The sequence below is a fragment of the Capricornis sumatraensis genome, chromosome 18 (genome assembly GCF_032405125.1).
Source record: "Capricornis sumatraensis isolate serow.1 chromosome 18, serow.2, whole genome shotgun sequence".
NCBI lineage: Eukaryota > Metazoa > Chordata > Mammalia > Artiodactyla > Bovidae > Capricornis > Capricornis sumatraensis.
Window position 1 is genome coordinate 62,275,974 of NC_091086.1, and position 144,179 is coordinate 62,420,152.

Consider the following 144,179-nt stretch of genomic DNA (forward strand, 5'->3'; position numbering starts at 1 on the left):
CAGGTTTTCTAAAAAGTAAATTATATATAAGCTTTCTTTCCCCTGATGTGTAATTTATAACTAAAGGATATAAAATTCTTTGGGAAATACATTGCTGTCCAAGGTTATAGTACTACAACACACTATTATTATTATTATTATTATTATATATTACAGCATATCATTACACAAGATTACTGTTATAATCTAGCTTGAAGTCATATATTAATACACATCTTTGTCCTTTACACATATTTGATTAGACACAGGTCAGGTGTGGGGAAGACTCAGAAATGAAGTGAATTTCAGAGATGGTTGAAGCTGAAGGCTTGAGCCTATGGACTAGACTCATCCTAAAAACTTATTTTTATCCCATATATTTTAAAATGTTGCATTAATTTTTAAAAATTGCTAAAATCTCACATAAAAACTATAACTGGGGGCTTCTGGTGAGAAAGAGGCCTGACCTCTCTTTGCCTGCCTTCGCTTATAACAACCATCTGTGGGAACTGAGCACTTGGCCCTACATGGCTCCCATAGGCCCCTGGGTTCACAGCTCCTGAATTTGCAGCCTCTGCGCTGAGGATGAAGCAATGTGAGGGAGCAAGGAGGGGTGAGACAGGGTAAGAGCTGTGATGGGAGGAAGGCGAGGATGATGGTCCCCATTCTGTTGACTATACACATACAGTGTAAGGCACTGTAAGGCAGTAAGGCACATGACTCTACAATTTGTTATGACACCAGAATGCTCTGCTTAATGCTGAAGGCTCTTTGCGACTCTGTCCTTGTACTTAGAGACGTGAAGAAGAGACAAAGGAAGAGAAGGCAGCCAGTGTTAGCCGCTCAGTCGTGGGCATTAGTCACTCGGTTTGGTCTGACGCTTTGCGACCCAGTGAACTGTAGCCCGCCAGGCTCCTCTGTCCATGGGGTTCTCCAGGCAAGAATACTGGAGTGGGTGGCCATGTTCTCCTCCAGGGGATCTTCCCGACCCAGGGATAGAACCCGGGTCTCCTGCATTGCAAGCAAACTCTTTACCATCTGAGCCACCAGAGAAGCCTCTGAAGAAGAGGCCAAGGAGGAGGAAGCAGCCATTCCTCCTCACAGCATAACCAAGGAGAATGAACATTGGGGGAGGAAATGAAAGAAACTGAGTCAGGAAGGACCCTGAGCATAATTTAAGCTTTTCTTTGTGATTCGGTCATCCCTGCTGCTGCTATTTAGTCATTAAGTTGTGTCCGACTCTTTTGTAACCCTATGGACTACAGCCCACCAGACTCCTCTGTCCATGGGATTTCCCAGGCAAAAACACTGGAGTGGGTTGCTATTTCCTACTCCGGGGGATCTTCCTGATCCAGGGATCAAACCCACATCTCTTGCGTTAGCAGGTGGGTTCCTTATGGCTGAGCCACCAGGGAAGCCCTTGGTCATCTCCATACACATCAAATTTTTGTGTGTGTACTTCAAGGGCTCTTGAGAAATGTTGGCAGATATTCCTTAAATTAATTTTCAATTCTTCTGCCCTTGTCACTTCAGTATAATATAATACTAGCTTTTATTTTTTTATTGAGGTATAATAGATACAACATTATATACATTTCAGGTGTACAACATAATTATTTGATATTTTATATATTGTGAAATAATTACCACCATGTCTAGTTAACATCTGTGACCATAAACAGTTACAGAAATTTTGTGGGTGTGATGAGAACTAAACATATTTTAAACAAGCAAAAAAAAAAAGGAGTTTTTCAAATTCAAAAAAAATACAGGCACCTCTCTATTCATAGCAGCACCATTTACAATAACCAAGACATGAAAGCAACCTAAATGTCCACTGATTGATGAATGGATAAAGAAGTTATGGTATCTATATACAATCAAATATTACTCGCCTATTGTAAAGAATGAAATAATGCCACTTTCAGCAACACTGATGGACCTAGAGATTATCGATTATCATGCTACTAAGTGAAGTAAGTCAGACAAAGATAAATATCATACATCACTTGTATGTGGAATCTAAAAAAGAATATGAATGAACTTATTTTACAAAACAGAAGTAGACTCACAGACACAGTAAAATTACAGTTACCTAAGGGAAAAGGAGATCCAACCAGTCCATCCTAAAGGAGATCAGTCCTGGGTGTTCATTGGAAGGAATGATGCTAAAGCTGGAACTCCAGTACTTTGGCCACCTCATGTGAAGAGTTGACTCATTGGAAAAGACTCTGATGCTGGGAGGGATTGGGGGCAGGAGGAGAAGGGGACGACAGAGGATGAGATGGCTGGATGGCATCACTGGACATGAGTCTGAGTGAACTCCAGGAGTTGGTGATGGACAGGGAGGCCTGGCGTGCTGCAATTCATGGGTCGCAAAGAGTCGGACACAACTGAGCAACTGAACTGAACTGAACTGAACTGAACTGAAGTGGAAAGGGGGGTATACGTAAGGAATTATGAGATTAACAAATACACAATACTGTATATAAAATAGATTTTTTAAAAAGGACTTACATATATATATATACAGTATAACTGAATCATTTTGTTGTTCACCTGAAACACTGTAAATCAACCATATTTCAATTGTTTAGAGAAGATATGAGAAAATAGAACAGCAAAAATAAAAATAAATGAGTCCCTCTGACCTGTGGCATCACTTGCCCCAGGCTTGATGGACTCAGACTGTGGTACTTTGGCCCAACTTTTACTGATTCTCTGTCTCCTCTCTCTACAGAGAACCATTATTACATAACTTGCCATTTTTCTCATCCACTACCTTATTTGCAGGCTACTATCTAAGCAAGAGACTGAGAACTTCTGGAGAGCAATGACTAATAAGTTCATAACAAGAATTTTCTTTGATTTCTGCTCATGGTTTTCTTTGGCTTATTTTGGGGTTTGCATCTCATGAGCTTCCATAAGGTAAGGTAAGAGGAAGGTCACGGCACTTGTGTGTCCACAGATTGAACTGTTGGGTCTTCATAAAAAACACTTAAAATATTTCATTTGTTAAAAAAGTTATATTTCTTCAAAACAAAAAGTTCATTTTTATTGTTCAAAATGTGTATGGCTGTGCTTACCAAACAGCTTCAGTTCTTAACTGTTTATGATTTTAACTCCAAATACCTACTCATGAAGGATGTTTCCCTAACTTATGAGTGATACAAGGTAACAAATAAACATTTATCAAAGGCTAGAAAATGTGTAATAAAAACAACTTTGGAAGGTCTAATTTTTTTATTTTCCATTCTTAGTTCTGCTCTGGTCTGACAGAAAAAGAAAAAAGTGAACTAGTTCTTCTAGAAATTGCCCTTAATGCAGCAGTAATTCTTAGATCCTGCAATCTCAGGAGAGTTACGGCAGTGATGCCACTCTTCCTATAACGCATGAGTGTCAATAGAGCTTTGAAATGATCACTGGTGTTCCGTGATTATTATCTGTTTCTTCAGTGTGTTCGCTTTCCACCTGCTTAGCTGCACCTACGTGCACACACCAACATACATACACAGACACGTTTTCTACCAATTGTCACTTTGTCCATGTCTAAACTTAAAATAACCAAAAAACTGTGTCTGAATCTGCAATGTTTAGGTTTAACTTCTTTTTCCCTCTTTCACCCTCTAATAAATATGGTCTGCCAGCCACACCTTCATCTGAACCCACTATCTGTAAATAATAGCCTTTCCCAAACCATATTATACTGCTAGTGGTCTATTTAACTAGCCAACAAGGCATGACGCTCCAGCCTCATTTCCAGCATGAAGAATAACTTTTGTTTTAAATCATGATTTTTCTCTGATGAAAATAGTGAATTTCACTTACAGTGACCAAAGCATAACGCCTCAAGGCGACAATTGAACAACATCTCTTTTATTCTAGAAGTCAAGCTTTGGGGAAATCTAGCCATCTTGAACACAAATATGAGTGCAGAAGTAAGTTAGGCATGAGTGTGGAAAAAATCCAGGTCATTAAATCATAAAGTATGCCTAACGTTGCATTTATTTAGCCAGCTGCTTGCTGAGTATGCACCAAGCATGTTTATGCCCTGTGCTCATTGCTTCCCCCTTGCAATAATTCAGATCAGAGAAAAAATTACTGTCAAATAAAACGGCAATTCAATCAAGAACAAGTAAGGCTTTAAGACAGATTTAAACTAAGACACTAGCCATAAATCCACAGAAAGTCAGGATATTAGAAAATAGCAGTGTAAGAACACATGGATGCTGTAAAGCATGCATTTGAGATTGAGATTTCTATATAGTATAAAATTTTCCAAGGGCCTGACATTATTAACCCCATCCACCCCCACAAGAACCCCAAAGCATAGGTACCCATTTTACAGATGTGGCTGAGGGTAAGTCACTCAGCCAGGATTATCCTCGGTTAGAGTCAGAACTAGATGTCGAGTCACGGGAGATGAAACCTCTGAGTCTGTAACAAACTACACTGGGCTTCCCTGGGGTGGTCTAGTGGTTGGGATTCTTCCTGCAAATGCAGAAGACAAGGGTTGGATCCTTGGTTGGGGATGAACCCACCTGCCATGGAGCAGCTAAGCCCGCCATGCGCCACAACTGCTGAGCCCAAGCTCTAGAGCCCACAAGCCGCAACTAAAGAAGCCCTCGAGCTCTGGGGTCTGTGCTCTGCAATGAGAGAGGCCACCGCAATAAGAAGCCCGCTCACTGCAACAGAAAGTGGCCCCCACTTGATGCAGTTAGAGAAAGCCCACTCACAGCAATGAAGACCTAGGGCAGTCAAAAATAAATAAATAACTCCTAAAAAAAAAAAAAAAAGAAACTATACCATCCATTACCATGGTACCAATGAGCAAGAGAAGTAATTTTTTTCTTTTGACCTGATGACGTGGCATTCTGGAAGGACTCTGAAATGCAAAATAAAAGATGAAGCGTGGTTGCTGTTTAGTTGCTACTCATTTGTGATCCATGGACTGTAGCCTGCCTGGTTCCTCTGTCCATGGAATTCTCCAGGCAAGAATGTTGGAGTGGGTTGCCATTTTCTTCTCCAGGGGATCTTCCCAACCCAGGGACTGAACCGGGTCTCCTGCAGTCCAGGCAGACTCTTCACCATGTGAGCCATCAAGAAAGCCCCAAGCCCCTCCCAATTTCCCCTAGTTGTCAAGGCCCCAGTGAGCCTTAATTTTCAGGCTTTACACCGCAGGTGGAGGAGTATGGAGAAAACCAGAAGAAGAGAGATGAGAAAAAAGTGGAGAGTTTAGCACCCGGAAGCTGAATGAAAAAAATTATTTGAAGGGTAGGCTAGAGGCAGCTCCAAGCAAACCCTAGAGGGAAACCCCTCAAGGGCAGAGACGTAGCAAATGATTTCCACTTCTTAACTATTATTTATTAATACATATGAAGTAGCAATAAGCTAATGACAAAGTCAGTTGAAGGAGCTCTTCAATACTATTTAAAAGAGGACTGTATTTGATCGGATTTACCTTTCTCTTGTTAGTTGACAGTGTTAGCAGCTTAGGTGCAATAGGAACTATGTTCAAAACAGCATGAGGACAGATGGTTTCTGTTGAGCACGGGCACAGCTGGATCATTGATTTCCATGCAGTGTGATGTCTATCCTGGGGACTGGTAAGATGATGTTAGGTAGTGCCAGAAACCAACGTAAATAAATAAAAACACACAGTGGTTTCCTTTGCAGCATTCTTCAGTCCTAACGAAAGCCAGGTTAAAGTCTCAGTTTGATCTACTAAGTTCTTTATCTCCACTCTTGCACTGACTAATCTCCTCGCTGGAGTCAGTGTACCCACCATCGAGAGGCTGTGGCAGCCCAGGCCATCTGGCTAGCATTCAAGTCCTCAGGTATCTCCTATTCATGCCAAATGATAGTGGTTTTCCATTTTGGTGGTGAAATAAAGGTTCCTATTTAAATAAATGTGACTCAGTAGAAATAAACCAGTGAACAAACTTGAAGCAAACACTTAAGTAAACAAGTCCAGGTGTTACATAAAGATAGCAAAACTATCAGTTTTGTAGGTGATAGGCTGAAAAAGAAAACACTGAGTTAGAGACATTTTTTATGTATGTGTATGTGTGTGTGCATATGTGTACATTTATTACATATATATACATCCTGATTAGTTTCATATCTCCTTGTCTGACAAAGAATATCCTTAAAAAACCTGAAAAGGAACTAAAAAGAATCTATGTAGTAGTCGCTAATTCATATCCAACTCTTTGCAATCCCATGGACTATAGCCCACCAGGCTCCTCTGTCCATGAAATTCTCCAGGCAAGAATACTGGAATGAGTTGCCATTCCCTTCTCCAGGGGATCTTCCCAATGCAGGGATCAAACCTGTGTCTCCTGCATTGCAGGCAGATTCTTTACCATCTGGACTGCCAGGGAAGCCCTGTGCCTATTAAAAAAAAAAAAAAAGTTGCCAATTTCCAGTGATAGGACCAAGGGTAAACATCTATTTCACTAAAGAATGCTTTTTCCTAACTAAGAGTTTACATAGTAGGTAACCAATGAGTACTCTATAATCATTTCTAGAGATGAAATGGTAACGGAAGGCAGTAAGCTTTATTCTTCTTGGTAATGGAATATATGTGGTTCATAGAGTCTGAATTCCTGTCCAGAGATTAGGCAAAAAGACTCTTCCCCCAAACTTTCTGTAACACTTTTGTCTCAAAATTTCAGCACACGGTTCTTCTATTGGATGACCACCACCAAACACTCAGAACCATCAGGAGCATTCACCCTTCCTGGTGCCCAGGTTCCATCCATCTCAGAACATTGTCAGGCAAAGTCAGAGTCATTGTGGTGTAAAGATTAGGCCAGAGGAGGTGGACCCAGAAATAGGTATGCTCCTTAATGTGGTGAATGCTCCAATTCCTGCCAATTCAGGAAAAACTCAGAATTCAGAGAATTTGGCAAATGTTGACCAGTCTAGGCAAATGGTCAGGGTTAGTATGTATAAGATGGAATAACAGTCACAGGATTATCTGTACTGGTAAGAGGGTCAGGAAAGTGAAAGTATGAGTCGCTCAGTCATGTCTGACTCTTAACGACCCCATGGACTGTAGCCTTCCAGGCTCCCCTGCCCATGAAATTCTCCAGGCAAGAATACTGGAGTCGGTTGCCATTTCCTCCTTCAGGGGATCTTCCCAATCCAGGAATCAAACCTGGATCTCCTGCACTGCAGGCAGATTCTCTACCATATGAGCCACCAGAGAGTCAGGGGATCCAGGCAAAACGCAAAATTCAGAAATCCTGCAGGCAGCATCTAGTCTGTGGCAAGCCTCTATTAGCAGCTGCTGGGATCTTGCCACTAGCAGTGAGCTCAGGACCTGGCCTCCCAGTCACAAGGAGGACTGGCAAGATCTAGGAAGAACCTCAGTTCTGGAGGAGCACAGTTTACGAAGGCATAGATTCCAGGATATGCCGCTGATCCTCTTATCCTAAGTAGGTCCATGGGTAGGCTGGGTCCCAAACCCTAGGTGGTACTGGATCATTAGCCTCAATGTTGGGCTAAGGCTTCCTAAGTCCCCTGATGGGACTGAGGTCAAGAAATGGTCCTCTATCTGGGAGGTAAAGATGAATCTTCATGTGCAAGTGAAGTCTTCCCCAGAGGCAGGAAGAAGAGGAATTCAGAGGATGAGAATCAGGCAAGGGCTGTGCACATAATGGAAGGTGATGGTGTGATCTTTCTGTGATTATTTGGAGAAATCATGACCTGTGAGCATCAGCAGTCCTGCCTTCTAAATTTGGTATTATTATGTGATTATGTGAAGTCGCTCAGTCGTGTCTGACTCTTTGTGACCCCATGGACTGTAGCCTACCAGGCTTCTCCCTCCATGGGATTCTCCAGGCAAGAGTATTGGAGTGGGTTGCCATTTCCTTCTCCAGGGGATCTTCCCAACCCAGGGATCGAACCCTGGTCTCCCGCATTCCAGGCAGACACTTTAACCTCTGAGCCACCAGGGAAAGCAGTGAAAGCAAATTTGGTAGGTATGCTTCAAAGGCAGCTCAGTGGTAAAGAATCTGCCTGCCAATGCAGGAGACTCTGGTTTGATCCCCTGGTCTGGAAGATCCCCTGGAGAAGGGACTGGCTCCCCACTCCAGTATTCTTGCCTGGAAAATCCCATGGACAGAGGAGGCTGGAGGGCTACAGTCCCTGGGGTCACAAAGAGTTGGACACAACTTAGTGAAATGGCAACAATACTCTGAATCAATGGTTCTCGTCCAGAGGCAGGGATGCTGCTGCTGCTGCTAAGTCGCTTCAGTCGTGTCTGACTCTATGCAACCCCATAGATGGCAGCCCACCAGGCTCTCCCATCCCTGGGATTCTCCAGGCAAGAGCACTGGAGTGGGTTGCCATTTCCTTCTCCAATGCATGAAAGTGAAAAGTGAAAGCGAAGTCACTCAGTCATGTCCAACTCTTAGCGACCCCATGGGCTTCAGCCTAGACCTACTGAATCAGAATCCTCTGTCCATGGGATTTTCCAGGCAAGAGTACTGGGGGCAGGGATGACATGGGTCTATTCTCTTTGAGAAGATCACTCAGTGATGAGAATTCTTACATGCCCCAGCATCCTATAAATCTCTGCTATGAACAAATCAGTTATACAGTCTTAATTTAATCTTTCTTGGGGTGGGGCGGGGGGGGGGGGGTCACACAGTGTGGCTTGTGGGATCTCTCAGCAGTGAAAGCATGAAGTCCTAACCACTGGACCCCCACAGAAGTCCCAATTTAAGCTTATTTCTATTTTAGCCCTCTGTGATGTGGGAGTGGAGGGTATGCTGGGAAGCTTCTTCCTTGAGAAAAAGAAAACAAAACCTCTCTAAGTATTTAAAGACACAGAAACTGTCATTTAGCAGTCTCTTGTTGGAGGCAGAGCAATGTCTGTTCAACATTTCATGAGCTAAGTTTAGCAATCATTCAGATATAGACAGCAAAGCAGAGAGCCTAGGAATTATTATTATTATTTTTTTTAGTACCAGACTGGAAAAAAATTAGATACACACCTATGACATACATTTGAGAAATAGACAGTTTCCAACTGCATAGAATAAATATCATTAATTATTTGAAATCCCTTAAGACCTAGCTATTGATGTGTGCAGCAAGGACCAGCAGCTTGGGCATCCCTTGGGGGCTTTTTAGAAATGATGAGCCTTTGCTTCAGCCTAGACCTACTGAATCAGAATCTTCGATTTAATGAGGGTTCCAGGTGATTCATATGCATGCTATGTTTGAGAAATACTCTGAGATATTTACTAGTACCTTCGCCATTTCAGTATGTGCAATAAAGAAAATTTAGAAAATTACGTTCATTTCTTATGCAGAAAACTTTCCATCATAGTTACCATTTTCTGTTTGTGTCATTTGGTCCGTAAGTTGTGTCCGACTTTTTGATAACCCATGGACTGTAGCCTGCTAGGCTCCTCTGTCCATGAGATTTCCCAGGGAAGAATACTGGAGGGAGTTGTCATTTCCTTCTCCAGGTTTCTTCCTGACCCAGGGATCAAACCCACATCTCCTGGATTGGCAGGCGGAATCTTTACCAACTGAACCAATAGGGAAATGAAGTTACCAATTGTTACCTTTAAATATAGCTCTTAATTGGTGAAAATAAATATACTAAGGAACTACTTCCTATCTCCACTCTCCACCTCAACCATTTTCAAATGGTGAAAACTCCCTTATACTCCGCAAACTTATCAGAAACACAAGTGGAATGAGGAATGGTGTGAGTAGCAGAAAGGAAGTCCACACATTCAGGAAAAGCCCTGGGAGGACTGGAGAGAAGACAAAAGGCTGAAGAGATAGACTGGAGAGAAATTGAAAGCATGGATCATCTATGGTAAATGCACACACGGTTGGATGTTTGGTTTCGTAAATCACAAAAATCTCTGATTTCTGATCTTGCCTCTCGACTGGATGCTCAAGTGGAGAGCCAGCTTCTTCTTCATCTGACTTGCTAGTTCCCAGCTGATATGCTTATTCCTGGCCATGTTGGTTTTCAGAGAGGTTTCTGTCTGCAACTATTACTCCCATACCTTTATTTTTCTAAGTGATCTTCTTCAAAAATCACACAAACCTCTCTTCTAACTCTTCCATAAGCCAAGTTATCTCAAGGCAAATTGGAGAACAATAGTCTAGGATTTTTTTTTAAGAGCCAAAATTCAAATGCAAAGTATCTTTTGGCTCAACTTAACAAAGTCTTCTGAATCAGGACCCATACTTTGGCCACCTCTTCCTTTTGGGTGTGGTGCTTGCTTGTAGCTGATATGAAATCTCTGATGAGAATTAGTTTGTATTTGCTTCAGAGAGTTGGAAGATGAGCAAAGTCTGAAGAATTCTGATTAGAACATCAGAAGGACCGTGTGGGAGTGACTTTGAGCTATGGAGTATAGATGATTGGGCAGCCAACAAAACGATGGTGCTCAAAAAAAGTAGCATGATTTAATCTAGCAACTTCTCAGTTGATAGACCCATTGATAGATACAGATGTTTCTTCAAAGACCAAGATTATAAGAAAGTATATCAGCCAAAAAAGGTAGCGTGACTACCCAGAATTTCTCCCTAAAATCAGATACCCAGGATAAACTACCAACGTGAATGCATTTTATAATAAATATAATAATCTATATGTCTATAACCTTATACAGATTTTCATTGTATTATAAATTGGTTAACTGAACAAATTTAAGGAAAATAGTAGGTTTTTTTTTTCTTTTTAAAGGTGCATCATGATTGCAGTATCTTTTTGTATGCTCTCTGTAAGTGAAGAATAATGTTATCTTTTAATTATTGAAATATAATGAGGATATAAGTCTTCCCTTGTCGCTCCTGCCTGCAATGCAGGAGATCCAGGTTCATTTCCTGGGTTGGGAAGATCCCCTGGAGAAGGAAATGGTAATCCACTCTAGCCTTTTTGTCTGGAGAATCCCATGGACAGAGGAGCCTGGCAGGCCACTCTCCATGGGATCGCAAGAGTTGGACATGACTTAATGAGTTAGTGATTATTAAACCACCATCAATGAGAATATAGGTATATGCATAGTAGCCTGATATGATTGGTGGAAATCATGAACACTTAATGTTTCCATAAGAAAAAGAAAGTACCATGGCCATAAAAAGAAAATCTAGAAGAGAATTATGTACATTTCCACTAGAAGTTACCAAACGATCATCCATTACGTAGAGAGAGAAGATAACTTGTATGTTAGTTTACTGTAAGGGCTTTGCCAGAATAAATTCACTCTCTAGTTACTTAATAACTCTGAAGGATTGATTATAGACTTAGTGTGTGAATTCCTAGTTTCTTGTTTTAAAAAGATAAAGCTATTCAATGATTATTAGTGGTCTTTAGAGAGACTTAGAGAATTACGTAAATTAATATCAGCTCTTCTGACTGAACTTCCTATGGAACTTTCAGGAAAAGGCTGAAACTCCAAGACTATGCAACAGACTTCAGACTTCCAGCAACCCATGAAAAACTCAATAATAAATGTTACTTTCTCCAAAGAATATCAAGCAAAACAGATTGTTATTCTAATTGCTTTCTAATTTCTTTTATTTTCTCCAAATTTAAGTTGAAAAATACAGTATTTTTAGCAAGATCACAGTAAGCTCATCTGCTCATTACCACCCAGTTCCATAGGAAAACTATTGGAGAGCCACTGGAATCTATTCTGAGATAGGAAGTATATGCGGTAATTCCATTCAACATCTTTATAAAATAAAAATGACTGGCTTCAATTTGTGATTCACAGATGCATGTTTTTGATTTATATTTAATTTAGGACAAGCACTCACGTCTCTTCTTTTCCAAACACTAGAGACTGCTATATTTTAAATTCCTTAATAAGAAAACAAACTATCTTGCTTTCATATCATGTATTTGTAACAAATACCAGATACAGATTTGCCTTTATTAGTTGAGAAAGTCAAATCCAGCCACCTATGATGCAATTTTATTAGTTCTAGGAAGATCCTCATCAGCAATATTGTTTGCCCACCCAATGTCACCTCAATCTTTCCCAAACAAATACCTCTCCTATGCCTAACCATCTACCTGAAACTGGACAATTGAAAGTCATTTTGACTTAAACCATTTGTCTTATCTAATAAAGCAAATAAGTCTGGGAGAAGACATAAGAAATGATATTACATAAGCCACTTACATCTCAATAAATATTTTAAAAATAGTGTGAGGCAACATTCAAAAGACTAGAGATAAGAAAAGGAGAAGTTATATTTCTGCCCTCAATCACTCCCAGCTCATAAAGGACCTCTATGACAGAAAGGATTTGAAAAAGTCCAATAAGGCTGGATTTTAGGAAATATTTGGAGAAGTCGAGAGAGAGAAACCCTCAGGTTTTCTTTAGTCTGTCACTGGGCTCCAGTGAAAGTGAAAATTGGATTCCGGGTACTGTGCATCAGGTCCATGATAGCACTGATCTTGGTGACAACCCTGCAAGCTGAGTGAGAGTATTGCTCCCATTTTACAGATACGGACGACAGTGCATAAAGAGGTGAAGTAATTTGCCCGAGGTTGCTGAACTCAGAAAGTCTCAGAGACAAGCTTCAAACCAGCGAATCTGCTAACATCTTTCCGGTGTAGGGAGTGAGAGAGGAAAGGTCCACGAGAATGGAGACGTGGGAGGTCTTTGGAGAGATCTGAGGTGATCAGAGCAGTGAGTGCTGAGCCTAAGTGTAAAGCAGGTTCACCCACACAGACATGTGCTTGGTCTGAGGTCCAGCCTGCAGGGTCCACTGAAGCACAGTGGAGAATACAGCTTTGCCCATTAGGGCCAGAATTCACTGTCCTCAAAGGGAGCATTAAAGCTTAATCTCCACACCTCTCATCTCTGATTACTATTGGCCAACACACAAGTGTAAGTTACTGGGGTCACCTATTTGGTGCAAGACCATCATTCCCATAATGCACTGCTTCCCTGCCCGGCCTCTGCTGCAGAAGCACAGCTTCAGAGCAAGGAAATGCCTTTTACCCTCCATCCTCTTTCTGGAACATCCCTTCCCCTCCCTGCCTTAACTGAAGCCATGAGGATAAACTCCTCAGAGACCTCTCACGTGAGGCTGGTGAACTCTTTGCCTCCTACAGCAAACTCCAGAAGTGTATTGGGCAATGCTTCTGTGAAAAGTCTGCAGTGGAGGAGACCCGGATTCGATTCCTGGGTGGGAGAGAGCCCCTGGAGAAGGAAATGGCAACTCACTCCAGAATTCTTGCCCGGAGAATTCCATGGACAGAAGAGCCTGGTGTATTGCATTCCGTGGGGTCACAAAGAGTCAGAGATGACTGTGTGACTAACATGTTCCCTTTCTGTGAAAAACAGCACCATCTTCTTTGAAGTTTATGCCCTTTGGTCAAAGCATTCCCTCCTCCTCACATTTTCATGGGTTCCTGTTTAATGCTCTTTCCCCACGTCTTGGCCACCAGCCTTGTGCATGGTGTCACCTTTCACATGAACAGCTTAGCTCAAGTCCTGGCTCTTGATGGCTTCACTTCCTCTTATTCAATAACATATTCATCTCCTCAGCAACCTTCTTCCTCAGTCACAAGGAAAATTGTCACTATGCAAAACATCTCCACCTCCAAAACTTCCTATTCCAGTGTCCTCCTCCATTTCTCACACATGCTTTTCCAGCCACTCTTATCACGACTGGGGTTCAGCTTTCTCGATGCATTCTCCCACTCCCTGCTTTCCTTTCTCCCCACCCACCAGTCTCCTGTTGTTCACACCCCCTTGGTCTTATTGTCATGTGATGGCCACCATATCAACAAAAATCTTGCCAGTTCTCTAATTGGATTTTGAGGCCTGTGTTTCTGTCACATGCACTGGAAAAGTCCAACCCTGAAGGCCCCAACTGTGCTCTTTTTATATGTCTATACCCAAGTAGTCAAGGAACTCTGAGGAAGAACAAGCAACAGAGAATCATGATTTGTTAGTCAAGATAAGCCATCTCCGATGGGCCCTCGAGTGTGTTTTAAAAGAGTTAGCCACTCAGTCGTGTCTGACTCTTTGACTCCATGTACCATAGCCTGTCAGGCTTCTCTGTCCATGAAATTCTCCAGGCAAGGATACTGGAGTGGGTTGCCAGTTCTCTTCTCAAGTGTATCTTGCTGCTGCTAAGTTGCTTCAGTCGTGTCCGACTCTGTGCGATCCCAGAGACGGCAGCCCGCCAGGCTCCCCCATCCCTGGGATTCTCCAGGCAAGAACACTGGAGTGGGTTGCCATTTCTTTCTCCAATGCATGAAAGTGGAAAGTGAAAATTGAAAGTGAAGTCGCTCAGTCATGTCCAACTCTTTGTGACCCCGTGGACTGCAGCCTACCAGGCTCCTCCATCCATGGGATTTTCCAGGCAAGATTACTGGAGTGGGTTGCCATCGCCACCTTACTAAACTTGGAGGTCATCTTGCAGATATTCCTTCTTCCTCATCTTTAGGTTTCCTACCAAGCTATCTGCCCAGCACTCCAACTGGTCTGCCTCAGTCACAGTAAATACTCTTTCCTCACAGGAATAGTCATGACTTATCTGAGAACAGGGGTGTGACTGTAAGTGGAACCGATGCTACATTCATTTTCAGTAGTTCTATGGGCTTTCCTGGTGGCTCAGGCAGTAAACAATCTGCCTGTATTGCAAGAGACTTGGGTGTGATTCCTGGAAGGGGAAGATCCCCTGGAGAAATGAATGGCTACCAACTCCAGTATTATTGCCTGGGAAATCCCATGGATAGGGGAGTCTGGAGGGTTACAGTACATGGGATCAAACAGAGTTGGACACCATGGAGTCCACCTGCACTCTGGGGGCTTTTCTGGCTGTTATCGTGGCAATCATAGCCCTGGTGGGTGTGTCTTTGGCGTTCTAATGTATTACAATGAGTGTATAAGGAGGTTCAAGGTCTACTGGAAGTCAAGACTTCCACCATCTTGGACCTAGCAGGTTCTATCCAGTGTTGTTTTGTTTTCTCTGTAGCTTCCTCCTGAAACTTAGATAAGAGTAGTTGGTTTCCATCAGGGAGAGACAGGGGTATGATTCTGCAGCAACAGTCTCGGCACAGTTATGCACTGTGCTAAACACATCCTTTGATTCTCGCCACAATCCCCCACCCCCATCCCAAGACAGGCATGTTCTCTAATTTTCAGATTAGCATATTGAAGCTCTAAGAAGTTAATGCTGTCCTCAGTTCACAAAGTTAATTACACAATAGAGGTAGGATTCCAAGGTCTTCACCTGCCATACACAAAGGGCATTCATTCTCCCTCATTGATTCATATCTTAGATACCTCAGTAACCTAATATGAACATTCTCAGGAAGGCCATCTTGGATTTTGACCTTCCCCACCTCCCCACACCAAGTGGTTTTCATGCTTTGCATGTGTGTTTTATTTTTTTCCTACTGTTAAGTAGTTAGAATAGGAAAAAGGAATCCAAAATGGCAGTGGCTAAAAGACAGTGAAAGAAAGGAAAAGGCCCGCAAAAACGGAGCAAAGGAAATATCCTTGGACCTGAGTGAGAACCTCAGGTGAAACAAACATGCTCCCCTGCTGGCTAGTTCTCATTTGCATAGGGCAGGCTCAAGGGGGAGGAGACAAAAGGTATAAAAAGAGGGAGCCAAGACTTGTTGAGGCTCCTCCTTTGGGGTTGGCCTGCCCTCATGCCTCTTGCTGCAGCAAGACAAAACCAAGGAAATTACACACTCTCCCAGCACTACAAACTAGGCTGTTTCGTCTAGGATAACTTGGGTCTCAAGTTCATAGTCATTATCTTTGTATGTCCAAGGAAACATTAAGAAATGTCTTCCCATTACATTTTCCTTTGCAATTTAAAGACAAGCCAGAGCTTACAATCTCAGCCTCTTTTAGAAACTGAAACCTTTGCTGTGATTCATTGAGTATATGTCAAGAGTTGGTTACTTCTGGCTCTTGCTAAAAAATATTCACTGCAGCTTATTATTATTCCCTTTTTTCCTAATGAGGTAAGTAACCTCAGAGATGTTAAGTAATTTACTTAAGATCAAATTATCCTGAAAAACAGATTCTAATCCAAGGCTCTTTGAAAATTGTATGAAAGTCACACTATCTCAGTGAACTCCGAAAGAAGGGCTTTGTGATACTCTTCCCCTCCCTCTGCCTTCGATAGGAACTGCTGGTTCAAAATCATGGCTTGGTGCCTGGATTGTGTTTACTTCAATATCCTACAAGTTTTTATGTAATCAGGTTTTATGGCATTTCAGAACCACTGCCCTGCCTTCTGGAAGAGTTTCTTGATGTGAAACCTTTAGGATGGCCTTTTAATGAGAACTTCACATCAAAGACCATTTCAAATTATGTTAGATTCTGATTTAATCCTCCCTTAATCTCCCTGTTACCAACATCCGCTGGATCATGGAAAAAGCAAGAGAGTTCTAGAAAAACATCTACTTCTGCTTTATTGACTATGCCAAAGCCTTTCACTGTGTGAATCACAATAAACTATGGAAAATTCTGAAAGAGATGGGAATACCAGACCACCTGACCTGCCTCTTGAGAACCCTATATGCAGGTCAGGAAGCAACAGTTAGAACTGGACATGGAACAACAGACTGGTTCCAAATAGGAAAAGGAGTACGTCAAGGCTGTATATTGCCACCCTGCTTATTTAACTTATATGCAGAGTACATCATGAGAAACACTGGGCTGGACGAAACACAAGCTGGAATCAAGATTGCTGGGAGAAATATCAATAACCTCAGATGTGCAGATAACACCACCCTTATGGCAGAAAGTGAAGAGGAACTAAACAGCCTCTTGATGAAAGTGAAAGTGGAGAGTAAAAAAGTTGGCTTAAAGCTCAACATTCAGAATGCAAAGATCATGGCATCTGGTCCCATCACTTCATGGCAGATAGATGGGGCAACAGTGGAAACAGTGTCAGACTTTATTTTGGGGGGCTCCAAAATCACTGCAGATGGTGACTGCAGCCATGAAATTAAAAGACGCTTATGCCTTGGAAGGAAAGTTATGACCAAACTAGACAGCATATTGAAAAGCAGAGATGTTACTTTGCCAACAAAGGTCCGTCTAGTCAAGGCTGTGGTTTTCCCAGTGGTCATGTATGGATGTGAGAGTTGGACTGTGAAAAAAGCTGAGCGTCGAAGAATTGATGCTTTTCAACTGTGGTGTTGGAGAAAATTCTTGAGAGTCCCTTGGACTGCAAAGAGATCCAACCAGTCCATGCTAAAGGAGATCAGTCCTGGGTCTTCTTTGGAAGGACTGATGTTGAGGCTGAAAGTCCAGTACTTTGGCCACCTCATGCGAAGAATCGACTCATTGGAAAATACCCTGATGCTGGGAGGAATTAGGGACAGGAGGAGAAGGGGACGACAGAGGATGAGATGGCTGGATGGCATCACCGACTCAATGGACATGAGTTTGAGTGACCTCTGGGAGTTGGTGATGGACAGAGAGGCCTGGCATGCTGTAATTCATGGAGTCACAATGAGTCGGACACGACTGAGTGACTGAACTGGACTAATCTCCCTGTTATTCTTATAGATAAGTGGGTTGAGGGGGAAAGTAAATAAAGTACAGATGAATTCCAAGAAAAGTACATTGTTCTTCCTGAGCAAAGAACAAATGAATAATGTGTTGTGCAAAGTAGAACACAAAACAGTACATTTGTTGTGTACGTAGAAAGTACACACTTAACGATGTATATACTTTTTAAATTTTTTACCCGGGGTATGTATTTGCCTCAGTGTGAATTCAGTGGGCAGAAGGAAGGAAGGAAGGAAGGAGAGGAGGAAGGAGACAGTGACAATATCTTTTTAGAATTTTATTAGCTGATCAAAAAAAAAAAATAGAAGTAGGAAACTTGATGGGAAAGACAAAATGCAGAGGAAGAGAGGAAATAAAAGATTTTAAAAAGTTATAATGAAATTCTGGCTAGCATCAGAAATGTAAGCAACTCTTTTTTGTCTTCTAATTATGTTATTTTTGGTTTCGTTGTTTTTACTAGTGCATGTGTGTGTCTGTGTGTGCATGTGTTATTTAGAAAACTTAGAATTTGCCATGAATGTCAAGCATTTTTCAGCCCCTGCTAGGGAAAGCAGATGAATAGGTAGCAAGCAAAATATAGGCTCTATTATACTCAGCTTAAAAAAAAAAAAAAACTATATATATTTATATTTAATTTTTTTAAAGAAGAAGAAGGAAAAGCACCCTCTGGGGAATTTGCATACTAGTCAGACTCTGGTGGCTGCAGTGGGTGGTTCCGGCTGAGAGGCAGCTCTATTCTTAGCCGTCTGTGCTGAGGATGGAAATTGTTCACTGCTGCTACAGGACCGTCTTCTAGTCAGTGCTTTTAACGGGGTTCACCTGTCAGATCAAATTTCCCAAACCTGCGTAAAAGGTGATTGTAATCAGACGTGTCATTCCCTTCTGCTCATGGCAAATCTCCAAACAGGGCTCTTTCTGTCAGTAAAGTACTGAAATGTAGTCTTTCCCTTCCATTAAGAGGATTGCTTTCATTTTAGGGGCTCAGGGATTTTTTTTTTTCTTTTTCAGTTTTTTTCACTGTTCTTTTTGTTAACAAAAGTGTATTACAAGTGACTATGGTTTCCTCTAGTTTAAAAAAATAAAAAGTGCCTTTTTCCTTTGAGTAACAACATTGATGGGCCTGAGTTTCTGAATGTGTGGCTCTTAAATACAAACCAATTGATATGAAGGATTAATTTAGTCAACAAGGCAAGAATAGTCTTTGGTGCCTATTTCAACGTTGTTTCTACTTGAATAAATTCATAGCTTAAAAAGCCAAAAGATAGTGAGGTTGCCAGTAGTCTATCTAGTGATTGAAACTGAGTCTTTAAGATATACATTTTTAATGTATCAGAATATTTACGTGTTTAAAATAGCAAATTTTGTTTTAAGCTTGAGCAGACTGTCCGACACCCATGCCTTTGGGGAAGCCTACAGCCTGTCTGGCTTGGTTTTTGTTATCTGAAACTGCCTTAGAATTAGGGAAATAGATGTAAAGCCATATTCAAGATGAGAATTCTTCAATACAACATTTTTGGACTTTTTTCTCTTACTCTTAAATCGTGGACTACATAATCAAAAACATATGTGAAGAAAGCAAATACGAAAGCTTTCTTGATGATTCTAAATTGGTGCTTATCGCGCCATCATTTTGTCATTTGACCAGTAAAGACATGAATCTGGGGGAGTTAAAACAAAAGAAGTAGATACATTATAGAAGGCTTATTAATTTATAAATGAATGATGTTAAATGTGAATTCCCCTGGACTCAGAGGGAAACTTGGGAGAAACATAAAACCACCTTCAAAGGAAATGAAATGAGGAACAAATGTGATATTTGGGCCTTAGGAAAATATGAAGGTCAAGTGTACATGAGATAGAGATATACGATATTGCTATTTGATTTTCTATTTCAATGTGTACAGTTGTACCAAGTATCCTTTTTCAAGAGCATAGTTCTTTTGCAAAATATTTCCCTCCAGGAATTTAAATGTGTAAGTGAATGGAAGTACACAGCTTCAGAAGAAAAATTGCTTTTAATAAAATGACTGAGAGGAGTTTGGAGAAATGTACTTAACCAATGGTTCGTGGATTTTGAGATTTCATACACTAATAAAATTTCTATCCTTAAAAAGGCACAAGGCATATAGGCTCATGAAAAGAAATAGTTTTTTTTATTTTTAATCAAGGACATATATCTTTATTTAAAACTGCACTCTTAATACAAGGGGCACAGGTTCAATCCTTGGTTGTGGAACTAAGATCTTGCATGCTTCATGGCACCGTCAAAAAATAAATAAACTTTTAAAAAGACAAATACTTTTATGAAAAACTCTCTGAATTACTCTCTTCACTTTCCCATGAGCAGGAAGGGTTAAAAACTCCTGGCCAAATAGCAGTCATTGATTAAACATTTAAAACATGAACTACTTGGCTGACCAAAACAATGTCAGATATAAATGAGGAAAATTTGGTCTCCATTTATAACGTTGCATAGAAAAATTCATCTGATTAATCCCACAAATATTAGTGGCACTGCTATTTGGTATATTGTTTTTTCCTTTATCTTAGCATTTTTTTTAATTGGAGGATAATTGCTTTACACTAATTGTGTTGGTTTCTGCCATATGTCAACATGAATCAGCCACAAGTATGCATATATCCCCTCCTTCCTGAATCCCTCTCCCATCTCCCTCTCCAACCCACCCCTTTAAGTTGTCATAGAGCACTGGGATGAGCTCCCTGTGTCACACAGGAAATTTCCACTTGCTACCTATTTTATATATGGTAATATATATGTTTCCATGCTATGCTCTCAATTCATCCCACCCTCTCTTTCCCACTGTGTCCACAAGTCTGTTCCCTAGGTTTGCATCTCCATTGCTGCCCTGCAAATAGGTTCATCAGGCCCATCTTCCTAGATTCCGTACATGTGTTAATATACAACATTTGTCTCTTTCTGACTTACTTCACTCTAATAGGCCCTAGGTTCATCCACCTCATTAGGACTGACTCAAATGCATTCTTTTTAACAGTTGAGTAATATTCCATTGTATATATGTACCACAATTTCTGTATCCATTCATCTGTTGATGGGTATCTGGTTGCATCTGAGAGAGTCAATTCTTAGGCAGGTTGATGAGAAGTCTGGGGTCTCAGAGGAGTTGAAAGGGGTCTGGGGCTCTTGAGAAGGAGAAAAGGATGAACTTGTTTTCTACATTCCTTCATCTTATAAAATGGCTTTTTTCTTTAAGCCTAGAGCTGATGATTACAAAACAAACAACTCAGCTTAAACTCTGTACCAGTGATTATATAACAACAATGTATCCTGCTCCAAGACATGTTTCTACTTCTTATGACCCTTCTGGCTAATTCCGTCATCTTTAAATGTATATTATGGCAGTGGGTCTAGTAAGATCTTTCTATTGTTAGCTCTAATCCCTTATCTTAAAATGTAAATCATGGGAGTGGGTCTGGTAAGACCTTTACAAAATTGAGACATTCTTTTGATTTATTGTAACAACCAATTGAAAAAGTATATAGCTCTCTTGCTAAGACTAGCAAAGGGGGCATGCTCCGTCCCCCTTCTGATGTCTATGTCAGAAGCTTCCTCTGTCCCTTTTTATACTTTAGTAAAATTCTGCTATAGCAAGGAGAGACGAATCTCTTTAAGAAAATTAGAGATACCAGGGAAACATTTCTTGCAAAGATGGGTACTATAAAGACAGAAATGGTATAGACCTAACAGAAGCAGAAGATATGAAGAAGAGGTGGCAAGAATACACAGAACTATACAAAAATGATCTTCACAACCCAGATAATCACAATGGTGTGATCACTCACCTAGAGCAAGACATCCTGGAATCCGAAGTCAAGTCACTATGAACAAAGCTAGTGGAAGTGATAGAATTCCAATTGAGCTATTTCAAATCTTAAAAGATGATGCTGTGAAAGTGCTGTACTCAATTTGCCAGCAAATTTGGAAAACTCAGCAGTGGCCACAGGACTGGAAAAGGTCAGTTTTCATTCCAATCCCCAAGAAAGGCAACGCCAAAGAATGTTCAGACTACCGCATAATTGAACTCATCTCACACACTAGCAAAGAAATGCTCAAAATTCTCCAAATGAGGCTTCAGCTGTACCTGAACCGAGAATATCCAGATGTTCAAGCTGGATTTAGAAAAGACAGATAAACCAGAGATCAAATTGCCAACATGTGTTGGATCATAAAAAAAGCAAGAGAGCTCCAGAAAAACATCTACTTGTGCTATATTGACTATGTCAAAGCCTTTGACTGTGTGGATCACAACAAACTGTGGAAAATTCTTAAAGAGATGGGAATACCAGACCACTTGACCTGCCTCCTGAGAAATGTGTATGCAAGCCAAGAAGCAACAGTTAGAACTGGACATGGAACAACAGACTGGTTCCAAATTGGGAAAGGAGTACGTCAAGGCTATATATTGTCACCCTGCTTATTTAACCTATATGCAGAAGACATCATGCATCATGTGAAATGCCAGGCTGGATGAAGCACAAGTTGGAATCAAGATTTCAGGAAATATCAAGAACCTTAGATATGCAGATGACACCACCCTTATGGCAGAAAGCCAAGAGGAACTAAAGAGCCTCTTGATGAAAGTGAAAGAGGAGAGTGAAAAAGTTGGCTCAAAACTCAACATTCAAAAAACTAAGATCATGGCATCCGGTCCCATCACGTCATGGGAAACAGACAGGGAAACAATGGATACAGTGTCAGACTTTATTTTTTTGGTTTCCAAAATCACTGCAGATGGTGACTGCAGCCATGAAATTAAAAGACACTTGCTCCTTGGAAGAAAACCTATAATCAACCTGGACAGCATATTAAAAAGCAGACATTACTTTACCAACAAAAGTCCATCTAGTCAAAGCTATGGTTTTTCCAATAGTCATGTATGGATGTGAGAGTTGGACCATAAGCAAGCTGAGCGCCAAAGAATTGATGCTTTTGAACTGTGGTGTTGGAGAAGACTCTTGAGAGTCCCTTGGAGTGCAAAGAGATCCAACCAGTCCATCCTAAAGGAAATCAATCCTGAATACTCATTGGAAGGATTGATGGTGAAGCTGAAGCTCCAATACTTTGGCCACATGATGCAAAGAACTGACTCACTGGAAAGACCCAGCTGTTGGGAAAGATTGACAGCACAAGGATAAGGGGACAACAGAGGATGAGATGAATGGATGGCATCACCAACTCAATGGACATGAGTTTGAGCAAGCTCTGGGAGTTGGTGATGGACAGGAATGCCTGGAGTGCTGCAGTCCATGGGGTCACAAAGAGTGGTATATGACTGAGTGCCTGAACTGAACTAAACTGAAAACTCTGCTATACAAAACCTTTTGAGTGATCAAGCCTGGTCCCTGGTCCGGAAGCTAAGTCTTCTTCTGTGGAGATCATGAATCTGACATCATTCACTTTGAGCTATCACTTGCATGCCCTAGCCATTGTTAAAAGTGCTGCAATGAACACTGGGTACATGTATGCATGCTCAGTCACATCAGTTGTGTCCAACTCTTTGTGACCCTTTGGACTCTAGCCTGCCAGGCTCCTCTGTCCATAGGATTCTCCAGGTAAGAATACTGGCATGTGTTGCCATGCCCTCCTCCAGGGAATCTTCCTGACTCGGGGATACAACCCAAGCCTGCCTTGTGGGCAGATTCTTTACCACTGAGGAACCAGGGACACCCAGGGTACACACATATCTTTCACTAGTGCCTTTCTCAGGTTATATGCCCAGTAGTGGGATTGCTGGACCATAATGTAGTTCTATTCCTAGCTTTTTAAGGACTCCACATACTGTTCTCGATAGTGGCTGTATCAATTTACATTCCCACCAACAAGGAAATAGTCACCCAAATCCAGGAAGCCCAGAGTCCGATACAGGATAAATCCAAAGAGAAATATACAAAGACACATGTTAACCAAACTAACAAAAATTAAACACAAAGGAAAACTATTAAAAGCCACAAGGGAAAAGCAAAAAAATAACATACAAAGGAATCCCCATAAGGCTAACAGATGATTTTTCAACAGAAACTCTGCAGGCCAGAAGTGAGTGGAAGGATATATTTAAAGTGATGAAAGAGGAAAACCTAAATTAAGGTTACTCTACCCAGCAAGGATTTCATTCAGATTTGATGGTAAGAAAATTATCTTCCAAGCATCTGATTTCCAATATTGTGTAAATTGGTTAAAAATAAAGACTAAAATAACTGCACTGTTACACTGGAAAATAGAAATCAAAAGAATGAGGACTAATCTCATCAATCTTGAGGAAAGAATTTGGATTACAACAAAATAGTAAATTACCTAATTAGTAATTTTTTCCCATAAATAAAACGAGTGAAATTTACTGTATGTCAAAAAAAAATTACTGTATGTCAAAGCCTTATGTCTGTAAAGAAACAATGAAAATGTCTGTTCCTAAGCCAGTTTTGACAGTGGATGGACATCAATTGGTATGTTGAGTGTTACAATGAAGATAACATGTTTCAATAGAGCATGGTATTTAATTTAATGAAAATTAAGATTTGGGGGTGTTTTAAGAATGCTCAAACTACCACACAATTGCACTCATCTCACATGCTAGTAAAGTCATGCTCAAAATTCTCCAAGCCAGGCTTCAGCAATACGTGAACCGTGAACTTCCAGATGTTCAAGCTGGTTTTAGAAAAGGCAGAGGAACCAGAGATCAAATTGCCAACATCTGCTGGCTCATCGAAAAAGCAAGAGAGTTCCAGAAAAACATCTATTTCTGCTTTATTGACTATGCCAAAGCCTTTGACTGTGTGGATCACAATAAACTGTGGAAAATTCTTCAAGAGGTGGGAATACCAGACCACCTGACCTGCCTCTTAAGAAATCTGTATGCAGGTCAGGAAGCAATAGTTAGAAATGGACATAGAACAACAGACTGGTTCCAAATAGGAAAAGGATTACATTAGGGCTGTATATTGTCACCCTGCTTATTTAACTTCTATGCAGAGTACATCATGAGAAAGGCTGGGCTGGAAGAAACAAAAGCTGGAATCAAGATTGCTGGGAGAAATATCAATAACCTCAGACATGCAGATGACACCACCCTTATGGCAGAAAGTGAAGAGGAACTAAAAAGCCTCTTGATGAAAGTGAAAGAGGAAAGTGAAAAAGTTGGCTTAAAGCTCAACATTCAGAAAGCAAAGATCATGGCATCTGGTCCCATCACTTCATAGGAAACAGATGGGTGGGGAAACAGTGAAAACAGTGGCTGGCTTTATTTTGGGGGGCTCCAAAACCACTGCAGATGGTGACTGCAGCCATGAAATTAAAAGACGCTTACTCCTTGGAAGAAAAGTTATGACCAACCTGGACAGCATAAGGTCTGTCTAGTCAAGGCTATGATTTTTCCAGTGGTCATGTATGGATGTGAGAGTTGGACTGTGAAGAAAGCTGAGTGCCGAAGAATTGATGCTTTTCAACTGTGGTGTTGGAGAAGACTCTTGAGAGCCCCTTAGACTACAAGGAGATCCAATCAGTTCATTCTGAAGGAGATCAGCCCTGGGATTTCTTTGGAAGGAATGATGCTAAAGCTGAAACTCCGGTACTTTGGCCACCTCATGTGAAGAGTTGACTCATTGGAAAAGACTCTGATGCTGGGAGGGATTGGGGGCAGGAGGAGAAGGGGACGACAGAGGATGAGATGTCTGGATGGCATCACTGACTCAATGGACGTGAGTCTGAGTGACCTCTGGGAGTTGGTGATGGACAGGCAGGCCTGGAGTGCTTCGATTCATGGGGTAGCAAAGAGTCGGACACGACCGAGCGACTGAACTGAATTATGAGAACAAAATGTGTAGCTGCTGCACCTAATTATTTTCTCAACTGAGGCAACTAAAGAATGTCTAGATTTTATCAGCACCAGATGGTTGACAACCATGCGCCCAGTGTACACCGAACCTTGGCCTTGACTCCACTAAGAATGGCAAGTGGGGTTCCTGGATGGTGGCCAGGTGAGGCTTCTGCCTCAGTGACCACAGACAGGCTTAAGACGGCCTGCTTTGAGGGTTGGGGCCAGGCAGGATCACCATGACACACAACAGCTCTTGAGGACTTGAGTCCATCCCTACCATGCAGCAGCAGTGTCAGCTACTGGACAGGACATTCAAGGTGAAGGGGACAAAGCTGGTCACTGTGGAAAAGCTCATTTCACTCTCTGTTAGTTTTTGCTGTAGGTACATATGCACCCAGTGAGTGTTAGCCCCGGAAGCCTTTCTTCTCCATAAAGCAGATGTTAAACACGCATGAAGTGGTGAGCCAAACATGTGGTGAGTCCCCAAATAACTTGCCAGTGACGCACAAGTCTATGCAGTACCTTCCTTTTATTTAAAATCATTCATGAGAAGGGAGCAATTGAGCTTCCTCCAGAGTTAAAATGGACGCTCAACATTTCCGGGCTGAGTGCATCACTCCCACACACAAAACACGTTCTGCTGAATACACAACTTCAAACCAAGGTTTTCTTCACTACAGTAAAATTAAATGTCATGAGCACTAATCCAGGAGACTGATTTGATTGTTCTAATCATCCAAAAGCCTAGTGAGTTTTTTATGAGAAAAGAATGAAGAGAGTGAATTTATATGACTTTCATCAACGAGCATGTCTATCTGCAAGAAATGCATGGTAGTTAATATTAGTAATTATTTAAATATCCTCCATGGTTCAAATAATCTGTTCTCTCTCTACCAGCACCACTAATCCACCCCCGAGCTATTTTACATAGGCCAGGACACACTGGTAATAATGTGGACATTTCTCTGCTATTTTTCTTACCTAAAACAGCTGCTTGGTGGTTAATGTGTTTACATATTTCTTGCTGTGCTTTCAAGCATTAAGAGTTCAAATTTATTTCACTACAGAAACAAGAACCCACATTGAACCCTAGTATCCAGTTTCACCATTTCTTCTTCTCCGGTATAACCCACTGGCAACATCTTAAGTGTGGTACAGACTAGGCTACTGAGATGATCATTGGAGGGAACTTCTTTCTGCTTTTTAAATCCTGTGTATTGTAACCCATAAAAACCAAATAAGGTCCCTTCTCATCCACTGTTCACTAGTGGATGAGGATGAACTAATTTGGGGAATTAATTCCAGTATAATGGCCCTTCACAAATCCTAAAGAAAATTTCTTAGGTTAGGGTCTATTTATGAGTCTATTACTAATATTTATTACTCTATTACCACCCAACCCACTCTTCTCAAACCTGGCATTTGATAGACTCAATCATGAGAAATCTTTGTCTAGGATTAACTTTGGGGCTTCCCTGATAGCTCAGTTGGTAAAGAATCTGCCTGCAATGCAGGAGACCCCAGTTGGATTCCTGGGTTGGGATGATCCCCTGGAGAAGGGATAGGCTACCCACTCCAGTACTCTTCGGCTTCCCTAGTGGCTCAGCTGGTAAAGAATCTGCCTGCAATGCGGGAGACCTGGGTTTGATCCCTGGGTCGGTTAGATCCCCTGGAGAAGGGAAAGGCTACCCACTCCAGTATTCTGGCCTGGAGAATTCCATGGACTGTAAGAGTCCTTGGGGTCACAGAGTTTGACACGACTGAGCAACTTTCACTTTTCAGGATTCACTTCACTTTTAAGTGCTTTGTATTTGAGATTTGGCTTTTAATAACCAACTGCAAAAGACCCAAACCACTACCAAGAGATTTGGGAGAATTCCTTCTTTTCTTAGGTTACAGCACTGATGCACCTGCCTGCTGCTCCATAAAAACAACTGCTGATACTAATTTCCCAACCCCTTCCCCATCTATGGAATATAGCAAACTGAGGGTCGCCATTCCAGCCCTGGGAGAGAAATCGAGGGACAGAGGTGACATACCTTCTGTTGGGACATACCTGTCCATCCCATAAAATCATCACCAGGCATATACACAAGCTAGTACTTCAGATGTGAAATGGGGTTTGTTTTAACCCTCTTACATGTAAGAGAGAAGCCTGCAATTAAAAGTGACTTAAAAGCCAATGGCACCCCACTCTAGTACTCTTGCCTGGAATATCCCAGGGACGGAGGTAGCCTACCAGGCTACCATGGTCTGTAGGCTGCAGACCATGGGGTCACTAAGAGTCGGAAACGACTGAGCGACTTCACTTTCACTGTTCACTTTCATGCATTGGAGAAGGAAATGGCAACCCACTCCAGTGTTCTTGCCTGGAGAATCCCAGGGACGGGGGAGCCTTGGTGGACTGCTGTCTATAGGGTTGCACAGAGTCAGACACGACTGAAGCGACTTAGCAGCAGCAGCAGCAAAAGCCCTAAGTCATCAGTGCAAAACCAGAACAGGAATCCAGTCACTCCAAAGGCCGGTTCCATGCTTGGTTTCACTCCACAGCTACCATGAATATGGTATACAAACAGATAAAATAACCTTCAGTGGTTTTACAACTTACCTGCATGGCATCTACCTATAAGACCTTATGATCCTCTTCTACCCAGCCTTTAAGTTCAAATCCATTTATTGTCTTACAATGTATTTCATTCAAAATATGTGACTTTTAATTAACACATCCTCATTTTTTATAGAGTATATCTCCATAGACTGACACTGATCCAGCTCATTTTTTTAAACAAATAATCTTGAAGATCCTGCTTTATTTTTCTATCCAAATATACCCAAGAAAACTCCCAATAATTGTTCTGTTCTCTACTGAGGCAATGACCCAGGAGCAGGGAAGGGTCATGGTGGTAAAAAGAAAACCAGTAGTCTTCGTGACTTCATTTTAATTGTTTAACTTTATTACTGTTGCACCATTTATACAATTACATATAATTTCAATGCATCCATTGTACATTTTTTTTTGTTTTTTGTTTTTTTTTAATTTTTATGTTTTTCCATTTTCCAATGAGTGGCGTGTTGGTGTCTGTGACACAGAATGGAAGAGAAAACTGGAACTGCAATGAACGCAGACTTTTTTTATTTTTTTTTTCATTTCCACTGACCAATAAACAGAACTACAGGTGCACCCAACCACGGACATGCATTAACTCGTCATGAGAAATCTAGGGAGGCTAAGTAGGATGAGAGAATGTTTGTTATTCCCAAAAAGACCAGGGGAGGAAAAATGGAGTATTGGCATCAAGATACATGTGGACAGGCTACGGTGGGCTGTCTGAAAGTTGGCATTCATCCACAACATTAAAAAAATATCAAAATAAGAAAGGCTGTAAATGAAAAAGAAAACACAGAAAATACTGCTTTCATAAACATCTGATTGCCTTGGCACAGCCCTGCGGGCAGAATCAAACGCATCACTCCCCACCCCCTGCCCCTTGCAGAAAGACAAGATGTTCAGATCTTAGTGGCAGGATCGCATGTGACCGCAGTTCAGGTACAAAAGATGTACTGCACTTTCAGACATTGATCTTGAAAATCCAGGGCTGATCGGTAGAGTTGACTGAAGGTATATTAGATATTTCCCCACAAAAATACTATTTGGATTCTCCCCACCCCCTCCCTCCCTTTGATGGGACCACATCCTTATTCTTGGGCAATACATATGATTACTTCCGATTTGAAACAAGTTAGTATAGGAGAGAGAGAGACAAGAGAGAAAGATAGAGAGACAAGAGAGACAGGTCGTCGTTAAGCTGTATTCTTTTTTTTTTTTTTTTTCATAGGCTGTCCTTTGTTACTCTTTCACTGCTACGGTTTGATCGGAATTAGCTGCCGGGGTCTCGGCAGGTTTGACCTCGTCTGCGGGGGCTGCGGGGGCCTGAGCCTTGGGCGTGGAACTCGGCGCTTCCGTGGCTGCCGGCGTCTCCTTGGAGGATGGGGCAGCCTCAGTGCTGCTGGGTTTTGAGTCTGAAGCTGGGGCCCCGTCACTTTTCGTCTCCTGCGCGGCAGGAGCGGCGGGAGCCTCAGTCTTTGTGGGGTCCCCTCCCTCCTTGCTCTTGTCATCCTTGGTGGGGGCTGCGGGCTCCGCTGCCTCGGCCTCCGAAGCTTTGGGGGCATCGCCGCCAGCGGAGGGGCCTGAGGCGGTCGCCGGCTCCTGCTCAGCATCTTTGGGGGGCTCCGGCTTGCCCTCAGCCCCCTCCGTCGGCTCAGGCTCTGCCTTCGGGGCGTCTTCCTTGGCTGCTTCGGCGTCTTTCTCACCTTCCTTGTCTTCGGGCTTGTTGGCGGCGTCCTGGGCCTCCTTCTCCTGCTTCTCCTCTTTGCCCTCCTTCACCTCTGTGGTCTCGGCAGCTGCCTGGGTCTCATTCTCCTTTGGGGTTCCCTCCTCTTCTGTCCCGGCTCCTTCGGCCTTCTTGTCTTTGTCCTTGGCCTTCTCATCATTCACATTGTACCCCTTCTTCTTCTTGCTCAGTTTGCCTCCCATCTTGGAGTTCTGTAACAACACAACATAAAACAAAGCGAGAAAGAGTTACTTGAGGCTCTAGACAGAAGGTCTGCGTCCCCCCAAATTCATGGGTTGACATTCTAAACCCCTGGGTGACAGTAGTAGGAGGCAGGGTGGGATGGGTGGCCTTCTGGAGGTGATTAGGACATGCTGGTGGGGCCCTCATGGATATTAGCACCCTCATAGAAGCAACCCCGGCACAGACCTCTCTGGCCCCCTTCCCCATGTGCCCTCGAAGCCAGGAACCAGCCCCCTATAATCTCAAAGCAGGTCCTCACCAGATACCAAATCTGCCCACATCTTGATCTAGGACTTCCCACCCTAGCAGAACTGTGAGAAATCAATTGTTATTGTTTACAAGCCACTCTGCTGCTGCTGCTAAGCCACTTCAGTCGTGTCCGACTCTGTGCAACCCCATACACGGCAGCCCGCCAGGCTCCCCCGTCCCTGGGATTCTCCAGGCAAAAGCACTGGAGTGGGTTGCCATTTCCTTCTCCAATGCATGAAAGTGAGAAGTGAAAGTGAAGTTGCTCAGTCAATGTGACTCTTAGTGACCCCATGGGCTGCAGCCTACCAGGCTCCTCCGTCCATGGGATTTTCCAGGCAAGAGTACTGGAGTGGGTTGCCACTGCCTTCTCCCACAAGCCACTCAATCTATGGTAATTAGCTACAGCAGCGCTAAGATGCCTGTGAAGTATAAAAACTGAAAGAGGCTTCTATTTACAAAGAGAAGCGTTCAGAACACTACTGAACCGTGCACCTTAGAATGGTAAACGCGGTAAATCATATGCTACAAGCATTTCATCACAGTTAAAAACAATGAATCATTTAAAGTATCTGATCAGTAGTAAGCCAAGGACATACCCAGCTAAAATCAAAGAACAGTGATTAAAAAGACTAAGACTGTTAACTGCAAAGAGAAACGGAGCCACTATTTGTATATCTGCTTCCTCAAGTCCAGCTCAAACACCAAGGATTGAACAAATTGGCAGTGACAGCCGTTTTAGATTTATGGGAGAGCTAGTGAAAGGTGTCATAATTTTAAACCACATTCCAGAGAAATGACACAGCTGGAAAAAACCACACAGATCTCAAATTTCGAGAAAATAATCTCAAGCTTCAAAGTCCACTATTCGTATATGCACTCACATCTTCAAAGACCAAAGGTAAGGAGGATTTGGTCTATCTCATTAAGAAGGACCCATTAAAGGAAAATGATTGCTCAGAAAAGAGTGTCACCAGTTACATTTGGTTTGTTAATTGTGTCAGACTTGTATTCATTGCTTTTCAAGGTATTTTTGGCTTAAAAGAAATAGTTCCATAGTAATATAACAATGTCCTTCATGATCAATTTCCTGATGAGAATTCAAACTAGATACTCAACTTTAATGGTCATTAACGGCCTTTTCACTCAAAGGTAAGCCACCAACTTCCAGGAGGCTGACACTGACTCTGGTATAAGAACCTGAGTGTACTTGATCCTGAATCTTTCTCCTCTGGTACTAAAGCATTCATCCAAATCAATAATCAGGTATAAATTTAGTTCAAATGTATTTTCATGGCATCATATATCAGTGGGAATCCACTGAAATGTTGCTCTTTGGAGGCAAATTGGTTGCTTTTCCTTGATGAAGTGTGGCAAAAATCACATGGCAATATTATCTTTCTTCCCCACAAATAAGTTCAGGAGAAAAAGAGAGAGAGGAGAACGTACCCTGTGCTTTGCGTCCCCACATACAGGTGACGCCTCTGGTTCTGTTTCAGGTCGGAACTGACCTCTGGCAGAATTATATTGTACTCTGTGATGTGGTTTTTTTAAGTATTTTCCATTTAGAATAGAAAATTTTCTGCTTATTCATTCCATTCCTTGGACTCATGATTCAGGACAGTGATAACCTACATTTATCTTATTTAAGAGCCGGGTGTTAGATACAAAAGTGCTATTCTTCAGTCAAAATTTGTCTCACCATGATGTACATGAATTTCCTGTCTGGAACGACTTTAATAGTTGGGGAGGAAAAAAAAAAAGCAATAAACCAAAAGATGACGAAAATACCGTTCCTGTTCTCAAAGAAGACCTTTATTATGTTATCAAAGTAAGAATCTCTTATACACATTTCTTTTTCAAAAGGGAGTGACTTTGGTCATAACCTACTTCAGACATCCGACAGGCTATATTTGATTTAATTTTGGGTTATTTTTCCCTCAGAAGTGAGAGCAAGCATATATGGTAAAAATACTTTAAATGCACCTTTATCCTGTAAGCAATCACAAAACAATAAATGAAAATATGAAGAAATAAACTGGAGCAGCATTTTAAATTATAGTTTAAACTCTTTCACTGAATTCTAAATTACCCAGTGTGTATGAATGGTGCATGTCAAAATGTCAACTCTGGTATTTCAAGATATTTTGGTACATTAGGTTAGAGCTGCCGCTGCTGCTAAGTCATTTCAGTTGTGTCCAACTCTGTGCAACCCCATAGATGGCAGCTCACCAGGCTCCCCCGTCCCTGGGATTCTCCAATTAAGAACACCGGAGTGGGTTGCCATTTCCTTCTCCATTGCATGAAAGTGAAAAGAGAAAGCAAAGACGCTCAGTCGTGTCTGATTCTTAGTGACCCCTTGGACTGCAGCCCACCAGACTCCACTGTCCATGGGATTCTCCAGGCAAGAGTACTGGAGTGGGGTGCCATTGCCTTCTCCAGCTAAGAAACAGAAAACCTGGCAGGTCTGCCTGGTAGGATCTTTTCTCAATTCCATAATAGAAACCCATGAAGTATAAATGTGGCGGGCGTATGACCAAAACCAAGTGTCCTCTATGAAATACTCAGCATGAAATTGTATACAGCTATCCCTAGAGACTTAGTCATGTTAGTTTACAAACCTAAAATCTACTTTACTAAAATTGGTGTTCTGAAACACAATTAGGGCCAGTCTCTATTCTTTGTTTCTGGGCAGGAAATGAACAAATGTACATAATCAAATTCTAAGTAAGAAAGTATGTTTCCATTCCTACTGGTCTTTGAAAGTTAATAAACACTATCACTTTTTGCAAATTTTCCTGCGTTAGTTATAGTGAGGTATCAGAGGAAGTCTTATAGAATTCTCTAGAACACTGGAAAAGCAGAACAGTCTGATTATTTCTCAAGAAAATATGGGTGAAAACCTTGCCAACAACCAGGGATAAATTAGAATTCTAATTTCAAGTCTATTAACTGTTTCCAGGGGTCCAGGAGCAACCCTAATCCCAAATATATTACTGAAGTATTTTATTTAATCTTCTCAACAGCACCATGAGATCATAAGTATACCATTAGTATCTTCCTGTTATCCCTATCCAAATTCTAACTAGCTGAGTTCATGGAGCAGTGTCATAAAAGAAAAAGGCCAAGTCTTACAAAATTAGGTGAGGCAGGGTGGCACTGTCTAGGTTGTCACAGAGAACTCCACTGAGAAATTAGCAAGTGGGCAAAGTTCTCATCTCAGGAAGGGTATCCATCCTGAGTCACAAGGTTGGTGCAGATCTAGGGCAACTCAAGATGTTGACATGATTAGGACATTTTATCATCCCATTTGCTAATGGAGCTTTGTATCAAAATCCTAAAGAAATAAGGGGTGGTGGGCATATATTTTTTCTCTTATCTCTATCCCTTATAATTTTGAAAGAAATCGGTTGGTGTAGAAATTCAGAAGTTTGAACTTCTAAATTAAAACAACAACAACAACAACAACAGTTAAACACACACACAAGCACATCAACTAGTAATCCATCCTGGAAGGTACTTAAACCCAAATCTTTCCCTGATAGCTCAGTTGGGAAAGAATCCGCCTGCAATGCAGGAGACCCTGGTTCGGGAGGATCTGCTGGAGAAGGGATAGGCTAACACAGTATTCCTGGGCTTCCCTTGTGGCTCAGCTGGTACAGAATCCACCTGCAGTGTGGAAGACCTGGGTTTGATCCCTGGGTTGGGAAGATCCCCTGGAAAAGAGAAAGGCTACCCACTCCAGTATTCTGGCCTGGAGAATTCCATGGCCTGTATAGCCCATGGGGTCACAAAGAGTCAGACACAACTGAGCAACTTTCAGTTTCAAGCTACAAAGAAAGGGCTAGGCGACCTTTGCATTTCTCCACATTGGGACATTTCCCAGCCACTGAGTGACACAGCAGGAAAACTCAGACCTGTGCACTGAACTAAGCTCTCCATGTTGATATGACAACCAAACGCTAAAGTTGATGTATGAGTTACAACATCTCAGAGGAAAGCAAACTCAGGAGTTGTCCTTTGAAATGACAAAAAAATTGTATGTTACAAGGGCCAAAATTATAGACCGATGGCTTCAAACTGGCCTAGAAAACAACTGACAACCAACAGCAAGAGACAGAAACGTCACTGTTTTTAACCCTGAAAATGCTGGACAGGACTTACTTCATGGAGACGTTGCACATGCCATTTTATGAGCCTGCAAGAAGGGCTGGTTCTTTCCCCCATCATTTAATTTTGCAATTCTTAGATAATTATGTGCTTGTAAACTGTAAGAGAATAGCAGGCCACAGGTTCCACAAACACACTCTAGAATCAGGAATTAGAAGCACTGTGGTTAAAATATTTTTAAATGGCATCAAGATCTTTGGTATCTGTGTTTCAAGGATGCTCCTGCTGACTGCATATGCGTGGAAAAGAAGTTTGTGTGGTTATCTGTTGTCGCCATGTGCGCATGAATGCTAAGTTGCTTTACTCGTATCCAACTGTGTGACTCTGTGGACTATAGCCTGCCAGGCTCCACTGGCCATGGGATTCTCCAGGCAAGAACACTGCAGTGGATTGACAGACATACCCTCCTCCAGGGGATCATCCTGACCCAGGGGTGGAACCTGTATCTCCAGTGTCCCCTGCACTGGCCCCACCTGGGAAGCCCCTATGGTCACCTATTATCCCCATACTGCTAATATTAATATTAGTCCACTCCTTTGATTTGATTCTTTAATGTACTTAAGATTCTTGAGGTTAGAAATCTTTTAAAAATATAAACAGTCTACTATACCAAGAAAGAATTTCCCAGACAGAAGTAAAAATTATGGATCAGTCATCAAATCTACTTCCTCCCAATCTGAGCGCATACTCAGAGTGATCATAGAAGAAACATCATTTTTTCTCCCCACTAATTCTCTGTCACCTGGTCCATGGAAACAAGAAAAAAAAACTCCCTCTCAGTTCTCAGGATGAACAGAGAATCCAAATTCTTCAATTAAAGCTATTTGTTTTACTCATATTATATACATATGTGAAAGACAAAAACAAAAACAAAAACCTGATCTACACTTTATCTCAGGTAATAAGCTAAACATAGAATGTTTATGAGGGAAGGTAACAGTCAAATGCCACCACCTATCTTTTTTTTCCCACAGATGAAACTTTTCTTTTATAAAGTCTCAAATCATTTCATATTTTTCAGGTACTACAGTATTCAAAATAGCTCACAGCTGCCGTGTGACTTATCTGCTCCTCCATTCTTATAAAAGTGAGCCTCTATCTAGTTAATTAATCCCCCTTGGCTATATACACAAATACTCCAGAAGAATGAAAATTCTGCTCTTTGCTGAAGAGAGAAAGTGACATTCTAGCACTGCTATGTGATCAAAGCAACCTGGAAGGGAAGGTGGGGAAACAGGAGAGAAGCCGTGAGAATCAGAGGGAAGATCAGTGGCGGGTATGAAGCCCCGGAGCCTAGTTCTTTGCCTACACCTCACATCAGGACTCAGATCACATCCATGTGATGGATGCCTTAAGTAAGGTAAGGCATTTTTTGGCCTCAGAAATAAATCCATGAAGTAAATAATAAATGGCCTCAAAATTAGATTTTAATTGTTTCTCCAAAACAAATATTTGGAGGATTTTGTTGAGTCTTTGAGCTAACAAGTATTTATCTTCTTGTAAACGGAATTCCTGTTTACAAGATAATGGTCAACTACCAAGTTGAATACTAATACATATCTATGAAGAGAAAAAAATGTAATTCTACATATCACCACTATTGCAAAGCTTAAAAGAATTTTCTTTGAGGCATTCAGGCGAAGAAATAACTTGAAATATTATATGGTAATAATGATACTCTAACAGACAAAGATAGTCACTTCCACAAAGCTCTTCAAATTCTTTGATCCTTTTGCTCCAGGAAGGCCGTCAGAGAACACGGAAGATGGTCCTTAGCCATTCAAATCATCTAAGTTTGTGTTTATTTTGTACACACAATCCCAGGACATGCTAGGCAAAATTACATCTGTATTAGATGAACCACAATTCTTACAAATTCTAATATGATCTAATATGATAGGACTTTCCCAATATGTTTTTAAAAAACGTGCCTGCAATGCAGGAAACGCAGCTCAGAAAGATCCCTTGGAGTAAGGCATGGCAACCCACTCTAGTATTCTTGCCTGGAGAATCCCATGGACAGAGAAGACTGGTGGGCTGCAGTGCATAGAGTCACAAAGAGTCAGACACGATTAAAACAACTGAGCATGCACATCAGCATAGCCTACCAAATTAAAACCGCTTTCGTTTTGGGAAAATAAAAGTAGAGAAGCAGAGGACAAAGTGTCATTTTGGAAAAATTATAAATATTTTCTTTACAACTCATGTCAAAAACAAGCCACCTAGCACTTACTCACAGTATTATCATTTCCTTTGGAAGCAACCATTTTTGCTTTGTTTTGCTTTGAACTGAATTGAGCCTAGAAAATGGAATATTTCTTCTAAGAAAAAAAAATTTTTTTTTTCATTTGCTTATAAAGGCCTGTATCTTTTCATGGATCCCCTTGCATGTTTAGAATCTGACTAGAAAATAGTTTTACCTAAGAAATCTCTCATGAGTTGCTTGTTTCCAAAATCAAGGGGTAATTCGTTTCTACATCTATTGTAATGGAAAGCTATACCACACAAAACTAGGACACAGCTGCATTGTTACAGAGCTACTTAGAATGCAACATTTGAGAAGATTTTGTTTGGAGTTTATCATAAGTTGGGAAAGAGTTCCAGTCAGTTACAGATTTTTAATACCAACATCTTTGCTTTGGGAATATTAGCATGAGGTCATGGTGACTTTAATACAGTAAGAGCAAAGATTCACTGCGTGCTAAGTTGCTTCAGTCGTGTCTGTCCGACTCTGTTCAACTCCATGGACTGTAGCCTGCCAGGCTCCTCTGTCCACGGGATTCTCCAGGCAAGAATACTGGAGTGGGGTGTCATTCCCTTCCCCAGGGGATCTTCCCAAGCCATGGGGAACCCGAATCTCTTTTGTCTTCTGCACTGGAAAGCGGGTTCTTGGCCTCTTCTCCAGGGGATTGCAAATCCTCCTCTTTACCTCCCTTTACTGCGTATGAATATCTGCTCTTCCTCTGGATCCAGTCGTTCTCTGCACTTTAACTTATAGAAACTGAAGCCAAATGTTCAATCCTACAAGCTTCTTGAGGAGGACAGCTTCAGAGGCAAGATAAAAGATCTAGCAGTGAAGGATTTAAATCTTGACTCCATCCTGCACCAAAGGCAAAGCGATGGTAGTAGCAACTGGAAGCCCACTGGGATAGTTTCCCTGTTCCCAGCTAAGAAAAGGAGCCCACTGGTAGACTATGGGAGTGGAGTCACTGAGCCAACCTGGTGCTGAGTAGTCTCTATAGAAAGCGGTTCCACCCCTTCCACTGACTAAGGTTCTCAAATAACCTGGCTACCACGTGAAAACACATGGCTCAGCCACTCTGCTCATATATTCCTTTGCTTTCCATCATGACAACTGTCTGTGTTTTAAGACACAGGAACTCAAAACCCTACCTACCAGGATAGGACTTAATCAATATTTTAGCCATTGTGAAAGTGTTATGATTTTCCAAAAAAAAATAAAATGTTTTTGGGACTCCTATTTACTCTTTCCTTTCTTTAGTCTGAAATAAAGCACTAAGTAATCTGGTTGTGTTCAGTGAGAGAGAATGGGGTAAATATTAAATTCAAAGGAGTTTTAAGTTGGAGAAATAATAATGTTGTCATCACCAACTTTAAAATTTCAGTTCTTAGAGGCAGGTCTAAGGAATACCATGCCACTGGGCATTCTAGAAGCAAAGAACTCTCAGGAACCATTCTGCATTCTGAAAGGAAAACTATTGGTGATTAAATATAAAATGTTTATCTCGGCCCATGTACTGAATTGTAGATGTTCTGGTATGCAGATGATCACCATCATTTAGGTAGCATTTTGTTGGTTACATTCATTAGTTGGCTTCCCATATCTTCAGATGAAAAATGCAAGTCCCAAGTATAGCACTGACTCTCTTCAGAAAATGCAACCTTGCATAATGTCACAGTTTCTAGGCATTAACCACCTGGAAACCACAGGGATTATGTGTTTCCTAGATTCTTCCTACAATGACTACATACTTCATGACATTTTCCAGTTCCATTTCTCCTTAGCATAATTCTGTATTTTTGTTACTTTGTCAGTGAACAATGATGTCATTCTGTGACAATGAAAATCACTGGCATACATTAACTGGTATATAAAACAAAACAAGAAAATGATTAACAGAGTATTTCTCCATATGGCCTGAAGGTTACAATATTATGACTTCAATGCGATTCCTATTTATATTGCTCTCTGCACTATTATATAGGCATTTTTCTATATAGGACAGCTTGAATCATACAAAGGTCCCATCCACTGCCAAGTTTCTACTTTGAAAATACGAATTTGGATTAATTAATCACTTCATCTAGAACCAGGAGACTATAAAGTTCTTAGGGATAATGTCAAACAGATTACAGTGAAAAAGATGACGCCAAGTCTATGGCAAAACCTAACATGAATATGCAACAGTATGTGTCAGAGACTGAAGTGTCATTTCTGGTTTGATTGCTGCTTCATCGTGTGATCAAGACGAAGAATAGTGTCTCCTTTTGATTCTGTTTCCATCTGTGAGGCAGATATATTTTCTGCTGATTATAAGATGGAAACAGAATCAAAAAAAGACCATTCGTCTTGATCACATCATGAGAACCAATCAAGATTTCTTGACGAAGTTAAACATGTGGTCATAGCAAATTAAACTGTGTCACTCTGCAAATTCAGGGCTATAAAAACTCAGCAAGTTTAAATACAAGACAATCCAATTATTGTTTTTTTAAGGTAACATACAAAGTTAGAACTGACTCATAAAATGCATCTGCAGACAAATATCACCAGACATGCTGGTTTTATAATCATTCTGGCTGAAAAAATCCAACTTTTGATCAAACCTACGTGCATTTGCTTCAGGTAGGTTTGATCAACAACTTTGGTTTTTTTCTTTTTTTACCTTAAGGAAAGAATTTTAAAAGCATGGAGAAACACAACAAATTCAAAATACATTTACAATAAGAGTGGGGGGGGGAATCTAAAACATGATTGTTTATGTCCAGAAATTTCTGTTTTTAATAAATGACCTTTCAAATGCCAAAAGTTTTATTCTAAAGAGGAAAATGAAATAAAGATAATATTGTCCATGTGTATTTTCAGTATTCCTACCAGGGTGCACTATGTCATAATGATTTGCTCTTAGGTGTTATCAATACCTGGTGATAATGTCCATTGTTGGAATTGTTGTCGGTATCTGATTCAATGAAAGCTTCCATTCGGTAACATCACCAACATTTAGGGATGGGAATGTCCTCCAGGGAGAGGGTACTACAGTAAGAATTGTCAACCCATGTCTAAATTTCTAAGGCAAACCTATTAAATACGAGTAAAAGTTTAGAGAAACATTTTCAAAGTTATTTATTTCCCTGTCACAATAAGTGTTCAACATTGTAAAAATGTACTGTAAAATGTGCAAATCTGTGGAAGGCACACAGATACACAAACACTCACCCAATTTTCCTAGAGAGCTGGTTAAGATGAGTTATAACTACAGTCAGAAAGCTCTCTTATAGAAAGGGAAATTAATCACCAATGACATTTCCATTCTCCTTTATGAAGTCCAGGCCCTATAGAGCATCCTCTAGTATCTTTAAAGATCTCTCATCAAAAATTCAACATGCAGGGGCTTCCCTGGTAGTCCAGTGGTTAAGTCTCCGTGCTTCCAATGAAGGGGGTGTGGGTTCAATCCCTGGTCAGAGAACTAAGATCCCACATGCTTGGATAAAAACAAAAATCCAACATGCGGAGTTGACTTAAGAACTTAAAATCTTCAGAAATTATTCCAGATTTAAAAATAGACTTGTTCTTTAGTAGGAAAAGAAAAATTTTTTCAAGTTAAGTAAGACACAGCAGAGAACACATAAGAGCAAAAAGTCTACTCTAGTCTAGCATGAGGGTTCAGTTTAGTTCAGTCGCTCAGTCGTGTCCGACTCTTTGCGACCCCATGAATCACAGCACGCCAGGCCTCTCTGTCCATCACCAACTGCCAGAGTTCACCCAAACTCATGTCCATCGAGTCGGTGATGCCATCCAGCCATGAGGGTTAGACATACAGAAACAATTAAAATGAGACAGCAAAAAATTAGTTTTCCCAGAAGAGATGACCTTTAGTTGAAGTTGGGAGACAGACAGGTGGAGTTGGAAACAGCAGAAATAACCAAAGTATTTATACACTAGAACTTTGTCTGGGACTGTCTTACTATTTAATCTTTACATATATTAACCCATTAGGCCATAATCTCATCAATCCTATAAGAAATTATCACCACTTCAACTTTATCACAAGGAAACTAAGCCAAATAACCAGAGTAGGCGATGGCGCCCCACTCCAGTACTCTTGCCTGGAAAATCCCATGGCTGGAGGAACCGGGTAGGATACAGTCCATGGGGTCTCGAAGAGTCGGATACGACGGAGCGACTTCACTTTCACTTTTCACTTTCATGCATTGGAGAAGGAAATGGCAACCCACTCCAGTGTTCTTGCCTGGAGCATCCCAGGGACGGGGGAGCCTGGTGGGCTGCCGTCTATGGGGTCTCACAGAGTCGGACACAAGTGAAGCAACTTAGCAGCAGCAGCAGCCAAGTAACCTACCCAACATGACACAACTGGCACTCTGGAAACTGGTGTGAAGCCACACACTCTGTCTCTGGAGTGAGGTCTCTTAAACACTATGATAAACTGCCTTGAAAGCTACCTTTCAATGAAAATGGGGAATTGGAAAGCATTTATGTTAGAGCAAACAAACAGGATCCTTTCAAATTGTGGTGTTGGAGAAGACTCTTGAGAGTCCTTTGGACTGCAAGATCAAACCAGTCAATCCTAAAGGAAATCAACCCTGAATATTCACTGGAAGGACTGATGCTGAAGCTGAAGCTCCAATACTTTGGCCATCTGATGCAAAGAGCCAACCCATTGGAAAAGACCCTGATGCTGGGAAAGATTGAGGGCAGGAGGAGAAGGGGATGACAGAGGATGAGATGGTTGGATGGCAACATCAACTCAATGGACATGAATCTGAGTGAACTCTGGGACACAGTGCAGGACAGGGAGCCTGGCGTTCTGCAGTCCATAGGATTGCAAACAGTCAGACACAACTTAGTGACTAAACAACAAACAACAACAACAACAAATTCTTGACTGAAGAATCCAGCCAAGAGTGTATGAAAAACTTATTTACACTTTGGAGCTAGGTGAGGACTCATCTACCTGGAGGGAGGGGTGATGAGACATAATCTATCAAGGTTGCCTAACAGAATGTTTATACCTACGTGGCAGAAAGCAGAAAACCAGATTTTTCCAGAAAAGGGGGGTGGGGGTGGGGAAAGGTGTCAGAAGTCAAGAAAGAATTTTAGGAAGCAGCTTGGAGGAGTTAGATTCTGCTACAAAATGAGTTTTTAAAAAAACAAACCAAGAACAGAAATTGTGCAATTTGATCTTGTGATGAGTTGTTTACTACTGACCCTGGAGTGACTCAGGTAGGAGTGAAGACATTCACCTCTTTGGAAAAAGCTCAAAAAGGACATGAGCCAGAAAAGATATCTACAAAAGCCCACACTGAAGGGTTTTGGTGAAGTGAAAGCAATCTCAGGGCAACAATTTACAATTTTGTCAATATTGGATTTTATTTGCTTATAAGGATTTGGAAGAACTGAAAATACATATGGGAAGATGGGACGAGACAAAGAATAAAGAGAGAAACTAAAGTGGAAAGATAAAGGAGAAATAATGGATAGGGCACAGTTCTTAAAGACTGCCAGTCAAGATTAAGCTTGGTAAGCAGGAACCCTTGCTATACAGATGGAGGAGGGAGGGGGTTAAGTGAATTTCAAATCCAGTGGTTTTCCCAGACTGGCCATCGGCATAGTTCTCTTTTCAGTGCATGTAGTCAAATCCGAATTATTCCAGACCAAAGACTCAATAAGGTCTCTCTAGAGTCAACATGAGACCACGTGTCTTGGAAATAGCCATTGACCTAAGGTACTTTATCTTCTCAGTTCTTTCATGTAACAGTTAAGAGATTTCTCAAGTACTGGGAGGAAAAGGACTGATATTTCATCAACTAAAATGTTTAAAAATGCTAAAGAATGAATACAGTGACCACTAAACCACGAGAGGCCTTATTGTGAAAAATCTGAGGTGCAAAAGGAGAGCAAATAGGTTTAGTGCATTACAAAGGAGTTTAAGAGTTTCTTAGACAACAAATGCATAGTTGATATCTAGACCCATATTTTATGTAAATATAAAAATGAAATTAATTTCTTTTTTGCTAAAGCCAAAATTTATTTATTTATTTCTAATGTTTATGTTGGAGTACAGTCGATCAACAGTGTTGTGTTAGTCTGGTATAAAGCAGAGCGATTCAGTTTTGCATATACACGCATCTATTCTTTGAAGGCAGGAGGAGAAGCGACGAGAGGATGAGATGGTTGAGTGGCATCATCAACTTGATGGACATGAGTCTGAGTAAGCTCCAGGAGTTGGTGATGGACAGGGAAGCCTGGTGTGCTGGGGTCGCAAAGAGTCGAACACGACTGTGCAACTGAACGGATTCTTTTTCAAATTATTTTCCCATTAAGGTTATTACAGGGTATTGAGTAGAGTTCCTTGTGCTGTACAGTAGAACCTTGTTGGTTATCGATTTTAAATATAACAGTGTAGACAAGGAACGTTAATTCTTAAGAACCTAATTACTACCCTATTATTTCCTTATTATGCAATCTAGTCTTAGATAAGCCTCTATTTTTGGTTATTTATCTATACCATCATTTCTTAACCCTTTTACATTGTGTTGTATTGTGTAGGAAGTTTTAGCAGTAAAATAGACTGGACCCCATTTCAACATCAACCTGTAGTCTAACTTCAGATTTATTCAATGTAAATATAATGATATCAGAACAAAGATTCAGTTTTCAAGTTATAGGCTCAGAAGATGAGTTTATACAACCATATAAATTGAGTTATATAAACTGGGCCTTCACTTAGCAGTAGAAATAAGGCTAAATTAAAACTGAAACGTCCATTCCGTTAAATGGGACATGGCCAAGTTCCAGGGATCATCCATGATGAGAAACTCTAAAGCATTAGAAGCCATCACATAATTAAAATGAGAATACACAGAAACTACTGCACTAATATAGACAAGGCATTTTTCTTTTAGATTACTATGTGTATATTGTAAAGATCAATTTTTCAAAGTATATCTCCTAATTTATTCTACAAGCTTTGAGCATAAAACCCTGAATTGACGCTGTTGTTATAAATATGGCAGATGATGGTTAAGCTTGTCTTGGAATAACTAAATTCAGGCCTCATGCAGAGGGTTTCTTATCACCCCACTTTTAAAATATCCTACCACACAGAGCAAACACTACCAGAGAACATGTATTATTCATTCTCATCAATTGTCTAATATGCTTTTAGAGTCTGCTGTATACACACATCGTTATTTATTTGCACTTAACGGGTGAGGTGGTCCTTTCAAAAGCCATGCTTAACTGCATTCTAACATATGAGTTTAAATGAATCACCTGCTCTTTTAGTCAATAAAGCTGGTAAAGGAACAACAATCAGCCCAGGAAATGCAAGCCACTGAGATCACTTCTGAACCATTCCTCTCTTCCAAAGACCCAGGAAACTAGCATGTCTTATCACCACAGCTAATTTTGAACTCTCAAAACAAGAGTTTTTAAAGCACAGGGAAAAAACTTACAGGAGCTAAGATGGATTAGACAGACCATCCTGGGCTCTGGAGCTGTACCAGCCTTGCTCAGTGTGGCTCATCCGACAAAAAGAGGCTGGTGGCCAAGGAGACAGAGAGGCGGCCACCTACACTGAGAAGAACTGCAATTTCATTCCAGTAATTTCTACATCCAATCACAAAGGGAGGCCTACACTCTTTGTGAACACCTAAAGTCACCGTATACTGACATTTTAATGTGTCTTTTTCTTCTCCCATGGCACCAACAGCAAATTCAGTATTTCCAGTCCTGACCATTTTTGATGAAAATCATTCTAAAATTCTCTATATGCATCCTTGATTTTTATTTTATTTTTAATTTATTCATTTTAATTGGAGGCTAATTACTTTACAATATTGTAGTGGTTTTTGCCATACATTGACATGAATCAGCCATGGGTGTACATGTGTCCCCATCCTGAACCCCCCTCCCACCTCCCTCCCCATCCCATCCCTCAGGATTGTCCCAGTGCACCAGCCCTGAGCACCCGGTCTCATGCATCGAACCTGGACTGGCAATATGTTTCACATATGATAATATACATGATTCAATGCTATTCTCTCAAATCATCCCACCCTCGCCTTCTCCCACAGAGTCCAAAAGTCTGTTCTTTACATCTGTGTCTCTTTTGCTGTCTCACATATAGGGTCATCGTTACCATCTTTCTAAATTCCATATATATATATATATATATATATATATATATATATATACGCATCCTTGATTTTTAAACAAAGAGTCTGCCTTTTTTCTTGGTGTTGTGCTTAGCACAAATAAGGATTCAGTAAACATATTCTGAATTAAGATACAATGCATTAAATCCACAGGCAAATAGTATGTGCTATATCTGTCTTCAAAAGGCTACTGCAATAGAATTTAAACAAGAGTGTAACATTTAATATCATCTATCATCTGCCCTCTCCATACAAATCAAGTTTATTTCTCAAAACTTCTCAATCAAACATTCTATCCCAAGCTGTCCATGTTCATATTCCCTGCCATGCTTTTGCCTTCTTCAAAACTGAGCATCTTGGCTACTTAATGAAGCACTGAAGAGACATTGAAGGTTTGAGTCTCAGGGGGCTGTGAGATTTAAAAACACAACTGAGGGGTATTTCTTCCTAACCATGCAACTACTGAAAAAGAGAGTGTTTTTTATTCCCAGACCAGGCATATGGCAAAAGCTCAATAGATACCTTTTCAAGTAATGAATCAATGGGAAAGAATTCTAATTAAAGCAACTAGAATTCAATACCAGTTTGTTGCTTATTCATGATGTCATTTGAAGCAAAGTCACTCAAATTTTCTTTTTGGTTGATATTTCAATATAATGTGTCAAACAGTAGTAGTGAAATCTGTGTACGTAGAAATCACCAGTGAGGAGCCTGTTAAAAATGTAGGACCAGGGTCTCGTTACAGAGGTTAATTAGGGGGTCCAGAGTGGATCCCAAGAATCTGTTTTTCAACACATTGAGCAGATGGAGCCAAAGCTAGTGAGTCAGAGTCATTATTGAGAAATACAGATATATGGAGTTTGAAGAGACTCTGAGACAGTTAAGGGATTTTTCGCCATCTGTAAAAACTGAAATATGAAACCAGTGTGATTACTGGTGGTTACAAAGCTAAAAGCAATCACGGCAGAACATCTAGCTGGGTCGAACCTGGAAATAAGGGAGGAGAGAACAGGGTTGTATCAGCCCCAGTGAATGAGCCATTTTGTCTTTGAGTTCTCTTTGCTACCAGAATTATCTGGGCTTATTCTCCTTCTCCCAAACGTCCCAGTATTCAATCATCCCCAGCCTCCCTGGTGGCTCAGATGGTAAAGCATCTGCCTGCGATGTGGGAGACCCAGGTTCGATCCCTAAGTCGGGAAGATCCCCTAAAGGGCATGGCAACCCACTCCAGTATGCTTGCTTGGAGAACTCCATAGACATAGGAGCCTGGCAGTCATGGGGTTGCAAAGAGTCAGACACAACTGAGCGAGTAACACACACACACACCAGTGCTCTACCACCCCCTCCCCACCACTCTCCTCCCTGGGCCCCTCTCATTTTAGCCATGTGGGACACCGCACGAGCAGCCCACTTAGAAGAGCAAGGCTCCTTCCCTTGTTACCCTAGCAACTCTGCCCATTACTGGAGCGGAAACACAGCTCAGTGGATATTCGGCTCTATAAACTCCCTTCTTACATAACATGAGGTTTACACTGTTGTTCAAGGTTTACAGTCCACCCTGTTGAGACAATAGTGTTTTCAGAAGCATCCATTTTATGTAATTGAGAGTTCACGTTTCAGAAAACAGGTTTTCCTTTTTTAGTTTCAAACAGAACTTTGATGGCTTGCCAATGAGTTTTGAGACCTGATCCAATGCTCTGTGGGGGAAATTGTATGGGCAATGGGGTCAGCAGGCCAAGTTCAGCTATGTGAACTTGGGCGTGAACATTAACCTCAGCAAACGCGCCTCAACCATAAAAGAAAAAAGAGGGAGAGGAGGCTATTAATGGAGAATTTTCAGTAAAGGACATAGTTCAACTGAAGACACACAGTAGGTATTCAGTAATTTTTTTGTTTACTCTTTTACCTAAAACCATTTCTCAGCTGTGTCAATATATAATACAGAGTAATCTTGAATTTCAAGATTAAGGAAAACAGAGGTATATACAAATTACTATATTCAAAACAGGCAAAAAAAATGAAAATGGATCCAACTGTAATCAAACTAGTAATCACTTCCGTTAATGTTTACATTCTATATTGAAGCCCGCAATATCCATTCTATAATCTGTAGATTTTAAAAGCAATAAATGTTACTATATGGGCAAAATCTTAAAATGATGAGAACAGATGTTGGTTCTTGGACATGAGTCCGCCTTCTCCCCAGGTTACCGGCCTCCTGAATAAAGCAATCTTTCCTTCCCAATCAACAGGCTCTAGTATTGGCTTTTGAGCCATGAGCAGCCAAACCTGAGTTAAGTAACACTGGGAAAAGATGAATGCCAAACCGGAACACTGAAGGCCCAAGTGTGCCCAGCATACATGAGAAAATGCTACAGGGAAAATCAGAAGGGACAAACGGTCTTAAAATGTGCTTTAAAGCAACCTTGGGAGAAGGGAGAGTCTTTTCCTGACTATTTTCCTCTCTTACTGCTTTAGACTGAGCAGCTGTGGTGAAGGGCCATACAGGGTACCCCTGTTTTGCCCACTTCACCTGTCTGGAGTTCACACCATAAGAAGGAATGAAGTTTGGGCACATGCTACCCCATAGATGAACCTTGATGACATTACAAAATGAGCCAGACATCAAAGGACAAATCAAACACTGTATGATTACACTTATATGAGGTGCCCAAAGGAGTTAAATTCATAGAGACAAGAAACAGATAAGAGGCTACCAGGGGCTGGGGGATGCTGATGGTAAAGGGGAATTTTTACTTAATGAGTACAGAGTTTCTACTTGAGACGATGAAAAAGTTTCAGAAATAGAAGTGGTGATAGGTGAATAGCACTGTGAATGTAATTAATACCACTGAATTAACTGAACACTTAGCAATGGTTAAGTTGACAAATTTTATGTTATATGTATTTTTCCATAATTTACTGCTGCTGCTACTGCTAAGTCACTTCAGTCGTGTCCGACTCTGTGCGACCCCATAGATGGCAGCCCACCAGGCTTCGCCATCCCTGAAATTCTCCAGGCAAGAACACTGGAGTGGGTTGCCATTTCCTTCTCCAATGCATGAAAGTGAAAAGTGAAAGTGAAGTCGCCCAGTCATGTCCGACTCTTAGCAACCCCATTGTCTGCAGCCTACCAGGCTCCTCCGTCCATGGGATTTTCCAGGCAAGAGTACTGGAGTGAGGTGCCATTGCCTTCTCCGTTCCATAATTTAACGTAGTTTTAAATGTAATACACAAACTATTGAGTATACACTTTAAACAGGTGGATGTATAGTATGTGAATTACATCTCAATAAACTGGTTACAAAATGATAATATCAATAAACCTTTTCCTTAGGAATATCTTATTCTTCACCTACAGCTATAAAATAATACATTTAAATACAAAGTAAAGGAAGGAATTACCAGATATCCTTTCTAGGTCTCAGGAAAAAAATTTAGGCAAGAAGCCAGTCACTTCTCTATTTTTGCCTGTAGACTGAGAAAAGCAAGCTAAGAAAATCCAATTGTCTGAATCCATAAGCATGTTTCTTGGGAGTTGGACAGGTCCTAGGAAATGTGGCAATGAGTTCTGAGCCACACCACCATCATGCTAAGACTCAGTCTGTTGACCAAGTGCTAAATACCATCCCAACATGGGGAACTTATAACAGGCCACCCATTTCATGCCTCAATGGAGTCCCTCTGGGGCCGTTCAAGCCACACAAAAATTCACCTGAATCGCTCTCCCTCAAAAAAGAACTGACACCACTCCTTGTGAACCTAAATCTTTACGAGTATCTGTTAAGCCTGAGCTTGAGTCTCACCATAACCAATGCTGGCTGCTTATGTTAAAAAAGCCACGTTACTCCCCAGGGCTTGGTTGTTACTCCCCAGGGCTTGGTTATTTCATTTGTAATATAAACAACTAGAACTATATCCCTTATGTCTATAATCTTTCATCTTTACCCAAAGAAGCTGTAATAATGCACAAACTTAATGAGATGTTGCTGAGTACTCAAATCTGCTAATGCGTATATTTCAAGAATGCCACTAACGCCCAGGCGCTGTGCTGGATGGCCAATGGGAAACAGAGTCAACTCTGACAGCCCCATCTGTTAAGTCCAGGTCAGAGGAAAATTCTTTCTCTGAAAAAGGTCAAAGGTAATGCTATCTTGTGGGCTGGATGCTAATGGTATAGCTTAAACTATTTCAACAAAAACATTTCAGCTCAATTTATTTTGCAAAAGTTAGAGCAGAAAATACAGAAGTAGGGACCAAAATCTTTGCCAATGAGGCTTTCTTTGGGGTGTCCTTCAAATTTTTTCCACAGTATCTGAGATGCAGACCAAGGTGGGAGCTGAAAGGACCAAGAAAAGCAGTAAAAAGCGGGGTGGGAAGGCATGCTGATACCAGACAAAGGAAAGACGAGGGACACCTCTGACGTCAATGACAGATACATCAGGACTCACTCAGTCGGGCACAAATTCCTTCTGACCAGGAAACCAAGGATCCCATCTGTGCACTCAACCCTTGTCTCCTAGATGCGGGTACCTGGAGTTCAGTCTACAATGTGTTCTAATCTGTAGGACGTTGCTAAATGGAATACATCAGTGACGGTCTGAGTCTTAAGCAACCCAGGCGTTGTGACAGATACATTTGATGAGAGGTGTGCTGTCTTAATAAGAAAGTCAAAGGCAAACATAGTGTCCACTGAAAACAGAAGGTGGCAGTGATAGAGAAGATGCATTAACGTGACAAAGTTTACCTGATTTAGACAAGCAGGAAAAAGTAAGCCTCACTAGAGATCCTGAGGCTTCTACGGCTCATCCCCACCACCAAGCTTGCACTCCCACAACTTCCTGCCTGGTAACACTTTCAAGGGTACTGGGTAACAATTACCACACTTCCTGATTGACACTAGGCATTAGCGTGGGGCAAGAGATTTCAAAAGACACAAGAGCCTTAGTCTGGCACAGGTACCACAGATGCTACACTACTCTTAAGATCCCTACATCCCAACAAGTTCCGTTACAATCAGTTCAGTTCAGTCACTCAGTCGTGTCCGACTTCCTGCGACCCCAAGAATCACAGCACGCCAGGCCTCCCTGTCCATCACCAACTCCCAGAGTCCACCCAAACCCATGTCCATTGAGTCGGCGATGCCATCCCACAATCTCATCCTCTGTCGTCCCCTTCTCCTCCTGCCCTCAATCTTTCCCAGCATCAGGGTCTTTTCCAATGAGTCAGCTCTTCACATGAGGTGGCCAAAGTACTGGAGTTTCAGCTTCAACATCAGTCCTTCCAATGAACACCCAGGACTGATCTCCTTTACGATGGACTGGTTGGATCTCCTTGCAGTCCAAGGGACTCGTCCGTTCCAACAGCACATTTTAAAGTCCAATTTGTTCTTAAGTCCCACAGAGTTAGCCCAGGTACCCAACTAACACAATCGGCTATACAGTACTGTACCACAGTGAGTTTACAGTATTATTGTTGGAGAAAGAAAGGGCACCCACTGCACCATTCATACCTAGAGAAATCCATGGACAGAAGAGCCTGGCAGGTGACAGTCCATGGGCTCACAAAAGAGTTGGACATGACTGAGCAACTAACACTTTGACTTCACACAAATAATACACAAAAAAAACATGTATACCTAAATACATAAAAAAACATATGTGTACCTATGGCTGATTCACGTTGACATGTGGCAAAAACCAACACAACATTGTAAAGCAATTATCCTTCCATTGAAAATAAGTAAATTTATTAAAAGAAATATAAAAAAATAAAGGGACTGTTTTAATCTTACAATACAGAACCTTGAAAAGTACAACAGCTGGCACTGAGTGAACAGACAAGTTACCGACTGGAAGAGGAAGAGGTAGGAGATGGTGGAGCTGAAGAATCACCAGCAATAGGGGGCAGAGAACAAGCTGTGCTTCACTCATGTCTGACACTGATCGCAAAGGTTCCGGTTTCTTGCTGGAACCAGATGCATGTCCACATCTTTGAAAGTTTGCTCGTAGGGCACTTACTGTACAGAATCAAAGTGTGGAAGGTAACACTAGGCTATGACTCATGAATCTACATTAACGGGAAAATCCTAGTGAACCTATTATAGTATGAAGTGGGTATATTATTCTACTCTGGCATTACCAGGAGTCCTAAAATAGATTAAGTTGAACCAAAGGGCAGGAGAATCTCTGTTAGAATGGCGTCCTCTTGCTTTTATCACTGTCCACCTGCTCCCCACCTCTCTAGACCTGTAACGCTTTTCTGTAAAACAAAGGGGCTGAGCTATTTCCTCTCTAAAATAGCATGTGTCTAAATGACGACGACAATAAACTCTAGTACAGAAGAATTCACATGTCCCAAATTATTAACTTGTTTGCCAAAATGGGTCCAAATAAGTGAATAAATAAATGTTGCTGGTTAGAATTATCATGCAACATGAAGCAAAATCAAAGCTACACCTTCAGTCAACTGGGAGGCTAAAAGGAAGCACAAGGTGAGTTAAAATTAGCTAAGACCACCTACGAAAGATGGAGCATCTATTAAAGGGCAAGGTCAGTGTCTGAACCTTGTTACTGCTTATGGTGCCAACTGAAATAGGCCAGCCAAGGTGCCATCCAGTGAAATAAGGACATTCAACATAGACACTGCCTTGGATTTACTCCCTCCATTTCAATATTGGATCACGTACTAACTTAAGCCTAACATGTCTTAGGGGTCATTATGAAGCATGGCGTAGAGGAAAAATTCCTTACGCTAAATCAGGATTCAACTTTGTGATGACTCAAACATGGGCTTTGCGATTGTTCCCAAATTCTTGCCTGAGAAATGAACATAGTTATTCAAAGCTTATTGAATTCTTCATTAAATGCAGAAGCTCTTTTGCAAATTAAACACGTCTAACAACTTACCTCACTTTACTTATTCACACAGGTTTATTCCATTTATAACACAGCTGTGAGGCAGACAACGTTAAAATCCAAACCATCTTTTTTGGCAAAACTCTCTCTTTTTACTTGGAATTCATGAAAAGTGTCACAGGTGATTATAATAGACTCATTATAATAGACACCCAAAGTCCACCAGGACTTCTCAGTTCCCCCAGGCACTCAAATTTCAAAGACCTTCTGTACAAGAATTGTATATTTCCTGTAAGTCATGAGGAGAGCCAAAGGGCAAACAGATAAGCAGGACTCAACAGCCACGAGGGGGCCATTCCCCAAAGGTGCATCCTGTATTAAGGATGCACACAGCCAGCCTGGCCCGGGAGAGGAAGGGCACTCTGAAATGAACACACACGACGGATGAAAATTATTTTAGCAAAGATTTGCCTTTTCAATTACAAATGAATGAGAACTGCTAAAGAGACTCAAGAACCTGCTTATGACTCTTTTACAAATTCATTAGGCTCATCTGTTATAATCAGCACTTATTTGCATACAAAGTCCCGGGAATTTGTTCTTTCATGAGAAAAAGATAATTCCCTTAAAAACCCCGTGTAGCTCATATCTCCCCAAATTCTCTACTATAATACAAAAGAAGATTTGCAATTTGAACCTACTGGAAAACTATCAACAGGCAAATTCCACTTAGAATGCTTTTCTAAGATATATATATATGCATACTACAAACTTTAGAAAAAAACAGATAAAGTAACTGAGGTGCAGATGTTTTCTATTCTATATGCTATGCTATGCTAAGTCACTTCAGTCGTGTCCGACTCTGTGTGACCCCATAGACAGCCCACCAGGCTCCCCCGTCCCTCTGATTCTCCAGGCAAGAACACTGGAGTGGGTTGCCATTTCCTTCTCCAATGCATGAAAGTGAAAAGTGAAAGGGAAGTCGCTCAGTCGTGTCCGACTCTGTGTGAGTCCCCTAAATGTCATAGTAGTCTTTTCGTTGGTGAGTAAAATGCATGAAACTGCTAATAATGCAAGTAGCCACACATTCAGATTCCAGTCTGTAACACCACAGATGTTGGGATACACACATATGGATGATGATCAAAGAACTCAATGTCTCAGTTAGGTAATCAAGGCTTTCCATGATGTAGGGACTGACTTGAAAGATATTGATTAATTTGAGAGATGTGGAGGGACCTTCATAGCTCAGAATTCCATCAAGACTAGGCAGGAGAAAATAAAGTAGAGAAGAAAGGAAATCCAATTTCATATTTTGCAACTACTCTCCCCAAATTGTCATTACACTTATAAAAGACCATTATAGAGATAAGTTAATTTTAAAAACAAAATTGGCTAAATATTTTGAGTTCTAGAAGTGAGAAAGAACAACTGCCTTTTTTTCACAATTTTGTCAGATGATTTTACTCGCAGCATTAAAAGCAGAAATTCTAGAACTTAGCTTTCTTCTACAGTAGGGGTCAGTAAACTGGGCCACCTGCTCGTTTTTGAAAATAAAGCTTAACTGGAACACAGCCATCCCATTCATTTACACATTACAGCTGCCTTCATGTCACGAAAGCAGAGTGGAGTAGCTATGGCAGAAACTGTAGGGTTGGCAAAGTCTCAAATATTTACTGTCTGGTCCTTTAAGAAGATGTTTGCTGACCCCTGTCTAGGCTAGAGTCTTGGATGAACATACTTCACCAGTGACTCAGTTCCTACTATCAGATGAAAGTGTGATTCAAGCCTAAAAGATGCTACAAAGATTAACCAGGCTCTTTTGAGCCTGCAACAATATTATCAGTAAAGAAGAATGTCATATGGGAATGTTTTAAGATTGGGAAACAAGATAATTTTTTTTAAAAAAACCTCTTATCACATACTTTGTATTCTGACTGCCTGAGATCAGAAAGACTTAGGTTTGATATCAACACAGCCCCTCCAGTTTAAAAACTCTGGACAAGCCAGTAACAGAAAATTAGGTTGATTTTTCATACTTCTATAAACTCAATGCAGGTAATCTCACACACATACAATAGACAAGTTCACCAAAGAACACACTTCCTGTTAAGTGCAAAGTTTTTATAAAGAACAAAGTGACTTTTTATAGTCAGGAGGACCATGTATCAACTGAAATAGGAGGTGCAGCTTAGTCAAGACTGATTGAACAGCACAAGCAAGGGCGACTCTTAGCAGTAAGAAAAAAGGAGAAAGGAGCTCTAAAAACACAAGCTTAAGGGTGGACAAGAAAAAAGTTGTGGGTTGAAAAAAAATTAAGTAGGAAGGAGCAAAGCAAGCAAAGATAGAGACGTGCTGGTATGAAACATGATAGAAACTATTGGGTTGGCCCAAAAGTTCATTCAGTTAGTCAATCCGTTATTCAATCAAGTTCTTGATGAAAACTGAAAATATGTCTTTTATTTTTACTTAAAACCAAATGAACTTTTGGACCAGCCCAAGAAAATGGCAACTCACCCATTCCTGCCTGGAGAATCCCATGGACAGAGGAGCCAGGTGGGCTACAGTCCACAGAGTCGCAATAGTCAGACAGGACTTAGCAACTAAACCACCATCAACAAATTGATGATTAAACAAAGAAAAAGAGGCTGTGTTTAGCAAGTGACTTTAAATAGTGTGTGTGTGTGTGTGTGTGTTTAATGTATGATGAGAAATACTGCCTTGGCACTGATTAAACAGGACTCCTAGGGTCTCACTGAACTAGTACCTGAATCTGGCTTGGAGAAGTACCACGAAGAAGGACCTGTACACTGCAACTCAAAGAGATGCAAGCTCAGATTTGTTGCTACAGGCTTAGAGGAGCAGATGTCTTCTCACCTGTGGACAAATTTTTTTCCGGCTGAAAAATAAAAGGCTTCAGGAAGACTGACAAATACTGAGTCCCTTGGATAGCAAGGAGAACAAAGCAGTCAATCCTAAAGGAAATCAACCCTGAATATTCACTGGAAGGACTGATGCTGAAGCTAAAGCTCCAGTACTTTGGCCACCTGTTGTGAAGAGCTGACTCACTGGAAAAGACCCTGATACTGGGAAAGACTGAAGGTAGGAGGAGAAGGGGATGACAGAGGATGAGATGGTTGGATGGCGTCACTGACTCGACGGACGTGAGTTTGATCAAGCTACGGGAGATGGTGAAGCACAGGGAAGGGTCAGACACAACTGAGCAACTGAATAACACAGGTCAGACCCACCCAATCAAGAGCAGAATTCAGCAAGGCAGAGCCAGCAACAGGGATGGTTCCAAGTCAGGCCCTGCAGGTACACGGTGAGGGTGTCTGAGCTCACAGGGGGCCCTGGAATGTAATAAAATGTTGTGATCTCAAAGAAATTAAAGACAGCCTCCAAAATGCAAAAAGACCTCCAGATTTTAATGAATAAGTGTTTAACTGTTGCTACAGATTGAATGTTTGTTTCCTCCCCTCACCCAAAATCCACATGTTGAAATCCAGTCCCCAAAGTGATGGTGTCTGGAGGTGGGGTCTTTTCGAGGGAGCCCTGATGAGTGGGATTAGTGCTCTTATAAAACAGGTCCCAAAGAGCTCCTTGTCCCTTCTAGACACAAGTCTGCTGGCATCTTGATCCTGGACTTCCCAGTCTCCAAATCAAAGTGAAATTAATACTTATTGTTGAAGCCCAATGGACTCAGACAAATGCACCTACAGTAATACTCATGCCAATGAGCACTTCTGCTTCAACACAGCAAGACTTAGTTATGTAAATCATATTAATTTGGGATGCTAGTGTTTTCATATTTAATTTGACATGGAATAAGCCTTCCATAATTAAGAGATGCTAGAACTTGGTGGAATGGTGGTATGTGACTAGAGAAAGGTAATGAAGCAGCCTAAAGGAAGTGCAGTCATAGGTAAAAGTGCTTAAAAGGGATGAAAAAAGCACAATGGCAACGCGGCCTGTGTTTATAAACAATATTTGTTATTGTTCTAACAATGATACTGTATGATATTATGGTGTCAGAGTCAGCCAGTGCCCTCCTGTTTGACAGAGGCCCCCAGACATGCTTGTTTTAAGACATCATGCTCTACCACGGACTGCGAACCACCCAGGACAACACACTGCTCCTTCCTTCTGAGTTCAGAACACTTCCGTGACTGAACTTGGTTTTACTAAGCCTCTGGTTTATGCAACGGGAATGTCCCATGGTAGAATAAACATTGGGAAGTGTAATGGCCAACTCAACCTGAAGCAGATCTTTTTTAACGGTTCTGCTGAAGGGACTTCCCATTTAAATTCACGTAGTCGACTAGAACAGCAACAGTCACTGACATTCAGAAATAAATTTGAGTTACAAAATCCTTATCTGGCGCACACGCAGCAGCAGCACATGATGAAAACACCTTTTATTTTAAAGTATGATGTAACTGTTTTCACACCAAATCAAGAAATTAAGGTCACAACAGAGGCTGCTCTGAAGTGCACACTTGGTCACTTTCTCCAGGTAAGAGACACCAGGTGTGAACGTGGTCCTTTCGCTGCAGTAGTTTATAAACAATAGCTATACTTAGTGTGTGCAGAGAAAGTCACACCTATAGCTTAAATGAGAATTCTGACAATATGACTATAGGCGACCATCTAAAATGTCATGAAACCATTTGCTCACTATCCTAGATCTGGAATAATTAAATGTTTGAACTGAAAAAAAAAAAAAATCATAAGCAACTGAGAACAAGACAGAGGAAGCCTCAAGACTGTGGGGCTATGGATCAGTCCGTGCCTAAGGCAGCTTCATGGTGGCCCAGATGCAAAGAGATTCACAATTTCTCTGATCACTAATGTTGCTTTTCCAGGCAACGGTGGGGTACTGCTAAAGAGACCACAAAAATGCTAACTAGTTCCCAAATCCTCTGCAATACATTTATCCCCTGCTTCTCAGAACACAGACTCCTCTGATTCTTTTATGCTACATCTGGGCCATGTGAAGTGCCAAATGATTTCCTCAGCCACACTCATGTACCTCATTCCTATCACTGTCTTATACACTGAAAGAGATACAGTTTCAGACACATTGCTTAAATCTGACTGAGGGGCGATTCCATCAAAGGCAGGCTTAAGTGCTGGCCCAGGAAGTTCATGAGCCACATCAAAGCTGGTTCCCAACCACAGATACCTTTGAAGGATCAGCATCCATGATACAGCTGCAGCTTCACACCAGTCTCGACAGCCTGACAGCATGGGGAACGCACACCCACTGGACAATCTGGTGCTCAAATAACTGCTTCCGTAGTTGAATGAAGACACGGTAACATTTATGTTTTCCCAGTCTCAGAACTAAATGAAAACATCTCAAAAACCCCTTGCATGTATGAAGTCAGTATCTACATCCTTTAGAGCCCATTGGAGCCCCCTTTTCACATGGAAGACTCCTGGATCAACAGCCTCCAGATCCAGTGGCCAGTACTCTCTATGCTGACAACTTTAATCCAACATTCAGAAATCCAGATGACTTTTATAAGGTGACACAAAATGACAGAGAAGACAGGGCAACTTTCCTCCACAGTCACAGAGCTCAAAAGCCCAGAGACTCAGAGGTAGAAAAATGCATTTTGAAAAAGATCCCTCTCTTCAGATTTTGCCAAGTTACAAGTATCTATATAAGCTTGTATCTAGATGCAGGGATGTGAGCTGACCCAAAGCACAGCACCGTTCCTTTCTCAGTGAGCTGCACTTAACAGAGTTTGAACTGAATCACCCATTACTGAAATAACAACCTGGGTTTCAGTCTAAACCTAGAAGTCCTCTAAGTTTACTAGTTTGCAAGTCCTCTAAGTTTACTAGTTTGCAGGTTAGCCCCTGGCACATGAATTTCTTTCTCTCCCTCCCAAGTAACACCTTTATGCATTGGACAGCTGTGGATTTAGGAAACTTGGTGTATTCAGTTAGTTACCAGTCTAACTCCCCACAGCCATCTTGCAAGCGTCAGTTTTAACCTATTAATATTAATGGGATTCCCTGGTGGCCCAGAAGGTAAAGAATCTGCCTGCAATGCAGGAGACCAGGGTTTGATCCCTGGGTCAGGAAGATACCCTGGAGAAGGGAATGGCAACCCACTCCAGTATTCTTGCCTGGAGAATCCCATGAACAGAGGAGCCTGGCAGGCTACAGTCCATGGGATTGCAAAGAGCTGGACCCAACTCAGTGACTAATTGTTATTATTATTATTATTATTATTAATTACTATTAATAGGTTGTCTTCTGGTTCCTGTGAACTAGGCTCTCTCCCTTCCAAAGGTCTTTATGGGGAATCTTTAGTTCTTGTCAACACGGTCGAGACTGTCCTCTGAAGGGACTGATAAGTCTATACTCAAAGCAGGGACAAATCTTGTTGATAAAGCCTCCTTCAAATACTTTTGGGGGGACTTCCCTGATGGTTCAGTGTAAGACTCCATGCTTCCACTGTAGAGGACAGGGCTTGGATCCCTGATCCAGGAACTAAGATTTCACATGTCATGCCAGAAACAAACGAATGAACCAAAAAACACACAAAACCTTTGAGTATGATGGGGCTTTACCATGAGGCCTTTCCCAGTAGTTCTAGAAAATTCTAGGGAAAAAATTCTAGAAAAAGCTATGCCCTTTCCTTTCGAGAGTGCTCTTCACACGTTTGTCTCTGTACATTTACTGACATCATTCAACACATCAGTACGCTAATGGACCCCAGGTTTGTTCTGACTCCAGGAAGACAAGCGCAAGTTCAAGCTTTGCACACACAGCTCCTGGTACTTCGGGGTTATTCGATGTATTTATGTACTCTGACCTCAGTTTCTTCTCCTCTCTCTTCTTTTCTGGTTTTCCCTCCCTTGGCCTCTTCTCTATTTTTACCTTTTCCCACCCAGCAAGTTTTCTCTCTTTTGTTCTTTTCCAAGTGAGACAAACAGTAAAGACCAAGGAGATTCTCTTCCTAGAGGGGGAAAACTGTAACTTTCGATGTGCACGCGCACATGCTCAGTTGTGTCCAACTCCCTGCAACCCCATGGACTTTAACTCACTAGGCTCCTCTGTCCATGGGGTTCTCCAGGCAAGAATACTGGAGTGGCTCACCATTTCCTATTCCAGGGGATCTTCCCTACCCAGCGGTTGAACCCATGTCTCTTGCATTGGCAGGTGGATTCTTTTACCATTGAAGCACCTGGGGAAGCCCCAACTTTCTATGAGAACCTAGTAATTTTTAAAGGCCTATAAAATTATAAGTTTATCCTTAATCTCAGGATCTCAGATATTAAATTGCTTAGGTGAGAGTGTTTATAAAAGAAATAAAATTAATAAGAGAGGCAAGGTGGCATTTATAGATTTGTATTAGTTTATATACAAATATTATTTAGTTGGCGTTTATATTTAGCATTTATAAAATGTCTGTTAACCATTAGAAGAGTGAAACCAATCAGTGTTACTCAAATAGCTCCACTGAGACAAAACAGCATAAGGATAAAATGAACTCCATCTTCAAAATCAGTTAAAAAATAATTTTTTAAATTTTAATTTAAAAATAATTTTAATGTTAAAATATTAAAATTTTAAATAACATATATAATGTATTTGACATCCACTAAAAGAAAAAAAGTCTTAACTACCTTTTTAAAAACTGTAATGACAGTATTTTGCACATAAATGTACATATATATTCAATGCCTAAACACCTATCAAGGCCCCTACACATTAAAACATGACTTCAGGATCTGTATATATATAACAGCAGTGTGCTTGTGGGTAACTCATAGACCCTTTGGTCATCAGTTCCCTCACCCCTAAAAAGGAGAACTGAAAGACAGGGCCTCCAGGATTCAATGTCACACCTCAACTCAGCAGAAGATACTGGCTAGAATGTATGTCCCCAGACATCCATGGATACCATACTCCTAAGTCATTATGTGTTTCTTGATACTGGACAGCTCTTTGATGTTTTATTCATGTTTGTGACTTGATATAATTTTTACCTGTCCTCACAAAGCAAATCAAACAAAACTGACATTATATAAAATTTGGTCTGAAGTTAAAGCAAGGTCACTCAGAAGTATAAATCCAATTATTCTGGCATGAGTTAAATTACTAGTTTGAAGAAAAAAATAGCATAACATTGGACCAGCCTTTCACCTACTTATTCTGTCCTCCAGACCTTGTGATGTATAATACATACCAAAAGGGCATATATTGAAATATTTAACATAGAGATCCTTACTGAAGAAAACGTTATCATCCAATATTTGAGAGCCTGAACTATCAAAGAGAAACCTTCAGTGTAAGGATATATTTGCAAGGAAATGGACTGCAAGGAGATCCAACCAGTCCATTCTGAAGGAGATCAGTCCTGGGTGTTCTTTGGAAGGAATGATGCTAAAGCTGAAACTCCAGGACTTTGGCCACCTCATGTGAAGAGTTGACTCACTGGAAAAGACTCTGATGCTGGGAGGGATTGGGGGCAGGAGAAGGGGACGACAGAGGATGAGATGGCTGGATGGCATCACCGACTCGATGGACATGAGTTTGGGTGAACTCCGGGAGTTGGTGATGGACAGGGAAGCCTGGTGTGCTGTGATTCATGGGGTCGCAGAGAGTCAGACATGACTGAGAGACTGAACTGAACTGAACTGAATGTTACCTGCAAGGAATTCCCACCAGTCCATTCTAAAGGAAATCAGTCCTAGAAGTTCACTGGAAGGACTGACGCTGAAACTGAAACTCCAATACTTTGGCCACCTCATGCAAAGAGTTGACTCATTGGATAATACCCTGATTCTGGGAGGGATTGGAGGCAGGACGAGAAGGGGACGACAGAGGATGAGATGGCATCACCGATTCGATGGACATGAGTTTGAGTGAACTCCAGGAGTTGGTGATGGACAGGGAGGCCTGGCGTGCTGCAATTCATGGGGTCGCAAAGAGTAGAACACGACTGAGCGACTGAACTGAACTGAATGTTACCTGACTTTACGTAATACGAAGCACGTATGGCACTGGAGAAACCGTGTCTGATAAACGCTTCGGCCACAGGTCCAGTGCTTGGTTTTCTGCCGCCGGCAGAGGCTAACTATGCCCTGAGGACATGTAAGGGGCACAGTGCAGGAGACAGACCTGGGCTAGTGGCAGAGAGCTTCCATCACCGCCTGGTAAGGAGACAGCATCACACACATCCAAGATCATCAACGAGAAGGTCGTATGATAGTATATAGTCCACAAATAGGTGTTATCACAAAGCTCTGGGTAAGAGCCAGGAGGGGAGTCACAGTAACTATCACTCCTTCTTGAGGGCCTACTCCAGGGCAGACCAATCCTCACAGCAACAGGAGGTAGATACAGTTCATGTCAAATTAGGCACACAGTAACTGAAGCGAAGAAGGATGGAGGAACTGACCCAAGTCAATGTCGATATAAATAAGGCAATGTAAATAAATAAGGCAAAGATTTAGGTCCAGGTGGGTCTATCACTACTCCCTCTTACCATCTACTGCCGGACTCTGGTGGAGACAGTAGGGTACAGGTGTTCCAGGATGTTCTTTTTTCCCTTCACATACAAGATCCAGTCTTATACTCAGATTCTAAGGAAAAGGGCAAACTTCTGGGCATGGAAGGGCTTATAAACAAAACACATCATTTCATTGTGCTGGCCAAAAAGTTCATTCAGGTTTTCCCATATGACGTTGCTGCAAAATCTGAACAAAGTCTTTAGCCAACCCAGTATTAGCACCCTTGGTGGCTCAGATGGTAAAGAATCTGCCTGCAATGCAGGAGACCCGAGGTTGATCCCTGGGTCAAGAAAATCCCCTGGAGAAGGAAATGGCAGCCCACTCCAGTATTCTTACCTGGAGAATCCCATGAACAGAGGAGCCTGGTGGGCCTACAGTCCATGGGGTCTCAAATAGTCAGATGTAACTGTGCACGTGTGCGCACGAGCACACACACACACACACACACACACACACAAACTACAAATTCAGTGTGGTGTTGGTGGTTTAGTCACTCAGTCGTGTCCAACTCTTTGCAACCCCATGGACTGTAGCCCTCCAGGCTCCTCCATCCTGGGATTCTCCAGGCAAGAACAATGGAGTGGGTTGCCATTTCCTTCTCCAACAAAATCAGTGTAATTGATAGTAATTGCCAAAACATCAAGAATCTTTCCACTCTAAGGAGCAGTCTGAGACGCCAGTGCCTTACTGTGGTTTCACTCCTCTCTCTGCCACTGAAGAAACCACACAGAACATAAGGGAACGGGGTGTCTTCTCAGAGATAACCACCTTCCCTTAAAATACAGTGCACCTTGTATTTTGTAGGGAGATCACAGTATGGTTCAATATTTCAGTTGAGTCCTCTGATTTAATTCTTTAAGCTTAAATTGGAGTCTCAGGAATTCCAAAGTTTGCATTCTGAATCATTGGACGAGTTTTGCAGCCTGGTGCCCAAGTCCCCATCTCCTCGTCACCGATGGGTCTGGGGTCTTGGTTTTCTTTTGGTAAATTGACCCACAGGATCAATTCCCACCCACTGCAGCCAAAGGGGCTGGAGGAGAGGCAATGAGATACTGGTAGCCCGCAGTCTCACAGGCAGACACAGGGGCCTCTGTGCACACTGGCTCCACTCCAGCCCCCGAACAGACATAGCTTCCAACTCCTGTTCTATTTCCAATACAGCTAATGTATGGCACTTACTTAAAGAGGTCAAGAGAAGTGACCCAAATTGGAAGCAACAAATTAAGTTTTTCCATTGACTGGAATGCTTCTGGCAAGTGAAGAGCATAGACTGTGGCCCAGAAAGGGTTGGTCTCAGAGGCTGTGTGAGCTGGGATTTACGGCTCTGTACATCAGTCTTCTCATCTGTACAATGGGAGGATAACAACACATCCCCCTTCAGGTTGCTGTATCCTAAAACGCCGGGATCTGTGAAGCCTGTGGCACTACCTGCTTGGTCTCTGCTAAGCTTGTGTTCAGCACACTAAAAGGCTTTATTTTATAATAACATAATTTTAAAAGAATATAAAATGCTGTGAAATGTCATTTGAAAACCATATCTTTGTATGGTTTTACCTTCCCTGTAATGATGGTTTCATGTTATCAACTTTTAATCAAAACCATAACATCCTAGGCCTTTTTAGAAGCACCTTTGAAACTGCATCAACTATTAACAGTGTCGAATGCAGGCCTACAGGTTGAAAGACTGAAAGAAAATGCAAACACCACCACACTCCTGGGTGGCTTTCCTGAAGACGCCACTCTGCAGTGGTTACCAGTTAAAAGGATTTCACACATGGGGGTAAAAAGGGAGGGGAAATCCACTCTGGAGCAGTTTTGCTTCCCTAAGGGAAGCTTCTGTTTTCAACCATTAAAGGCCATTAGCAGATGCATATATGTCAGACCCATCTCGATTCCTAACTGGGTCCAAACTGGAATCAGCCTTACATTGCAAAGATCCTGGAAGGAAGGTAACCCAAGCTGTAATTAAGATGATGGTCCTAGCTATCTCAACACATCCTTTAGGACTCTGAGACCTAGGGTCCAGCTGAGTGGGAGGCCAATGGTTATCGCCAAATACACGGCCCTCTGTGCATGCACCAGCATCGACCCGGGGTCTTATCTGGACCCGGGGTCTGGTAACTTGAAAGGAAAAAAAGGGGAAAAAAATGAAGTGAGAAGACTTTTCATCTATGCTACACGTTCTTTCAGAAGGAGCTAGAATACTGTATAATATTCGGTTAAAGTGAAAGGGAAAGTCACTCAGTCATCTCCAGCTCTTTGCGACCCCATGGATTGTAACCCACCAGGGTCTCTGCCCATGGACGTTTCCAGGGAAGAATGCGGGAGTGGGTTGCCATTCCCTTCTCCAGGAGATCTTCCTGACCCAGGGATTGAACTCGGGTCTCCTACATTGCAGGCAGATTCTTTACCATCTGAGCCATCAGGGTAGCCCAACATCCAGTCAAGTGCTGACTGATAAGTCAGGTAGGAGTGAAGGACTTATGTGGCTTTACTGTCACTATTGTAACACATTCCTTTGGCTCAAAGCAGATAAACTGGCTTCTTACCGGCCTGAACTGAGCAAGCGCTCAGTTCCAGCCATTCACTAGAGAGCTGTGTAGTCTTCACCTGAGAAGTTGGGTCCTTAAGACATACTGAAGATAACCAATGTTGGATAGAAAGTAGATGATTAAACAGTTTAAACTCAGAAAGAGGCTTCCACATATTCTTTGGGAAATCATGGTGATATCAATATTTAAATATGAGTCCCAGTGAATCACATTTAAAGAGGCATATCCTTTATGCCACACTTCAGGTAGTTATGAGAAATTAGGAGCCAACGTGGAGCTGGAAAATGGGATGGCAAACTGGAGATGGCATGAGGCCCAAGAAGAAAAGGAGACAGAGAAAAGGCGGGACAAGCTCAGATGGGAAATGGCTGGGGCTGCACGTCAGTGCATTTGGTTATCAGGGAGCCAGCTGAGCATTTTTACTCCAAGCTTTCATGGATTCCACAGAAACCCATGATCAGAGAGTATCAAATGCTCAACAAAAAATATTAAAGCTTTCTGCACACTGTTCTGAAGCTTGATGTTAGTCTCTATTAACACTTGACTACATGTTTCATCAAATAAACCTCAAATTACTCCCAAGATAAACACTGGTAGGTGTTAGTTGAAAGGGAGAGAAGGGATGCTCAAGCTTCTTCGGCGTCTTTGAAGTTTTATTTTGCCTTCAATAAAAACTCAGATAGGCAGCTATGTGAAGTGAGTTGGCTGAAAATGGTGACCACTCTTCCTGGATGAAACTAAGCTGCCAGGAGAACCAAAGAAATCTGGAATGAGTTTAAGAAGAAGAAAGCGCAGCGCTGTTCTGAAAAGAGAAAGCGACTGAAACAGAGGGGGAAAAAACAAACGAAAGGCACCTGGACAATAGAGTAAGTATAATTCGCAAATATATCCCAAGTCACACACCAAGGAAAGTGTTAGGCGAAGTGTCTCAGAGTGCTCAGACCCATCCAAGAGAATGTGACTCAGAAACTCAGAGAAGACAAGACTCCAGATAAGCATCAATAACATGAACGCCTCTTCACACGCATTTGTACTGGTTTGGTGACACACACTACCATCATTGTTCAGTCACTCAGTTGTGTCCGACTCTTTGCAACCCCATGGACTGCAGCATGCCAGGCTTCCCTGTCCATGACCATCTCCCGGAGTTTGCTCAGATTCATATCTACTGAGCTGGTGAGGCTATCTAACCATCTCATCCTATGCCACCCTCTTCTTCTGCCCTGGCCAGGTTACAGAAGCCTCATTTAAACACCTGTCTCTAGAGGTCTACACAGTAATGCCTTCAACCCCAAGCCCAGATTTAGGCAGTTTTCATTCTTCAAAATGAAAAGCGTCCAAATCAGTAATGTTAATAACAGATCTTTAATCTGTGCTTTAATTCAGAAATGCATTCCTGATGCGTTCAAGGAAGGTTCTTTGCTTCCCTCTCAGAAAGCCTTATCAGTCTTGCTTACAACACCTCCAGAAAGAATTTGCAGTTGTTTACTACAAGGTGAGCTGGAAAATTCCATTAACAAACTTTAAACGGTATACAGAAAAATTCCAGCTCTTGAAAATATCAGGATTTACACAGTGGCTTGTTTGATATGAAGACCTGATATATTTACAACAAGACTTTCTGTTAAGAATTTTTTCTTAAGATGCATCTAATTAGAAGTGTGCTTTACCCAGTACATTTGACCTACTCAACATCTAGATATTAGGGTCTACAAAAATGATATAAATAACAATGACATGAAAACTAAACTCTTAGGACTTGGTCTGAGGATATATTCACTAGCCATTTAACTACTTAAGATAATATCAACAGGGCATGAATACTATAATTCCCATCTATCAGCCAGAAAATTAGTTCTCCGAATGACTTGCCCAAGGGACTCACAAATGTATCACTGGTTTAAATTCATGTAATAACAAATGTTTAAAATGTACAAAATAATCATTCTTGCGTTTCTCCCTCAAGGCAGATAGTCTCTAAGACTAATACATTGATTTACGTTGAACAATATTTCTGAGACAACTATTGCCTAAGTTGTAGAAGAACAGCAGTCAGTGGACAGGGTTTCTATGTCCAACAAGTTTCCCTGTGGGGTTGAAAAATAATCAGTCATCTGGTACAGACAACAGGTAGTACAAATCAAACTAGAAGGTGAAGGTTAGAAGAACAATATGAGATTGGTTACCAAACTTGCCATGAAGTCATTGAGATTTCTTTTTAAAGTCATGTTCACGAATCTCTGTAAGCTATTTGCAACACAGAAGTCAAGAGAAACCAGCACTTTAGAGCAAAAAGGATTAGACACATAAGGAAATATAATTCCTATGACAAAACATGGAATACTAACAGAAAAATGATCTGTTACTAACTTTAGCACTGCAAACTTACCCAATCCAAGAAACTCTAGAATTAAGATTTTCCAAAGCACCTTTTATCAAAATGAACTTTGTGCAGGGATACTCCTTAGTCCCAGGTCAGAGTCATTTCCACGCACCTCCCATTGTGTTCCTAGAGATTCCAACTCTCTCTCGAACAAAGGACAAGCATCATTCATTCCTGAATTCAGGAACCAACTTCCCAAGAATACAGATTTGAAGGATCCTACAAAGCATTAAGTGCTTTTCTGAGACTTTCAAAGAAAGAACAAGAGAAATTCTTCCCTTTTATTTCTCAGGCTGAGCAGCCTGTCTTAAACTGGTCAGGGGGCACCAGCTGGGAACCCTTCCCCTGTTAGGTCCCTCAGATACTGAAGAGGCCGCTCTGCTTGAGACCTAAAGCATATTCATATGCGTTCTGAGAACTAACTAGGCTTGAAGGCTTTCCCTTCAGTTTATAATCCCAAAGTACTATGTTCTTAATGAAAATGTAAGATATGTAAATGACTTCCCTACCGAGTGATTAAGACCTTTGAATTAAATGAAACCAATGCTGGATTCTATATTCTCAAAAGTAATAGCTACATAAAACTCTTTAAATAATAGCCTACCAACTCAGAATATCCCACATGGATGGCTTAGTCAAGTAGAAAAGATGGATCTACCAACAGCAGAACAGAGAGGACAGAGGTAATGATTGATCCATGCTGCTAATTCAGTAAGTATCTAATATCTCTGTGTGGATACAGACCAACGCTTTTGTCTCACTGTAATTACTGGTGTACCTGTTTGCCTTCACCAACTGTAAACTCCTTAAAAACAAGGTTAACAGGTCTTTGCGTCTCTCAGCTCAGCCAGTAAACAAATATTAACTCTACAAGATTTTAATGTGGTTTGTATTTTCCTACACTGCACTTAACAGAGTAGCAAACTCCCATGTCGGCTGCTCATTTGAACTGCTTTTAAAAAGCTTAGTCTTAAAAATATGCTTACCAAAACCACTGCCTGTTTTATTTTGTTTTTTTAGAAAACCATTGATATTAAAATAAAGACTGAATTCATTACCAAGTAATGCCTGTACCTTTTAACTATATAAAATAAAATTTTAAGCTTACATCTTCAAATGTGTGCATGTACGTCACGTGCACCCAACCTGATAATGCATTTATAGAACAGAAATAGAATTGTCTTCACAAAAAATTGAAGGGGAGTGACGTAGGTATCCACAACAGCGGGAAGCCCACACAAGAATGCTTCCTGGAGCTGGGGGATGGTGGGACTTGAATATCTAAGCCAACCATGCCTTGCTTGGGCTTCCTTACTGCAGCCACAGCAACTTTTCTGTTTATATTCCTCAACTTTAAAACCAAAATGACATCTTTATCTTAGCAAGCCACATTAAAATGATTTTTTTTAAATAAATCAAGGAAAATATTGCTTAGTAAATTCTTCTTGGAAATATACATCCAAAAGTCTATCAGTCATCCAGTTACTCATTTGTGTCATAAACCGCTGCTCAACCATCAATACCATGTCATTCCGGCTAATCACATATTCCAAGTACATAATCTGCAACCTCAAGGCTTCAAGACAAGAAGTCTGGTATGTGAGAAGCCAGCTGTCAGTATGGTGAGTTAGGGATACTCAACAGCACATAAGATCAAAAATTAACTGCAAAGAGCATCACTGCCCTTTTCATTCTACTACTCAATTTAAATCCAACTCATGGCCCTACAGAGTCGATGATCCCAGGCTGAGCTCTCCTTTCTGATGGCCAGTTCCCTTCAATTCATACGGATGTGCCATCCTATGTGTTAGTAGGGAGGGACATCAGCAAGCAAGGGGGAGATAAAGGAGCCACAGCTGGAGAGAATGCCACTGGCTAATTCACAAACTGAACTCATTGAAAATGAGACCGTACAAGTCTACAGCCATCTTGTAGAATGCACCCCATTTCATCTAAAATGAGACCATTTTAAGACAAAGTATTTATTTACTAGTAAAAGTAGCACGTGTTTATGGTATTAATCATGTAGATGGTATGAGATGCCCAATAGCCAGCCCAACACAGCTCAAAGATAAAGACAATCGGGACCCAGAAATCACTTCACCTATAACTGCACAGTGAATATGTTTCTTAAAAGTAGACAATTAAAATAAAAATGTTGCAAATAAAATATCAATACCTAGAAATGTTTCAGAATAAGTTGTATTGCCAGATTAGACTTGCTTTTAACTGGAACCTTACATTATTACTTCTTAACTACAGGTTATTTTAAAAATCAATTTCCTATGATTGTCAAAAACTACACTTTTTTTATTTAATAAGAATTCTATCATTAAGAATGAGGTTACTGTCCTGTGAGAGATCTCAGGGCTGAGAAGAAAATATTTATCTCTAAGAATTTTAGTTCACACTGAAGCTAAAAACACTCAGGGATGAGACAATGAAAGTTGAATACTGATCATCAAAGAGTATGTGTAAATGGGGGCAAGGGGTGGATGAGGAGTAAATCACAACTGTTTAAATTGTGTTCACCCCAACCAACCCAAAGGAAACACTGTGATATCTGCTAAAAGTTTGTTACAAGCTGGTTCCTGGATGTGAAAGTACAGCAAAGGTCAGTGCTCTGAAATATGCCTTTATCTGCACAGCAAGATGTCACATGGCCGTAAAACATGACCTCTTATGCCTCTAGTCCTTACTGGACCACAGGTTTCGTGCTAGAAACTGACGTCCAAAGATGAACGAAACAAAGCCTTGTGCTGGAGAAACTCATCATTTAGAGTAAGAGGTCACAGCATAAAATCAGGGCTGTGTGCTCAGTCATATCTGATTCTTTGCTACCTCATGGACTGTAGCCTGCCAGGCTCCTCTGCCCACTAAATTCATATTTACTTCATTAGGTTTATAATCTATTAGGATTAAAATCATTATGCTCATCTGGGGGCCTAATACTCCCAACCTCACAAAGTCTGGTATAAAAATTCAATGGTTAAGATGCTCAATATGACTGATTCATGGCGGACCCGTGACATTCAAGCACTTGAAAGAATGCGTGAGAAGTACAGCTACAGTCTGCCCCAATGTTCACTTGCTATGGTTTCTGTCTGGAAAGACCTCACAGGGTAATACTGCTGTTTCCCAAATAACACAATTTCATTATTTGACACCCTACCTTAGGAGGAAGCCTGGATGCATGAGCCATTAGTACTAATTACTCCATAATGTCACAGGCCTGCAGAACAATTACCAGTAAGGTTGGTGCTTGGAAACAGAATAATTACACTAATTGGAGTTCATCAGGTATTCATCTTCATAGTAAGCACAACTGATGAGGTGAAATTACATGTCAATACATGGAAGTTATCTCAGCCGCCAAAGGTGACTTTCAGAGGATGTGTGCCCTCCATGAAATATATGGTCCTGTGGGCAACCTTGACACCGAGCAAATATGAAGCGCTACGTAAGCCCCGGAACTGCTGGACAGCTCTGTCACGGATCATCAAAACTGACGCATCCCTGCCTCCTAGGTCTTTCCATCCAGAGGAATGGAGACATTAAATAATCACGTCATGTTTTGATCAATTAAGAGCCAAAAGTGCCAAGTGCTCTGAGAGGGATGGGGACAGTCAGGAAAGGAACGTCTGAGAAAGTGGCATTTTTAGGTTGAGGAGTACTTGGACAATAGAAAAAAGAATATTCCAGGAAGAAGAACTATGGGAAAGAGCCTGGAGCATTTGGAAGAACTGAAAGGCAGGCCGCACGGGGGAGGATGGGGATTAGAGGAGGCTGAAGAGGAAAACAGAAGGTGAACACGAGGGAACTTACAGATCGGCAAAGGATTTTGATAATTTTATTCTACGTGTAACAGAAAGTCATGATGAAAAAGTGTTCAGCACAGGAATGACATGTGTGCATTTAGCAGAGTATGACCACAGTAATCAAGGAGAGGGGTAAAAACTTCAACTAGGTTCACGACTTAGAGTAGAGAGGAATGGACGGATATGAGGGGCAATGACCAGGGAGATGCCCCAGACCCTTGTTTGCAGGAAGATCCCGTTTTCTGGAATGAATGGAAGAAGGTGCTATTGATCAGAAACTGAACACCGAAAGAAGACTGCAGACATTGGCTCAAAGACAGATGTTGCATAACTTAAAGAGTTAAAAAAATTCTACAGTAACATTGCAGGTTTTATGAAGAAAATTATTTCCATAAAAGATATTAAACAGTACCAACTTTCAATTAGTTTAGGGCCGGTGGCTCATCTAGCTTCGCCAAATTGAATTACTATATTCAATTAGACTGTGGCTTAGTGAGGTAATATTTTTATTGCTATAGTTAAGCACAACATGACGTGACCTGCAGCTCGAAACAGAAAGGCAATGACTGAATCACTTGAAAGGCACTTTCAGAAGTCAAGTGCTTTCTGAAAAAGAGCCGCCAAAGTGTTACGTGAAGATACAGCCACATCCACACTTGTTGAGAATGCCCCCTCAAAGAGTCCCTTCAGTATCACTACTTGTTTTACTTCTTGGAAAGGCCCCAGAATTCATAAGCCTTGATTTTTTCGTTATCAAAAACTTCATATGACTCCTGACACTAACTTCCCTACACTTACTATCCCACTGTAGAGAAACCTGTCAAAATTCCAACCATTCTTTCCACATTTGCTTTCTGTTAAAACCTGTATCTTCCAATGTCTTCAACCATCCATCCAATAAAAACTTGCCCACAGTAAGATTCTTCTGGGCCCTGAATCCCTACCAACAAGCATGGATGCTGGTACAGGATTTTAAACTGGCTTACACATCTGGTCAACCCTTCCATCTACAATAAGAAGGGCTCTTGACCAATGCCACTACTGGTAGGAGTTGTCTTTTTTCTTTTTCTCCCCCCAGAACACCTCTATTTTAATTTACTCAAGAATAGGTGTCCTTTACATGACCTGGACTATGTCAATCCTTCGCTCTTCCTTTATTCCCTTGCTATATTTAGAAATATGGATAACCAATGGAAAAGGCTTCATGCAGAGGAAAAGCATGATCATACAGTGCTGGAATGAAAACAGGCTTCACCACATATTAATGCCTATTGATTGGTGGCAACTGCCTAGAGCAGTGCTGAGAAGGATTCTGAGGCCTCATCCCACATCTATCCTGAGTACAACAGAGAGAATAGTACCTGCACATACCCTTTGCCATCCACAGCCCGAGGGAGCCATAGAAATAGGCTTTGAAGTCCACATAGGTTCTACCTTTCCTAGTGATGTGAATCTCAAGGAAATTAACTTCTCTGCATCTCATGTTGTCAAAAGAGAACACTGCTCAGGCTTGCCTCACATGGATTTGCAAGGAGTAAACCACAGGCACTGGAAGGACTGAAGCTGAAGCTCCAGTACTTTGGCCACCTGATGTGAAGAGCTGACTCTCTGGAAAAGACCCTGATGCTGGGAAAGACTGAAGGCGGGAGGAGAAGGGGATAACAGAGAATGAGATGGTTGGATGGCATCACCGACTCAGTGGACGTGCGTTTGAGCAAACTCCTGGAGATGGTGAAGGACAGGGAAGCCTGGCATGCTGCAGTCCATGAGGTCACAAAGAATTGGGACATAGAGAGAGACACCAGCGGTGCACGCACACATGGAAGACCCAAGGAGGGTGCAGCCAGAAGGCAGCCATCTGCAAGCCAGGGCGAGACATCCAAGAGGAAGCTGAACGGGGCAACACCTTGACTTTGGCATGGTAGCCTCCAGTTTGGGGAGCCTGTCATGGCAGCCCTAGCAGAGGACCCCAGGAACAAAGTGTCCTGCCCCTGCAATTCCTGTTACACACGAGTATCTCCAGCTCTCCTCTCCTGCCCCTGCAATTCCTGTTACACACGAGTATCTCCAGCTCTCCTCTCCTGCCCCTGCAATTCCTGTTACACACGAGTATCTCCAGCTCTCCTCTCCTGCCCCTCCCCTGCCTCCTCTCTCTCCAGGTTCCTTTTCTCCCCTGAAAACACTAGAAAGAGGGGGTTGGGGTTTAGAAACGAGGTCACCGACTGCTGATCTAGAACAATGCAGTTTTGCTTCCTGTATTGTACTTACCAGAAACCCTGCCCACACAAGGGGAATCCAGACACTCTCAGGAACAGAAAGGAATGGTGTTCCCCTCTCTCCATCCAGAAACACAGCTGCAAAAATACCCCGTGGAAACTTCCCTCAAGCATAGCCATTTCCTTCTTTTCAGAAGGATTTTCACAAGTATTTAATAAGAAATGCTATTACTCCCAAAGGCGTCTCCCTCTCTCAAGATGGGATGGTTTAGTTAGGGTGGTAGTTAAATGTGTTATCAGAATCAGAATTCAATGGAAATTCTTCCGCAGCCAACTTACACTAACCACGGTGCACATTAGCGATCTAAAACATTTGTTCTAGCAGTTAGGTATTTTCTCTGCCAGGTAAACTATGCAAACAACTGCTAACATGTCAGGGCTTGCTGCTTCACCATGCTGTGTGCTGCTAACAGTAATTTTATTATATGATGCTATCTAAATACCCTAAAGGTTTAGGAAATTAAGGGGGCTGGTTTTTCGATATTATCTGCCCCAGATGACACCCTCTTCCAACAGAAATAATGCTCAACTCTACTGGGTTGAGCTTTTCTTCATTTCACTTATAACAGCAGTAACATTTTTTGCAGTATTACATCATTCTGGACTCTTTACCCTTTATTTGGGATCCTTGGCTATCTCACTACAGATAGGAGAAAGAACACTCCTTAAGTAGTATATCTAGCAAAGGGGATCACTAACAGGCAATACATATGCAAGCGGTCACTCTTGGTCATAAAGAAGGCAAGTTAAAGGTGGCGGCATGGGTACAAACCCTAATTTAACTCGGGACAAACCCTAAGTTGCCAACTGATTCCTCTAACCACCACATCTCCCCTTAATATGGTAATATTTGTTGCTGGAAATAAGGATACAGTTATAGAATGTATTACTACTGACAACATTAAAGTTTAAAGTACAACCATGTGATATTTTTCAGGCAGGAAAGGACCAATTAACATGGTTGGGTGAGGCAGAGACATGAGAAGCTTGGTGACCTTCAGACTCAGTTTTTTTTAAAATTCTTCTCTTACCTTAGTGGAAGTATGTGTCATAATCCCATCATGTAGTTGCTTTTCTCTGCATTGTAGCCAGCTGAGTTCTCCTAGGAGGACCTCGTACCCACCCACCCAGGAGACTTTAGTATAAATGAAATGAAAGCTAAGCTCTTTGGAAGGTAGAAGCAAAGCCAGTTAGAACAGAAAGGGTGGAGGTTAAGTGGAGTGAGCTATTGGTTCTGTCTCTTATACCAATGAAACTTTAAATGAGACGTTTCCTTAGTCAACCACTGTAGGTAATGGACAAGAGTGATACTCAGATGTGAGTCACATGTAGAAACACATACCTGGGAAACCATCAACCTTGTGTTAACAACCTGTGGGAGACCATTGCTACAAATGCTCTCTGTGGGAGACCATCGCTACAAACACTTGTTACTCTTTGTCTGAAAACCACATAGTAGAAGTTCTGGAACCAGGTTTCTAAAGTCCAGCTGAGTGAGCCCTGGGAATTCAAAGCTTGAAGTCTCAACAAAAGATGACCAGGGCTATTGAGAAACTCTAGTGCCGTAATAACCTCTGGTCAATTGTATTCACTGAGGCTGGGCGATCACAAGACTCTGTTAAGAACCATTGTCACCATTAATTGTTAATTGAAACTCTTTTTTTCCTACCTTAGGAAAATGAGTCATGCAAATTAGATTCCAGAACACCTCATTTAATCAATCAAGTCTTTAGTGAATACCCAAGTGGTCATAGAATCTCACCCTACCTCTTGGATGGAATACAGGATAAAGGAGGAAAGCCATCTCAAATCTCTCTATCTGTAAGTCACTGATTTCTCTAGATTTTCCTTTTTCCCAAGTCTTCAACATGCCTAAAGCAAACTCAGATGCTCTTATCCCATGTTGAAACAGCTGAGAATATTCATAAAGGTCAGAGTCAGCAAATCTTCTACAGCCCCTATAGCCCCAAGACAAGCTCAGAGAGGCTTAAAACAGGACTGTGGGAAGATCCAGTGATTCCAAGGAAATCTGGATGTCCTCACAGGCACTAGATGGTTGTTATTGCTTTCTCTTTTGATATACTATTTCCCCAAGCAGATCCTGTTACTGTTTAACTTGGCTATTGTATTAGTCTATTGGCAATGGTGTTTTGAATGGCCACCGTCAGGTAAATGATGTGGGTCTTTTCAAAATTAGTTAGCCAAGCAATCTAGGATACTCGTAATTTAGAAAGCTTAACCAGGAGAAGCTGTTCTCTGATATCCTTTGCCTCACAAACTTAAAAAAAAAAAAAAGGGTTTAATTTGGCTTTATTTAAGAAATATTTCCATTTCTGAACCTGCAAAACTATGATAATTTAAAAACATTAACAAAATTGCAAAGTCATTTGTTTATTGCAGGGTTCCCTGGGGAAAAAATATAAATTTATCTAAGACTCATTCTCTACTTACTGAAATGTCTAAATAGATTGTTTAAAATATGAATTAGAACTCTTATCTAAAAATAAACATCATAGTTTTCTCCAAATACAAATGCACACAGTTTACATTGCTAAAATTCATTTCAAACATCTGAATATTAAGCTTTATCAAGTGTTTTAACAACTTAAGTACTTCAGTTTCATACTTTAATGACTACTTCAGAAACTTACTGCCCTTTTAAATCCTCTAAATCATCCCAAATACCACAAATAATCATTCTGATCATTCTAAAGAAAAAAGATCAAACACCACATTTCACGTAGCTCTCAAGCCAGTAACCCAGACTGTCTGTGTGTGCTAACTCGCTCTGTCTGACTCTCTGTGACCCTATGGACTGTAGCCTACCAGGCCCCTCTGTCCACGGGATTCTCCAAGTAAGAATACTGGGCTGGGTTGTCATGCCCTCCCCCAGGGGATCTTCCTGACCCAGGGATCAAACCCACTGTCTTCTACGTATGTTGTATTGGCAGGCGAGTTCTTTATCATTAGTGCCACCTGGGAAGTCCAGATAACCCTAGGAATGGACAGAAAAACTCATGGCCATCTCTACAGCACTGTGCACACTGGATCTTCCAAGAGATTCTGGAGCATTTCTAGGGCACAATGCTTCACTGCTCTGCTCACTCCACAGCCCCCAAATTAGTCTAAAACCAACTGGCTTTCTTTTCAAACTCCTACCCTCCATCTGCAGGCGCCAAACCCTGCAACATTTGTTTATTTTAGGAGAGAAACAAAGATATGACACAAAAATTTAGTCTTCTGGGCGAAATTATTTTAACGCATGCCATAAATTCTTTAGCATCTGAAGGAAACCACACGCCTATAATAAGAAGAAAGCGGAGAAGATGGCATGTCGAAAAAGCAGCAGCAGGCAGTAAGCACAAGTGGTGCTATCGAGAAGGCGGAACTGGGTCTCTGCTGGAGAGAACACAGGATCAGGACTGGATTTTCAAAACTGTTATCAGGGACTTCCTGGTGGTCCAGTGTGTAAGGCTTCCCCTTCCAAGGCACAGGGTGTGGGTTCCATCCCTGTTTGGGGAACTAAGATCCCACGTGCCTCGAGGGTCGAAAACCCAAAACATAAAAGAACAGAAGTAATATTGTTAACAAACTCAATAAAGACTTAAAAAAAAAACCCAAAAACTGGTATCAGAGTCAAAGAAAGGAAGGAAGGAATTTTTTTTTTAAGCTGAAGATAGTAAGAGTTTAACTCAATTAGACCGAAAGGAGGGCTGGTAGGAATGGAGTTTTAGCGGGAAATAACCTGGGTTTCCACTTGGCCACTAACCAGCTCATGGGACCTTGACTAAGCCACTAACATTTCTAAGGTCCTCTGAGTTCCAAAAGAAGTGTTTTAGTGATGAGCTTACAATCCTTCTGTTAGGATGATGCAAGAATTTACAAAGAACACTGAGGTTGCTTTGATAATTAGGAGAGTATTTAAACACAGCCACCGACTTCGTGTAAATGAACCCTTCGTGGAGGTAGAGTGAAAATGGGGTCACGAGTTCAGGACTTGGTTTATTTCTGATCAGGCAACTACAGAGCTGGAAGGGGGCTGACTAGTGTCTGTGATTACTATTTCAAAAGTAGAATTACAGATAAGGCATTCGAGTGATTATTTCTACCTGTGAAGTGCAATGAGGCCATTTCTCTACAGTCCTCAAAAGCAGCCTTTATAATCACTGTCATCCCCAGAAAAAGAGATGACTTAAAGACATCAGCCTATATTCACACAACAGGAAGCATTTCTAATCTAGAGGCCACTAAATGCATTTATGGATTAAATATGTATTAGACAGTGTATCTCTTCTAAGATAATTTTTCAGAGAAGAACCTAGCACAACCCTCTCTAAATGAATATTGAAGAGGTTAATATGTTACAATATATTATCCATTTTATCCCAAGTGTCCATATTACATGAGATAAAATGGCCAAGGCTTACGGGAAAAAGCAGCATTGGCCAGCAGAATAGGACTATTAGACATGGATCCAAATTCTATTAATTTCTGTTAGCCCTAGGATCTTATGTACATTATTTAACCCTCTTTTTTTTTTTTTTTTTTTTTTTGTCATTTATTCACAGGCAAAATGCCTCTTACAATTTAAGGGGATAAATTTCAAATACAGCATAAGACACATAATAGTCAATAGATGTCCAATTTCATCCCTTAACTTCTCCATATTTAAAAGGAAAAAGGAAATTTCTTCTATGATACACTTACCATACCCAAAACCACTTTCCCACAGTGGATACCTGACAGATAAATTAATTTCCCTTCTGATTCCATAAGATTCAAAATCCTGTTTAAAGAAACTATTAGAAAAAATAATTTAACCAAAATGAAAATGATTTTACCTTCACTCAACAGCAAAGCCCAGTGTCCAGAAGGCCAAAGATGAATCACTTAGGCAGATCCCTGAATTAAATGCCTGAAAAGTCAAAGTGATTCCAGGATGAACCATCTCAAATATCTCGAAGGCCAAAGAACTTCTTTTTTTTTTTTTTGTCACAGTGACTAAGGTTGCCAGGGGGATAATTATTTCCAGATATTTTGTCAACAGGTAACAATACCTTCACATCCCTGAATAAGACAAGCTTTGGTTTTACTCCTGGTGTAGGTGGTGGGGATGTGGAACAGTGTCCTCAGGATTTTAAATATCTAAATTGGTTTTTACCAATCTTTGTACTGACTCCTTTCAGATGCCAATGAATGCACCTTGATTCAGGACACCACAAAGCCAAGTCTTTTCAGGTATGAATGAATTGTGTCTATACTAAGGTCTTCCAGTGGAGTCCAGATCAAAACAGAGAGGCTGTCTCTGAAGATCTCCACTGGAGTGGATTGCCATTTCCTTCTCCAGGGGATCTTCCTGACCCAGGGTCAAACCTGGGTCTTCTGCATTACAGGCAGACTCTTTACCGTCTGAGTCACCAGGGGCTGTAAGTTCCAAAGACTTTCACAGTATTGTTTTTCATTGTAATCCTAATCAATATGGGGGCTGGGGACCCACTCTGGACTTTTAAAACTAGCACAAGTATCTTGGCAACAACTTCAAGGCATCAGAGCTGCATTTGGAGGCTTTTCTAAACCAGATTTCTATGTTCTACCAACTCCTGTCCAAGGTACCCCAACCAGACTTTCTTGCAATGATAACCTTCGAAGTAAGAATATAAACAGCTATAGATACAGAGGAGGAAGGAAAGAAAGCTGGTCCTCTCACCGCTTTACAGTGAGTGTGCATTATGAAGGCATACAGAATGTGTGAGGTATTCTCCTGTTTGATTACTTAATCTTTACAGAAACTCTACATTGTAATCTTCATTATACAGATGAGAATTGAAGCACAGAGAAGTTAAGCAATTTGACAAATGTCGCACAGCTAGTAAATGGCTGAAACGAAATTCTTAAGTCATCCAAAATGACTAAGAAAATAAATCAATTCAAAAACAAGTTTAGAAAGCATCTTAAGTGATAAGAAGGAAATGTGGAAATACTTGGCCTTCCCAGCTGAACACCATTTTCTTACATAATCTTGAAATGTGTCCTTATGACCTGGGTCCCTGTGGCGCTTGCAGATGGCTTCCATTTCAAAGACTCTAAAGCTTTCAGGAATTTACTCCTAGATTTCGAGGCATGCTCAATTAGCACCTCCCCTCTCTAACTTCCTTGACTAGTCAAAAAACTCTTGCTTTCCCTGTTTTTGTTCAAAAACATCTACTGCCTTTGGAAAGCCTGATTTTTAATGTTCCTTAAACCCTTAGGGTGCAGAAGAAGAAAAATATATTATGAGACTCAGCATCCACGTCATCCCATTTCTGAGTTCCAGAACAAAGAGAATGTCGTTTAATCACTTTGCTTCCTAGGCTTGTGTCTTTTCAAAATTACAATTTAACTATCCACTGGTAAGATCTAGATGATTATCATTTACTTCTGATACGGTTTACTGGACATTTTCTTCTTACATGACACTTACCTAGATGTCTGTCTTGATAGCAGGGGAGGGGACGGCATTTAACAACAATCTTTTGGCAGGCTGGGAACTTCTGTGGTTTTAAGACCACCCCTGTATTTTCTCAAAAGAATTGAAATGCCATCTCTTGAGTTATGTAGGCAGCCGTGGGAAATTCAGTGAGGGTGGCCATTCTGGCGTCATACAGTCCACATGGGAGCAAACTCCCATTCAGTATCTCATAGAATTTCAAATATGTATCTCCATGAGGTTTGAAATATCCTATTTCTGACTGAATATACTGAAACCCTCAAATCTTAATCAGCATGGAACAAAAACACAGCTCAATATACAGAAATTAGTTACTGATGTCAATCACACTGATGACTACGTTGAAAATGCAGACTGAGAGGGCGAGGGGCCCCGAGGAGCCAGCCACTGTACTTATGCCCTTTTCAGACATGTGTGATCCTTTTTATAGCCTAAAATTAGGAATTATTACTCCAGTTTTACAATTGGATAAAATGAAATTCAGAGTGGTTTGAAGCAATTTGGTCAAAGTGGCCCAGCCAGTGCCTAGAGATTTTTCAAACTGACTCTCCTTTCGACTACACCCTAGGAAACCCCCCTATCAAGAATATTTTCTCTCTAAAAAACGTTCTGGCTATTCACAGCCTGGGTTATTTCCTGATACTAATCCACCAGACTTAAGCTGCAAAGTTCCCATTGCATTGTATTACCCGAAGTCTTAAGAGTCAGAATAAATGGACAGGATTCAATGAGTTAAGAAAACGTGATAAAACAACAGATTCCGTTCCCATCCCCCCACCCACCTCCAGAACTTCAACTCATATACAAGCTCAGTTTTACCTCCACAGCACCTGGCTTCCAGTTTACCAACTAAAATAATCATCAAGAAGATGTTAATCTTTTGATAGAGGATATAAATAAAGTAGTAAGTTAAAACTACATATTAGAAAGATAAAGACCTAAGCAATTCAGAACATCTCTTTCAACAGAATCAGACACCAAAGGAAATCAATTGCTTTTGATGAACAATAGTGAGCAGGCCTCTTTTTAAATATTTTTGAAACAAAATTTTATAAACAATAATAAAAATAAGGCAGAGCAACTTTATAAATCTTCTGTTTAGTATAAGCATTTGTTTATTACAACTTTTAAAATGCTTTCATGTGAATGTTTAAGACCCTAAATGAACATGCTAATTTAAGATGCTCAATGCAACCCATTTATTTCAGGGGTACACTGGTAAAAATCGGAAACAAGTATCTTAGTAGACCAGCTAGGCTCTCCCTTCTATATACATACGGATAAAAACAGAAAACTGATTATTTTCCAAAGACCAACATGAAGCACTATAAAATGATATTCTGTACAAACTATTTTGTTTCATATCAGTAATAAAATTTATTTTGTAACATGAGTATATATATATACAAATTGTGTGTGTGTGTGTGTGTGTATACGTATGTATATACCTGGCACCTTACTTTCCTTAAAAATGGTTTTGGTATTTGGTATTTTTTACAAAATTACAGTGGATATTACAGACATCCATTTAACAGTGACCAAATCTCCTAAGTTTTTCATACTCCCCTTATCTTGACTGTGGAATGAAAATGGCTTGAAATTTTCCTTAATATGAAAAAAATTTTAAAGACAAAAATTAACGAGACAGAATACATCCAACCTTAGATTATAATACGGTTTGTTCTAGTAAATCCAGGAAGATTGCAACGGATGCCTCCAAAGATAAGGAGCCAGAGCCCTGTAGGACTCTTCCACTCAAATCAGATGTTCAAATTAGGGTGATCTACGGGGAGAAAAGGCTCTCTTCTGCCTGCATAATAAGAGCAAGTGTATCAGTTAAGGAGAGATACGCCACTGGCGCCGCTGATAATATGGTCATTGTCGGCGCATTTTGTCAAAAGGCTCAGCTCCCTTTCTCCACCTGCTAAAGCTTGCCAAAAAGCTAGCTGGGTAAAAGAATAAGGTAACCGATCATTTATAATTCAATTTAAAAATTATCTTGCTCAAAAACCTGAGACTCCTCGAATTGGGGCATATTGGTATATACTTGTTATTGCATGTGATCTATACTCTGACTCATCTGTTATTCAAAAACATAACCTAAAGAAAAAAAAAAACCCTACCCCTAGCCCTCTAAACCCTAAAAAATCCACCCAATACTATGGAGGACAGTGGGTAGCAGGCGGCTACCCTCCATATCAAATAAAGGTCCTGATACATTCAGCTTGATCAATATCAAGTTTTATTAACAGGAACAAAAAAGATAATTTCCATTTTCCTGTCACGTGTTGTCTTACCAGGGTGTACTGAGAATACTGAAACATAAAATTCTTTCAAGTGTAACGTACCATGGCAAAATGTAATTATTTAGCTCCTTTTTATACACAACAGTTAAGTCTCTTTTTAGCTGGTAGAACAAACTGGCCCAAAAAGAGCCCATAATCTGCATCACTGGGAAGAAAAATCAGTCATCAACCATCAAATGTGTGTGTGTATGTCCACATATGTATATATACATATGGAGACATATATCGATATATACGGAAAAGAAAAATTAAGAACTTAATAGACCATCTTCACCCCAGCAGCCCCACGTGCCTTCTTCCTCCCCTACCAGTGGTCTCCATCTCCATGGGGTTCTTCTCGGATTTTCCTAATGAAACAATGAGGCAGGAATCAAAAGAAAACAGCGTTAGGATCCTGACAAAGTAACGATTTTCTCAACTCTGGGTTTTGTAGGCCCTCTTGTTCGAAGAAATGCCAAATGTCTTAATTTCTCCCGTAGTGACACCAGGGGCAAGACCCACTGTCATTTTTGAGACCAATGTCCCTTCATCAAACGGCCAGCAGCAAAAATCTTTCAGACAAACGGTTAACTGATGCAAATTAATAGGGCCACCATCACTGCAGTGCGATATGTTACAGGAAAAAGAACAATGAACAGCACGAGAAAGGAAAAGAGCCGTGTTCGGTTACAAAAACATTAAACCCCACAGTTTGCCCTCAGCATCAAGGCTAATCTTATTTTTCATCAATTGAAATACCTAAGAAGGCAAAAGATGAGATAGCCTGGGAGAAGAAATATACGCACGGGGTGGGGGAAAACTGTCATCTGTATCCAAGGGTTTCACGCAACATTTAGGGCAAACGCCTTTGTTCCTGGGCTTGGGAAGGGAGTGGGTGGGTGGGTGATGGAGGGATCAGATGGGTCGGCCCGGGCCCTCCACACCCTGCTCTCCGGCGCATGCGCGAGGCCAAGACAAAGGAATAGGTAATTACAGTCCGGATTCATTCATTTTGCCCGCAGTACTGAGGTCTGTGAGCCCCAGTTGTAATCCCTGCGAGGCTGATCCACACCCCTAGTGCAGGAAGACCACCTCTTTGACAGTGTTTGATTTTAACCTGCCGCAGATATGCTAGTGGCCTCGCGGCAGACCGAGGCGTGGTTGTCAATCCTGTTCCAGATACTAAAAAATGCACCCATGTGCGCTGCGTTATTTTAAGCAGGGTGAAAATTACACAGGCAAAGACTGTTCACGGAGTTCTTTTCAAGGCGGAAATGTCTCTTCAGGAAGCAGATAAGGAGCCCAGCCAAGCGTTCGATGAATATTCATGAAAAGAATGCGGTTTGTAGCCACGCATTGTGTGTGCGCTCGGATCCAAGGATTTTCTGCAATTTTTATTCTCTGGGGAAGGAGGGAGGAGGCGATTGGGCGAAGAAGGGGGAACAGGGGCCAGGCGTCGGGTTTCATTATTAGCGCTTTAGGCAAAACCTACTAAACCCTAAACCTTCGCTCCCGGCCGGGCTAGGCGGCGAGGGGCCGCGCGCTGTCAGGTTCAAGCTCACACCCTCCGGGCCAGGGCCGCCAGAGGAGGCGCCCAGTGCATTCTCCGAACTGAGTGCTGGAGACTAGGACACGCTCAGATGGAGCCCACAGGTTAATGGCAAGGCAGCTCGGCCCCCTCCCGGGCTGGGGCTCTGATCGGCTCAGTGGTGCCTCGGGAGGCACGTTGTCGTGTGAACCTCGCATTCCTCGGCCACCCCAAGCCAAGATTCGGGAGTCCCAGCGGACAAGGAAACCCATTTGCTGAACCAAAAAGCCACCTCCTTCCTTCTGATCACACCACGTCCCCCCGTATCCCTTCTCCCCCTTACACTCTCGCCCCACCCCACCCCCACCCTTCGTCTTCTGCCGCTGCGACCCCCGCACCCAGCGCCTTCTTCCCGGCGATGAGCCGGGCGGGTGACAGCCTCTCCCACCAGACTCACAAAACTGTCTCTTCGGGACTCAGTGCACCGCAAGGGCTTCACGTTCCGCAATCTCCTGCTGCACTAGCTGCTTTCCTCCCGCTACCCACCGCCAACTCCGCTTAACAGGCTCACCAGCCCCCCATCCCCCCAGCCTCCCCACCCTGCGAGTGGCTGCAGCCACCCACCTCGGGGGGCCGCTCCCCCCATCTCTCCAGTCCCCCGCGGCGCGACGGAGCCCTCCCCGAGGGATCCCCACCCCCACGACCAGCGCCGTCTAATCGGGGGCCCCGCACCACTCCCCCTCCCCACACCCCCCATCCCGGGCCGCGGCGCCGAGAGAGAACAAAGGGCCTCGGGGAGGGGGGGGAGGCGGGTGCAGATGGGGAAAGAAGGGGGTGCCGGTGGGGGGAAGGGAACGGAGGCTCCCGGGGCGGCCGGCACCCCGGGTCCGGGGCGGCTGCGGGGGCCACCGGGGCGCGCCTCCTTACCGGGTCTGGGTGCCTGTGGCCGCCCCGAGGTGAACGCGGTGCCGCGGAGGGGCCCGGGTCGCTGGGCGTCGTCCGGCCGGGTGCCTGGCCGCTAGGCGGGAGGCTCTCTCCCCGGCTCGACGGCGGGGAGCCCGGAGCGAGGAGCGAGCTGTCGCGCTGCTGCCGCCGCCGCCCTCGCCGCTGCCGCTACTGCCCTCGCCGCCGCCGCCGCAGCCTCTGCATTTCTCGCGCGCGCGCTCCCCCTCCCCTTCCTGCCCTGCGCCCTCCCCCCGCGCGCCCGCCCGCCCCTCGCTCGCCCCGCCCCCCGAACGCCCCTCCCCTCCCACCCACTCGGGGCCCCGCCCGCCTCCCGTCCGCTCCCCGCGGTCCCCCAGCCCCGCCTGCCCGGGTACCCCCGCCTGCCTTCTCCAAAGGGCTGGTTCCCCTCTTCGCCCCCTCCCCTTCCCTCCATCCCCGGGCCCCTCCTGCCTTCCTAGCCCACTCCCAACCCACCTCCCCTCCACTCCTCTCCAGTCCTTAGCCCCCCATCTCCGCCGCCTCCCCTCCCCCTGCAGCGCCGGCGATGTTTGGGGCACACACACGCACACACACACACACACTTGCTCTCCATTGCGCCCCCCTCTCTCTCTCCGTCTATCCTGTTTGGAACGGTTGGGTAAGAGGTCTCGGGCTCTTTCTCAGACCTTGAGGGGCCGCCTCGAGGTGGTGCCTGACGCCCCCTGCCCCTTGCTACCCTTTCTCAGCATCCTATCCGAACGCTCGCTATGTCCGGCTGAAATCCTGATACCCGGGCGGGCAGTGAGGTTCGGGGGAGGGGTTGACCTGGTGGCTCCCTTCGGGCCATTAGGACCGACGCCCGAGGGTGGACAGTGGTCTCCCAGGGCAGGCACGCCTGGGCGGCGCCCGGGTGCACCGAGTGTGCTGCGCCCCGGCAGGCTGCGGCTTTGGACCAGCGCGGCGCGGAGGTCCAGCTGGCCGGGCGCGCGGCGTCGCCCCTGCGAGGATGCTCTCAGGACTTGGGAGAAGAAGGAGGGAAGACCAGAGCCCTAGGCACGGAGCCGTCGGGTTTTTGTTTGTTTTTTGGTTTTGGGTTTTTTTTTTTTTTTTTTTTTTGATGTCTGTGCTTTGACGGAGGCACCAGTTCTCAGGAAGAGAGAGTTAGCCGAGACAAGCCGCACAGTGCAAGCTCAGAAACGCACAGGTCAAAACCGTGGCCATCTGCGGGGTGTGGGGTGTCCCTGGGGGGCTGTCACTTTATTACAGGAATACAAAATAACCACCAGGGTGGGGATGTATGCTCACCTTGCTTATCTGTTGGCAAGAAGCAAATGCGAAAAATAACGTAACACGACATCGCTTAGAACGGTATAGCTCTTTTCATTAGACAAAAGCCAATTTTACCCTTCCTGCAAAACCCTTCTGAGGCTTTGGAACTTTCATTTGCGGCATTTGGGCGCCCTCTGGCGGTATCTGGATTGCTTTCTGGCTCGCCCACATCGCAGCAAAGAAAACCAAAGTATGCTGCGGCTGCTTCTCCAGGACGGTTCTACCCTCTTGACCTGGGCGAGGATTGGAGGATAGGAATGTATCCAAAGCCGGAATGATACAGTGTAACCATATGTTACAAGGAGGCAGACGCCAAAGGCAAGTGCATCCGCATTCAAGTGGGAAAAGGTAAGTCCATTTCCGATTAACAAGGAATAAACTTACCAGAATTTAATTGCTATATTTAAATTAAGCTGGGTGACAATATCAACCCCATACAAGCCTCGAAGTTTTGCAGTGGAACAAAGCTCCCCGACTGTACTGATATTTACGGTTTATGTGGGTCACGCCGAATTAGACAAAGGCGTGAAAGCTGGAAATATACACCTATGAAAGCCAAAGGGGCAAGGGAATTCTGCAGTCGTTGTCATTTTTTTCTTTTGTCTGTTTCCTATTTAAATGAAATAACAAAATGTGTGTGTGTGTGTGCGCTCAGTCGCTAAGTCCTGTCCAACTCTTTTCGACCCTTGGACTGTAGCCTACCAGGCTCCTCTGCCCACGGAATATTCCAGGCAAGAATAGTGGAGTGGGTTGTCATTTCCTCCTCCTAGGGGATCTTCCTCACCCAGGGATCGAACCCACATCTCCTGCAGCTTCCGAATTCGTAGGAGGATTCTTTATCACTGAGCCAAAGAAGTAAATATGGTACAAAAACAGGGAAGCAAATTACAAATAAAAGCATTTTATTTATTTGAACATAAATGTTCAATAATTTTCTATGTTCAGTATATGTCCCTCATTCCAGCACATTATTTTGAAGTTAGGTGTTGGGTTTCTCAGTCTCCTGTTTTGGACAGATAATTTTCTGATGGGGGTGGGGATTGGGTGTATCTGTCCAGTGTACTGTAGGTTGTTCATCATCGTTATTGACCTCTATCCATCCACTAGTTACCAGTAACATACACAGAAACACACACGTATCACCTCCACCACCACCACTTCTGACAACCAAAATGTCTCCAGACATGGCCAAACATCCCCCGGGAGGCAAACATCCCTCCAGGTTGAAAACTACTGACCTATCTTTTTTTTTTTTTTTTTGAACTGTTATGAGCAAGTCTTTAAGTTTTAGCCCTATGCAATTAAATGAGCACTTACAATTTTATGCTCATAATATGTATTGAATATATTTGTTAGGGTATCTGCATAGTTATTTCATTTAGCATTCAGTTTTCATCCCTGTGATCTTCCAGTCATGTAAACTCATCCCCAAATGAGTAAATATGTGTTCCTATTGTGTTTGTGTGGTAAGTCTTTGGATGTTATCTTCTATCTTTTCATTTAAAAAAAAAAAAAAAAAAACCCTAACAATTAATGTTTGGTACTTTCAGTGCTCCTAGCTAAATTTTCACGATGGAGAAAACAAGCCTTTCAAAGGTGTGGTTAGAATATAGATCACAGGTTACCATAGAAACAGGAGGCAAAAGCTTACAAGCTTACATCAGTGAGACTTCAGGTCTCCTCAGTTTTGTCTTCCATCAGATTTGTTTATTTAAAAGATTTTTACAGCAATTCTTCTTTAATGAAATAATGATGTAACTGGCTGATAGTGCTATTAATCTTAAGAATGGAGGCTTTTCCAGAATTTATAGATATGCACCAGGTGGTACCCAACACGTTATATCTGTTATATCTCAATACATTATAAAATCCAATTTGTTGATGTTTTTAGACTCATTTTTAGTTGTTCATCTAACATCTTACATTTTTAAGATGCATGCTCTTGAAAGGTTTTGTTTCTTTTTTTTTAAACCCACACTTAGGGAATTAATGACTAAGCAATTTAAAGCTCTGGAGTTCAGAAAATTGTTAACATAAACTATTATGGATACCACTCGCTGTTTAGATTATAGACAAATTAACTTGGAAGTAGATGTTAAAGGTGCAGTTTGTGACAAATGTAATTAATTTTCAACATTATATACATGAAAATAAACATTGCTTTACTCTCTAAAAGGAGTGAATAATTTTTCATAAAGCTAGACTTCCTGGGATGTAAAATGAATTTCACTGTCATTTTCAATTGCCTACGTATTTTGCTTCAGTGAGGCATAACCTGCATTATGGAAATATTCATCAAAAAGATAAATGATTCTGCGACTACTGATTTTTACTAAAGGATTTGCTGTAGAATTGCTTGCAATGAAATGGACTCATGTCACCTAAATGAGTAGGCTTACAAAAACCTCAATATGTGTTCAGCTTTTAAAATCATATCTATTGTTATTGAGACATATAGGGTAGATTATTATGTAGACCTCGCCTCACATCCAAAGCTCACCCACAACTCCCCTCTCGGTACCTCTCATATCACCCACCGAGGCCAGGCACCTTCCCAGTTCCCCAGTCTTTCCTCCTAAACACTGAAAAGAGAATTACGACCCCAAATAATACCTGTGGACCAACATGAATGAAGCAAAAGCATGGTCACAGTCATGTCAGCCCAGTGTTCCCCTAGCCACCTTTGCCTGACATCTTTTTGACTAGCTCTTGTTCAGGGCCACTGAATTAATGCAAACCCACAGAGACTTCTATAGAGAATTTGATCAATTCAGCAGGACAGCTAAGTATTGGGCGAAGGATTGAATTGCTGCAATTTGTTCACAAGGTCTCTTCTATGAATTGCAAGCTAAAGGTTAGACAGGCAGTATTACATATGAAAGTAGATAGCTTTTCTTTCTTAAATACATTCATAATTTTTAATCAAAGGAAAATGTTGACGTGCATATTTACGTCCTCTTTCTCCCTTTCTCCCTCCCCCTGCTGCACCTTCCACCTCCGTTATTACAGTCTCAGCCTTCACATAGCTAAGAAAGGACTTTGTTTCAGTCAATGGTTCTCAAGCAAGGGCTCTTCTGAGTCCCAGAAGACAAGCGGCAATATCTCCAGGCTTTGGGGAGAACTCATAAGGGGAGAAGTGGTGCTAATAGATAAAGATCAAGCATCTTTAGATTTAACTAATTTAACTAATAGATAAAGATTAGGGTTACTGCTAAACCTCCTACAATGCACACCGAACAGCCCCCATAACAGGCAGTTGCTCATCCTGAAATGTCAGTAACAGCGAGTGGAGAAACCTTGGTTTAACACTTGATTTTTCTGAAGAACACGTGCTGCCTGAGGAACTGTCTCTTGCTGTGGTTCAAGGTGTCAGTGGAGGCAGCAACTCTGGAGGTGCAAAGAATTAACAGATTTCCTTTGAGTAGGGGCTGCATTGCACCCTGAGCCCCTTCATTGCCACCTTTCTTGGATAGATCACAGATCTAGGCGGTGACCTTCAGAGCCACGGCAAGGATTTTTAATTCACTGTATTCCTACATGCTGAGTAAATGGAAGAAAACAACTCACCTGGCCCCCTGTTTCACACTCCTCTTTCTGTCCTGTAAGAGGAGAGCTGGAAACCTGAGCCAACGTGTGTTTACCACGAAACAGTGGACCTGAGATGCAAGGAGCAACCTGGCCTTGGCACCACACTGGAAACATTTTTGGCCCAGATAACAAACGGATAAAAAACAAATCTTATCCTCTACCTGAATAGTTCTCATTCCCAACTCCCTCCTCCCTTTCACAGACAGGAATTTCCCCACCTATCCTGTAAATCCCAAAGCACTTTATCTACTCACTAGCATTTTCTATGAAGCACATACACAAAACTAGACATAGAAAATGTCAACTACAAATTGGCGCTTGCCAAGAGCGCTGACAATGACTGAACAACGAGGGCATTTGCCATTTGCCTCTGCAGAGATGGACTGCCCTGGTTGCTCAGAGGGCAAAGCGTCTGCCTGCAACGTGGGAGACCTGGGTTTGAACCTTGGGTTGGGAAGATGCCCTGGAAAAGGGAATGGCTACCCACTCCAGTATCCCAGCCTAGAGATTATCCCCCCTATAGTTTATGGGGTCGCAAAGAGTCAGATACGACTGAGCAACGTTCACTTTCATGTTATGATCTCAGTCCTTGCATCTCCTTTTATCTAGAAAAGCACTAAATCCCTTCATGGTGACATCAGATCCTCACTACTAACAGAAAACCTTTTGTAAAATGAGTGCTTAATGGTTCTGAACTTGGCCTTCTCCAAAACCTTATATATTGACCTTCTCCCACTGCCTCTTTGGAGCAGTCTCTCAGAGCTATCTGAGGTGCTGCCTCCCAGGCTGCAGTCCTCATTTTGCCCCAGATAAAACTTAACTTGCAACTCCCAAGTTGTGCATCTTTTTTTCATTGACAAAAACAAACCTATGGTTACCAAAGGGGAAAGGTGGTGGAGGTTTAGTCACTCAGTCATGTTCGACTCTTTGCAACCCCATGGACTGTGGCCCACCAGGATCCTCTGTCCATTAAAATCTCCAGGCAAGAATATTGGAGTGAGGGAAGATTCCCTTCCCCAGGGGATCTTCCCCACCCAGGGATTGAACCTGAGTCTCCTGCAAATTGCAGGCAGAGTTTTTACCATGGGAAGCCCCAAAGGGAAAAAGGGGGAGGGATAAATTAGGAGGTTAGGATTAACAGATACCTACTACTGTTTATAAATATGACCTATATAAACAAGGACCTACTATATAGCACAGGGAACTATGCTCAGTATTTTGTAATACCCTATAAGGGAAAAGACTGAAAAAGAATGTGTGTGTGTATAACTGAATCTGCATACTGTATACTTGAAACTAACATGATACTGTAAATTGACTTACTTCAATATAAATAAATAAAAGAAAATACATAAAGCCAGTGATCAAAGGATATTTGCCTCCCTAACCAGGGAGGGCTTTTTTCAAGCACTGCTTACCTGTTTCTACAGACACAGGGCAGAGGATTAGAACAGAGGGACCTTAGTCTTGGGGAAATAGTCCTTAATTCTTCAGCTGCCCTTCCTCCATAATCACCCATTAAGCTCTTCAAATAACAAGTGACTTTACAATGGCATAAAGAAAGAATGTTGTAGAACACTTTTTCATATGGTTTTCCTTTTGAGTAAAAGAGACTATAGAGGTTCCAACATTAAGTATTGTGAAGCCTAAGACCAGCATTTCTTGTTACCACCTGCTTCTCTCTCAGATCAAATACCCTACTGGTATTTTTACTTTTAACTCCAATGCAAGAAATAGTGCCCCAAATAAATTGGTTTTAAGTGCAAAGTAAGTTGCCAAGCAGAAGGCAGAGAATGCATTTTTGTTGTTTTGTTTTTGCTGTAAATTAGTAAAGCGATGCTGCTTTGCCTACTCCTCCAAGTGCAAATATTGTCAAATTCCAACATCTCCCCAACTCTGCTCTTTGGGTAGACTTCCCAAGACTTCCAAACAGAAACCGTAACCCTCTTGCTTCTTAAGCCTAGAAATCTCCTACTCAGCAAAGTTCAACGTAATGTCAGAAAGAATGATTCCTCCCAAAACAGAAAAGCAAAATAGTAAGAAATAAGAAAGCCAAATTGCAAATGTATTCAAGAAAGAGCTGGCGAAAATGGTTGAGGATATCTAAAAACCAACCAACCACAAAAACAGCTATTGTATCCATAGTTTTAATGGGACCCGAAAGTCATCTGTGAAAATGAGTGATGGGCCAGGAAATTGGACACACAAGGAAAGCATGGTCCCTGTCTTAAAGCATCAGCGTTTCTGGAGGACTTAGAACAAAAAAGAAAAGCAATCTCATTGTAGTAATTAAAAGACTCATGTGATCAAAATTAAACACAAGGAAAGATGTCAAAAACAACTTCCTAGATGTCTAAAGTAAGTTCCTGAATGGTATAGAAAGTATTACTGTCCTTATATTATGCTATACATAAATACACAGGGAGGAGCCACAGGATTTCAGCCCAAACTGTTCACTGTAGTTCTCAGTGGGAGTCAGTGTCATTTCAGAGGTGGGGCAGAAGGTTACTCAGCTTTCTAATATCATGTTCTAAAGTTCTGTGTTGAATGACTGGTTTTGCAGTGACCACTCATTACTTTGGGAATCACAATGTATAATTTTGTACACTGCTCGGGAGACCTGGGCTAAGAAATCGCTACTTGGAAACTGCCTTCTCATCAGCTTTCCTGGCACTCCGTATTTTAACACCATACCACTGCTTCTTGCATCTCTCTGCTGCTTCACCTTTAAATTAGTGGCTCGGTTTGGATGAACAATGTGGCCGCAGCCTTGGCATTCTCCTTTCGGCTGCTGGCCGAGGTCCCTGGGGTGCCCTAATCCAGTCCACTTCTAATGTAGAGAACTGCCTCCCACTCCCAGATTCTGAGATGGGGATTTCATTAATAGGAGGAATAAGATTTTAGTCTATAGTTAGTTCCTGCCACTCCATCCATGTAGTAACTTAATTTTTGTATTTGCATAATCAAAACAGAGTCCTGTTTTCTTTATAATATTGTTTGTTATGTCTTCCTCAGTGTATCAGTGAACTTCTAGTACACAGCATTGCTGTTGAATCAAAATCACCTGAGCATTTTATCTTCTATTGAAGACTAGTTATCTCCTTTCTGCTAATAATGCTGCAGTGACAGCAGCACATGGTTCTCATCTTTTAAAGTATTTCCTCAGTTTCTAGAAAGAGGACCCATACATTGACACTGTGCTGATTTCTATGGTTTTGTCCACCAATAAGATTAAACAAATTTTCTGCAACCAGAAGAACCTAAGAGAACCTACCTCTACAGAGCTCCAATGCCAAAACATTTTATAATGGTTTTAAGTTGCATATTAATTACAGACACGATTAGACTGTTTTCCCAATGTCGATTCATTGCTTGGATTTCATTTGATGTCACGGTCTCAGTCTCTTGTGAAACGGTTAATATCAATTCTATGGATAAAAGTCTTCTATTAGTAATTGCTCATCCTATTAACCTTTTTTTTTTTCCCCAATGGGAAAATTTATTCCATTTTTACAAAGCTGGTCTCTTTGACATCTGTTGAAACCCACCAGAATATGACTGGGAGAGATTGTCCATCTCAGTGATTGAGTTGACCAGCTTGGCTTTTAGGTGATAAATGGTATCAAATCCTAACTTTGCCTTCACTTTCTTGCTTTACAATCCTTCTTGTCTTTTAGCCTTAGTCTTTTCTTCTGGAAGATGAGAAAATCACCAATTTCACTGGACTGTTCTGAAAATTATATGAGAAAATGAATGTAAAACTCTTAGCCAATTCATAAAACATAACTCAGAAAATGTGTTCTAAGGAAGCTAATTTTGTAGCCCCACCAATATGACCTTTGAGGACGGGATAAAATAACAAAACTTAAGTAATGAATCAGGGAAGATGGGAGGGTTCAGAAAACCATAACGGAAGGCCTGAAGTATGTTGCCATGTTTGCACAAATAATTTAGCTCTAAGTTTCTTGGAAGCCAAGAGAGAAAAAAATCAAAATATTATCTATTAATTTTTCTGATAAGGGAAAACATTTCAAGTGTGTCAGAAGGAACAACTCTTCCTAGCAATCAGCTTTAAGAAGAATGTATCTCTATATCCCTTTCTGTAAAAGATACTAAATTTATTAAAGGAAAATTTTTCAGTAATGACTTTTACTGGAGATATAGCAGTTTTCTCATGAGGCCATTTATTGTATCAACTTGCAAATGCAGAAACCATCTTAGTTTAATTTTGCAAAAACGTTTTTATGAAAAAATTTAAAATAATGAGGTCCAGACCAGCAACTGTGGCTGGAGCACCTAGACAGATTCTCCATGTGGCTGGAGGGCACAGGAAGGGAGCAGAGAGAGTCTCCTTGCTCTGGGCAGTGTCCACTGTGGGAGCAAGGTCGGTTCAAAACACATGTCTACTCTCGCCCCCCACGCCCTGGCGCTGCCTCTCCTTTCAGTCTTGGGCAGAAGTTTTCAATCTGGGACTCCAGGCTCCTAGGGGACTACGGGGTGGCCATCCGTGAACTCTTCACCCCTCCCCTTTGGCTCAGTTCAGTTCAGCTCAGTCACTCAGTCATGTCCCACTATGTGACCCCATGGACTGCAGCATGCCAGGCTTCCCTGTCCATTATCAACTCCTGGAGCTCGCTCAAACTCATGTCCATTGAGTCAGTGATGCCGTCCAACTATCTCATCCTCTGTCATCTCCTTCTCCTCCTGCCTTCAATCTTTCCCAGCATCACGGTCTTTTCCAATGAGTCAGTTCTTCGCATCAGGTGGCCAAATTATTGGAGTTTCAGCTTCAGCATCAGTCCTTCCAATGAACACTCAGGACTGATCTCCTTTAGGATGGACTGGTTTGATTTCCTTGCAGTCCAAAGGACTCTCAAAGAGCCTTCAACACCACAGTTCAAAAGCATCAATTCTTTGGCACTCAGCTTTCCTTATGGTCCAACTCTCACATCCATACATAACTACTGGAAAAATCATAACTTTGACTAGACGGACCTTTGTTGGCAAAGTAATGTCTCTGCTTTTTAATATGCTGTCTAGGTCGGTCATAGCTTTTCTTCCAAAGAACACACATCTTTTAATTTCATGGCTGCAGTCACCATCTGCAGTGATTTTGGAGCCCAAGAAAATAAAATCTGTCACTGTTTCCACTGTTTCCCCATCTATTTGTATGAAGTGATGGGACCAGATGCCTTGATCTTAGTTTTTTAAATGTTGAGTTTTAAGCCAGCTTTTTCACTCTCTTTCACTTTCATCAAGAGGCTCTTTAGTTCCTCCTTGCTTTCTGCCCTAAGTGTGTGTCATCTGCATATGAGGTTATTGATATTTCTCCCTGCAATCTTGATTCCAGCTTGTGCTTCATCCAGCCCAGCGTTTTGCATGATGTACTCTGCATATATGTTAAATAAGCAGGGTATACAGCCTTGAGGTACTCCTCTCCCAATTGTTCCATGTCCAGTTCTAACTGTCGCTTCTTGACCTCCTTTCTCAGGAGGCGGGTAGGTGGTCTGGTATTCCCATCTTGGAGAATTTTCCAGTTTGTTGTGATCCACACAGTCAAAGGCTTTGGCATAGTCAATAAAGCAGAAGTAGATGTTTTTCTGGACTTCTCTTGCTTTTTCTATGATCCAACAGATGTTGGCAATTTGATCTCTGGTTCCTCTGCCTTTTCTAAATCCAGCTTGAACATCAGGAAGTTCTCAGTTCACGTACTGTTGAAGCCTAGCTTGGAGAATTTTGAGCATTGCTTTGCTAGCGTGTAAAATGGGTGCAATTGTGTGGTAGTTTGAACATTCTTTGGCATTGCTTTTCTTTGGGATTGGAATGAAAGCTGACCTTTTCCAGTCCTGTGGCCATTGCTGAGTTTTCCAAATTTGCTGACGTATAGAGTGCAGTGGTTTCACAGCATCATCTTTTAAGATTTGAAATAGCTCAGCTGGAATTCCATCTCCTGCACTTTGGCTGCTTCTTACTAAATGCCAGATATTTTGGAGTAAAGGTGGCTCAGATGGTAAAGAGTCTGCCTGCAACACAGGAGACCCAGATTCCATCCCTGGATTGGGAAGATTCCCTGTTGAAGGAAATGGCAGCCCACTCTGGTATTCCTGCCTGAGAAATCCCCTGGACAGAGGAGCCCGCCAAGCTATAGCCCAGGGGGTCACAAAGAGCTAGACACAACTGAGCAACTAACACACTTTCACACTTAAGTAAAAGCTGAGGTGCAAAAATCAACTTCTCACGTATTGTATTGACTGAAAAATAATAAGAGAATATTTGTATTTTAAGCTTTTCTTTTTCTTCTTCTAAATTTAAGACCCTGGCTTGTATTTTGGCCAGGGAGGGCTCCCCTAGGTCTGCCTGAAGGGGTGCTGTGGGAGTCTGGTGATGGACACCCTTCCAGTGTGGCTCGCTGCAGACCCTAGCAGAGCACAGAGATGGAGGGGCGAGGGGCAGAGCCCTGAGGGCTGAGAAAAACAAGATTGGCCTAAAGGACATGTGTAACTACTACTAGAAAATACCACCCACTGCAGAAATGTGTATGCTATATGACATTTCTTAGAGTTATTAACTGATCATCTCAAAGGGATTGATACTTTTTTAAAGGTAAATTAAAAACTGAAGCTAAACCTAGAATTCCTGTCTTCAAAAATATACAATCTAGGGAATTCCCTGGTGGTCCCAGAGGTTAAGACTCCATGCTTCCACTGCAGGGACTCAATCCCTGCTCAGGGATTAAGATCCTGCATGCTACATGGTGTGACCAGAAAAACTAACCAAGTATATTAAAAGGCATATTAAAACTACTTTAAATAGTAAATTTAAAAAAATAATAATAATCTAATGGAGAAGCTTATAAGGCCCTCCTAAAAAGGGCCAAAATAGTAAATATTTTAGGTTTTGCAAGCCAGGAGAGTTCTGTCTGCCACAGGGACTCTGCCATATCAAAAGAAATCAGCCACACAGACCATAAAGACAAATAGACATGGCTGTGGCCCAATAAAACTTTATTTACAAAAACACATTGGCAGGTCAGCCTTGACACAAGATCAGCAGTTTGTCCAGCCCTGGTATACATCATTAATAACTTCCTCCCACTAAAATCACCAATCACTATCTTTTCTTTGCACTGAGATAAACTCTACCCATTCTTTTAAGTCTCTATGTCCATTCAGGTGTTTTTTTATCCACTCAAAACGTTTATGAGCGACTGAGTGAACTATGAAGTGATGAAAATTTGCATTTAATCCTGATCTTCATTAAAAGGTGCTTACACTCCCTTCTGGGGTTCATTTTATCTTAATCTCATTAATTTCACACTTATTATTCCCATAATGGAAATAAAGCTTGAAATATTCATCAGTCTAGCCTGGGATTATCTCCTTGTAAAGAAGCAAAATGGAAGAAAAGAAAGCAAATGAAGCCAGCCAACTAGAAGAAAAGATAACACATCTAGGGAGATAAAATAACAGACATAATAAATACCAGACAGTGCAGGACATTTTTCTGAAAGGAAGATTTTTAATATACAATAAAATGCTTTTCTTTCAAGATATAGGATATCAGATGAATTCTAGTTAAATAAATGGATGTAGATCCCTTTCAATTCATCTTAGATTTATTCCTAGAGATTGTAGTTTATAATTTTGAATCTGAATTGGACTCTTACTCTATCATTAAATGTTGAGAACTGCTCAAAGGTTTAAATCTAGTTCAAATCTAAAATGCAGTTGAAATGACAATGTTTTGGGAATCTGTCTTTTCAAATCATTTCACAATTAGAGCTGAAGGAAGCCATGTAACCCAGGAATGCCCAGCCAACACCGTCTTCCACATCCAGTTGGGCACTGCTAATCAGTCAATATCAATCAATCACAATATTCTTTTACTCGGCAAAAAATTCTTTGTTATACTATACCCAAGATGCCACTGTCAATTAGATCTTACCCCAAGGCTGATATGTAATTGTCATCTCCAATGAATTCCAGGGCCTCACTTTACAAATTGGGAAGCCGTAAGATTAAAGCATCTTTCCAAGTGCTAAGCATAATTCTCAACTTAGTGCTTTTTCTGGGGCTTCCCTGGTGGGTCAGACAGTAAAGAATCTGCCTGAAATGCTGGAGACCCAGGCTCAATCCCTGGGTTGGGAAGATCCCCTGGAGAAGGGAATGGCAACCCACTCCAATATTCTTGCCTGAAGAATTCCAAGGACAGAGGATCCTGGTGGGCTACAGTCCATGGGGTCGTACAGAGTTGGACATGACTAAGCGACTAACACTTTCACTTTCTAGTGCCTTTTCTACTTCTGTCTTCCAAACACCAGATTACCCAGAGACCGGGGTTGGGTGGGAGTTGCCATTCTTGCAATATGATTTCATGTGTAAAGTAAACATTTACCAAGCACCTACTAAATGCCAGGAACTCTGCCAGAGTGCTGAGAATTTAGTAATAAACAAGGCAGGCGAGGTCCTTGTAGGCACAAAGCATACAAACAAAACCTTGAGAAGTTTTATTGTGATGGGAAGCAGAGAAATGCAGCATTAGCTAGAGAGAGTTTGGAACAAAGGAAAGTGTTTTTTGTTTTTTGTTTTTTTAATGACAGCTATTGGAGCATGTGTATGTGTTGAAGGGAATGTACAAAGACTGAGAACGTAGAGGAATGAGGGGTTAATTATAGTTGCCAAGTCCTTGGGAGGGCAAGAGGTATATGGATTTGGAGAATAAAAAGGGAATGAACTGACATTTATAGGAAGAGGTTATTTTGCTTAAACATAGCAGGAAGAATGGTAAAGAACATGGGGTCATATCTCCAAAGTTAAACTTATATATGAAAGTCTTTTTGCTTTCAAACTTAAGTTACAGGAAGGCAGAGATTCTTGTCCATTTCATTCACTGTCATGAGCCTAGTATGTAGGACATTGTTTGGTACACATTATGTGTGTGCTCAGCCACTCGGTCTTGTCCCTGACTCTTTGGACTGTAGCTTGCCAGGTTCTTCTGTCCATGGAAACTTTCCAGGCCAAGAATACTTGAGCAGGTCACCATTTCCTCCTCCAGGGGATCTTCCTGACCCAGGGATCAAGCCTGAGTCTCTTGCATCTCCTACACTGGCAGGCAGATTCCTTACCACTGCGCCATACGGCGTTGTTGTTGTTGTTCAGTTGCTAAGTCATGTCCAACTCTTTGCAACCCACTGGGCTGCAGTATGCCAAGCTCCTCTGTCCTTCACTATCTCCTGGAGTTTGCTCAAATTCATGTCCATTGACTCAGTGATACTATCTATTTCTTTCTCTAATCCCCTCTTCTCCTTTGGCCTTCAATCCTTCCCAGCATCAGGGTCTTTTCCAGTGAGTCAGCTCTGTGCATCAGGTGGCCAAAGTATTGGAGCTTCAGCTTCAGCATCAGCCCTTCTAATGAAAATTTAGGACTGACTTCCTTTAAGATTGACTGGTTTGATCTCCTTGCTGTCCAAGAGTCTTCTCCAGCGCCACAGTTTAAATGCATCAATTCTTCGGCTCTCAGCCTTCTTTATGGTCCAACTCCCACATCCATACGTAACTGTTGGAAAAACCATGGCTTTGACTAGGCGGATATTTGTCAGCAAAGTGATGTCTCTGTTTTTTAATATGCTGTTTAGATTTGTCATAGCCTCCCTTTCAAGGAGCAAGTGTCTTTTAATATCATGGCTTCAGTCAGTGTTCACGGTGATTTTGGAGACCAAGGAAATAAAATTTGTCTCTGCTTCTACTTTTTCCTCTTCTACTTGCCAGGAAGCCACCTGGCATTAGGAGGTCAAAAAATACTAATTCAAGGAAAAGTACTGCAGAACACTTGTTTTACCAAATCTGATTTTCCAAACGACCACAAGATGGCAGGCTTATACCAAGAAAACACTGTCAACTCGTTGGCTGATTGCCATAATGTGATAAACACTAAACCCAGGGAAGTGGTGGCTTTTCAATGAATATTTGAATAAACTGGAAAACAGTTTCCAGTAGTGAGATGTGTATGAACTTGTCTTCACAAGTACTTACTTGACAGACAAGACTTTATGTAACCATTAGAAAGGAAATAAAATGCACAGATTGACTAGGTACCCAGGAGTTTAAGGTACACTTCTCATGATCGGAAACTATTTCCTCTTAAGATTATATCCCCTTAAAACAATAACGCTTAAGTGCCCCAGCTATTCCTCACATTTGGCAAATTTAGAGTCACGTGGTAAATGTAAAACACTACAGAATCCCCAAAGGGAAACAGGATCCTCTTTGAGACCACCTAAGCTGTCTGAAATCTAGATTTTAGAATCTGAGTTTAATTTATAGAAATAACATTAGATTGGTCCTTTTGTAAAGAAATCTCTTGGTGTTATTCCTCATAGATAATACCTTAACGTTTTCTTTTTCTTTACCAACTACCTCCTAGAATAATAGCCTACAAAGGAAAATTATTTCTCTTTTTGAAAAAGTTGCATACAGGATTTGATTCTCACATTTCTGCATTATGAAGTCCTCCACGTTGTGTTTTTGTCTTGTTTTGCTGATTTTGTTTTGTTGATGGTGGGTTGCATTCCTCAAAATATTTGCTGCTTTCCCTGAAGAATGACTGGACTTCTCCACCCACAGGGAGCAGGCATGAACACGTGATTTGTGATGTGTTTCCATGAAATAGGACTTCCCAGGTGGCACAGGCATAAATAATTCACCTGCCAGTGTAGGAAATGCAAGAGATGCAGGTTCAATCCCTGGGTTCGGAAGAGCCCCCGAAGCAGGAAATGGCCACCCACTCCAGTATTCTTGCCTGGAAATCCCAGGGACAGAGGAGCCTGGAGGGCTACAGTCCATGGGGTTGCAAAGAGTCTGACATGACTGATTGAGCAACTAAGTGCGCGCGCACACACACACACACACACACACACACACACACACACACATTCCATGAAGTAGAATAAAACCTCCCTGACACGTGCAGGTCAGGAGTGACTATGTGACTAGCTTCAGCCATTCAATGGAGGGGAGAAGTCACATGTCATTGAATAGAAATTTTGAGAACAAGCTCCTAGTTTACCAGCTCTCCTCTCTCATCACCTGAAACTACCAGTATCCACCACCCAGGAGCTGCCCTACCTTGGGTCCCTAGTGACACAGTTCCATGATGGACATGTCATGTGAATAAAAAATAAATGTGTGTTGTCATAATCCTTTGAGATCTATTTTTATCTGGGGTCTATTTTTTTTTTAACTGCAGTGTAACTTAATCTAAATTAACTGATACAATATCTTATATAGTAGTTATAAAAATAAGTGAACAAATACATAAAAAATGCTTAGCCTTATGTGTGGTGGATGTTAAGCAATGAATAAATGTTAAGTTATTCATTAGTATCATTGATCATCTCCATTCATCCACTTTACCTACCACATTCATGATAAAAAAGCACCCTTAGGTCTTATTTAAGTTGCGTTAGAAGGTATTGGCATCGTTGTGAGATTTAAAATGAGATTTAGAGTCCAATAAAATGGCAGAAAGTGAAGGGGAACTAAAAAGCCTCTTGGTGAAAGTGAAAGAGGAGAGTGAAAGAGTTGGCTTAAAGCTTAACATTCAGAAAACGAAGATCATGGCATCTGGTCCCATCACTTCATGGGAAATAGATGGGGAAACAGTGGCAGACTTTATTTTTGGGCTCCAAAATCACTGCAGATGGTGATTCCAGCCATGAAATTAAAAAACGCTTACTCCTTGGAAGGAAATTTATGACCAACCTAGACAGCATATTCAAAAGCAGAGATATTACTTTGCCAACAAAGGTCCGTCTAGTCAAGGCTATGGTTTTTCCAGTGGTCATGTATGGATGTGAGAGTTGGACTGTGAAGAAAGCTGAGCACTGAAGAACTGATGCTTTTGAACTGTGGTGTTGGAGAAGACTCTTGAGAGTCCCTCGGACTGCAAGGAGATCCAACCAGTCCATTCTAAAGGAGATCATTCCTGGGTGTTCTTTGGAAGGACTGAGGCTAAGGCTGAAGCTCTAGTACTTTGGCCACCTCATATGAAGAGGTGGAAAAGACTCATTGGAAAAGACTCTGATGCTGGGAGGGATTGGGGGCAGGAGGAGAAGGGGATGACAGAGGATGAGATGGCTGGATGGCATCACTGACTCAATGGGTGTGAGTTTGGGTGAACTCCTGGAGTTAGTAATGGACAGGGAGGCCTGGCATGCTGCAATTCATGGGGTCGCAAAGAGTCGAACATGACTGAGCAACTGAACTGAACTGAAAAAGACTTGGGCTTTCCTAGTGGCTCAGATGGTAAATAAGCTGCCTGCAATTCAGGAGACCCAGGTTCTATCCCTGGGTCAGGAAGACCCCCTGGAGAAGGGAATGGCTAACCCACTTCAGTATTCTTGCCTGGGAGATCCCATGGACAGAGAAGCCTGGCATGCTACAGTCCATGGAGTCACAGAGAGTCGGATATGACTGAAACATTTTTTACATAGAGAGTGATGGAAAGTATGAGCGATTAAGTGCTATCCATGGCTCCATGGAATGCACATACTCAAGAATATTTATTAAACAACTAGTGTTAATTCCCCTGGTGTTGCTACTCTGCATTTACAGCCTGTTAATCAGAAGGTACTCATTTCTTTTTTTTTAATTAAAATATATTTTATTTGTTACCGTTCATTCAACATTTTTTATCATTGTTGAGAATCTACTGCTATACTAGATAAATTCTGTGGGTACAGAAATAATTTAAACAAAAACATGTGGTTTCTACCCTCATGCCCTCTTAGGGTTCACAGTCTGGTGAAGGGGAAGAACAGTAACTGAATATCTTAGTCAGCTCAAGCTGACTATAGACCAAATGGTAAAATAACAGACATTTATTTTCTTACAGGTCTAGAGGCTGGAAAGTCCAATATCAAGCCAGCAAATTCAGTATCTGGTGAGGACCGTCTTCCTGGCTTGCAAATGGCTAATAAGGTACACATTTCTTTGACTGCTAGGTACATTCAATGAAAACAAATTACTCAACCTAAGATATTCTGATTTTAAAATTCCATTTCATTAAATAATTTTGTTCTCTTCCCTTCTGTTTTTGGCATCAAGGAAAGGAAGGGATATCTCGCCTATGGGCCCCAGGGCATGGTAACAAAGCAACATCTATTTGGTGCCAAATTAAAATTATTTTTACATCCCCTTGATGTTTCTGCGAGAATGCATTCTAATATCCCAAAGAATACAAATTTACTTTCCCGTTGGTGACAACTTAGTGTTCTTAATACAGCTTTCAGTGTGTGCCTCTTAACAGCCAACTTGCTGAGTCATGTAGATTCTAACCTGCAGTTTCTGCTGATTCTTTCAACCCAGATCGAGCATCACAAATTCCACCCCATCACACAATTCACAACAATACTTTTTCAACTAGTCTTTTTAATGAAAAACAAAATGGTTTAAACTGTAATTCTTTCCCAGAAGGATTGATAAGTCAGCTTACCCTATAGAGCCTTCAAAGATCTAGGACTTCAAGTTGGAAGATACTCAAAGGCAGGGGACACTGCAGGGGTTTGGTTGACAGTCTCGGCATAGAACAAATGTACCCCCAACTTCCCTCCCAAGTATTCAACAGAGGCAACCACCTCCAAGCTCCCTGCCCCAAGCCTTAACTGGACACTTGCTCTAGAGAAACTGAGTCCAACGTGGACAGACTTAAGAATGTGTCATACAGAGTGAAGTAAGTCAGAAAGAGAAAAATAAATATTGTATATTAACACATGTACACATGTATGTAAAATTTAGAAAAATGGTACAGATGAACCTATTTCCAAAGCAAGGAATAGAGAGGCAGACAGTGGTCCAAGAGGGAGGGAATAATTGTACACATATAACTGATTTACTTATTATACAGCAAAAATCAACACAACATTGTAAGTCAAAATGAAACAATCATGTCCAACTCTTTGCAGCCCACCAGGCTCCTCTATAGCCCACCAGGCTCCTGTGTCCATTAAATTCTCCAGGCGAAAATACTGGAGTGGGTAGCCATTCCCTTCTCCAAGGGTTCTTCCTGACCCAGGGACTGAACCCAGGTGTCCTGCACTGCAGGCAGATTCTTTACTGTTTGAGCCATCAGGAAAACCTCACTATACCCCAATTTAAAAAGAAAAGAAGCACCAGTCTAATGGTTAATGATGAGCACCAGAAAGAGGTTGAGGCAGGCCTGAAAGTAGAGGAATTAACTAAGGGTCAGCCTAATCATGGTAGAATACTCAGTCCACTTCCTCACAACTTGATGCCAGAAACATTTCTCAGAACGTGGTCCCTGCTGTATTTTCCTGTAAGCAGAAAATAACATCCCCACCCACCCACCCAGTAGAAGACTGGAGGCTTCTCTGGAGAAATGGCTTGCTAATGAAAAGACCAGTTGGCCCTCTAGCCAAAATTTTAGTTAGACGTAATTGTGAAGCCTGCAGCTCTAACCACACAGAGAGCTTGCAAATTGTTTTCAAGTCTCTTAGTCTTAACTACAAAAGGACAGCCAAAGATTGCCAGGTATTTAAGAAAATTTGTACATGAGTTAGAGGAGATGGTAGAATTGACTCCAGGGAATATAGAGACGATGCAGGAAATAGATGTGTGTGTGTGTGTGTGTGTGTGTGTGTGTGTGTGTGTGTGTACCATCAGAGCTATTAGAGAAGAGAGTTTGTTCATAAAATAACAAGTATCAAAGAGCAAGAGAGATTTCTTGAGAATTAAAAAAAATAAACAGATAAATTTCAATAAGAAGGTTATAATATAATATGGAGCAAATTCTAGAAAGTAAAGTAAAAATATTAAGAAATAGAAAGACAGGTCTGGAACAAGACGCCCAACATTTCTGAAATTTGAGAAAGAAAACTAAAAGGAAGAAATTGTCAGAGTGTTTATAGAAAGTGTTCCCCAGGCCTGAGGATCGCAAGTCTTCAAATGAAAAAGGCACACTGAATACCAAGTACAGTGAATGAAGAGATCACAACAAAGCAGTCTCTTGAAAGTCTCCAAGGATAAAGAAAAGATGCTAAAGCCATCCAGAGAAGAAAGACACCAATGGAATCAGGAATAAGAATGAAAACACCAGAGGGAAAAGCTAAAACATTTTAAATTCTAAAGGAAGATTGTTCTCAATCTAGGATTTTATATCCAGCCAATCTATCCACCAAAAGTAAGAGTAGAATAGACGTTTTCAAACTTTAAGGATCCCAGTAGAATGAGGGCCAATACCAAAGAGAAGTGGCACATGGAACCAAAAAAAGAAGATGTTCAACACAGGAAAGAAAGGGAAGTCCCGGTAGAACAACGGTGCTGCCAGTTCAGTCAACAACTGGCCAAGACTAGATCAGGTGAACAGAATCTGTGGGAGGAAGATTTCCTAGCAAAACCTGAGCTGAAAGATTATATGTTGCATTTGAGAATTTGGAAAATAATACTGACGAGCACGTTAGTTTTATGAGAGCATTTGGAAATAAAATGAGCGATAGTTTCAGAGACAACAAAATGAAAGTTTAGGGAAAAAAAGCTCGTATACTCTATTTGGCTCAGTGATAAACCATATTATATAGTCGTAATTATGTAAATACTGACTAATAATTCAACTGCAAAAGTTGTGATTTTATTAGGAAAATGTAAGGTGAAAGTGTGGGTGGGAATGATGGGAGGGAGAACACCCTATGTTTATATTCCTTAGCAGAAATTCAATAGATAGCCTATAAATGATAATTCAGGAACTAGAGAAAGAAAAATAATACATGGAGGAATTTGCCAGGAGAACCAACTAAGAATCGAAAAGGAATTCCTGTAAGGAATGTGAAAAGAAAGATGGGAAGGAAAGAAAAGAAAAGTGGTATTTTTCACTGTAAGTCTTTTCTGATGTACTGATGACATTTTAAATTATGTACACATATTATCTTGATTTTTTTTAATTAAAATTAAAACTTGTCATCAAAGAGTTACTAGTTGGGAAGATAAGCACAAGATATTAATAATAGAAGTTTCAAGAACAATTAAAGACAGTAATAAGAAAATAACTCAGCAAGTAGTTTGACTAATTTCCAAAAGACTATTTTCAGAGTCAGAGAGAGGAACACTCACTGAAGACTTAAGGCTGTAAGGAAAGACTTTGTGAAGAGATGAGATTGGGCCTGAGTTTTCTTGGAAAGGTAGAATTGTCTACTTGATCATAGGGAGGGTAGTTCAAGGACTTTAGAGGCAAAAATGAGGACTACTTGGAGAGGATAGTGAGCAATCCACTTGTACTGAAGTCTAACTCTGTACCTCCAGTTTGGTCCCAGGTATATGACCATCTGAGCAAGAAAAGCCAGCAGAGACCAGGTTCTGGAGGGTCTAGGAAGTAGGGCTAAACAGTTGGGACTTTATCTGAAAAAAAAAAAAAATGGTCCCCAAAGAGATGATTCAGTTACATATAACTGAACCACTTTGCTGTACCACAGAAATTAACACAACATTGTAAATCAACTTTTTTTTATATATATATATATTTAGCTCAGCTGGTAAAGAATCTTCCTGCAATGCAGGAGATACCAGTTCGATTCCTGAATCAGGAAGATTCCTCTGGAGAAGGGATAGGCTACTATTCCAGTATTCTCGGGCTTCCCTCGTAGCTCAGCTGGTAGAGAATCTGCCTGCAGTGCTGGAGACCCAGGTTCAATCCTTGAATTGGGACGATCCCCTGGAGGAAGGCATGGCAACCCACTCCAGTATTTTTGCCCAGAGAATTCCCATGGACAGAGGAGCCTGGCAGGCTGCAGTCCATGGGGTCACAAAGAGTCAAATATGACTGAGTGACCAAGCACAGAGTATATATATTCTTTTTTCATATTCTTTTCCATTACTATTTATGACAGGATACTGAATATAGTTCCCTGCACAGCAGGACCCTGTTATTTATCCATTCTATATATAATATAATCCTGCTAATCCCAAACTCCCAATCCATCTATCTCCCACTCCCCTACCTCTCTTGGCAACTGCAAGTTTGTTCTCTATGTCTGTAGGAGCACTTTCTTGATGCTTTTAGCCTAAAGGAATAATTTAAGTTCATGAACACTCAGTCCTTCCCCGTTTTTTAAGGTACTTTCACACTAATTGTATATTTGGGGTGTAAACGCATTAGTAATAGTTACTATTTCTGTGGCATTCAGCTTTCCCCAGGTGGTATTCTAGGAACTTTACACATATTAACTCATTTAATCATTAACTCACTTAATCCTCACCGAAAGCCCTATGAGTCAGTATCCATTTAGTACTTATTCTCATACCCACTTCCCAGATGAGGAAATTGAGACCAAGAGAAGATGAATAAGTTTCCCACCATCAATTGGTAAAGCTGAATTCTAACCCAACAAGTCTAGTTCCAAACTACACGCTGCTGCTGCTGCTAAGTTGATTCAGTCGTGTCCAACTCTGTGCGACCCCATAGACGGCAGCCCACCAGGCTCCGCCGTCCCTGGGATTCTCCAGGCAAGAACACTGGAGTGGGTTGCCATTTCCTTCTCCAATGCATGAAAGTGGAAAGTGAAAGTGAAGTCGCTCAGTCGTGTCTGACTCTTTGCAACCCTATGGACTGCAGCCTACCAGGCTCCTCTGTCCCTGGGATTTTCCAGGCAAGAGTACTGGAGTGGGTTGCCATTGCCTTCTCCGAACTACACGCTAAACTGCTACAAAGTGTAATCAGTAAAATTGTTCATAAATACCTTCATGTGATGCATATTTCCTTTTGAGTTGCCAGACCACCTAATTCTATAAGCTTCTCAGACTTCTGCTCCAAAATTTGTCAATTAGAAAATAAGCCAATTTATTTTTGTTGACTGCTAAAGAGTAACCGAAGCCTCCACCAATTCTATGCATTGCACAGCTCATAAATTGACACATAAAAACTAATGATGAGAATACACAAAGGACTGAGATCAGTGTCCTAAAAGGGGCAGTAAGATGTTGACAGTTGGAAAATAGCATTAAATATGAGAATAATGGATGACTAGCACTGCATGGCATATGTGTTGAATGTAGCCTTAGAATATTGGAGACTATATCAGTTTCCTGTGGCTAACTTAACAAGTGACAGCAAACCTGGTAGATCAAAGCAACAGAAAGAGGAATTTCTGGCAGTCCAGTAGTTAGGACTCCATGTTTCCACTGCAGGAGGCATGGGTTCATTCCCTGGTTGGGGAACAAGATCCTACCAGCCATGTGGTATGGCCAAAATATATATATTTTTTTAAGCTCATAAAAATAAATAAAGCATGCTGCTACTGCTGCTAAGTCGCTTCAGTTGTGTCCGACTCTGTGCAACCCCATAGACAGCAGCCCACCAGGCTCCCCCATCCCTGGGATTCTCCAGGCAAGAACACTGGAGTGGGTTGCCATTTCCTTCTCCAATGCATGAAAGTGAAAAGTGAAAGTGAAGTTGCTCAGTTGTGTCTGACTCTTTGCTACCCCTTGGACTGCAGCCTACCAGGCTCCTCCATCCCTGGGATTTTCCAGGCAAAAGTACTGGAGTGGGGTGCCATTGCCTTCTTCAAAATAAAGCATAGGTAAATAAAATAGAAATGTATTCTCCCCCAGTTCTGTAGGCCAGAAATCCATAATCAAGGTGTTGGCCGGGCCACATGCCCTCTGCAGACTCTAGGAAAGAATCCTTTCCTCGCTTGTTCCAGTCTCTGAGAGACGCCAGCACTCCCCGGCCTATGGGCACATCCCTCCAGTCACTGCTCTCATCTTCACATCACCTTCTCTGTGTGCCTTTCCCATGTGTGTCTTCCATAGCGACACTTGCCACTGGATTTAGAACCCAGAGAGATAATCCAAGATGATCTTCCTATTCGAAGATCCTAGACTTAATTAGATCTGCAAAGTTACTTATTTCAAATAAAGTAACAACATTCACAGGTTCCAGGGATTAGAATGCGAACTAGAGGATGGGATGTGATTCAGCTCATGACAGAGACACCATCAAAACCAAAACACTGAGTTAACAGGGTGAAATATACAACTGATTCAAAGCTTGGCAACATAAGACAAGGCAAATGGAAAGATACACATTCAAGAAAAATATGAGGAGAAGAAACAAGATAGCGGGTGAGTGGGTGGATATAGAGTGTATCTCTCTTCATGGATGCCTCAGGAATACATCTTCAGGTGCAGAAGACCTCCCAGAGAACCAGCTGAGAACTGGCAGGAATCCCTGACCACCAGAAAGGAGTCTATAGATTCACACAAAACTTGGTAGGAAGAAGAAAGGAAGGGGAAAAGGGGAGAAGAGTGAGCAGACTGGACCTGCACCCAGGAGGTGGGAGAGCTGAAGCGGGATTGAGATCTCCACATTGGGCCAATCAGTTGGGATGAAGGGGCAGCGTCTGAGGCTGTTGCAGAGTGAAGCAGTTGATCTGTGACAATCTGCATGGAGAGAGGACCGCACAATCTGTGCCACAGCCCTGTGTATCCCAGACAAGGGATGCAAGACCACTGGAATGCACAGCAGCTGGGAGCTGGAGTGTAGGGGCTGGAGAGCAATCCCAGGGCAAGGACTACTGTCGACCGTGGAAGACAGTCAGAGGGAACAGGAGAGAGCAGATTGCAGCAGAAAACGTGTTCAGAGGAAAGACAGGCAGCTATGGAGGCAGGGTGCTGCTGCTGAGTCATGTGCAGGGGGCAGAGCCATCAATGTAGCTTCTCTCTCCCCATCTTAGTCAGCGCTGGCAGCTAACCAATAGAAAGACCTCAGAGAGGGTGGCACTTTAAATGCCTGCTTCACCAAACAATAGAGAAGGACCAGCTAGGGAGGCCCTTTGAACACCAGCTGCCAGAGGCTATACAAAGATTCTAATAGCACCATATCTTCTGTGCCCTAGGCCACTGGTTTTCCCATGTACCTGGCACTGCCAGGGTCCCTGCAATGTAAGCACCTATGCCACCTCCTCACCTGTCCTCACTGGGGCAGACCCACGTCCTCCAGGGAAGTCTCAAGAGCAAACTCATATGGACGAACCACAAGCAGAGGTAGGGATAAAACCACAGTTGAGCTCCAAGAATGGAGTGGCTAAGGAAGAGGATCAAAAAGCTCTCTACTAGCTGTACAAGGTGCATATTAAATCCACGGGGTCAACTAGATAGCCTCTGTGTCTATGGAATACGTGAAAGGACAATGAGTGTTTCCACAAAAGAAAATGTCCTAGCCCCAACAGCTGTGGACATTGGAGGCAAGAACACTCCAAAGTAGGGCCAGATTAGAGTCTGAACTCTCCCCACAGCAGATCAAGAGACCACCCTCAGTATTGGAGGGCCTCCTAGGAAGATGAAGGTGGGCTGTGAATGAAAGCAAGGGAAAAGATGCTGACAGCTGAGACCCAAGAAAAACATTTATTATTGTTCTTATATTTTGACTTATTCTGTAGTTGATTCTGACCTTTTTTTTCTGTTTTTTTTTTTTCCTTTTCTCTGTTACTGTGATTGTTGTTATTATCGTTATATCCATTTAAGTTTTTGAGGATTTTTGTTCACCTACATTTTTTATTTCCTTTGTATACTTCAACCTCTACATTGACTTTTTGTGGTTCTATGGGATTTGTTGTTGCTGCTGTTGTTGTGTTCTCCTCTCTCTTTTTTTTTCATTTGTTTTGTTTCTCTTATTGTTCTTTTCTTGGTGTAGTTTTTCTCATATACATATTTCTCATATATATACATATTTCTCATATATATACATATTTCTCATATATATATAAATTATATATATATAATTTTTATGTACTTCTGTTTTTTCCTTCTGTTTGTCACCATGTTGGTTAGTCACTTTTGTTCTCTTTGCTTCATTCTTCAGCAGGCTCTAGGCTTTGGTCTTGTTTTCTGTTCTGAGTTTCAGCTATTGTTGTTTTTAATTTGTTGACATCAGTTTTGGTTCTGTCTGGTTCACTAGGTCACTCTCTTGTACTTTGTTTTCTTTGGGCTGTTTTGGTTTTGTCTGTGTGTGTGTGTTCCTTTGCGTTTGTTACTATTTACCTAATATTGCGTTGACTAGTTATCTGGGATTCTTTATTTTTTCTCCCCTAGTTCTTTTTGTTGTGTTCTCACTCAATTCAGACTATTGAGAAAACAAAAATATTGTCCATTAAGACAATTAAGAAAATGCAAATAGCAACATACATATCAATAATTACTTTAAATGTAGTAGGTTAAATGTTCCAACCAAAAGACACAGACTGGATGAATAGATACATAACAAGACCCATATATATATATATGCTGTCCATTATAAACCTACTTCAGACCTAGAGACACACACAGATTGAATGTAAAGGATGGAAAAAGATATTCCGTGCAAATGGAAATCGAAAGAAAGCTGGAGTAGCAATTCTTATGTCAGAAAAAATAAACCTTAAAATGAAGAATATTACAAGAGATAAGGAAGGACACTACATAATGATCAAGGGCTCAATCCAAGAAGACATAATAATTGTAAAGATTTATACATCCAACATTGGAACACCTCAGTAGATAAGGCAAACATTAACAGACATAACAGGGGAACTCAACAGTAGCACAATAATAGCAGAGGACTTTAACACCCACTTACACCAACGGACCAATCATCAAACCAGAAACTGAGAAAACACAAACCTTAGATGACACATTTTACCAAACAGACCTAATTGATATCTTCAAGACATTCCATCCAAGTGCAGAAGAATAGACTTTATTCTCAAGTGTACAAAGAACATTTTCCAGGATAGATCACATCTTGGATCACAAATCAAGCTTTGGTGTATTTAAGAAAATTGAAATTCTGTCTATCATCTTTCTGACCACAGTGCTGTGAGACTAGATATTAATTACAGGAATAAAAAAAAGAAAAACTGTAAAAAACACAAACACATGGAGGCTAACCAACATGCTTCTAAATAACCAATAGGTCACTGAAGACATCAAAAAGGAAATTTTTTAAAAACCTAGAAAACAATGACAGTGAAAACACAATGACCCCAAGCCTATGGGATGCAGCAAAAGCAGTTCTGAGAGGGAAGTTTATAGCAATGCAAGCCTGCCTCAAGAAACAAGAAAACCATCAAATAAACAACTTGACTGTACACTGAAAGCAGCTAGAAAAAGAAGCACAAAAAAACCCAAAGTTAGCAGAAGGAAAGAAATCATAAAGATCATAGCAGAAGAAAACGAAGCAAATAATGGTAAAGATCAATAAAACTAAAAGTTAGTTCTTTGAAAAGATAAAAGTACCAAGTCATCAGCCAGATGCATTAAGAAAAAAAGGGAGAAGACTCAAATCAGCAAAATTAGAAATGAAAAAGGAGAGGTTACGATAGACAATGTGGAAATGTAAAGGATCATAAGAGACTATTAGGAGCAACTATATGCCAATGAAATGGACAACCTGGAAGAAATGGAAAAATTCTTAGAAAAATTTAACTTTCCAAGACTGAACCACAGAAAAAATAGAAATTTTGAGCAAACCAATCACAGGCACTGACATTGAAGCTATGATCAAAAATCTCCCCAAAAACAAAAGCCTTGGGTCAGATGGCTTCACAGGTGAATTCTGTCGAATGTTTAGAGAAGAACGAATGCCTATCCTTCTCAAACTCTTTCAAAAAATTGCAGAGGAAGGAACACTCCCAACTCATTCTATGAAGCCAACCTCACCTTGAAAACCAAAGCCGACATAGGCATCATAAAAAAAGAAAATTATAGACCAATATCACTGATGAACATAGATGCAAAATTTCTCAACCAAATTCTAGCAAACAGGATCCAACAACACATTAAAAGGGTCATACACCATGATCAAGTTGGATTTATCCAAGGGATACCCAAATTCTTCAGTACATACCACTGACTCAATTTGACACAGCATCTTAATAAATTAAAACATGAAAATCATGGTAATCTCAATAGATGCAGAAAAAGCTTTTTGACAAAGTTCAATACCCATTTATGATAAACTCTCCAGAAAATCTGCTAGAAGGAAGTTACCATTAAGGTAATAAAGGCCATATATGATAAACCCACAGCAAACATTATTTTCAATGGTGAAAACCTGAATTTCCTCTAGCATCAGGAACAAGACAAGAGTGCCCACTCTCACCACTATTATTCAACATAAGTTTGGAAGTCCTAGCCACAGCAATCAGAGAAGAAAAAGAAATAAAAGGAATCCAGATTGGAAAAGAAGGAAAACTCACACTGTTTGCAGGTGACATGATACTATATATGGAAAACCCTAAAGATACTATCAGAAAATTACTAAGAGCTAAAGCTAATCAGTGAATTTAGCAAAGTTTCAGGAATACAAAATCAATACACAGAAATTACTTGCATTCCTTTACACTAACAATGAAAAATCAGAAAGAGAAATTAAGGAATCAATCCCATTGACCATCGCAACAAAAATAATAAAATACCTAGGAATATCAAACTGCCAACATCCGCTGGATCATGGGAAAAGCAAGAGAGTTCCAGAAAAACATCTATTTCTGCTTTATTGACTATGCCAAAGCCTTTGACTGTGTGGATCACAATAAACTGTGGAAAATTCTTCAAGGGATGGGAATACCAGACCACCTGACCTGCCTCTTGAGAAATCTGTATGCAGGTCAGGAAGCAACAGTTAGAACTGGACATGGAACAACAGACTGGTTCCAAATAGGAAAAGGAGTGAGTCAAGGCTGTATATTATCACCCTGCTTATTTAACTTCTATGCATAGTACATCATGAGAAACGCTGGGCTGGAAGAAACACAAGCTGGAATCAAGATTGCCGGGAGAAATATCAATAACCTCAGATATGCAGATGACACCACCCTTATGGCAGAAAGTGAAGAGGAACTAAAAAGCCTCTTGATGAAAGTGAAAGAGGAGAGTGAAAAAGTTGTCTTAAAGTTCAACATTCAGAAAACGAAGATCATGGCATCCGGTCCCATCACTTCATGGGAAATAGATGGGGAAACAGTGGAAACAGTGTCAGACTTTATTTTGGGGGGCTCCAAAATCACTGCAGATGGTGACTGCAGCCATGAAATTAAAAGACGCTTACTCCTTGGAAGAAAAGTTATGACCAACCTAGATAGTATATTCAAAAGAAGAGACATTACTTTGCCAACTAAGCTCCGTCTAGTCAAGGCTATGTTTTTTCCTGTGGTCATGTATGGATGTGAGAGTTGGACTGTGAAGAAGGCTGAGCGCTGAAGAATTGATGCTTTTGAACTGCGGTGTTGGAGAAGACTCTTGAGAGTCCCATGGACTGCAAGGAGATCCAACCAGTCCATTCTGAAGGAGATCAACCCTGGGATTTCTTTGGAAGGAATGATGCTAAAGCTGAAGCTCCAGTACTTTGGCCACCTCATGCGAAGGGTTGACTCATTGGAAAAGACTCTGATGCTGGGAGGGATTGGGGGCAGGAGGAGAAGGGGACAACTGAGGATGAGGTGGCTGGATGGCATCATGGACTCGATGGACGTGAGTCTGAGTGAACTCCGGGAGTTGATGATGGACAGGGACGCCTGGCGTGCTGCAATTCATGGGGTCGCAAAGATTCGGACACAACTGAGCGACTGAACTGAACTGAGGAATAAACCTACACAAGGAGACAAAAGAGCTATATACAGAAAACTGTAAGACACTGATGAAAAAAGTCAAAGACGGCATAAACAGATGAAGAGACACACCATGTAACTGGATTGGAAGGATCAATATTGTGAAAATGACTATACTACCCAAAGCACTCTTAATGCAATCCCTATCAAATTACCAATGACATTTTCACAAAATTAGAACAAAGTTTCATAATTTGTGCGGAAACATAAAAGACCCAAAAGAACAAAAGCAATCTTGAGAAAGAAGGATGGGGATAGGGTAATCAACCTTCCTGATTTCAAACTATACTACAAAGCTATAGTCATCAAGACAGTATGGTACTGGCACAAAAACAGAAATATAGACCAATGGAACAAGATAGAAAGGCCAGAGATAAAACTCATACACTTGTGGGCACCAGGTCTCTGACAAAGGAGGCAAGACTATACAATGGAGAAAAGATAGTCTCTTCAATAAACGGTGCTTAGAAAGTTGGACAGCTATGTGTAAAAGAATGAAATTAGAACCCTTCCTAACACCATAAACAAAGGTAAACTCAAAAAGAATTAAAGACCTAAATGTAAGCCCAGAAATTATATATCTTTTTAGAGGGAAACATAGGCAAAACATTTATTGACATAAATCACAGCAAGATCCTCTGTGAAATGCCTACGAGAGTAATGTAAATAAAACCAAAAATGAACAAATGGGACCCAATCAAACTTAAGAAACTTTTGCACAGCAAATGAAATCATAAACAAGATGAAAGGACAGCCCTTAGAATGGGTAAAGCAACGGACAAAGGATTATTCTCCAAAATGTACAAGCAGCTTATGCATCTCAAGAACAGAAAAACAAACAATCCAATCAAAAAATGGGCAGAAGACCAAAACAGACATTTCTCCAAAGAAGACATCCAGATGGCTAATAAACACAAGAAAAAATGCTCAGCATCACTTATTATTAGAGAATTCCAAAGCATAACTATAGTGAGGTATCTCCTCACACTAGTCAGAATGGCCATCATCAAAAAACTTACAAACAATAAATGCTGGAGAGGATGTGGAGAAAGTGGAAGCCTCTTACACTGTTGGTGGGAATGTAAATTGATAAAGCCACTATGGAAACAATATGGAGATTCCTTTAAAAACTAGGAATAAAACTACCATATGAATACTCAGCAATCCCACTATTAGGCAAATACCCTAAGAAAATCATAATTGAAAAAGACACATGTACCTCAGTGTTCGCTGCAGCACTATTTACAGGACACGGAAGCAACCTAGACATCTGTCAACAGATGAATGGATAAAGAAGTGTGGTACATATATGCAATGGAATGGCACCCCACTCCAGTACTCTTGCCTGGGAAATCCCATGGACGGAAGATCCTGGTAGTCTGCAGTCCAGGGGGTCGCGAAGAGTCGGACACGACTAGGCGACTTCACTTTCAATTTTCACTTTCCACTTTCATGCTTTGGAGAAGGAAATGGCAACCCACTCCAGTGTTCTTGCCTGGAGAATCCCAGGGACCGGGGAGCCTGGTGGGCTGCCGTCTCCGGGGTTGCACAGAGTCAGACATGACTGAAGCGACTTAGCAGCAGCAGTAGCAGTTACTCAGCCATAAAATGTAATGCATTTGAGTCCGTTCTAGTGAGGTGGATGAACCTAGAGCCAGTAGTACATGAGAAAAAACACATATCATATATTAACACATACACTTGGTATCTAGAAAAATGCCAGGGCAGGAATAGAGACTCAGACATAGAGAAGAGACAGACTTGCAGACATGGGGGGCATGGAGGGGGGTGGCTGGTAGGAAAGATCAGTTCAGTTCATTTCAGTCACTCAGTTGTGTCCAACTCTTTGCAACCCCATGAACCACAGCACGCCAGGCCTCCCTGTCCATCACCAACTCCCGGAGTTTACTCAAACTCATGTTTATTGAGTCAGTGATGCCATCCAGCCATCTCATCCTCTGTCGTCCCCTTCTCCTCATCCTCTGTCATCCCCTTCTCCTCCCGCCTTCAATCTTTCCCAGCATCAGGATCTTTTCCAATGAGTCAGTTCTTCGCATCAGGTGGCCAAATTATTGGTAGGAAAGATAGAGTGGGACAAATTCAAAGAGTAGCACTGAAACAGAAATATTAGCATGTGTAAAACAGATAGCTAACGGGAAGTTGCCGCGTAGCACAGAGAGCTCAGCCTGGTGCTCTGTGACAACCTAGAGGGATGGGATGGTTGTGGGAGGTGGGAGGAAGGTTCAAGAGAGAAGGGGACATGTGTGTACCTATGGCTGATTCATGTTGATGTATGTTAGAAAGCAGCACAACATTGCATAGCAATTATCCTCCAATAAAAAAATAATTAATTAAAAAAGAAAATTATGAGTAATAGTATACAGTGCATTAACTCCCCAAATGCACAGAATAGGAGAATCCATAAATTACGTAAATATTTGGTGTCAACTGGACATTGGGACACTGTGGCCCATTTGGAAGAGTACATGTGAAAAGGGAACTAAATTTGAAAAGAAAACCTAACAATTAAATATTTGTAAAATAAGGGCTTGGATAAGAGAAAGCTTAGACTCTAAAATAACTGATCCAAGCCTAGCGGGAGAAGGCTCTCGAGAAAGTTCTCTACTGTTGTGTTTTCCTGGGCTCACAGGGCTCCTAGTAAGTAGAGAGTGTGCCCCGGGGTGGGGGGGTTAAGTATAAGGTTAAATGTCAGGAGAGCCCAGCGCAGCCATCCACCATCCCCAGGACATCTGCGTTCAAGGCTCCATCACTGGGCCCTGGTGCCTACAGGCGAATGCCAGCCCCTTCAAAGAGCATCTCACTGAATCTGTGCTTGTCCTTTGCCTCTTCCAGGTGAATTAGTGACCTTGTAATACGGGGAAATTCAACTGCATGATTTTAGTCCCACTCTGGCTATAAATTGCTGATTCTAAGAGTCTGAGGACTTCCTTTTTAAGTGTGAGCGCTACGGAGGTTAGCATTGCCATGTACAACAGTGCTTCGGCCCTGAGCGTGAGCACAGCCCATCTGTCCGGGATACTCCACACGCGGTTCTGCACTAACCGGAGAGGATTAACGAGGCGGTGTCTTTGGGTCCTGCGGTCCCCAGGGTTCTCAGTGATCTGACTTTCTCATGTACCCTCCACAGCAAGCAGAGCCCAGCAGGGACACATTCTGTAACCCCGGAGGGTAGATTCTCTTTTTCACGGTTCATCTATCCTTATACAACAGCGGGCCCTGCGTCTCAGTTCCAAAGAAATCACGTAGTGGAGATGCATTCCAAATTACCAGGGAGAGTCAAAGTTCAGGATCAGAGCTCCCCAAAGTCAGTCCACAGACAGCGGCCAATTCAGAACAAATTTTTCCTTGTTCTATGGTGAAATGAAAGACAAGGAAAGACAACAACACATACATATTATATATATATATAACACAACTTCCTCTGGATGAAATGTCCATCTATAATTACGTCTCATCTTTTGTATTTAACTGTTCTCTCTTTTATGAACTAATGTGGATAGTAATTATATAATTACTACTTTTAATGCCATTTATTGGAGAAAACATTTTTAAATTAGCAATCATTCTTTAATCCCCCATTTAGAACTTTCCTTCCTTCTTGGCTCATTTGCAAAATCTCAAGTGTGGGGATTGATGCGATAGCTTCAGAGAGGACTTGAGAACTCCCCACTCACACCCCAATCTGTTTCCTGTACAAGATAATACTTACTTGAATCCCTAGACTTTGCGCCGCACAGTCTTCTAGAAGCTACAGAGCCAGGAAGTGAGGCCAGGGCCTTCACCTCCACCCTAATTGTGGGCCAGAAGGAGCCAGAGTCCACAGAATAGCTGGAGATCCCAGGAGTTGCTGATTAAAATGGGGATAAAGTTCAGGGCAGAACATCTTTATGCAAAGCAGTAAGAAAGTGGCCTTTATCTGGGGACCCGCTGTTTCCTCCCCCATGTACTTGTCACAAGCCCTCAGGCAGAAAATAGAGGTCAGACTGTGGCTGCAGAAATTCATATCCTTATCCTGTTTTAAAACTTGTTTAGTCATGTAAATCTCAGTTTTAAAGCTTCACTATACTGTATTTCCAGAGTTTTTGTTTTTCTAGACACATACATCCGGAGAAGGCAGTGACACCCCACTTCAGTGCTCTTGCCTGGAAAATCCCATGGATGGAGGAGCCTGGTAGGCTGCAGTCCAGGGGGTCGCGAAGAGTCGGACACGACTGAGCGACTTCACTTCCACTTTTCACTTTCATGCATTGGAGAAGGAAATGGCAACCCACTCCAGTGTTCTTGCCTGGAGAATCCTAGGGACGGGGGAGTCTGGTGGGCTGCCGTCTATGGGGTCGCATAGAGTGGGACACGACTGAAGTGACTTAGTAGCAGCAGCAGCCACAGACACATACATCATGTTACCGAGCACAGTTCTGAAGTCCTCATGGTCATTTCCTTCTGTGCCTGTTTCATTATATCTCCCTTCCTTCTCCCTCCTTTCCTGAAATTAGCAGGGGACGTGCAGAGAATTTCATGTGAATAATCAGAGGATTATACATATACATAATTTGGTCATATATTGAAGTGAACTTTCGTTGGGAAAAAAAAAAGAAAAAAATACAGACCTACTTTAGAAAATAATGTTTGCTAAAATGCATTCTTCTATTTCTGGCAAGTGATCAACCATGAGAACCTTGTTAGAAAAGTATCCACTAGGGGGCACTGCAGTCAAAGCAGACAGGAGTGAACAGCCAAAGGTTTCATCAACTTGGATAAACTGGAGTCATTTCATTAATATTGTCAAAAGCATATTGTTTTTGCAAAAATGAGAGGCCACTGCGTTCACATTTTGTTGAAGGAAAAATAATCCATTTTCTGGCAGCAGAAGCTAAAAAGTAGCTGACTCCAGTCATGCAGAATTGACCCTGTACTCAGATGAATATACACGAACCTGCAGGAGAATGTGAGCCAAGACTGTCAGGCTGGAGGTGACAGCGAGTCTTGGAATTGTCCCTGGTGGCTCAGTGGTAAAGAAGCTGCCTGCAATGCAGGAGATGCGGGTTCGATCCCTGGGCTGAGAAGATTCCCTGGAAATGGCAACCCACTCCAGTATTCTTGCCTGGAGAATCCCATGGACAGAGGAGCCTGGTGGACTGCAGTCCATGGGGTTGCAAAGAGCTGGACACGACCGAGCAGCTGAGCACACAGGCATGCATGCACTCTGCTGGAAGTGTCCTCCGCTGTCTTTCCTCCTCTCCTCCCACCCCGTCACCCCTGGTGGTAAACATGCACAAGAAAATGCAGGAGACTCAGAGAAGCTTTAAAAGAAGATTCAGCAGTAGAAGGCATTTAATTTTGTAACGCATCTGACATCACCAGCTGCTTCCAGCTGAGCGAAGGCATCCTCTCTGGGGAGGGGGGCATGGTCTCTTTGCTGCAGAAGGTCAAGAGAACTCCTTTGTGGCTGTGGCAAATAGAGCCGAGGAAAATGAAGCGGAGTGCAAGAGGCCAAGAATGCATGTTCTGACCCTTTTTTAAAAAAATACATTTGACCTTTTTATTTAACTAAGTCCATTTTTTTAAATGGGAGTATAATTGCTTTACAATGTTGTGTTAGTTTCTGCTGAACAACAAAGTGAATCAGCTGTCTGTATACATAGGTCCCCCCTTCCAACTAACTCTCATTTTAAGTATTTGATTTATCTGTTAAACTAAAAATAAATGTCTTGGACAGAGAGCAGAAGGACAACTGAGGCAGGGTTGGGGGTGGCTAGTTGAGGGCACTATGGTACCCAGGGAAAAGTTGCATAAAGGCACGCACAGCACAATTCACTTTCCTGCAACTCAGTCCCTGGGCTTCCTGCCTGCCCTAGAAGGTGCCCCCAAGATGCCTCACCCACACAGAGAGTTGCCTTCATCACCCAGGCAAAGTGAAGGCTTAGTTTTAAGTTGGTCAGTGTCCTCTCCTCAAAATATGTTGAAGTCTTAGCCATCCCCAACACATGTGAATGTGACTTTATTTGGAAATTAGCTCTTTGCAAACTAGGATGAGGTTGTTAGGGTGGACTGTAATCCAGTATGACTGTTTTCCTGATAAGAGAAGGGGGGTTTTGATGCTGAGAGTCACAGAGAGAAGGCCTTGTGAAGAAAGAGGCAGAACTGGTCATCCAACACTCACAGACTTAGAGAATAAACTTAAGGTTGCTGGTGAGGGAAGGTTGGGGGAAACAGATAGATTGGCAATTTGGGATGGACATGTGCACACCACTGTGTCTGAAATGGATAGCCAACAAGGACGTACTGTGGAGCACAGGGAACTCTGCCCAGTGTTATATGGCAGCCTGGATGGGAGGGGAGTTTGGGGGAGAATGGATACATGTATACATATGGATGAGTCCCTTTGCTATTCACCTGAAACTCTCATAACATTGTTAGTTGGAAGGCAATGGCAGCCCACTCCAGTACTCTTGCCTGGAAAATCCCATGGACAGAGGAGCCTGGTAGGCTGCAGTTCAGGGGGTTGCTAAGAGTCAGACACGACTAAGCGACTTCACTTTCACTTTTCACTTTCAAGCATTGGAGAAGGAAATGGCAACCCACTCCAGTGTTCTTGCCTGGAGAATCCCAGGGACGGGGGAGCCTGGTGGGCTGCTGTCTATGGAGTCGCACAGAGTTGGACACGACTGAAGTGACTTAGCAGCAGCAGCAGCAGCATACTCCAATTATTCAGTCACTCAGTCATGTCCAACTCTTTGCGACACTGTGGACTGCAGCACGCCAGGCTTCCCTGTCCTTCACCATCTTCCAGAGCTTGCTCAAACTCATGTCCATTGGGTCAGTGATGCCATCCAACCATCTCATCTTCTGTCATCCCCTTCTCCTCCTGCTTCCAATACTCCAATATAAAATAAAAATTTTTTTTAAAGTTAAGGTCATCCATCTGCAAGCGAGGAACACTAAGAATCGCAGACAATGGCTAGGAGACAAGAAGGACCAGATTCTCCATCAGAGCCCATAGAAGAAACCATCCCCACCTAGACGTCCAGCATCCACTACTGTGAGAAAGTTAATTTTTCTTGTTTTAAGCCACCTACTTTGCTACTGCGTCCCTAGGAAGCGAATTATTTCTGTGAACTCAAAAACAGTAGGATGGAATTCTGGGAATGGCAATGAAAAGAGACTTAACTGAGGATAAGGTTTTAAAGAATTTTTTTCTATCACTTCCTTTTTTCCTTTCTACCCAATGCCAATACTCCACTTTCTTATTAAACATAAGATATTGTTTTTAGTTTTCTTTAAATGCACAGCTCAATGCTTTCTAGAGATGTCTGCGCTTTTTTCCTGCTGCATTTTATAGTTCTCCTCAAATACCTAAAAACTTCACAGACCAGATGGCATTTTTAAAGCACTTTGCTCCCTGGAGTTCCTCAAAGTATGACATGAATATTCCCTTATTCTTCATGACATCTTAAAGGAGATTTTTCTTTTTTTTAATCAACAGTTATTTTAAACCTCAGGAAATGTAGAGGCAAGCTAAGCATCTTGTCCTAAATCACATGGCCTTTCATTGGATGAACAGTTTGAGAGGCAGACCTCCCAGCTCTTTGTATACAGTAGTTCCCACTTATCCAAGGTTTCACTTTGCATGGTTTCAGTTAACCAAGGTCAACCGCAGTCCAAAAATGTTATAAGGAAAATTCCAGAAATGAACAATTCATAAATTTAAAATTGCACACTACTCTAGGTTGCATTATGAAATCTCATGCTGTCCCTGTGTCTCACCAGGGATGTGATTCATCCTTTTGTCCAGAATACCTGCCCACTAGAATAGGGGAAAACATAATATACAGGATTTGTCATTATCTTTGGTCTCAAGAATCCACTGGGAGTCTTGGAATGATCCCTGTGGATAAGGTGGTGGGGTGGGGAGCTTCTCTGGTCTCTTTTAAATATTGTATATTTCTATTTTATACTTAATTATCTACCTATAAGAGGATAGTGAAGACATCCTTCAGAATCATGGTCAATCAGGAGTTACCTTTTGGGTATCTTTTCTGTGTTTTGGATAGAAATGTATCTGTTGCTCTGGGAATTCATAAAACCTCAAGCCGCATGGACAAAAGTATGTGGTCATGTTCTTATCTCCCAGTATCTGCCAGACTTTCTTCTCCCTTCCTCCCCATTCCATCCTGAGAAAGGGCCGTGCCACCTCTCAGAATACGGGAAAGATCAAGCACAAGCCAGGTTAAGCCTCCTCCCCATCTTTCCTGCCTCCCCACATCCCTGGCACAGGAAGGTCATTAGCTTGCTGGCTCTGTGTGCCAAGATCATTCCAAACGCCTTAGGAAGCCCTCCACTCAATTCCCTCTGCTGTCCCCATTCCTCCTCCCAAAGAGCCATCTTCCAAGTCTGCCTCATGCTCGGACAGAATTCCTTATCCTTGTTGTGACTCAGCAGGGTTGAGACAGACTGGAATTTCCAAAAGTCCCAGTTTAAGAGAAATCGAAGAAAGTCAAGGAAGCACAGAAGCACAGCTGGGTTTGTCCCAGGACTCCAGGGTCTTTGTCTGAGCTCAGGCACTGAATTCAGGTGTGGAAGGTTACCTCCTGGTGTCCCCCCTACTGGGCCGTTCCCATGTGAGAGTGCCACCCTGCTTCTCTGCCAAGAGTGTCCCAGATGATCACCCCCGGGATCAGAGCCACTCCTGACCCAGGGCCCAATCTCCAGATGAGAGGTAGAGGGTAAGACCCTTCCCACAGGGAGTAGTTTAGTCCCATGTCCATCCTTCCAGTGGAAGAGTTATGAAAATATAACCTTCGAACAGGCCTGACATTTATACGAGATAATTATCTATACAGCACAACCTGTGTAGGTTTAAGGAAAATAAGTCATCTGACCAAGGCTGAAGGCTTCCACCTGGTGATACAAAAAGACAAGGACAGGACTTCCCCTGCAGTCCAGTGGTTAAGACTCTGGGCTCCCAATGCTTGGGGGCATGGGTTCAATTCCTGGCCAGGGAGCTAGGATCCTGCAGGCCACACGGGGAAATAAAATTTTTTAAATAGAGAAAAGAAAGAGGCAAGGATATGATGGATAAGAAGACAGTGACCCTGGCAGTGAAGTGTAGACCAGGACATTGTCATAAAGAAGTGGGATGGGGGCGCGGCAGAGATGCCCCGATTCAAAGAAGGCAGGGATCGCTGGTGGGGAACAGCTTGGGTCATTCCGAAGAACACTGAAGTTTCCCCAGCTGGTGGGATTTGGGAAGGAAAACAAGCAGCCCAGCGTGATCATAGTTAACAGTTCTCAAGTTATGCCGGAACCGTGCCAATCGCCTCATATGGATCTTCTCACTGCATCCTTGCAACTACTACATGCTATAACAACTACCGTTATCTATCTGCATTTTCCAGAAGAGTCAACAACCTTAAAAACATTCAGGTACTTGGCCAAAGTCACGCAAACAAGTGCATACAAAGCAGAAATTAGAATCCAGGTCATCAGATGTTGCAGCCAGGGTCTTGACAGTATATAGGTATACACACACATACACACAGAGTCACATCTTAATTGAATTGGGGAAGTGGGAAGGAGCAATCACCAGGACATCCCAGAAGGAGACAAAAAAGGAGGAAAGAGAGGAATTACACAATGTCAAGGAATCAACAGATGGGGGATTATTTTCCAAAAGGAAGAAGAGTGATGGATTACAAATGATTGGGGTGGGGGGACGGGTTGGGGAGGAGAGGATTGATATAACCGTAAATCCCCAACTCAGGTGATGGAAAATAGAAAAGTAGAAAGCAAGCCAGATTTCAGTTAAGGTTTGCATCCTTGGAAAACTCTGAGGATGCAAAAGGGATTATCCACCTCGTAGCCAGGACCCAGAGAGCCCAATGGGACCAGCTGGCATGGAAGCAGAAGAGGAGTCAGAAGCCCATGGATGGGAAAGCCACAGAGCGGCAGGAGGCCAAGGAGACAGGTTACCGGGGGCCGGCACTTGGATGATCCCTGGAGATGGCAGAGTGGCAGGCAGGATGGGACGTGCCAGCCTCCAGAAGCCCCGCAAGCATCCAGTCCCGTTGTTTCCAGTCCTCTGAGCCTCCAGGGCACTGGAGTGCTCGATCAGCTGGGCGCCGCCCCAGGTGGAAGGGGCGTCTTTGGGGCCACAGGTGCCTCGGAGAAGGAAGGAATTCTGCCCCACCAGCTGATGGCTGGGAGCTGCCAGTCCTGCAGGAGGAGAATTAGCTGCTCTAGGAAGCTTACCCTGGCGTGACAGAGGGAAGGTACAGTAATCTGCCTAATGTACATTCCTTTTTCCACTGGAAAATCTGAAACAGAGAATAATTTGCCTTAAAGCATGACTGTTCCTTCTGCTTGTCTGGAATGGGTGGGACACACAGTGACGCCAAAGAGCCAGACCTGTAGTATTTATGATAATTAAGACCCTAGAACCGAAGCTCTCTCTTTTGGCTCCCAGGTAAATTCCAGTATGTAGCAGCCACATAACTAATCTCAGGATCACTGGTGTTGGTCTATTTTTCTAACCTTCAGGTCCTGTTGCTATTTGGAAACCATCTCAATCAGCTGCTAACGATATGTCATAGACTTTCTCAACCGTCTTGTACTCTTGCCCTCTCTGACTCCTCCCAGGCTGAGCTGTGTTGAAATAGTTTTTGAGTGTGTTTAAAGTTCCAGGAAATATTTTTAAGGTTTCCTTAAAAGATGAGTTGGAACTAAATGGAAGTCGTGCTTCTGTTTAGCTCTTCTCGAAGGTTCTGAGAACAGCCCCAAACGAGGGCCATGATCTTTTTTTTTCTTTTCCTTGGCACTGTGTTCTCTCTCCTTTTCCTTGTTTTAGTATGGAAAGTTCCAAACTGGCACAACAGCCTGGAGGGAAAAATGATGACGCCCTAAGTATTCATCACTCAGCCCCAACAATCATCAGTTCATTTTGGCCACTAGATTCAATAGACAGTATTCCTTTGCAAATGCAACGAAATGTTGCACACAGTTTGGAGTACGATCCCCATTCCCTCCATATTTCCAAGGGGGCATTGAAATAGTGCTTAGCACAAATGGCAAACAACCTGTTTTTGCAAACTTCTTAGATTCTGAATTTCAAATAGATTTCAAGGAAATCATTAGGGGATGGGAACTAGGGGCCTCCTTACAAGGGCATGTATCTCATTGTCACTTGCTATTTTGAATGTGACTCTAAAACAAAAATGGTCCTTTATGCCAGGCTCGCATTTTACTTGTTGGGGATTTTAACCACATGAAACAAATTCCGGTAAGAAGCTTTAAAAATTTTCCCAGCTAAAGAAATGCTGGTGGTGGCAGGCTAGGGGCGGGTACAAATAACTTTGAATTTCTGTAAACTTCAGCCAAGTCATGCAAGTTTACATTGCAAACTGTTGGAAAAGGGTCCATGGGAGGTCCCTTGGAGGTGAGTCAATGGAAGCTACTCTAGAGGGAGTCAGACTTCTTGAATAAGGAGGAGAGATTGATCTGTTTGCTGAGAGTTTCTCAAAAGTAGCTTGTCACTTCCCTCCTTCTTTCTCTCTTTCTTCGTTTTTTTTTTAAAAGAGCTTGGTCTTATTAAGAAAATGAGAATTTACCTCATCAGTATTAGCAGTCACACACTCTCTGTCTTCTGTTAACAAGTGAAAGTGAAAAGAAAAATTAAGAATAGAAGCTTCCAATTCTTGCTCAAGATCTAGCTATATTATATATTTCCAGAGTCACTGGAGACTTTCCGTTGTGGGATATGGTGAACTCAAATGATAGCCTCCAAACCCTGACCATGTCTGTGTAACAGTAAACAATAGGTTTGGCATGAAATAGATCAGGGCTGAAATCTTGGCATCTGCACTTCCACGTGTATTCTTCCTTGGAACAAAATGTTTAAGACTTACCTCTAAAATAAATGCTGTCCCATGGAGGAGGCTAGATAGCTTACACACACACATACACACACACACTCCATACACAAATAGAAAGAAGGAGACCCATTATCTTGGGCCAAGACTGCCCTAGAAGGCTGCTTGCTAGGACCCTGAAATGGAAGAGTTTCTTCAAGGACCCCAAAGGTGGCTGCATTCACTTGGGACAACTTTTCACATTCTTGACCATCTGAAGAGATGCAAAAGAAAAGACCACCCTCTAGAGAGTTAGTGGCCTGGGTTTTATCTGTGCTCCTTCAGGGATTGAAACTGCAGGATTTAACGTTCAGCTAATTTCTTTAGCTCTGGTGATCTAAAGGTGTAAACGCAGATCTAAATTCACGGTGGGCTATGAACACAGACCAGGGCTTAGCATCTGCTGGCAACAAGTCTTAGCTCCACGTATACAAGCTGTGTGTCCACGGGAATGTCCCTTCACTTCTTCCACCAACTAGAGAGAGGGATGCCTAGGTCACAGGTTCTTGTTGAGGACTGCATTCTTTAAACATATAGAAAGTGCCTGACCTATGGACTATGCCATAATGCTGATCCTCTCCTTCCTAAAATGCTATTATTTCAAACATCACAGAGTCTGAGAAGGTTGCCTGTCTGGAACACAAGAAGATAATTTAGTCTAAAATATTGCCCACACTAACTTCTTACTCAGAGTAGAATGAAAATCATGGGCTTCCCAGGTGGTACTAGTGGTAAAGAACCCACCGGCCAATGCAGGAGACACAGGGGATGTGGGTTCAGTCCCTGGGTCGGGGAAGAGCCTCTGGAGGAGGAAGTGGCAACCCAACCCAGTAGTCTTGCCCAGAGAATCCCATGGGCAGAGAAGCCTGGGGACGTTCATGGGGTCACAAATAGTCGGACATGACTGAAGTAACTTGGCACACACACATGCCCAGAATGAAAATTATGCAAATTTGGGTCAGTACCGCTGAAAAATGCACACGAGATCAAAGTATCGCATAGTTCGTGTCTTACGGGAGATATTTTTACATTTTTTCCCCCTTTGTTTGTTTCAGTTCACTCAGAAATTAAAAAAAAAAAAATGATATATGCTAAACCAAGCTGGAAAAGTGAAGTCTTTACAAAGTTTATATTACTAATTAAATTAAGATTTCTAGCAGATCAAGGCCAAATAACTGGGTTCAGCCAAATATTTCCTTTGATCTTGAGATTTTTTTTTTTTTCTACTTCAAAGAGTAACCAGTGGGATCGCACAGGCTGCCAGGGGCTCCTCCAATCTCTACAACGAGGGGCTCATGGCGAAAGAAGAACTTGTGAGGATCCGGGGCTTGTGTTTGTCACTTACCCACATCCCATGAGAAAGCCACTTATTTATCTTGTAGATTCGAAATAATGTTGGGTCTTTGGATACACCAAATACTCAAATCAGATTAAAAACTAAAACCCCAGCAGGGGAACTTCCCCGGTGGTCCAGTGATAAAGAGTTCATCTTGCAATGATGGAGGCTGGGTTCGATCCCTGACCAGGGAACTAAGAGCTCACATGCCCACAGAGTAAATAAGCCCGCATGCTCTAGCGCCCGGGCGCCTCATTGACACAACGTAGATCCCACCACAGCTCAGACCTGATGCAGCCAAATAACAATAAAGCCCAGCAGGGTCCTACAGCAGTTGGACCACAGTTTGTTTTTTTTTCCTCCCAGAGTTTGTTCACCATCGTGTCTCTCATGCTTTAACAGCACATGCTCATGATTCTTTGCTGACTGAGCAAGGGACACAGAGAGTGGTGAAGGATGGACCCAGGACGGTCTGGCCCTCAGGCTTGCTCTTCCCTCCTCTGGGACCATCGCGGGTATCCTGCCCTTGCAGCCCTGATTCTGCTTAGTCCTGTCCTGTGCTATGTGCTTAGTCGCTCTGTCGTGTCTGACTCTTTGTGACCCCATGGACTGTAGCCCACCAGGCTCCTCTGTCCATGGGATTCTCCAGGCAGGAATTCTAGAGTGGGTTGCCATGCCCTCCTCCTAGGGATCTTGGGTTCAAACCGGCATCTCGTATGTCTCCTGCATTGGCAGGCACATTCTCTACCACTAGCACCACCTGGGAAACCCACTTAATCCTGGAATATAGTTTTGTTTTGTTTTTTTTAAAAAAAAGAAATACCAGAAATACTAGGCTGGGGAGGCAGGGATAAGGGCAGTGGAGAGGAAGATAGGGGCCCCAGCCACAGGCAAAGGAAGGGTGGGTCTGGGGGCAGAAGGGGACTTCCTGTGACACCCGCCTTGACCCAGCTCAATGTGTCCCACACTGTCGTGGTCAAGAGCGTCTCAGCATTATCCCCCTAAGCCCATGTTTATTTCTGACTGAATGGATCGAACATTCATAGGTTTCCAAATTTTCATCAACCCTAGGAGATAACCACCCTCCTTTCCAGTAAAACACAACTTCAAGTCAGCCTGAATTCTTAGTCACAGAGGAAGGCTTGGGAGACGGGGGAACCCAGACATCGACTCCATGATGAGAACATAGTGAATAGGCTTGCAGAATCTGCACTGCAGCCGTTACAGATGTTTTTCAAGTCTCCCTGTCTCTCTGAGTTTCTCTCTTCCACATTACCTCTGGACAAGCTTCATTTATCAGAATCAGAGATAAGGGCAGGAGCAGAAAGGCCAAACTTCGTGGTAATTTGAGCTCCTAGGTAAGCACGGGTAGAATCCCCCTGTGAGCATCTCCATCTAGATATTTCAACACCGGGGCTCCCAGGCCTCAGATGGATGGTTCTTCCCTGACGTTGGGGTGGTTTCCTAATCTGTGTCAGCAGTGAATCAGCCCCTGGCGGGGGCATGATTCCATGGACCAGCATGGTCGGGAATTCCAAAAGACAGAGACTCACTCAAAGATACGATATCAGTCAGGATGTTTGAGGCTGCAAGTCACAGGAAACCCAGCCTGAAGTGGCTTAAACACAAGGACGTGTATTCATCTCACATACCAAGAAGTCTAGTGACTGGTTCCAGGGTTATGCCGTTCTCTCGGTTCTAGACAGGCAGGATGGTGTCACAGTGAGAGGCATAGCCTTTGCTCTCGGTGTCCCTGGGTTCAAATCCCAGCTGCAGCGCTTCTTGGTTGTGGGACTTCTGTCGAGTTAACTACTCGAGCCTCAGTTCTGTCCTCTGTGAAACTGGAGGTAACTCAGCACCTCCCTTCCAGGGGTCTTGCCAGCATTAAATTAGTTAGTATTAAATTATTAAATTAGTATGTGCAAACTGCTTGGCCAGGGCCTGATGTATGATAAACACTACATGAATGTTAGAGGTTTTGTTTTTGTCTACACAGCACGTGGGGTCTTAGTTCCCTGATCAGGGATTGAATCCGGACCCTCCGCAGTGAGAGTGCAGCGTCCTAACCAATGGACCACCAGGGAATTCCCCATAAATGTTCGTTTTTATTATCTTCATTTATTAATATCGCCCTCTCATCAACACAAGAGGGTGGCCAAGCCAGCAAGCTTCACACTACACATGACAACGTGTAGGGCAGGGAGGGAAGTGTGGGCATGGGACAAGGCAGGAGGTGAAAAGGACAGGTGCTTCCTGGTGCATCCCTCTCCATCGTCAAGGAGAAAAGTCCTTCCCAGATGCTTGCATCCCTTTATACCAGAGCCTGGAGGTCAGGATTGGGCCAGGGGGCCGTGTCTGACAATACCTGGCAAAGAGGACCGGAGCCATCACGGTTTGGTGTCTTTGTGCCATCCTACATGGTAGCCATTATCCACCATGAAGTGATTTAGAGTTACATGACAATTAGTCACAATTAGAAATTCAGGGACTTCCCTGGCAGTCCAGAGGCTAAGACACCAGGCTTCCACTGCAGGGGACGCAGTTTTGATGCCTGGTCAGGGAACTAAGATCCCATATATTGCTTAGTACAGAAAAAAAAGAAAGAAAGACATTCAGTTGCTTGGTTTCACAAGCCACATTTCAAAGACTCGATAGCCACATGCAACCAGAGGTCTCTAGAAGGGACAGTTCGGATAGAGACCACTGCCCCCTTCCAGAAAGTTCTATTGGATGGCACTGGAATCCAAGTTCATAACTGAGGGACGCACTTTCCCTAAGCACATTTTCTCCTGTGTGTGAACAAATTCAGGGCTCTGTTCACAAGGAGGATGCGGAGGTGGATACTGGGCTGGTCATCCACCACAAAGGAAGACCAGGAGGAGGACCAGTGTAGACGCTGCTGTGAAGGTGGAGGTGGGGGCCGGGGTAGGCTCAGCACAGTTAAGGACGTTCCATTATAGTTCAAGTTTACCACCCTGGCCTCTATGCTCGCTAGGCTCCCTTACACACAGGAGCCCAGCTATTTGACGGTGATGGAAATTGGGATTATCAAGAAGAACGTGCCAGACCCCCATCTGAGTTGTTTCAGATACTAAAGGACAAAAATGAGTCTCCAGTCCACCTCCAGCCTGGCCTCCCAGCTAGTGTTACAACAACACTCTGCAAATCACCACACTTATGTTGACTATTTGCATGATGGTGAAACGTGGGGGTGATAGCCATTTTCCGCTTTGCCTAATCACCCTGACGCGCAACAAACAACCTGACAAAGCCCTCAGGAAAGTTCTTCCGGCCTAACTGTAGAATGCAGCAGTGGGATCATCCTTGTTTACCCAGGGGATCCTGGGCAGCAATAAAATCCTCAGCACTCCCGCTAAGTGTTTGAGAAGGTGTTGGTTGACTGTGGCAGGAATTAAGACAGAAAAATGATAATGACAACTGATGTGCGCTTATTCTTAAGTATATGACAGGCATTTGCCTGGGTCAGGAAATGGCCAAGAGGGACATGCACCTAGAAGTTTTGCTGCCCAAACCCTCTGACACACTTCCTTCCCGGGTCTCCTGATGACTAAGCTCTTTAGGTCAATGGCGTGCAAGTTCCAGCATGCAGCACAGTCATCCAGAAAGCTTATTGAAACACAGCCCTGTGGTCCGCTAGCATGCTAGAGCTGGTCCCCCTATCAGCTTAGGAGGGCAGATGGTGTGTATCTTTCCAACTCAGCAACAGCACATTCGATATTTTGCTTTGGTAGTTTGAATGCAGTCATAATGGGAGAATCTAAACCACAGGAATCAGCGTATTTTCTCCTGGTGAGCCAGTTGTTAAACCTTTATCAATACATCACCCAGAGTCTCTGATTCTGTAAATCTTGGATGGGGGGCCTGAAAATTTACATTTCAAGTAAGTTCTTAGGTGATGCAGATTCTGCCGGTCCAGGGACCACACTTTGAGAACCTCTTCAGAGAGGCCTGAAAAGGATGGCAGGCTCTTGTCCTGACATAAGTCATCACTGGTGTGAGAATCCTGAAAGTCTCAGCAAGGAGTGTTGGCCGTAGATGATCCCATGTCAAACCAATACTAGTTAAGAGATAATGTTTACAGAGTACTGATGGTAGGCAGCTACTGTCCTAGTCATGCCTTGCAGTAACTCAATTGTCCCAACAACCCTGAACAGTGGGTTCTATTATCGTGAAAGTGAAAGCGAAGTCTCTCAGTCGTGTCTGACTCTTTGCAACCCCGTGGACTGTAGCCCACCAGGCTCCTCCGTCCATGGGATTTTCCAGGCAAGAATACTGGAGTGGGTTGCCATTTCCTTCTCCAGGGGATCTTCCCAACCCAGGGATCAAACCTGGGTCTCCCGCATTGCAGGCAGACACTTTAACCTCTGAACTACATAAGTGAGACCAAACCCCAGCACAGTCAAGGTTGTACAAGGAGTCAGCAGACCCGCTGGGATGTGAACATGGGCAGTCTGGTTCCAGAGCCCACAGGTTTCAGGGGTACCACAAATCACAGATGAGACCACAGATGCTAGAAGCAGAAGGAAGTGGGGGGCAGAGAGGGGAGAAGAGAGGAGAGGAAGAGCTAGGGAGGAGAAGAAGGGGGACTTCAAAGAACGCTCACATAAAAGCAGACTCAAATTTGTTTCTTCCAAGTAGACTTTCCTGACTTTACAGGAAAAGATGGATAAAGATGTTTTCATTGTCCTTCCTTCAACATCCTGAATGTACAGAGCCACATGACAAGCTGATGAGAAAGTCATTCTCCTGGACTGAAGTCAAATCGCTCTTATGCCCGACTCTTTGCGACCCCATGAACTGTAGCCTGCCAGGATTCTTCTTCCATGGAATTTTCCCGGCAACAGTACCAGAGTGGGTTTCCATTTCCTTCTCCAGGGGATCTTCCCGACCCAGAGATTGAACCTGGGTCTCCTGCAGGGGTTGGTAAACTTTTTCTATGAAGGAAAAGGTAGTAAATACCTGAGGCTCTGTTGCAGCTACTTGACTCTGCTATTGTGGCTGGAAGCAGCCGCAGAGGACACATCAGAATGAGAGGGGCTGTGCCCCAGTAAAACTTTGTTTACAAAGACAAGCATAGACCCTACTGACCTCTGGCCTGAAATCTGATGACCTGTCCTACATTTATCTATAAGTTCCTCCTTGTGTGTGGTGTGCTTAGTTGCTCAGTCGTGTCCGACTCTTTGCGACCCCATGGACTGTAGCCCACCAGGCCCCTCTATCCATGGGGATTCTCCAGTCAAGCATATTGAGGCAGATTGCCATTTCCTCCTCCAGGGGATCTTCCTGACCCAGGTGTTGAACTTTCATCTCCTGCATTGGCAGGTGGATTCTTTACCACTGAGCCACCAGGGAAGCTCCTAGCAGGAGCTATACCTTCATTAAATTTACACAGAGTTTTAGACAAGAAGCAAAACCAAAGAAAGCATGCCAGCTTATCTGAGTAATCATATAACAGATTCCACTGGGAGCTTCCTAAGAAGACAGTCCATTTCGCTGGTTCTAATGTGGTTAGAGAAGTTCTTCCTCAGTGTTAGGTCATGACAGTTGGTTTAGTTGACTGGAAAATCATGCTACTGAGATAGACTTCCACAGACCCAAAGTTTGGTTTGGTTTCAGTTCTCTGAGTCAAGAGGGGAACCAGAGTCATGACCTCATTTGATCACCTCAAATACATCATGACTAGTCCAGAACCAATTCAGAGTCAGTCACGTCATCTTTCTTCTTAAAAGATGAAATGTTCATTTGATTTTATAAGCCAACAGTGATACCAAAGAATATGAAGGTGGTCTGTAAGGAATTTGAAAATGATGGATCCCAGATTATCTTCTCATTAACACTGAGATTGCTGCCTTCTTGGTAAACGCCCCCATAACCTTTCTCCAAGTCTCTAAGCTGTTCTCCTTACTTCCAGGTCTTCCCTACCCTCATTCACTTTCTTAACATTCTTTCCTGTTCCTTTACTCTCCTAATCAAGAAACTCTCTCTGAATTACCATTGCATATTGACTTAAAGCCAAAATCATCAGAGCAGCATTCAAGAGCTGGTAAGGTCTGGCCTCACTTCTGTCTCTCTCTGTTTATCTCAAATGCACCCAATTTCTATAGACCCACATAATCATGGAGTAAGACGTTCCAAAGGCTGAGTCAAATGAGACAAGTGTACATACAAGAACCACACGTACATGCAAGAACCATGATCACAGCCAACAGAAAGACAGAGTTGAAAGCAACAAGGTAATATAGAAATCAAAGGAACAATGTGGGACAAAGTTTCAGAAATCACCAATAGAACATGATATTACCCTTTTTCTGTGGTGTCTGGAGAGATCTGGGACCTTAAGAGATAAATACGGCTAATGCTGTAGATCAGTGCTTTCCAAATTCACCTCTCTGTTAGAACCACTTGGGTGGTTTTTAACCATAAATATTAAAGTGCTGCACTCAATATGTCAAAACTCAGCAGTGGCCACAAGACTGGAAAAGGTTAGTTTTCATTCCAATCCCAAAGAAGGACCATGCCAGAGAATTTTCAAATTACCATACAATTGTGCTCATTGCACATGCTAGCAAATTAATGCTCAAAATCCTTTAAGTTAGACTCCAATAATACATGAACCGAGAACTCCCAGATGTAAAAGCTAGGCTTTGAAGAGGGAGAGGAACCAGAGATCAGATTGCCAACACTCACTGGATCATGGAGAAAGCAAGGAAGTTCAGGAGAAACATCTGCTTCACTGAGTACACTAAAGCCTTTGACTGTGTGAATCACAACAAACTGTGGAAAATTCCTAAGAGACAGGACTAGCAGGCCACCTTACCTGTCACCTGAGAAACCTGTATGCAGGTCAAGAGGCAATAGTTAGAGCCAAACATGGAAAAATGGACTGGTTCAAAATTGGGAAAGGAGTATGACAAGGAGTATTGCCATTCTGCTTATGTGCAGTATACATCATACGAAGTGTCGGGCTGAATGAGTCACAAGCTAGAATCATGGTTTCTCGAAGAAACACCAACAACCTCAGATATGCAGATGATGCCACTCTAATGGCAGAAAGTGAAGAGGAACTAAAATGCCTCTTGATGACGGTGAATGAGGAAAGTGAAAAAAAAAAAAAAACTGGCTTAAAATGCAGTGTTCAAAATACCAAGATCATGGCATCTGGTCCCATGATTTCATGACAAATGGAAGGGGGAAAAGTGGAAGCAGTGACAGATTTTATTTCCTTGGACTCTAAAATCACTGTGGACGACGGTAGTGCAGCCATGAAATTAAAAGACACTTGCCCCTTGGAAGGAGAGCTAAGACGAACCTAAACAATATATTAAAATGCAGAGATCTCACTTTGCTGACAAAGGTCAATATAGTCAAAGTTATGATTTTTCCAGTAGTCAAGTACGGATGAGAGAGATGGACCATAAAGAATGCTGAGCACCAAAGAATTGACACTTTTGAATTATGGTGCTAGAGAAGACTCTTGAGAGTCCCTTGAACTGCATGGAGATTAAACCAGTTATTTCTAAAGGAAATCATTCCTGAATATTCATTGGAAGGACTGATGCTGGAGCTGAAGCTCTAACACTTTGGCCACCTGATGCAAAGAGCTGACTCATTGGAAAAGACTCTGATCCTGGGAAAGATTCAAAGCAAGAGAAGAGGGCGGGAGAGGATACAATGGCTAGATAGCACCACTGACTCAATGGACATGAATTTGAGCAAACTCCAGGAGATGGTAAAGGACAGAGGAGCCTGGCGTGCTGCAATCCATGGGGTCGCTAAGAGTTAGACATGGCTTAGTGACTGAACAACAACAACTCTAATAGTCTCCATTCCATTCCCAGGAAAAGGGCCAGAGAATCTGCATTTTATTATGGTAAATGCTTAAGATCATTTTTATGATTGTTCATGTTTGGGAAAATGCTGGCTTCAAATTAAAATCACCTGGAAGCCATACAGAGCTATCACATGGAGAGGCCACATGAAGGTGTGCTGGCTGACAGCCCAACCAAAGCTAGGCTGGGCCAACAGCTAATCTTAATTGCCAGCCATGTGTGAAGATGCATCCAGACCATCCCAGATTCCAGGTACCAGCATATCCCAGCCGAGTGTCCAGACATCACGGAGCAGAGACAAGTTACCCCCTCTTTGTCCTGTCCGAATTCCTGACCAACAGAATCCAGGAGCTTAACAAAATGATTTTTTTATGTTTTTTTTTTTTGGAAAAAATCATCTAGGGAGCTTCTAAAAAAATTCTGTAGCTTAAGTCTTGTCCCTAAGACATCCTGATTTATTTTGTCTAGAGTAGAATCTGGTACTAATTTTTCCCCTGCTTTTTGTTATAAAAAATTTAACATTAAATTAGATTTAATGTTTAACATTAAGAAAAGTAGAGAAAAATACATGGAAATGTGTGAACCCATCACGCTCGTGAATATTTCACAATAAGATAGATTCATAGAGAATAAATAGCTGATAGAGAAATAGATGATAGACATATAGAAACACAGGTAGATACATAGATACAAGTAGATACACGTAGCTGAACTATTTGAATATACTTTACAGGCATAACATTTTACCTGTGAGTACTTAAACATGACACTATCCAAAACCAAAGGCGTTGTCCTACATAAACACAGTACCATTATCATGTCTAAGAAAATAATAGCAACTCGCCAATATCCCGTCCATATTCAGATCACCCCAGTTGTCTCAGGCAACATAGGCAGATTCTTTGCTGCTGAGCAGTCTGGGAAGCCCTACCCCAATTGTCTCCAAAAAAATCTCATTTTTTTGCCTTTTTTTTGTTGTTTGTTTGCTTGTTTCAGGCCAGAATCCAGTCAGTTTTCAGGTATTGCATTTGCTTGTTAAGACTTTTTAATCCATCTTCCCTGGTGGTACCGTGGATAAGAATCCACCTGCCAGTGTAAGGGACCTGGTTTGATCCCTGGTCTAGGAAGATTCCACATGCTGCAAAGCAACTAACCCTGTGCGCCACAGCTACTGAATCTGCACACCTAGATGCCATGCTCCACGACAAGAGAAGCCACCACAATGAGAAGCCTGCGCTCTGCAACTGGAGAAAGCCCACGCAAAGCAGCAAAGACCACGCACAGCCGAAATAAATACATAAATACATTTTTAAAGGGTTTATTTCTTTAAAAAAGACTCTTTAGTCTATTGTTCCCCCTTTATTTTTATTTTAAATCATGTTGACATTTTAAAGCAATTAAGCTGCTGTCTCATAGCATAGTCTAAAATCTGTGTTGGTCTGATTCTCTCTCAATGGCATTATTTAACTTATACATCTGTTTCCAGTTGATCCTAAACTGAAATTTAAGTTAAAGAGACTAGGCTCAGTCGTGTCCGACTCTTTGCGACCCCACGGACTGCAGCATGCCAGGCTTCCCTGTCCATCACCAACTCCCGGAGTTTGCTCAAGCTCAAGTACATCGAGTCGATGATGCCATCCAACCATCTCATCCTCTGTCGTCCCCTTCTCCTCCTGCCTTCAATCTTGCCCAGCATCAGGGTCTTTTCAAATGACAACTTCAGCATCAGTCCTTCCAATGAATATTCAGGACTAATTTCCTTTAGGACTGACTGGTTTGATCTTCTTGCAGTCCAAGGGACTCTGAAGAGTCTTCTCCAACACCACAGTTCAAAAGCATCAATTCTTCCTAAACAAATGTATGTATGTATTAGGGCAACTGCCACCCCACTCTATAGAATAGTTCCCCCCACAAAACCCCATATCCTGTTCCAGTCAGCCCCCAACCCCAGCCCTTGGCAGCCATTCGTATATTTTCTCTCTCTTTAGACTTGCCTTTTCTAGAATGTCACACACATGGAATCATACATGGTGTAGCCTTTTGAGTTTGGCTTCTTTTACTTAACAGAATGTATTTGAGACCCATCCGTGCCGTTCGTGCATCTGTTAGTTTTTCCTGTTTATGACTGAATAGAATCCCATTGCAGGAGGGCACTGCAGTTTGTTTAGCCATTCCAAGGTGAGGGACATTTCAGCTGTTTACAGTTTGAGGCAATTACGAACAAAACCAGACAAACATTTTCATCCAGAACTTAAGTTTTCCCTTCACAGGGTAAATACTTAGGAACAGGATTTCTGGGTTGTTTAGTAAGTATATGTTTACCTTTATAAGTAGATGCTAAATTCTTTTCTTCAGTGGCTGTACCATCTTACATTCTCACTCGTGATGAATGAGAGTTAAATGCTCATTATTAAGATTCCATCATCCTGTATATTTTTTAACTGGCAATTTCTCATGGTGGTGAAAAACATTTTCTCAGTAACTTAAGATGAACTATATCTCTTATCATTAAGGCAGAGTTAATGCTAACTCTTTTTGCTTAATCACTAATTTTTAGAGAGTTTTTACAGGAATCATCTCCAGCAGTAGCAAGCAAGGTTTTCTTTTTTCTTCTTCTGTCTCTTTCTTTTAGATAACTATGGACTTCTGAATTTATTTTACGATCAATAACATATCATTCTTTTAAAGTCTCAGTGTCCTAAATTTGCCTAGTGGAAATGCTATCAAGTTGGTCTTCTGACCTTTTGATGACTTCATTAGCCTTTGAAGGCTGGCACAAGATTTTTTTTTTTCCTTCCTGGCATAAGATTCCCATTCTCACCTTGAACTTCTCTTGACCCAAGCTTAGAACTGACCATTTCTCCAAAAGTACCAATTTCTTTAAATGATGCTAAGAAACTAAGTATCCAGTAGCCTTCTTATGGCTACTGGGATGTCATCACTTTTAGTTTCTTTCAGTAGAAAGACACACACACACACACACACACACACTTTAAATGAAGAATGAAAATATCTATAGACATGCAAATCATAGAAATGCAAATTCATACCAGTATTTCCTGTTCAAATTCTTTGACATTTCTTTTAGCCTTCTCAGCATTTTTGACTTTTTAATCTCTTTTCCCTTTCACCAAATATTAATAAAATGAATATACTTACTAATCTGTTTTATCTCATCACACAAATAAAATAGTACCAAGATCACAATGCCAGTATGACTACTAATAAAACTGCTGAGGGAAGTTTAGGAATTCTTTGCAATTCTTTTAATCTTTACAATACTTCCAGCTGGAGAAGGAAATGCCAACCCACTCCAGTATGCCTGCCATGGAAAATCCCATGGACAGAAGAGCCTGGTGGGCTACAGTCCATGGGTCTCAAGAGCTGGACACGACTTAGGATGCCTGGGTCCCAGGAAGGACGTCCAGTCAGAGTGCTAGTGCTGGTGCTTAGTCACTATGCTGAGTCTGAGTCTCTGCGACCCCATGGACTGTAGCCCGCCAGGCTCCTCTGTCCACGGGGATTCTCCAGGCAAGAATACTCGAGTCGGTTGCCATGCCCTCCTCCAGGGGATCTTCCCGACCCAGGGATCGAACCTACATCCCTTTCTTTACCACTAGCGCCACCGGGGAAGCTGATCTGAGTTCAGAACTAAATTGGAATCATTCTTTCCCTTGAGTGGTTATCTTCCAACTTGATATACAGTTAGGTGTATTTGTTCCACTTTTTTTCCATTTTATGATCTGGCCTCAATATGTTTGAAAAGCTCCCTGAGGATTCCAGGGTGCAGCTCTAGGCTGAGAGGCACTGACTGGGTGTTTGCTCTCTCTTCCCTCTCTCTTCCGTCCCCGATCCCAAACCTGCTTCTCTCCAATTTCCATTTTTGTCTAGAGAATTGTGGGAGATAATAATAATAATACTGTAACATTCCTCTGGACACCTCCCGTGGCAGCTTTGGATAGAGTCTGAAGACAAGCGTTCACCCAGCATGTGCTAGAAGAAATGGAGACCTCCGAACTTCCCTTGCAGCCCAGTGATTAGAACCCTCACTTCCACTGCATAGGTTCAATCCCTGGTCAAGGACCTAAGATCACATCTGGTGCACAGCATGGCCTCAATTAAAAAAAGACACCTACATTACAAAAAAAGAAATGGATAACTCAACAAAATGATGCCGCTCATTAAATGTGAAGGCTGCTTTAAGAAGACCGAGAGAAGAAAAAGAAATTCTCATTTCTTTGTTTCTGCATCTGCTCTCAGAGGTAAAGAGATGTCTCTCCCAAAAGAATAACAGCTCTAACTATTGCCATATTTGTAATTTCAAAGGTTTCAGTGAAGTTAAAAAAAGCTCTGTGGAATATGTTAGTTTTTGTTTTATTTTTGTCAAGGAGAGTCAAAAAGTATCAGCTGGAAAAATGATGGAATTCTTTAAAACAAAAAATCAGCCTCCCTTTCATGAACCCTACAGCCTTTTGACCATTCCTAATAGAATTTCTAAATCCAGCTCATACATCTGGAAGTACAGCTGGATTTCAAAAAGGCAGAGGAATCAGACATCAAATCGCCAACATCTGTTGGATCATAGAAAAAGTAAGGGAATTTCAGAAAAACATCTACTTCTGCCTCATTGATTACACTAAAGCTTTTAACTATATGGATCACAACAAACTGTGGAAAATTCTTAAAGGGATAGGACCACCAGACCACCTTACCTGCTTCCTGAGAAATCTGTATGCAGGTCAAGAAGCAACAGTTAGAACCCGACATGGAACAATGAACTGGTTCCAGACTGGGAAAGGAGTATGTCAAGGCTGTATACTGTCATCTTGCTTATTTAATTTATATGCAGAGTACATCATGTGAAATGCCTGGCTGGATGAAATATCAATAACCTCAGATATGCAGATGACTCCACTCTAATGGCAGAAAGTGAAAAGGAACTAAAAAGCTTCTTTATGAAGGTGAAAGAGGAGAGTGAAAAAGCTGGCTTAAAACTCAACATTCAAAAAACAAAGATCACGGCATCTGGACCCATCACTTCATGCAAATAGATGGGGAAACAGTGGAAACAGTGACAGACTTTATTTTGGGGGGCTCCAAAATCACTGCAGATGGTGACTGCAGCCATGAAATTAAAAGATGCTTGCTCCTTGGAAGAAAATTTATGACAAACCTAGACAGTGTATTAAAAAGTGGAGACATCACTTTGCCAACAAATGTCCGTATAGTCAAAGCTATAGGTTTTCTAGTAGTTATGTATGGATGTCAGAGTTGGACCATAAAGAAGGCTGAGCACCAAAGAATTGATGCTTTCAAACTGTGGTGTTGGAGAAGACATTTGAGAGTTCCTTGGACTGCAAGGAGATCAAACCAGTCAATTCCAAAGGAAGTCAACCCTGACTACTCATTGAAAGGACTGATGCCGAAACAGAAGCTCCAATGCTTTGGCCACCTGATGCGAAGAGCCAAGTCATTGGAAAAAACCCTGATCCTGGGAAATATTGAAGGCAGGAGGTGAAGGGGATAATAGAGGATGAGATGGTTGGATGGCATCTCCCACTCAGTGGACATGAATTTGAGCAAACTCCAGGAGATAGTAAAGTACAGGGAAGCCTGACATGCTGCAGTCCATGGGGTCACAAAAAGTCGGACACGACTAAGCAACTGAACAAGAAATAGGACTTCAATGAAGGCAAAACATTGAAAGTTCCACCTTGCAGTCCTTGTGTCAAGAGTCAGCACACTTTGACTGTGAAGAACCAGATAGTAGATACTGTAGGCTTTACAAATCATATGCATCTTTATCACACACCCTTCCTCTTGTCTTTTAATTCTTCATATTCCCAGCTATCAGGATGGGCAAAAACAGACGATGCTCTGAGCTTCGGCTTTTGGGGTGTTGTCAGCACCTTCCTTATGTCACCTTATTTCGAGTGCCCTGGGGGCAGGAGAGGTCTTACTCATCCCTGTATGCCCCACTTACAGCCGAGTACATGGGAAGAGACGCACACTCAGTGGGTGCAGAACTCATGAATATACAACGTCAGTATACAGCACACTTACAAGAATTTGTTATTAACACAGGAAACTGAGCTCTAAAACAGAACTATAAAAACACCATATACAAACAGAGAACAATGGTTAGAGACCTGAGTGTCTAACTCTGACAGTGGTTAGAGAACCACCCTGAGTGTTCAGACACTTGCAGAGCCTTCTTCCAAGGGTGAGAGGAGATTGGTGGCCGTGTGTAGGTCTGATCATCGTGGACACGGAGGTTCTTAGGGCTAAACACAAGTGGCCAGGAGAGCGACTTAACAGCTACAAATGTACAGGAACAGATAAGATATCAGAGGAGGGAGCAATGAATCTTCCATCCTTGCAGCTCCCAATACCTGGGAAGGTGGGACCTCCCTTCCCCAGGAGATGCTCACAAAATGAGAGGCCGCTCTGGTTTTCAGAAGCCTGACTCCATCTTCATCTGGGTCTGAAAGAGAAGCAGAGATTGGTACCATCTGGAAGAGAATGGAAACAGATTTGTAGCTCATTTCTAGCTCTTGAACATTCTGAGTGTGTTAGAGCGAAAGAAAAGAAAATAGGGCAGGATTAACAGTCTGCATGGGGTTTCTCTGGTGGTTCAGCTGGTGAAGAATCCACCTGCAATGCAGAAGACCTGGGTTCAATCCCTGGGTTGGGAAGATCCCCTGGAGGAGGGCATGTCAACCCACTCCAGTGTTCTTTCCTGGAGAATCCCATGGACAGAGGAGCCATGGTGGGCTATAGTCCATGGGGTCGCAAAGAGTCAGACACGACTGAGCAACTGAGCACAACAGTCTGCACAAGGGCAGGGCAGTATGCTAAAACCCTCCCCACCGCACCCCTCCCCACACCACCATCACCTTCCAGAAACAGCTCCTTAGTGCGAAATGCTACTTTTACTAGAAGAAAAAAAAAGAAAAACTGGAAATACTTTTTAACAATCTATTGTCTCATATTCTGGGAAGTTTCTACTGACACTAAAGTTCCGCTTCTGACCTAAATCCTGGTGTCCGGAGATGTTACTTCCCATGGCAGGGACCTCCTCTTCTAAGCACCTCACATCTCGCATTAAAAAGTAGATGTCTTTGTGGCTGCAGCCAAGAAATTTAAGAGTTCATTTGAAGTTTTTTCAGTCCAACAAAATTTATTTCCATGTGTAGTGGGGATGAAAACTATATGCAATCTGTGTAAAACAAATGTGCTTTATAATAATGATGTTTGAAAATACAATTTTGTTTCTTCCCTTAGCCAGCCTTATCTTAAGCCATATGTTGCTGTAAATTAAAAGAAAAGGACATTTAAAGCAAATGGTTTCTCCGCATAGCATTAATCCCATCAAGAGTAGTTTGTGACAAAAGGTAGATTGTGCTCTTGCCTTTTAGGTACGACCAAATCAAACATTTGAACTTTTTCTGCTGTCTCTTAAATACTAAGATGTAACACATTGGTGATATTTGTTGACATTTGTTATACTTCTGCTGAACAATTAGCCCACAAGAATATTAACAGGAAATTCCATTCATGAGATAAGCAGCTGGCCCTGCAAGGCTTCAGCCAGATCATGGGACCAAAAATCTTCTTTATGCAACTACTGTTTGTTGAATAGTCAGCATTCCTTACGTCTCCAAAAGGAAATGCTTTGAAAATAACTTTTAGGGCTAATTTTGACTCTTCCATTTTCGTAAGGAAAAAATGACTTTTATGATTAATTAGGGGCTCTGATGCTTGCAATTTGTAGAATGTGAGTATTTAGTAGTGTCCTGAATCACCATGTGAATTTCAAATAACGGCACTAACCAGTGACTAATTCCAGTAATTTCCAACCTGTAATGCAGAGTCATAAGTCCAGACTTAACAACCCTAATTCTTCAGCATAGCCTAGTGCATTCTTATTTCATTCTTGATGCAAAAAGCTGGGTGCCAATCTTTATATGCAACACTCTCTTATTCAAAAGTATGAATCTCTTCCATTTATGAGCCATTAAAACGTTTAATGTAATGGTCACATTGCAACATTTAACTTAGCATCTACTAAATTGCTACAAATACGTATCTAAAAGACAGACAGGAAAACGACTGGTAACTAACTAAGTGGATTGCAATGCCATCACAGAATTGATGGCAGTTCTGTAGATGTGCTAGAAAGACAATATATTCCTCACTGAGTGCCAGGGTTTTATCAAGGATTCACTCACAAACCACCAGTCACCAAATCCTAGATACCATTCCCATCTGTCTCTTTCCCAACTGCTTCATCTCCTCCTCTGTTCCATGCCATCAGTTCAGGTCAGTCGCTCAGTCGTGTCCGACTCTTTGCGACCCCATGAATTGCAGCACACCAGGCCTCCCTGTCCATCACCATCTCCCAGAGTTCACTCAGACTCACGTCCATCGAGTCCGTGACGCCATCCAGCCATCTTATCCTGGGTCGTCCCCTTCTCCTCTTGACCCCAATACCTCCCAGCATCAGAGTCTTTTCTTCTCTGAGGTGGCCAAAGTACTGGAGGTTTAGCTTTAGCGTCATTCCTTCCAAAGAAATCCCAGGGCTGATCTCCTTCAGAATGGACTGGTTGGATCTCCTTGCAGTCCAAGGGACTCTCAAGAGTCTTTTCGAACACCACAGTTCAAAAGCATCAATTCTTCGGCACTCAGCCTTCTTCACAGTCCAACTCTCACATCCATACATGACCACAGGAAAAACCATAGCCTTGACTAGATGGACCTTAGTCGGCAAAGTAATGTCTCTGCTTTTGAATATACTATCTAGGTTGGTCATAACTTTTCTTCCAAGGAGTAAGCGTCTTTTAATTTCATGGCTGCAGTCACCATCTGCAGTGATTTTGGAGCCCAAGAAAATAAAGTCTGACACTGTTTCCACTGTTTCCCCATCTATTTCCCATGAAGTGATGGGACCGGATGCCATGATCTTCATTTTCTGAATGTTGAGCTTTAAGCCAACTTTTTTGCTCTCCTCTTTCACTTTCATCAAGAGGCTTTTTTAGCTCCTCTTCACTTTCTGCCATAAAGGTGGTGTCATCTGCATATCTGAGGTTATTGATATTTCTCCCGGCAATCTTGATTCCAGCTTGTGTTTCTTCCAGCCCAGCGTTTCTCATGATGTACTCTGCAGGGTACATCAAGAAGTTAAATAAGCAGGGTGACAATACACAGCCTTGACGTACTCCTTTTCCTATTTGGAACCAGTCTGTTGTTCCATGTCCAGTTCTAACTGTTGCTTCCTGACCTGCATACAGATTTCTCAAGAGGCAGGTCAGGTGGTCTGGTATTCCCACCTCTTGAAGAATTTTCCACAGTTTATTGTGATTCACACAGTCAAAGGCTTTGGCATAGTCAATAAAGCAGAAATAGATGTTTTTCTGGAACTCCCTTGCTTTTTCGATGATCCAGCAGATGTTGGCAATTTGATCTCTCGTTCCTCTGCCTTTTCTAAAACCAGCTTGAACATCAGGGACTTCACGGTTCACGTATTGCTGAAGCCTGGCTTGGAGAATTTTGAGCATTCCTTTACTAGCATGTGAGATGAGTGCAATTGTGCGGTAGTTTGAGCATTCTTTTGCACTGCCTTTCTTTGGAATTGGAATGAAAACTGACCTTTTCCAGTCCTGTGGCCACTGCTGAGTTTTCCAAATTTGCTGGCATATTAAGTGCAGCACTTTCGCAGCATCATCTTTCAGGATTTGAAACAGCTCAACTGGAATGCCATCATCTCCACTAGCTTTGTCCATAGTGATGCTTTCTAAGGCCCACTTGACTTCACTTTCCAAGATGTCTGGCTCTAAATTAGTGATCACATCATCATGATTATCTGGGTCGTGAAGATCTCTTTTGTACAGTTCTTTCACATATTCTTGCCACCTCTTCTTAATAGCTTCTTCTTCTGTTAGGTCCATACCATTTCTGTCCTTTATCGAGCCCATCTTTTCATGAAATGTTCCCTTGGTATTTCTAATTTTCTTGAAGAGATCTCTAGTCTTTTCCATTCTGTTGTTTTCCTCTATTTCTTTGCATTGATC

General features: G+C 42.1%; 2 protein-coding genes across 2 annotated transcripts; one reads left to right on the top strand and one right to left on the bottom strand.

Moving 5' to 3' along the window:
- Positions 1–29,077: 29,077 nt before the first annotated feature.
- BASP1 (brain abundant membrane attached signal protein 1) lies at positions 29,078–83,593 on the bottom strand. Its single transcript, XM_068990687.1, has 2 exons — positions 83,437–83,593; positions 29,078–29,921 (listed from the first exon to the last, which is right to left on the bottom strand). The coding sequence occupies exon 2, from the start codon at positions 29,910–29,912 to the stop codon at positions 29,226–29,228; it is 687 nt and encodes a 228-aa protein (XP_068846788.1). The 5' UTR covers positions 29,913–29,921; positions 83,437–83,593; the 3' UTR covers positions 29,078–29,225.
- LOC138094460 (WAS/WASL-interacting protein family member 3-like) lies at positions 82,928–83,956 on the top strand. Its single transcript, XM_068990528.1, has 2 exons — positions 82,928–82,940; positions 83,100–83,956. Exons 1-2 carry the CDS (start codon positions 82,928–82,930, stop codon positions 83,954–83,956), a joined length of 870 nt encoding a protein of 289 aa, XP_068846629.1.
- Positions 83,957–144,179: the final 60,223 nt, after the last annotated feature.

Excerpts from the sequence above, each read along its gene's own strand:
- BASP1 (XM_068990687.1), bottom strand. The coding sequence starts at position 29,912 with ATGGGAGGCAAACTGAGCAAGAAGAAGAAGGGGTACAATGTGAATGAT.